We start from the raw sequence: 144,179 nt of genomic DNA on the forward strand, positions 1-144,179 counted from the left end.
CGGTTCAGTTGGTTAAGAGGTTTTCATCTTATAAATCTGTATAAATAGAGCAGCATGTTTATATGCGCGTATATGAATGTGTATATGTATGTGTATGCGCATGTACCTTGCACAAATTAAGAATTTTGTAACAATGCACCCAAATTTAATATACACATGTACGAAGACACGGTGGACGTAACTGTCTACTTCAAAACTCTCTCCAAACAGCGGTTCGCGCAACGCATTTACAAAAAAGGTTTTTCCATAGGATTTGATAAATATATTATAAATATTTTATAATATTAGTTATTTAGTAGCTTGCAGCTCTAATCACTTAAAAAAAATTTGGGTGTCCATATAAATTACTTCTCTTAGGTTTCCTATGTTAGGTTATCACGAGTAAAATCAACGTTAATATTTCTATAACGCATGGACATAATGACAACGAGGTCACATTTTGAAAGATAGCAACCACTTGTGTTTTATATTGATATTTACGCTTCGAAATCATGATTCTATAGATTTAAAAAATGGAAATAGAACAAAAACTAATAAAATAAATTTAAAGTCATTTATTAAACCAGAAAAAAAATTATGGTAAATTCTGAATCTCTCATTTGAATTGTTACTATACTTATAGTTTATCTTCCTTTTAATAAGTTGAACTTCGAATTCATATCATTGTAAATACAGTAGTATTAGGGTTCTGTAAAATGTTCAATGAATATATATATATATATATATATATATATATATATATATATATATATATATATATATATATATATATATATTTTTTTTTTTTTTTTTTTTTTTACGGTCTCTTAAAGAAATACCAATATCATTTATCCAAAAAATGATTTAAGTGTCGTTACTAATTATTTTCGGCAATTACCATTAAATAATTTAATAATATGTACAAACTGAAATTTCTTTTTCACTAAAGACCAAATATTTATCCGTCTAGATGAAGCATAAGAAATCGTCATTTTATTATTGTCGTCAATAATGTTTAGCTAATTATGGTAATAGGTACTGCTTGCTTTATGGTAAATGGTGTTTTTAATTGTTACTAAATATACAATTGTTTTTACCAAGAAAATTACTAAAGATGTAGTATAGATAGGTTCTTTGCGGCATACCGACATTAATAAATATACAAGGAAATTGCTGATATTGATATTATCTGACAATCGTCAATAGTATGATGTCAAATAATACTGAATTTAGTGAATCTTTATTTGGTGGAATGAACTTCTAAAAACATGTTTTGCTTAATAGTAATAACATAGCGATAATAATAAGTATAGTTGGAAATTGTTGATAATGATAATATCTGGCTATCATCAATAGTATGATATAAAATAATACTGAATTTAGTGAATCTTTATTTTTGTGAAATGAATTTCCAAAAGCATGTTTTGCTTAACATAGAAACGATGTATGGAAATAAGAAAAGGCAATAAATAAAGGTTATTAAAAAAATGCATATAATTTAGTTGACTTAATTGTGTCCTTATAAGTCTTTGAGTATTGTGTATGATTTTGTAGTGTTGATCAATACCAAATTATTAATTATTTACTCTTACGAGGAACAATATTTAGCTAATTCATAATAAATCAAATTTATATAATAAGTAATAATGATAATTTATTTCTAGTCTACGTTAATGTGTAAATTGATTGCGTGTTTTTCATTTTTGAAAATTATGCTTATAAATGTATTAAAAAAATTAATCTCTAGAATAAAATTCATTTTAGTTTAGCTTTTGAAAAACAAGAGTTTAATTCATTGCTTAGTTACAGGTTTTATACAAAACTTGATTCGATAATTTTCAACAGTTCTAAATATTGAATATTCCGTTGTGATATTACTTTTAAACACATACTTTTAAAAATTCGTGAAAGTAAATTAATAATTTGGTTGATTTAATTAATATTACGATACTTTTTTTAGATAATTTTACTTTGAATAATTCTATAATTATTTTCATATGATACTTTGGAGCAAATTACACATTACACCAGTTTTGCAAATAAAAACAGTTTTTTGATAAAGATATACTTAAATGAAAATAATAAAAATATACTTTATTAAAAACATACGTTAATAAAAATATACTTTAATAAAAATATACTTTAATAAAAGGTTTCTACTTTTGAAATTTGTTTGAAAGTATTTTTCTATCAAACATAAACATGAACAACTAATAAGGTAAATGAAACTAAATTAATGGTAATTGATTTTATTAACGTAATAAAATCAAAATATGAAATTATACCATATTTATATGTGATATAAGACGGAGGGGAAAGTCTGCAGATTTTATGCTTACATTTTTGCCGAAAAAAGAACATAAATCTTTCTTAGAATAGTGTCTTCTTTGTTTTCTTAAAATTTAAGCGAGCATATTTTTTGATGTTTTTATACTTCAATAAAATTTACTTATCCGTTTAAGAGCTCTTGTGACTGAACCTCTTATTTTAAGAGCGTATAAAAATTTCAATTTTATGGTCTTTTTTAGATAAAAGAAGTTGCGTAGATATTACATCATACTTCATGTTTTACACTCTCTACAATGGCTGAGTGCGTTTCTTATCAACACTTGGCTTATAGCCAGTGGAGGTTCTCTAAGTGATTGATTCTTAAAAAAGACATTCTATGATATTTTGCTCAAAGGTTAGTACATCTCAACATTATAGATTTCACTAATAGTAAAACAAACTTTTTAAAAATTTTCTTTCATTGATTAATAGAACTAGATTATTAAAAAGTCTGTAAGACACTTGTCTATAACTTTTGGTACACTGTAAAAAATCAGTTAAATTTATTGAAAAAAAAACTGTCAGCAGCTGTGCCACTATAAAACAGTATTTCACAGAAAAATACTGATACTTAATAAACACTAATACGCAATTAACTGCGGTTCTGTCACACTTTACTGAACTTAAGTTTGAAAATATTGTAATGGAAAACAGCGTGGATTACATTTTTAATTTCATTTCAACACGTCATTACCTCCATTTATTTTCGGAATGATTGGATTAGGCCAAGATACCTGAAAAAAATAGAAAAGGTTTGGACTTTTATCTAGGGCAAAAATTTTATTCGTAATGCGTCCGAAATGCAAAAACAAGAAAACAAATGAAAAGTAAAAGGTAGCAAATATATATATATATATATACATTACAGTGGATAACATTATTATGTCAAAAGAAGGGAAATGAAAAAACTGATAAATAAAATAGTGACCACGTTTAGGATGAGGATGGCTGTTTTTATCTCATCAGTTTTAATTGATAGCTCTTAATTTGTAATTAAAACATTTAAAATATTTAGCTTCAATTGTTAGTCATATATATATAAATAATATTTTGATTCCGATGCTAGAATGTTATGTGTAAAGAAACTCAATGCTTTAAGAAAAAATGCACGTTTATTGCGCTCAATTTGGCTGCGTGATTAAGATTCTATTATAAGACCTTCAAATACAAAACTAATAAAAATATTACTAAAATAGAGCAATCTTCAACGAATTTTACAATATACGAGAATTGCGAATAAAATTTTTTTTCCAAGTTTTCAATTAATTTAAAACATGCTCGACTGTTAGAAAACATTAAATTAAAGCTGAAGGAAAGCATAATCAATGGTGTTCTTACTGCAGGAGTTTACCTGCTATCAGATTTTAATATCAAGCAAATGCGGACTATTCTTAGAAACAAACTTGAGTGATAACAAAGATTAAATTTCATGAGAGCTTAATTAACGAAAGAAGATGAGTTAAGTTCTTATGCAAATAATTGTCTTCAGGAAGGAAATAGCAGACTTCTTGACTTGAGGAATTTGCATCACTTAGCCTTGGATGGATACTATGTAAATACTTCAAAGCCTGTTTTATCGCTTTCGTGCAAATGAGAGGCTCTGAAAAATTGAAAGAAAATTTAGTTCGGTGAAAGTGAAGTAACTTTAGATAAAGGCTTCCGAAAAAGATAAAAAAAGAGCAAGGATTTCTTTTAATGATTTAAAGTTAGTTGCTAAAACAATTTTCTTTTAAATGAGTTATCGTGAAATTTTGAGAAAAAATGTTGTTCTTGAACTGAATTTGGCACATTTTAAGCTATCTAATTAGTTTTTGATTCTGGAATTTTTACTTAGATATGAAATATTTCATTCAGAAAATATGTATGATTGAATGAAAATTCTTTTGCATTATTCGACATTTGAGTTCAATTTAGAATTTTTGAGCTATATTTTCGTTCAAATTTCCTGTATACTTGTTGGTTGGGAAATTTCGGCGACATTTGGGTACGGCGTAATTAGGATACATTCAATAAAATTCTTCTTGACGGAAATTTTGCTTTCTTGGTTCGAAACAGACACGATTACAAATTAAACATAGCCGGCGAACGGTGTCAGAGTTTAGCTCAGTTCCCTAAGATTTCACGTGTTTTAAAGCTAAAAGTATTAACTTAATGTAACTATTAACTTTAAAATATTTGAAATATATAAATAGTTTAACTTTAGTGAATGGAACTATTATAGCAGAATACTTTCTTTTTATAGTGTTTTGCATGTTTCATTCCAGCTGTATAAGAATATTTTGATTTTTAATTCATTCTTAATTAACTTCTGACATAGATTATTGGTCGATATTTACTATTTTTATTAGAAAAAAGCTATTTTAAAATTTTCCTTCGTATTATTTTTAGTAACAATGAAAAAGAAGTAAATTGAAGTTTCAAAACTTTAACAGATGTTTTTGAAAGATAAGGGAATTTACCAAAATGGAACATTTTGTTTTTGAAAAATTTAAACTTACCTTTAGTTCCAGTATGGAGATCATTGATTTTTTTGAGGAAAAAGATTTAGAGGCTTTAATTTTAAGTTTGTCAATTTAGGTGCTTTAAACCTGCTTAAAAACGTTAAAAAGTTCATGATCCTGATAAACTTAATCCACGAATAAATAAATATTTAAGCAAAATGTTTTAAGATTTAAAAAGTTTTAAAACTAAAAATATAAACTTAATGTAACTATAAATTTTTCAACCTATAAATTTGCAGCTACATTCACTTTAATGAATAGAACTATAACAGCAGAGCACTTTCTTTTTTTAGTGTTTTGCATGCTTTATTCCGGCTATTTAAAAATATATTAATTTTAAATTCATTCTTAATTTTCTTTCGCCATAGCTTATTGGTCGATATTTACTTTTTTTATTTGAGAAAAAGCTATTTGGAAATTTTCCTTTGAATTATTTTTAATGACAATGAAAAGGAAGTAAATTGAAGTTTCTAAACTTTAGCAGTTGTTTTTGAAAGATAAGGTAAATTAGCAAAATGGAACATTTTGTTCTTGAAAAATGTAAATTTACCTTGAGTTCCAGTATAGAGATAATTAATCTTTTTTTGGTTGAAAAAGATTTAGAGCCTTTAATTTTAACTTTGTCAATTTCGATGCTAAAAACATGTTTAAAAAACGTTAAAAAGTTGTTTTTTGCTGATAACTGAAAGTGTTAGTGCTTGAAATTTTCGAACTTTTATTAAAACGTATATTATTTTAGAATTACTAAATATGTTGCATGGCAATAGGATAAGCTACCAATAAATCTGGTGTAGCGTAATAAATATTGATCAGAATGGTTTAAGTATGCACCGAAAATTTTTTATCAATATCGCCACACAATTACTCAAGAGTTTGAAAAGTGAAATTTTTCTTATTATTGCTAAAAAAATAAAATTTAAATTTTTTATATTTCCTTTTTATTTTCAATTTGCAGTGTATTTAAAGCAATTATGAACTTCTCTTTTAATCATTGAGCTAAGACCTTTTTTTTATGGGATGAAAATTAAACGAATATTTTTACGAGTTTTTTTCTTGTATTATATTGTGATATTTTAGAAATGCTTGAAAATATATTTACCTTTAGGTATGTAGAAAAATTAGTACTTATAGCAATGTTCACTGGGCATGATGGGAAAAAAACAAATTATTAAAGATTATTGTGAAAGGCATGAATAATATCCAAAATTACTATTTCCACTCCAAACTGTGGAATAAACCCTAATATGTTCCCACGTGATCTCAAATTATTTAAAGATTTTAAAATATAGCGAAAATGCGTGCAATAAAACTGAGGGGTGTACACAGAGAAAAAAAAATTCTGGAACTGATACTTCTGATATGGACTGGAAAAAAAAATCATAATTTTGGTTAAAATTCAAAATATGCGGAACTTTAACCATTCATTTCGTAATTAATTCATTAAAAAACAAAGAATTTACTGGAAAATCTGGTTTTCTAAATTATAGTTCTTATTATTTTACATTAGGGAAAAAATTCAAAACTGAAAAGTGAATTTAACCGAATAAATTAATTTAATTGCCAAGCTAAAGTATATAATAAAATTACCAAATTTATCTCGTTCACTAAATTTTTTTGTATATTATAAAATCTCCTTTTATTGGTAATTTTTCCAAAAACATTTTTGAAGCTCTTCGGTAAAAATTATAGAGATTTTTGGTGCTCCCGTGCAGCTGTAAACACTATAAATTGTACCATATTCTGGTAATTTTACAATACTTTATTCTTAGTGTATATTGCAGCTTATTTCATATGGAGAATAATGCTTTATGGCTATATAAAGACCAGATTTTACATACTTTTAGTGAATGATTTTAAAGTGGGTACCAATTTCAAAATTACCTCGATTTTTGGTGTTCTCAAGCAGCTAGAAGCACAATAAATTGTAACATATTCTTTTAATTTTGACCATACTTTTTTCTTAGTGCAGATTGAAGCTTCTTTTATATGAAGAATAATGTTTCTATTGCCATAGAAAGATTAGGTTTTATATACTTTTATTAAATACTTTTGAAGTAGATCTCATAGTCACCACCGAAACAAGAAGAAATTGATTATACACTATCCAGTGTGTAATTGTGTAATTTTTATTATAAATTTCATAATATCTACTAAATGCCAAAATAATTTTTAAAGAAAAAACCATGATTGATTCTACTTAAACCCTTACTTATGTCCCTAAGCAAGGCTTCTTGATAAGAAATTCTCTCTCTTTATCTTTATATATTACTTTTAACTTTTTTATTGTAGTCAAGGTTAATTTTGGTGCTGTTTTTGATTTTAGAATGAAAAGCAATTTTAGTAATTCTGGTCATGCTTTTCATTTTCAATGATTTAGATTTCAATGAAAAAATGGAGGTCGTCACTTTTTAATGAATTTGAATAAATTGGCTTTAAAGATTATATATTTGAAATATATATATATATATATATATATATATATATATATATATATATATATATATATATATATATATATATATATATATATATATATATATATATATATATATATATATATATATATATATATATATATCTTTACATAATATAAGAAGAGAGTGAAATGATAACAAATAGCGGTTAATAACGCACAAAACAGCCAATAAAAATTGAGAACGCTTGTGTGTGAAAAGGTGATAATTTTTAATAATGCTGCTTGCTTATATGCTACAACTAAACTTACCATCTAAGGCTGAGCGGCGATTTTTATTTTATTTTGAGTATGTCTAATAATTTTGTTAGAGTTTTCCATTGTTGTTAGTACATCCCTATTGACCTAAAAATCACAAGTTAGGAACCAGTTTTTCCTCACTCATTTCAATATAATTTTGGTTGTCATCAGCATAAAATTAACAATGGTCGTGAAGGTAGTGTTTTCCTTTAAATTTTTTTGTACCCTAATTTAAATTTTTCTTCAAGCACTGCTATTATTACCGAAAATATTAAATTAGCGTTGTGAACTCAGCAAATTTGATTGAGCAATATAATGTTATAAGAATATAAATGTTATTTTGAGTAATGATTACTTCGTAAAATCACTTCTGTTCACCAAGAGATCTAATGTTTATAATGCTAATTGATAGTAATATTTGGACGTGGGAAGTAGAGGCACATCGAAAGCAAACAGAATTCTATTTTGAACAAATATGTTACACGAATAATTTTAAATTTAGTAGAAAAACTGTTTTCTGCTAAGAAAAGACAATTATTGCGAAGCAATCATCGAGGTTGGTGAGAGACAACGAACAGGGGCATAACCCCCTAGTATATATATATATATATATATATATATATATATATATATATATATATATATATATATATATATATATATATATATATATATATATATATATATATATATATATATATATATATATATATATATATATATATATATATATATACAGATGAGCCATTACATTATGACCACCCTGCTAATAACATGTATAGGACCCCCTTTAGCCCTAAAAACTGCTAGCACCAGCGGCGGGTGCTGATAGGTAGTCCACAAGGTGCTGATGGGTAGTCTAAGGTATCTGGTACCAAGCGCTCACCAACTGGTCCTGCAATTCCCTCACATTGCGAAGGGGTAGCGTGGCAGCTCGAATTTGGTTTTCCAAGTAGGACCACAAAAGGTCTATTAAATTAAGATCAGGTGAATTTGGGGCCAAGACATGACTTGAAAGTAGCTTGAATGCTCCTCGACGATTCGACCCTTATGTCATGGTGCATTATCCTGTTGGTAAACACCATCCCCCGTAGGAAATACTGTTGCCATGAATGGGTGAACCAGGTCTGCAACTATGTTCAAGTAACTTGCAGACGTCAGGGATTGTTCTATGAGGATTATGGATCCTAATGTGTCCCATGAAAACATTGTTACTGGGCGAGGAACCATGAAATAACCTGGGCCAGCCCATAGTTATAGATGGAGAGTGGTCATAATGTAATGGCTGTTCGGTGTATTTCGGTATATATATATATATATATATATATATATATATATATATATATATATATATATATATATATATATATATATATATATATATATATATATATATATATATATATATATATATATATATATATATATATATATATATATGCATATCGGCTTCGTAATTTGATAAAATTTCTGCGCTTACTTAAACACTGTTTATTACAAACTGCTTTTAAGGCATCCTTCAATTCAATAAATAAATTAATGAACACAAAAACTTAAATTAAAAGAAAACTTGAAGAGGCTACCTAGTACTTTTATGCATTGAGATCTGGTAAATTTAAAGAATTAATATTTTTGAAAATTTATGCTTCAGAACGTTTAACATAAAATATTTCTTTGATGAATCTTTCCCGCCATTTCACTTAGAAGTGTTATTTTATTAAGATTTGTAAGCTTTACCAAACTATCTATTATGTAACAAACTGAATTTCCTTGAAATTTAGATTAAAACGACCATGTTCACTTTAATTTATATAAAATCAACCAATTAGTAATTAACTTTATTAAAATTTTAATACTGCACTTAAAATTTCACATTTCCTCAGTCTCACATCTGTTACGAATATAATCACACAGAATATATTTCAAATTTATAGCAATCCAAATAAACTTAAAATTTAAATCTATTCTGCCTATCATTTTAATCATTTTTTATTAGCACATAGCGTGACTTTCTTTCTTATGCTTAAATAAATGTCAATGCCAAATAATTAATAAAATAAGGGATTAAAGAATACACTAAAGCAAATGGACGATATTATTTAAAGATGCATAATATATGGACTTGTCCTCTTACCGCATGTCATGTTGAAGATGACAGTAGTAGCCCACAATGATCCTTTGTATCTGAGAGATCAATATTATTATATTAATAAAGGGAGTCTCAACATCTGCGAACTTTTTGTTCTTCCCTTGTAGTTTGAAAGCTTCTTGTATATTGCTAGGTAAGTTACAAGAATTGTAATAGACCTAGATCTTGAATATTGCTAGATATTTTTGTCTAAATGCAGTTTCCTAGACAACTGTCGAATACTAGAATCTTACTGCCAGAATGTGAGAAACAAAAAAATATATATATTAAAATATTTGCTTTAACCTATTTTTTTTAAAAAAAAATCGACATTTTACTTTAATATATCTACAATAAACCGTAGAACCAACACAGTTTTTGCAACGTTTCTAAAATTTGTACAAAGAAGGTAAAAGTAAATCTCAGTCTCAGATCTTAAAAAGCCCTTAAAGATTTCAATTCGTCTGTTCGAGAAGGACAATTGAGAACTGCATTTTTCTCTTAGGATTAGCATAAGGCTTTGATGTAAATAAAATTACAGATGATTCAGATTTCTTCTCAACTATTTAAAGCAAATCGTCTCTGAAGTCAGCTTGCTTAAAGCTCAAATTGCTAAATATCACAATTTATTTTTTTCAAAAAAAGTATTTAAAGACTAATAAAAATGTCAGATTTTCGCGGGTCTTTAAAATTTATAGTGTGTTTACAAGAAAAATTTCGAGGCAGTACTTTAATAATTATTCTTCTGTTGCTTAATGTATTTTACTTGAAAAATAAGGACTATATTAGGATTGAAATTCATACACGAACGAAGTTTATATACGCAAAATTTTCGCAATTTAAGAGTTCTGAGATTTTTTCCCTTTATCTTCACTCTCACATTGTATATTTCTTATGTATTCCGAAGAAAAGTTTTTAGCTCAAAGTATATGAAAAGGTTATTAGTAGCTTAAGACGAGAAAAAAACTGCATACGGTTGAAAAAATTATAGGAATTAAGTAATCTGTACTCTGTAGTTGCAGTTGAAAAATCTGATTATGTTGGTAGTATGATATTATCTAATTAATATAAAGGTATGTCTTAAAGTCATCAACTATAGTTTTTAACTCATGCTGGGGACTGAAAATTTAAAATTTTTATTAATTAAAGCAGGTACGGATAGGGATCCAAACGTTAATGGCAAGCTGTTGCAGCGACTATTTTTGTTTAAACTAAAACATATTCCACCTTGCTACTATAAACTGATTGCATATTTATAATGAATCTTTAGGCAGGTAAGCAAAGTGACATCAGCTTAGATTTTATTATACCTAAAGTAATCTAAAACTTGTCGTCTATTTTGCTTATTGCTGCGCTTGTTCATTTAACATCAAATGATGTAAAATCAACGGTAGTTTGACAGTAAATTGTAATGAAATAAAAAAAAATTATAATCTAAATTACTATCATGCATTGTGAAAAAAATCTGGTAAAATTTCCGTACTGTATGGTAATGAAATTTTATAGAATATATATAGTATTTTAACCTTTCATTTGATAACTTTCTGTTCATATAGTAACAGTTCACCCGACGTTTTGGAATTCAAAGTTATAGTACTTATTACCACATATTTAGAAAAACATATAAAACTGAAAAGAAAATTTTATTAAAAAAGTGACTTTTTTATAATGCTTTAAGGGATCAGGATAAAATTGTCAAATTTGAACACATTTTATTACATATTACTAAACCAAATTTTACGGTTAATTTTGTCAAAATAATTACATAAATGTTTCGGTAAAAATTTCCGAGCTTTTCGGTGTTCCTTAGAAACTAAATATATATTACACTTCACCATATTCCGTTAGTTTTGACCTAACTTTCTTTCTTCAGTATGAGTTGACTGTGAGCAATAGACTGATGACGAGTTCTCCTGAGTATAGTTCACTTTAAGTAGGGGAGAGTGGGGTCAATTGTAACAGGGTACGATTGTAACAGAGCAAAAATTTCGAATTTACAATTGACCCCATAAGTGGGGACAATTGTAGCAACTGCACGACTGTCAAAAATTTTTAATAACTAATATAATAATATTTAAAATCAGGTATTTATTTTTTTTCCAGTAGAGGATAGTCTACTTTACTCGTCTGTCAATTAATACTAATAATATATTGGATTTTTTGTTAGTTAAAAATAGTTAAGTAAAAAATGTTACAATTGACCCCACTCTCCCCTACACTTTGATGAATTTTGGTTCATAAAAATTGTTTTGACTGAGTAAGTGAAACCATCCCGAAAAGGCAACGAATAATAATAAATAAGAAAAAGAATTATTTCAGCTTTATTAATTGCGTTGGTAAATTATTTCAGTATATTTAGAAAGCTCTCAGTTTTGTAAATCAACAAAATTATACAAGGTTTAACTATAGCACTTAATAATTAAAAAAAAAACTACAGTAGTAAAGTTTGGAATCCTTAATATTATTACCAAAGACACGCCAAATTATAATTCACGGAATACAGGTAATTTCATAAATTTCGTCCTCCAGATGGGTCATCGCATGAACCGGGGATTTTCACGCTTAGTTAATAATTTGTATTACTCCAACTCATCACATCGAAAACAATTATCTTCCACACGACATCTCTTGAGTTTATTTTAGAGATGACGTGCTTCCAATAACTTTGGAAGTCGAGTGGAATTTCAGATGAGGAAATGAATGGTGAATATTGATTTTGAGAAAACTGTATTACTAGAGTAGAAGCAGAAGTAATATAAAAATAATATTAGAATTATTGAAATTTTGGTTTACATAGAATGCTTAAATGATTTTTATATTTTGAGTTCGGATTTATTGCTGAATAAATAGTTGCAACATAAAACAGAGTAGTGCTTTAAATCACGTAATAAATTTTGAGCAAACAAAATAGGTTTTTATGTTTTAAAATTGTAGTACGTAACAAATATTTATTACAAATACAGAAATAATTTATTCAAAGAACGTTGTTCTGATTTCTTTATTAATGTGTCTATATTTTAAAATTTCTTTTTCTCTTCGTGTTTCAAATAAATTAAAGGAATTACGGTATGCATTAGTTTGAAATATCTCTAATGTTTTACTATTGAATAAGCACATACAAACATTTTAACACTTTATTCGTATACAGATGTTTTGTGTGATTAGAAACATATTTTGAGAATAAAATTTGAAATTCCAGATTTTTATATAACTGAACATACTAGGCAACAGTGAAAGGTCATCGCAAAAAATTCTGCTTTTATACTATCATAAGATTAGATACATTTAAAAGAATTTAGAAACATTTGGATTAAAAAATATTTATATCAAGAAACCCACCTTTTTCCTATACTATACTGAAAGAACGAAATTGCGTTCTGCACAAACACCTAAACGCAACGTTTTAAACCCGAAAATTTTATGCACTGATATGTAACTCTTAATACATACTTATAGCATATTTTCAATTGTTTATTAATTTTACAATTACATTAATAATACATCCTTGTATAAACTAGTCTTTATCTGTTCATGCACAAGAAAATATTTTATATAATATTTATTAATAAAATGCAAAGGATAAGTTAAAAATATATTAAAAATACCAATCCTAAATTTAAATTTGATACAAATATCATTGATTGTATAAGACACTAGCTGAATAGCTATTCTCCGAACGAAATAAAGTGAGAAAAAATTAAAATAATTACTTAATCGATAATAATTAACGCCACACAATCATGAGGAAGAATGAAGAATGTAAGACAATTTCATCACTCTAAATCGTTTTAATCTTTTATTATTAATTTCTCTTCCCAGTGGTTTTGCTTTATTAGATGGATAAACTAAACTAGGCCTTTTCGAATTTTGACTCATCCAAACAAAGTTTAATCAGTTTTCTTCGAAATTTGATAGAGGTCAACGCATGTTAGGCAACATCTGACCAACAATCAGACTGCGTGGCGCATGTGTCGCGTCATGTTAAATTTTCTTTTGAAATTTCATTTTTCGTTACATACATGTAATAAATATGAAATAGATGAAATTTTAAAATATGAAAACACAAGTTTTAAATGAGCGAAAACAGAAAACCTTAAAATATAATATAAATTGCACAAGTTTTGTTCCAGTTATTACTCGACCCGGTAATGAAGCCTGGTGTGAATACTGACATTGTAACTACGTCCGGTATCTTTCAGTTTTCGGGTGCTTGAACGAAGTATTCTGCAACAAATGTATGAGTATTCATCCGAAAAAGATTTTTTTTTCCAATGAGCTGCACAAGTGCGCATACATGAGCAGACCAAGTGCGTTCTCCAGAAGTGGTATCCACTCTTTCAGGACCACCACAATGGGTGAGATCCTGTTGGCCTTGTTAATTTGGATCTCTAGTTTCTGCCACACTAGATGGTAGCACCGAGACTCTTATTAGGATGCTAAAGTGCACTAGGAATTTAATTTTGTCGGAAATGCTAAGAGCCAATAAGGCACTCCAGTCCGAAAAAGATTATTTTCACTATTTTGCTACATTATCAAAGATATTCGAGAAAAATACTTTGCGTAACAAAATGTATGTGCTTGCAAATTCCCATAAGTTTCGAATTCACCACGTGTTTCATTAATTAATTACAATGTAGAAAAATAGCTTAGATCAGAAACGTTGAAACTAAATCTAGATTAATAGTTAAATTAAGGAAATGATAAGCAATTTACAATATGAGATCCAAGGTATAAAAAGGAAGATTTTTTCAGCTTAAATGTGTAAAATATATTTAAAAGCATGTTTATCTAAAATGTAGATCGCTGTAATTTTTTTCGACATTAAAGTGGGCCAGGAAGCGATTTAAGTTATCTAGGTTCAGTCTAGACTTCCCTTCATCAAGCAAAATTTTTGAAAACCACTTCTTTTGTTAAATTTAATAAGCGTATCTAAATATTTTCATTATATTAGATACATAGAAATGCGTTTCAAAAGCATGATGTTAAAAAGAAAATAATCACTTTGTTCTTGATCGTTTTCAGGTAATTAATTCGGTGACGAAATTTAATGTTTATTTTTTCCTAAAGCTAACCTGACATAATTAATCATTATTGTAGAGCGTGCAATATACTCTGTTTCTGATAAAAAAAGACCTGTATTGTAACAAAAATCTTCGATATCTTTAAAACCATTGAAAAGGAAAAAAATGTCTTTAGTTTAATTTGTAACAATGTTTAATGCTAAACCTAAAGAAAAAAATAGATTTTCTATCGTCGTACAAAAACGGACTAATTAAAGGTTTTTCTCAATGTCTGAGATTGGAGGTTAAAATCGCCCTTTGTTCAAATTTCAGAACGCTTGCACCAGCAGTTCAAAAATTCTAAAAGAAACACACAGACTACTCCTTTTAAAATTATCGGTTTAGTTTTGCTTTTTAGTTGAAAAAACTTGCAGAAATTAACAAATTGAAAAATACTTTGAAAGTTCTGCATAACTTGAAATTCAATAAAACAGATTACTTTTTGCCTCTAGTTCGCATTAAGGTAAAAACTTAATTTTTCACCCTTTAATAAAAAAGTTAGTTACATTGTTTTTGTAAAAAGATAACAACACCTCAAAATTTCTTTTAATACAAAACATGAATACACTTAGAGCATTTTGAAGTTTTTATGCTTTACCTCTCTTTCAAAGTGAAATCAACACTGCGTCCTGACGTTAACTGCGTAATCTGCGTCCTGACGTTAACATATTATCAGATTGATATACTTACCTTTGCGGATAAATTGTCTTTCTAATATTTCATATCTATAAGAAATCGGTGGTATTATTTAATATCTTTACCATAATGCGGTCTTTCAGACTATATATACATAAAAAAAAACTGTATTACGATATAAATTCCAATTATGTCTCTTTCGTTTCTTTTAACCTGATTTCCACCCATTGACTCAAAAACTGAATATTCAGGTACCTTATTCTTTTTTTTTATAAAGAGAAGTATTTTCTTTCTCTCAGATAATATTTCTCTGATTATATTTCTTCCTCTGAGAACACAAAACTTAAATAATATTTTTCATTTCTTTCTTAAAATAAATGTAGTTAATAAGTATATTTAAATACACTGTATCAAATAATCGATATCTTAGTTTATTTATTAATTAAAATATTTTTCCATGTTAAAAAAGTATCCAATTGAAGAATTTTTTCTGTAAAAATGAAACTATTTATTCTGCTAAGTAAGGGGATGCATAGAAACTATCAGTGGTTAAGCAATGATGAGATTTTTTCTTGTCTTCAAGTGGCTACACGGTATCCACCCTGTATCAACTTTATAGTATCTTGGTAGCATCAAGTACAGTAAAGTGTCCTTTTTGTTAGACCGGTGATGGGTTATCGATATCTTATCCGTTGGAAAACCATGCTATGTTGTCATGGTTTTCGACAATATGTACAGCAAAGGTTATTATTTTTTTCTCCAAAGCATCCACCATGAAACGGAATTTTTCTTATTGCTTTATGATACTGTTATTGCTCTTAACCATAGCTTTCTTTCTCTTCTTGGATGGGTTTAAAATTACTAAGTTACTGAAATTATTTTAAAATTAAGTTATTAAATTTGGATAGCAGCAAATCAGATGTGTCCAGATATGTTCAATATTGGAAAATAAAATAAGTTGCTTAATAAGGAGTTCATTTCACATTCAATTCCAGGAAACTTGTTGGATAAAACTTTTCCAAAGATCTCAGACGTGAACAGAAAATCAATTATTACATTTGTTGAAAAAATATTTTATAAATATGTCTCTAAGCTTAAAAATCTTAGTAACAATTGTGAGTGTATAAAAATTATTTTATTCATATTTGTTAAAATAAACTTATATAAATAATTTCTTATCAACTCTGAACTTTGTACCAAAGAAAGAACTTTGTACCAAAGAAATCTACTTAAAAGAGTCTAAAAACACTTACTATGTTGCAATGTTGTCATTAGGTTAGTGAGTCAGATGCAGTGCCTTGGAATTTCTCGTTCACTAAATATGATGCACAGGACAGGTACTAAACACAACAAATCTGTGATATATTTGAGTATATACTCATTAAAGTAATATTTAAACTGCTTATATTTTGAATTGATTAATTAAGGAGTCTTTAGATTGCAGAATTCCTGTTTGTGCTTATAAAACCTATTTTACCATAGTACAATTGGTCTTCCTTGACAATAATATATCATAATGATGTTAAAGTTTCAATACTTGATGTTAAAGTTCTTTATATTTGGAAAACTTTATTTAAATCAATGATTTATCGTGATAAAAAAAATCACTTTTGAATTTTAATAACTTTACTTATGAAACTTTCGTGCTATTTGCCCGTATATAATAACATTATTACAAAACATGACTAAGCGTAAAACTTATATTTTGTTTTAAAAAGTTAAGCTAGTGATAGCATTTAAACAACAATTTCGTAATTTCGAAAGCTGATGAAAGAAGAAAAATAACAATGTAAAGATACTTTCAGTCATTTGCGAACGTATTTCGTATTTCTTTCTGCTTTTTTTTCGTTCGAAGAAGAAAAAAGAAGCATTTCGAAATATTTAAAACAGGATTAACGTAGAGAGAACTTTTTAAATTATTCACTAAGAAAAAAGCATGGTTCACACTACTTGAATATGGTGAAATTTGCCATTTTTCTGGCTCTACGGAGCGCAAAAAGCTTGGTAATTTTTTCAGCAGTGCTTTGGTCATAATTGTGGTAGAATTAGTTATTAAATGTGGGCTATAATATTTGACAAAATTTGATAATTTTATTATGATTTCCTAGAGCATGGCATAAAAACATTTATTTGGTTCGCTGCATTTTTTTCAGTTTATATTTTATACTAAATGTGTGGCAATAAGAACTATAATTTTGAAAACAAAGATTACCGGTAAGCCGTTACCATATCAAAGAAAAAATAATTACATTAATGGTTTAGTATTGCATATTTTTGGTTTTATTAAGTCGGCGTTTTACCAGAAATGTGACAAAAACGCAGTATCATAATTTGACAAGAAAGTTTTCTCCATTTAAAAAAAGGCGTCCAAATCTAAAAATATTTTGTTAAAAATGATATTAATCTCATCCACGGCAATTGATACGCTATTACAAAGATTGTTCACAAATCTAAATAATATATCAGGGGTGGCCATGCTCCTTGAGAGTCGAGCCATTTTCCAAACTTTGAAATTTTTCACGAGCCGCAATTAATTACGTATTTAAAAGATACTCAAAAAGGTATTAAAATTTGTTTTTTACATAAATTATATTTATTGAGCACATAAAAGTACAAAATAAGTGTACTGAATTTGAATGTTAAAAAATAAACACATTTATTTCACATTTCCTGATAATTCTTTAAAATATGATGAATAATTGGTGACAGCACTTCTCAGTAATTCTTTGAGATGCTGGTTAATTAATACTGATTGTTGTTTGGATTTCACGAATTTCAAAGTGGAATAAAATGATTCACATCAGTGCGTTGTTTCTAATATTGAAATAATTCTACTACCAGCCATTTTTAATTCAGGATACTTCGATTCTGGTACAAATTTCCAAAATTCAGTTATCGACGTCGACTTATATTTTACTTGTAGAGCTTGCTCTTCTTACATCTCTATTAATTATACTTCTCCAGATGCTTTTTGGGACATAATTGTATTGGAGATGGAAAACTCACCTGGATTTGGAAAACGTTGCTCTTAGTCTTTCATATTTGTTCTCAGTAATTTAAAAGATATTTTGAAATGCGTACGGAACGGTAATAATTTTTTAAAAATATAATAGCACAAGAAAAAAAATGGAACTTGGGCACATTTATCAAGAGCCACAAATAATCCTTCAAAGAGCCGCATGTGCCTCCTGAGCCGCAGGTTGGTTGAGCCCCTGTAATATATACTAAACATTTTAATATTCGTTCTTTTTACATAATTTAGTTTAAAAATATTAACGTTTATCAAAAAGAACTTTAAAATTAGATGCTATCAAACGTTAATTATTTAAAATTATTCCTTTCAAGTAATCTCTAAATCTTCAGATCTCATAATGCAAATTTCAGAAGTAGATACTATCATCCATTTAGTAATGCTTGCATTACATTAAGTAGAAAAGTTTGCTGAAATATTACGGTTTGAGCAGATATTCGAAAATTCGAATCTTTAATTCAGTGGTCGGAACATAAACTTAATTGAAGTGAATGGAGTGAATAATTGTGAACATGAGGAACTTTCATTAGTCTACATTATTACTTGCGATAAAGATCTTATTCACGATTGAAGTAAGAATGGTAGCTTTGAATAAGTAAATCATTAAAGTAATTTCGAAGTGCTTGATTATGGATTGCAATCTGAGATGAACTTTATGGTTTTTCATTAAAACTACCAGGCAAAAATGTGCTAAGATAATTTTTACATGCGTTTAGTTGCATTATAATTTTTGAAAGTTACATTTAAAAATTTACTTAAATATACAATGATATAAAGACTTAAAATCACAATAATAACAAGTCCTCAGATGAGAAGAGAATTTTTAGAATTTTAAACAATTTAGAATTTTTTATTTTTTTAATATTTATCTGAGAAAAATTAAGAAAAGAATCTCAGTAGCAAGAAGAATATATAGTTAATTTTTTTAAATGCTATTTCTTATAATTTTGAAAACATAAGGGTTTTTTATTTTTACATTCGTCAAATAGTTAAACCAGTTTATTATCATACCAATTTCATTAGTTTCTGTTTTTCGAACGCATAATCCTAATTAATGACGCATTTTTCGTTTAAAAAAGAGATATTTCTTAATACGTTTTAGGCGCAGCTATAAATAATTCCTATATAATATTCATTTTATGCAAAATGGTTTTTATTAACTATTTGTTACGATAATTTTACATAAAATGGTTAACATTATTTTTCAGTTCTAATTAAAGGATCTGGATTGATCAGAGTCTCAAATAGTATTTTTTGAAAGTGTCTAACTTAATATATTATTGTATATAAATAATATTCTTAAATTAAATGATAACAGTTATTCACATATTATCATTATATGATCTGGATTAATCTGAATCTCACTGATTTGTTCGATGATATGCTGCATGCTGTATGCTGTATTTGCTTGATAGTATGCTAAATATTTTTAAAATGTTACAATTAATGGAGTAAAATTATACTTTCTAATATTACAAGAAAATTTTTGCAGAAGAGTTTTGAATTCTGATTAGACATTTTTTTTTAATAACTTGAATTTAAAAAGAAATTATATTAAAGAATGGATTAATAAAAAATGGCATATTATTTTTAAATTTAAATTATAAGATTTTTTTTCTTATTAATTTAAAATATTTTTACACTTTCACCAAGTTAAATAATCTGTGCTAGAATTTAAGTGAATCTATGCCGTAAAAATATATATAGCTTAAATAGCGTAATTTTGTAAACGATTTTCGAATTTTGATTAAACATTTTAGCTCAAATTTGATTAAACATTTTAGCTCAAATTAGAGAAGAAATTCCATGAAACAAGATTAAATGATTAAAAAAATAAAATCATATTTTCAAATTAAATTTAAATTATATTATATATGTTTCTTTTTTATTTGAACAATTTCAGTTTTAAACACTCTACACCAGTGATTCTCAACCTTTTTTGGGGGCCGCCACACTTTAAACAATTTCGAAATTTGACGGCACAACAATGAAAAAAATCAATTTCAAAGTTGTTTACTTACCTTTAATACACTGTGTTAAATAGTTTGTGATAATAATTTTGAATGTGAAATAGAAAAAAATATGTACTACAAAAGCACGTTTTTGCTGATTATCAATTGTTAGCTTATTTTTTTGCTAGTTTTCCTGTGTCAATTTGTTTTTGTAACTATTAATTACAAAGCTTACCTTAATGATTAACTTTTATTTCCGTTTGAAAGCTAATATTTAGCTTGCTTAAAGAGTGGAAAAATTATAAAATGTATATATACATATATATGCAATATTTTATATATATACACTTTTCTTTAATTTAAACTTTACTCGTAATAAAAAAAAACATTATTATTTTTATTGTATCATTTCTAATATTTGGAGGCACATTTTAAGAATTTGGCGGCACACAAAAGTGCCGCCGCACAGTGGTTGAGAATCGCTGCTCTACACTAACATTTCAGTTTCGTAAATGCGTACAACAACAAAAAAAGTGAAGAGATGTGTAAAAGTTTTATAAGACATTTTTGACACCGATAAAAAAAACTCTTACAGGTAGTTTAAAAATTGGTATCTGTATACCAATCTTTTCCAGTAGCATTACATAAATAACAGAGAAAGTGTAAAACATAAAGTTTAAAGTATCAAGTAATATCTTTCATACTACTTTTGGCAAAGAAAAGTATATAAGTTAAAGTTTTTATGAGCTACTAAAATGTGATGTTGAAACACAGGATCTCTTAAGCGGATGAGTAATTTGGTACTGATGCAACAACTCAAAATGTCTTTTTAAACATTAAAGAGACTGAAAAGAAACTTTATGTTTTTTTTTTATGAATGAGTATCGTAAAAGCTCTTCTTGCAAAAAGAACAAAGACGTCTGGGATGATTTTTTTAAAGAAATATTAGTTTTCGAATGAAGTTTTTCAGAAATAAATCAGAAGCTCATTAATTTTATACGTGTCTAGATATGTTCGTATTTTCCAATTCTTAATCTTAAGAGAATTTTTTCTTCGATAAATTTTTTATATAATTTTGAAGGATAGTTTTTCCCCTTACTTTTATTTCTGAAACAAAAGGAAATACATTATAATATAGTTGAATAGAGCAATCCTATAAGTATTAAGTCTAAATGTAAGTTTCAATGTATATATGCTACGGTGAAACACCGAAATCTGGAGAATGTCAACATTCACCGGTGAATGTCAACATTCACGTAGTCGCTTGGTGTATGTTCAAAATATTTGCTAAATACCCTTATTTCTGACTCTCACCGGTGAATGTCAACAATCACTTTAGTAGTCGCTTTGGTGAATGTCCGAAATATTTGTTATATCCAATTTTATATTAATTTATTCGTTAATATTATTATATTTATTTGATATATTTATATTTATTCTATATTTTAATACTTACTAACTATAGATTTGAAGAAACATCAGTGTTTGGAGTATCGGGCAAATATATACCAGCACTTGGCCTTAAAAAAATATCAGTGCAGGGTATACCGGGTAAATGTATACCGGGCAGTGGCACTTCACCTTAAAAAAACATCAGTGTAGGGTTAAACTATCGAATAAATGTGATTATATCCACGAATAAATTCATATCAAATTGAATGTAATAAATATTTCGGACATTCACCAAAGTATATCTGTGATTGTCGACATACACCATTGAGGGTCCGAATGTACAAGAATGTAATGAAATATTCGATCTTTCACCGACGTATTTGGTGTTTGTCGACATTCACCGGTGAAAGTCAGCAACCACCGATTTTGGTCATTCACCGTGACATATATATAAATATTACTGAGGACTGTTGAATGAAATTTATGTAGAATGCAACTAAATCATTATTAAATGAAGTAATGTGGTATCTAAAAAAGATAAATAATTTTTAAACGTAAAAATACCGGTGATATATACTGATGTATTCAGGCCCATTGTATTGCTCATGTTAACACGGGACTGTGTTATCATGAGCAATACAATGCTTTTACTGAGTATTCCCCACATTTTTTTTAATTGCTTGCCCCAATTTTCTCAATGTTTCATATCATTCTATTTATTGCTCAACGGTAAAACAGAACGCACTTTCACAATGGGGAAACCTTCAATCGTCTTAAACATTTTGAACGTACCCTTACACATGTAAACATAATATAATCCTGCTATTATGGCGTCAGTGGGAAAACAAATACCCAGATAAATGTCTGCGCATGCGTGTAACTGTAGCACTACCGAAGAAGTGGTGCAAACAGAATGGCACGTTCAATTGTTTGTTTTTTTTTTCATTTTATTTAAAATAAATCAGTTTCTTTAAAGATTTCTCTTTCGACAAAATGGTTAAATGGAAACAAATGTTACCACTGTGACATAATCCCCCGATCATATGAGATTTCAAAGCTTAACCCTACACTGATGATTCTAGCGAATAAATTGAAGTCATTTTAATATAAACAATGCATACATATTTTTATTTTTCGCTGTGGCTATGCAATTATTGAAGTTTATATTTTTGATAATAAGAGTCATTTTTCATTTTTACTTCGCTTATAATGTAAACTTCTAGAATTGTATAAACTGCAAAATTCCTTTGAAAGCCGAGAAGTTATATCAAATATGTACAGTGCATGATAAGACAAATAAACATTCCGAATTACTTTTGAACTAATGATCGGATTTTCTCCTGCTCAGATTCAATCTGAAATCTTATCAATCTCGATCTTAATTGAAGGGCTAACCTTAAACATACAAGTTTAATAGAGCAGGCTATAAAGTAATGACAAAAGCATTATTTCTCGAAATTAACGCAAATATTTTTCGAAGGATTTGGAATTTTTAACTTAAAAATATGGGTAGTGGCGACAATTGTGGCAGCACTAGATTGGTCTATAAAGTAAAAGGCTATAAAGTAATGACAAAAGCATTATTTCTCGAAATAAACGTAAATATTTTTCGAAGGATTTGGAATTTTTAGCTTAAAAATATGGGTAGTGGCGATAATTGTGGAAGCACTAGTTTGGTCAGGAGAGCGTTCGAAAGTTTGGATCCATTAATTTTAACTTACTTTTTGCGTATGTCATTATAACTAGATATATTTTTAAGTGAACCGAACATTTCAGAACACGAGTATAAAACTGGTTAATATAAAAATGGTTTAATGCAAAAAATAATTTTTATTAATTATTCCTTTCATAATTTTACGTAATAGTAGTCGAAAAATTTTTGGTTTATAAGTCATACAAATTTTTACATCATCTGAAAGGTTTTAAAAAATTTTAATTTGAAATGGCAAAATACAATCTTTGAGCTTAATTGGTCTGAAAGTCTTTAGGTAATGAAATTTTTTAAAAAGTTATATAGTTAAAAAAATGTAATTTCTGAAGAACAGTTCAACCAATTTTTTTTGCTGTTTACTATACAAAGAACTAGATTATATCATAGCTATTATTTGCAGAAAAGTGGGCATTTGAAACATCAAACTCAGGTCAATAAAATCAATATCCGAAATGTTTGTTTATAAGATATATGTTTTTCATTCACTCATTAAATAAAGGCAAAATATAACGAAGAATGATTTCGTAAAATATTTGGTATCTATTTCTAACCAATCACTCTACTACTCCAGCATTATTCGGAAAGCTTTTTTTTTATAATTTATAGATATTTATTATGAATGCAATTCTGGTTACAATTCTGTTTGCGGATTCCTTTATATTCATTCATATTCAAATTTCAGATAATTCCCCTCTCTTCTTTTCTAGCACAGAGAAGAAAACACAACTCAACTCTGAAGAAGGATGGAAACTACTAAACTCCTCTGTAGTTGGAAAATGGCTCACTCTAGACCAGTGGAGTTCGTTGAACTTGCCTAAAAATATGAAACTAAAACTAAACTCAGTGGCAAAAACTATGTTAGAACATAAGCAAAATATTTAATAGCTTTTTAAATTTTGTCACTCAACACTATTTTGCTGATTTAATAATAAATTATGCAATATAATTAAAGTCATTAAAATTTAACTAATTTTTATGAACTATTAAAAACTACTTAAATTTTTATATAAATGAAATAAATATTTTTTTTTATTTATATTCTATTGAATGCATAAATCCTTATACAAATTTAACTATTTTTTTTATGAAAAAATGGTAATTTAAATGATTTAACAAAACGCCATTTCTAATAAAATAACACTTGATAAATTCAACTCAAATGATGGAATTATATACAGTTGGATATTTTCAAAAAGCTAAAATTCTCATTTTTTGATTCAAACCCGCTTTTTCTTCTTTGCCAATGCTGCCAATTTTCCCTTTATGTCAAAAAAAAAATAATCTCTTATTACTGTTGTAACTGTAAATACACAATCTAGGCAAATTATTTGTTTTTAACAATAATATTTCATACATTATTCCTTCATAAAAAATATTTATCTAAGATTAGTGAAAGATGTAAATGACGTAAAGTGTTATATATCAAAATTTAATCAAAAATAATTTAGAGTTATTGATAGTTTTGAGGAAAGAATAGGTAAAATATTGAGGTAGAGTATCTGATAGTTTTGAGGATAGAAACAATAATTTTAAAATTATAAAGGACAAAAGGAATTTAAAAAAATATTTCAAAACTAAAAAGATAAGGTTTGTTAGATTTACTGGCTGCTGAGCTTCAGGATATTCAGGAACGGTATCAGCTAATACAATGCATTACATTTTCTTGACTTCTACTCTAAAGAATCATGCATTCGTAACAATTCCCTTTTATCTGCATTATTCAAAACTGCACCGTCTATTACAGGAACTAGACAAGTTTACTTAGCAATGTTTGAATAACGGAACAGAGATAATAGCGGGAATGTAAATAAATCATTCAATTGGCAGAGTCTTGTTGAATAGAATTAAAGGGATCACTAGGCTTGTTCGGATGAAAGAGCTTAATCCTGATGCATTATTTAGAATTAAATTTCTGTAAAATAATGTTACGCGGATGTTTGGATATGATGCTTATTTAGTTTGGGTAGGATATGATGCTTATTTGATTATAGAGCAAAACTACGCATCTACATTTAGAAACTGAGATTCACAGTTGCTAAATAAATGTTAGATTATCTATGATAGTTTCTAGTTTTTCAGGTACTTAAATTTGATTTTATAATTAAACATTAAAACTTCTATTCAAACAAGATATTAATAACATACGCTGTTAGAAATTTCTCGGAAAAAATGGTTAAATAACAATTTATTGAATGGTTATTTTACCATACTTAATCACAACAGTCAAATAGCCGTAAATGAATTGGTAATCAAACTTTTAAGTTTGAGAAAAACTGTTTATTAACTGCTTTCACAACTTGTTATTGTTTATTAACTGCTTAAACAACCAGAATTTTATCGCACCAACTGGAACCACCTAATGAATCTACTTAGCTGTTTTCAACTGCTTACAAATCATAGCCGAGCAGGCTTATCTGTCAATCTCATGACCGGCAGGACGGGGGTTCGAATCCTAGTATTGACACCACAATATTTTCTCCATTTCCTGCAACACATGAAGAATTTCCAGTGTCCGGCACTCACCAAAAGCCCATTACCTTACGAAAATCCGACCTCCTATGTCTAGTTAAAAAAAAAAAAATTACGTTTTTGAAAAATGCTAGTAGTAAATTTTTAAAAAACCGTATAGTTTTGTATTCATGGTTTTATAACCATACTTTTTGTAAATGGTTTCAAAACCATAAAGAAAAAAAAAAGTTCCTTACCGTAATTTTTACGGTTAATCGGATGGGCAGACAGCTGCCAGTTATTTTACCATAATTTTAGAATGAAAATTTTAACAGTGTAGGCAAGAATTAGAGGAATACTGTTGTTTACCTTGAATCTTTTTTTGAGGGCATTTCTAATTTAATGCCGTATTTTTGAATGATAGAACACAACTAACAAGCACAAGACATCGCACAGCATGTTTCTGAAATAAATGGTCAACAAAGTCCTATATTATGTCAGGTATTGGTCCTATGTAGTAGTCAGCAAGGCCGTACAGAGCTACTGATCAACAACATGTGGTGAATAGGGAAAAACACCCTGAAACAGTTTGTCATAGATAACATCAATGTCCTATACGGAAGGATACATTCACAAATTAAGAGATGGTGCAGGTGTGTTACGTGTATAGGGTAGCAGAGGGCAATAAAAATGGAAGCGCTTACACTCCTGGAAATAAAACAGTCAGTTTTGACGATTCAGTAATCCTTTAACAGTATTTCGTTAGCTGAGAGGATAATTTTGTCACAAAATCTCGTGATTTGCAACGAAACGCAAACTCTAAAATATATGGCGAAAATGTTTATTCAACTCGAAACCTCACGGTAATGAATTGAGGGAGATTGTGTTGGGATTGTGAGAGATGACGAAATTAGAATAAGACTAAGTAATCGAAAATAGAGTGACAAATTTAGCTGAATGTGGAATGACGTGTATGGTGGCTAAGGAATTGATCTCGCACCAGGAAGAACCGGGGTTCGGATCCCGCTAAGGGGCATGGGTTTGAATTATCTCTCTCTTCGAGCAGTCCTTGCTATGCTGTGCCAACCATATGGCGTTCATGTTTGAGTGATTATAAGAAAAATTAAATACATATCAGGTATTCTTAGACAAGCAATAAAATGATGAAATATTTAATTAATTTTGTCAAAATTCGCTTCCTCGAAGAAGTGACGAAACTTATTTCGTAACTCTGACGAAATTTTTACTGGATGCATATAATCGAAAATCGTTTCGTCAAAAACGAAGAACGTGATTTCGTTATGAAAGAATCTTGAAGAAAGATTCGTCCAATTTTTAAGGCGTGAATGTATTCAGAAAATTTTCTTTAAAAAGCCACATTAAAAATGTTGCATTTCTTTAATGTTTTTATTTAAATTGCAACTTCAGTAAATCGATTTTGAATTAACATACCTTGCAATTTTGCATATGCTAATTTTAATCGATGAAAACTTTTCTCCAAATGGAAAAAAACCACTTGAAACATAAATTATTTTATGTATTTTTCATAGCTTTGAGATCATCATAACGAAACGCACATAGGAGCATTCATTTACAAAAATCCTATCACTAAATTTATACTGAGACATAAGCAGAAATTGCTTTATTTAGAGTTGTAATAAAACTCTATTGCTTTACGTCACAACAGATCATGAAACTATTTGAATTTAGTATTTATCTTCGATTAAAATCAAAAAAGGGAAAAATACATTGTTTCAAAAATTTTAAAGTTCTTTTTTTTCATTAATAATATTTTTTCAGTTATCATATGTTTTCCAATACTTTTACCATTTTATACACAGTACTAATTATTCTCTTTTTCTATGTAATTTTTGGTATTGTCTCTCCTATTTATTTTAATAATTAAAAAATTTTACCTATGAAAAAATTCGAAAAAAACTTTCTTTTGATAAGGGATTCAGTACTACCTAAAATTAAAGTAAAAATAAAGAAGGAGAGGAAAAAAAATGTTGAAAATTAGTTATCATATTTTTTCCAATACTTTTACCATTTTATACACAGTACTAATTATTCTCCTTTTCTATGTAATTTTTGGTATTGTCTCTCTTATTTATTTTATAAATTCACAAATTTTACCTATGAAAAAATTTGAAAAAAAACTTTCTTTTGATGAGGGATTCATAATGGTGGGAAAATTTTAAATTATAATTTTGTATGTGTTTCTAATATATATAAATGAAATTATGTCTAATTAACCACATTTAGTACCAAGAAATGTCAAGCATAGATACATTTCTACAAAAGTAAATTTCGGTAATTAAATTATTTAACTTATGCATTACAAGTTTGAAGCAAAATTGTGGAGTAACTCTGGTCATTTCATCACATCGCAAATCTGGAAGTTTATTTAGAATTCAACTATACTGAATTGTAATATTTATTTATTTTTAATCGAGTTTTATAAACACAGAGTTTTAAAGAGTTAATTTACTGTTAAATTATCTTAAACGGTTTGAGTACTACCTGAAATTAAAGCAAAAATAAGGGAGGAGAGGGGAAAAACATTTTGGAAAATAATTATATAAAAATGCTCTTTATGAACAGATTTAAAGCCCATTGAATTCGTTATCACTTTTATTAAGTTTTCGTACGAAGGTAAAGTATATATATACAAATCTTCAGATCAAGATTTATGTTTTTTAAATACCATTCCTGTTTAATAAATACAAAACAAATGACTTCTCATCCATGCTCATGGCTCTTAACTCTCTAACTTAACTATTACTTACTTACATTGGCCGGGATAGCCTGGACGGTAGGGCGCTGGACCCTTGTCCGAGAGTTCGTTGGTTCGAACCCCGCCGGCCGAAGACTTCCCTTGTAGTAAAGTGACTGCAAAAGTCCTCCATAACAAATCAATACCTCTGGGGGTACTGTATTGGAGATCGATCGTACTCTGATTTAGGTCGAAATTACTATTTGTGGATGAATGAATAGGTCCGTCCTATAAGCAGGTGCGACGCATGGTGCGGCAGAAGTTCAATTCATGGCCATAGATGGCGCCACTTGAAAACAAGAATAATCGCACCCCCTCTGCCTAAACTGGCATACGTCAACAAGAACAACAACTTACTTACATTGACTCTTGAGGGACTTCCTGGTCATGGAGGATAAAAACAGAAGAAACTATGACGGACAAATGCGTGTGATTCTAAATAGCTATTGACTCTAAATTCACTTTTTTTCAACCTTTTTTTCCTCATTGATTGTAAATTGGTGATTCCATAACTCAATAGCAACAATTCAGCATATTGTCCCTGCATTGTATAGTACCATGCAGGGTTGGCAGAATTCATCATTATGGATTGAGTTCTACCTTTAAAATTGTTTAATAGTCATGTTGGAGTCATTAGCAATGAGACAGCTGATAAAAAGGAAAAGTATTAACCCGAACAGTCGGAGTCTCAACGCACATACAGGAACACATGGTTGCACATTGTTGCAGCAGTGAACTACTTCCCCACATGAGTGTCAGCAAAAGTTAGGATTTTGAAGACTATATTTCTCTGCATACATAGGGAAATTAAGCAATTTTTTGTTCGTTTCTGCTTAATTACCGGTCATGACTACTTACAGCAAAGATCGACTTCAAATGGTATCTGCCTTTATGTTAGAGAGGTATAATTGTGAAGCATATTTACTTTTACTTTTTGCATATATAACACTTTCGTATATTCTTAATTGAAGTGATGGCTAGCACAGAAACAATCTCTATCACATATTTTGTCCATACTTGATTTTACATTATATAAAGTAAATGCGAAAAAAAAATAAAAATACTGCAATTAAAAAATAGCATTTTATTGACAAAATAGATACGATTTTACTATTTTTCTTCTATTTCCACACTGGTGTTCAAAATTAGGAGAATCTGAATTTTTCTTTAAAATCCTTGAAAACAATTGAGAAAAAGGAAAAAATTCTGTTTCGGAACAAAGAATTGAATCTTGTGTGTCGAATATGTAAGCATATGCATCTGCGTGGGTAAAGCTGCATATATATATAACTTCATAAACTCGCGGCAAAATCTGTATTTCATTTGCTCGCACATTTTGGAAAATTTCTTATGTTCTTTTTTCAGCACCGATTCTTTTCTTTCACTTCAAATAACAAAGATGAGTAACCACCAACGTTTGGCTTAGGAGTAGAGAGAAAGCCTGACAAGGTTCACAGCGGCAAGCAATGACCGGTATTAGTCAACTACAGCGAGATGTAACTTGGATGCTACAGCTTCTTCGCGCTCTTGTGATCTCGATGCCGACACAGGAAGCCGAGTTTCAAATGACATTATGTCCATATGTTCTTTATATGAACGGGTTGTTTGCAGGCAAAATTGCTGTTTACAGCCCACTGACTCCTGCCAATAAAAGAATCCGCTTAAAAACGTGCTGAGATTATAGGAGTATGGATCAATAATCGAATGTTCTTTTTACTGATGAGTCCCTCTTCAGCATGAACGCCGACTATCGACGTGTTTTCATACGAAGAAAATCAGGGGTCAGCTAACTGCAATCTAATGTCCTAAAAATAAACTATTATGGCGGTTGAGGTTTTCTGGTTAGGGCAGCCATAATGCTGGATTACCGCACACCAATGCATGTCTTTTAAAGAGGTGCTGTGACTAGTTTTACGTATCGGGATGAGGTCCTGAAGTCCTATGCTTACTTTCTCAGGACTCATGATTTTATTTTAACGTATAGAAATGCGGCATTTCACAGATCATTTCTGGCCAACTATTTTCCAGAAAAAGAAGATTTTCTCCGGATGGATAAACCAGCCATATCTCCAGATTTTAATCCTATAGATTATGTTTTGGTGTCTTTAGGGAGGGTAATTGTAATGCGTAACCTCTCCGAGAAACACCCAGTGTCTGAAGAGCAACGTTACTGAATGATTGGGCATTCATAAACTCCATTTTTCCAGCCTGAAAGCACTGTGTGAGGCCTGGATATCTGTTTGAGGGGACCATATTGTTTGTATTATTTTCTTAATTATATATCTCTGAGTTCAAAACAAGTTTCATTAAATTCGGTCCAGTAGTTCTGGAGATAATCAGCCAAATATAAATATTTTCTTGATCTTGAGCAACAGTCTATGGATTATGGATTAAACAATAATTAAAATAAAATGTCCGATTGTAAAGCGAATTATAATTGAAGAGAATAATTCGTAGATAAATTTTAACCAATCATTACATTTGACTAATTAGATGCGCTTAAGGGAGGATTAATTGGTCAAAAATAAGTAAAATGCTACGAGCTAAGTCTGCTATTGAAATAAATTAATTAGCATTTTCTCCTAAATTTTCATTTGAAACATACATGCTGGCTTAAAAAATAGTTTTCATTATATGAATTATTTTTAATTTAATTGCTATTGATTCGTCAGTAAATAGTAAAAATTAGTGAAAAGAACCATGATTAAATTTGATTTTGAATCTAAGCATCAGCAATAAGACTTACACAAGTTTGAATTGTATGGTGGAATTGACTGACATTTTAGAATGATTTATGCATTTATTCCGATTAAAATTAATTTTCAATAATGAAAAACTCAAATTTTCAAAATATTTAAATTTTTTGGTTGTTAATAAATCAGTTTCATTAATTAATTCTACCCAGCTTCCTATTTTATTTAACAAAAAATTGTAAGTCAATTTTGAAAGAAAATTTTAAATTTTTTTTTCGTTATTTTTGACTGTGAAACGCAACACAAGGATCATTCATTTTTGAGATTTTAATATGCTTCTAACTAAAATTGCTTGGCATGTAAGGATTATTCGAACTGTAGTGAAAGCTTATAAACTAAGTTATCACTAAACTATTTTATTCTTAAACTAAACTTGCTTTTTCTGAAGAAAAAATATCTGTAAGTTACAAAATGTCACTGTCCTGTTTCAATTTTGTTTTTGAAGTACAAGTAGATAAATTTGCGACTTTATTACAGCTTGGGTGACCTGAATCTCTAAATGAATGAATATGGAGCTTAGAGATCTAAATAAGTCCAGCAATTAATTATTTTAAGGAATTGTAAGAGTTAAGTAAGTTTCCTTTTTCCAGGATAGGTCGAGTACTCAGTACTTTAAACAAAACGTACTATGTATATTTTGTTATTTCAGTATATTTTGTTTAATGTATACTTAGAATTTGCTTTGGATTTTCAAACTAAAAATACTTTTTATAGGGTTATTTTCTTTTTAAATCTATTATAAAAAGAATTTTAACTAACAAATAGTGCAAATCGATATCTAACAATTTACAAATAACGATACGGTAAAATCGCTTAGTGGGGAAAAAAGAACTTCAGAATTTCTTAGAGCTAAAAATGCATCCAGATTAAAACATCTTGAAAGTTGTATATATACAGAGAGTAAAATAATTCTTTTAGAGAAAATCACATTTTCTTACGACATACTTGCAAAACGTATATTGAAACGTAGATTATTTAATTTAAACTAACGAATATTTTAAATCGATATCAATCAATATACAAGCAAGGGAACATCATTAAGAGAGAAAGAAGGAGCTTCATAATTTCTTGGAGTTAAAAGTACAACCTGATTAAACCAACTTTAAATGTGAATAGGTACGAAGAGTATGATAATTATTCTAGCATAAAATTACATTTTCTAACTTTTCCATAATTCTTTTTCTTAATACATATTTTCTTCTTATGAATGGAAAGAAAGAATTTCAATTTCGACGGTTTCAACATTTCTCATCATTGAAATTCCTAGGTATTTGTTATATTATCTTTCTACTTAAGTGGCATTTTTCTCTTTCGAGTTGAAACTCGAAGTCGTTAATCTTCACTTAATGACTCAGTTTCAGAAGTTTGATAAAAGTTTCTAAGTTCTTTTTTTTAAACTAATTAAAATTTTAAGCTCATTTTAGTCTGAAAAATTGCTTGAATGTTTCATACAATCATATGATTTTTTTTTATCATGATAAAAATCTTAGCACTTTTTTTCTTACGATGCATACTTCCGCTTTCAAGTTTTAAAAAGACTCCAAATGACATTTGAAGAAACATATTCTGAAGATATTCTGGTCCATATTCTGGAGATATTTCTGATTCTTTTTATGCTTGTTTTATTCGTAGATACTGTAAAAAGTTTGAAAATTTTGAACTTCCTTTCTTATTCTATATTAATATTTTATTATGACAATATTCCTGAACATTTTGTCCAGTTAACAGCTAAAACTAAATAGTTTTATGCAAGGAAAAAAATATCATAAATTCATCATAGTTTTCTCATACTTTTTTTGGAAAATAAAGTTTTTAAAATAGATTAACCATAGCTTTTTCATATTTTTCCTCAGATAAAAAAATATTTCGCTTATAGGATTTTACGTAATCATTTCTTTCAATGCATATTTATAGATTCTTATTAAATACTAAATTAAAAATACCAACACGTTATTAGTCATGAATTAATACTTAAGATGGGAAAGGTAAAAATTTAAATAAAATCCCACTGGTCACTATTAAGAAAGAAGGATTAAAAACATCATAACCAGTTTTGAAGCCGGGAAAACTTTGGAAGTGTTTCTGATAATAACTTTTCACCTTGTTTTAATTACATCCGACAACCAAACTGAGTTAGATGTTTTTCATCTCCCTATCCTAATATTGATCTGATAGGTTTCTCTTAAAGTTTAGTTGAAAAATTACTGCTTTAAAATTCTTGTTTTTTCTCTTTTTGCATACATATTCTTTTTTAGATTTTTTTAAATTTTTGTTTTTTCTTCGCATTCATGTTAAATGTAGATTTCTTAAAGCTTTTTTTCGCATAAATACTAATAAAGTTTATTTATTTTAAAGCTTTTTATGTTCTTTTCGATTCGGCAGGTGCAAGGATATTCAACTATTTTTTCTTAAAATTATCTTTTTATTTTATTTAATTTTAATGCGTTCAAGAAATAAATAGACTAAAAAATATATTTAAAAAAGTTGACTGGGATTTACATTTTATAGTGATTTTTTACCCACTTAACAAAAAAAAACTCATTGATTTTTTTTTTCGCATAAGTATTTAGTTAGATTATTTTAATTTTTTTTTCTTCGAATAAATATCAATTTGTGACTCATATAGTGTATATAATCTAGACTTATTTTTCTATAAAGGATTTATAAAATATTTATTAAGGGAGGAAATTACAAAACATTGTGTGTATTTTTTCTTCTTCTTTTAAATTGTTTCATGTTAAGTTATTTATTCGATACTAATAATTGCTACGCAATGAATGTTTAACTATCAGTAGAACTAGCAGGGGAGTAATATGATAGTTATAATCGCAGCAAAACTAATTTGTAAGCATTACATATCATTCTATGTATTACGCCCAAACTACTGTAGAACAGTTCCCTTTAAAATTGTCTACAAACAGAAGAGGCATTAACAAGTAAAAACAGAAAGAACACGAAAATCTTCGAAATTGATTGTATTACAAAGACAAAAAGTAAGCGTCTGAGAAAATCAAATTGAATAATAACATGGCTCAGTGTTTATTGAGGACATTTGTTCTGTAGCCCAACTGTATATTCCTGCTTCTTTTTTTATCTTAGTCCAAATTTCCATCTATTAGAATGCAATAAAAATCTTTATATATTATACAAATTCAAAAAGTTCCATCACGATTTGCTACCTCACTTATATTCCATAATTAGTTTTACTGATCTCAATATTTAAAATTTATTTTTCCCAGCGTCTCGTAGGGCTTGCCCATAGAAATCATGAATTTAATTATTTTTCTTTGATTCATGGAATATGTTAGAGCTGTGTTTAACTGCACAGAGAAACAAAATCACGTAAAATTACCTCACTGTATGGTAATGTCATTTCCGGTTCTAAAAAAAATTATTCTGGTAAATAAACTTACATTTTTGGTATTTATACCATTCAATTGCTAATTTTTCTCATTCGAAAAGTAACAATTAACTAGAAATTGTTTTCAAAATTATACCGCTTATTACCTCATATTTAGTAAAAAAAATATCAAAACTAAAAAGTAATTTTAAACGAATAAATAGCTTTTATCCTATGCTCTAAGGTATACTGATAAAATTACTATTTTTTTTCATATTTGTCCAATTACATCCTATACGAGGGTTGCTATTTATATTTCTAGCCTAATAATGAAAAAACAAATATGTAGGATCTAAATTGGTTATATTGTTTTTCAAAATATTCTCCATGATGATCAATACACTTTTGCATGCGTTTGAACCAATTTTCAAAGCACTTTTTCCAGTCCGATTGAGGTAACTTCAAAACATGCGTTTGAATGCATCAACCGCTTCTTCGGGGGTCGAAAATCGTTGTAAACGTAATTTATTTTTGATGTGTGGGAATAAGAAGAAGTCATTGGATGCCAAATCAGGGCTGTACGGCGGATGCCCCATCAGTTCGATTATTCGCTCCGTCAGAAATGCCTTTGTTTGAGTCGATGTGTGAGAGCTCGCATTGTCATGATGAAGAATGATTCGCCTGTTCTTCTGCTTTTTTCGAATTTCTCCGATGACTTCTGGCAAACAAGTGATCGTGTACCATTCAGAATTGACCGTCCTGCGTTGCTCTAACGCCACTGTTGCCACATGACCGCTAATGCCGAAGAAACAGGCAATCATTTGTTTCGATGTGCTTCTTCCTCGAACAACTTTTGTTGGTTTTGCCTAGTCTTGGAAGACCCATACAGTTGATTGCTGTTTTGTTTCCGGCTCATATGCATAGATCCATGATTCGTCACCTGTGTAGATGTTATACACAGCCTTTGATGTACCTTGAACGTATTTTTCCAACATTTCCTTGCACCAATCGACACGAGCCTTTTTTTGAGCGTTTGTCTGGTTATGCGGGATCCAACGCGAACAAATTTTTTTTACGCTCAAATAATCATGTAATATTTTATTGATGCTAGTCATACTAATGTTCAAAGACGCCTCTATCTTACGGTATGTCACATGACGATCTTGCTTTATCAGTTCACATACAGCATCGATCTTTTCTGGCACAACAACGGATTTTGGACGACCTGCACGGGATTCGTCCTGCATCGAACATCGACCATGATTAAATTCGTTATACCAATTTTTTACAGTGCTGTAGGATTGCGCTTTATCGCTGAATAAAGAATTAAGTTCATCGAAGCACTCTTGTCTTGACAGTCCACGTCGAAAGTTATGAAAAATAATGGCACGAAAATGTTCACGATTCAATTCCATTTTTTGAAAGAGAAGAACTTTTCAATTTACTGTCAACAACACAAATGAAGCTATAATGGTAAATTGTCTGCTGAATTTATGTTTAAAAATATCAAACTTTCGATTAAAATCGTCTGCGGTCGCCTAGCAATACTTACTGTTGCCAAGGCCAGAAATATAAATAGCAACCCTCGTATTATAAGATGACATTTTACGATTAATTTTACCAGAATTCTTACTAAACCGCATCTGTAAAAATTATCGAGATGCTTGGTGTTTCTATAGAGTCATAAACACTGCAAATTAAACAATATTTTGAATTTTTCTCGGACTTTTTTTCTCGGTGTGAAGTATTCGTTCTAGAGAAGAAATTAAAACTTTCTCGGGGTTTAAAGCATTATCATAAAATCTTTTTTGCTATATATGTCTTTGTATTTTAAAGAACTAAGAAATAATGTTTGATATTGCTGCATTTTTATTATTTTTAATGGGTGTTTATGATAAGGATAGAACTTTCTGAGCAATTTATAAATGACTTTTCATTTATCTAAATAACCCTTGAAAGGTGTTCCAGTAACTCAGAAATCTTGATTTATAATTAAGTAAAAGGTATATGTCAATAACACACTACGCACACCTTTTAAATTATTGAGAATACTTTCTTTTCGCATGTTTCAGGGTTTTATTTTACAATTCCTTTTTGATCTAAGGACTTTAATTAAAAAATAAAATTACACAAAAGGATTTGCTTTAATGAGCTGTAACTCTCATAGTTTAAATAATGCATTTATGGATTTAATAATTATTTTTTAAATTCTACTACCAATTAAAACAAAGGTTTTTCAGGCTAATAAAATGTAAACAATATCTCTCTAGAATCAGATTATAAATCAATTAGTGCTTAAACACTAAGGAAAGCTCTTGTTAATAGAACCAAAATTAGAGTATGTTTATTTCTGTTCTTGCATAAGTACATTCTATGCGTAGTTAATCTTTATGATAGATGTTTGTTTTTAATAGAATTTTTACCCTTCTCAAGTCTATTTTTTAAAATAAAATACTTTCAATGGCATTTCATGCATCCTCATTTTAAATCAGTATATTGAAAAACTAATTTTAAATTGCTTCCAGGAAAAAATATGTTGTTGAAATGAACAAGGGCATGGATTTAAATTTATTATTATTTATTGATTACATTCAACAAGTACAAGTGTATATATTGTATGTATGTATGTTGTATGTATATTTAAATGATATGCTTCATTTAATGACTATTAGAAAGTATATGAAAATACTAATTGATTTAATTTGCTTTATTAATTGAAGATATCTATACGGTAGTCAGACCAATTAATTTGACCCATTAAATGATGATGACTAATTGAATGGTGATGTTATTCGTAAATATTTTTTTTAAATATTTTTATGCATTTTAAAATAATTATTTCTTGCATTCATTTTCAATTTGCCTTTAACAGAGTGCTTAAAAATAATAAATTATTAACCAATATAAAAATGAAACGTTATCGATGTTTACATTCTGTTTGAAAAAACAAAATTCTGAAAATTTTCCCCGCGTGAAAAAACAAAATACAAATAAAATTAGGAAAGAAATAACACGAAAAACAGAGTAGTGTTTAATTTTATCGTAATGTGATGTAAGAACGTCAATGAAATATTTTAAAGAAAGAACAAATGAATCTTTTAGTTAAAATAATTTTATTCTGGAAATGTATGTCTGAACAAAAATATAAATATATTTTAGTGCAAACATTTTTATATTTACATATAATAAGAAAGTATGTCTAAACGAATATTATCAAAAATAAAATTAAGTATTCTAGATCATATTCAGAATTCAAGGATTAATATAAATATTAAAAGATTAGAAATTACATTTAAGGTATCCGACTAGTTTCAACAATTTTGTTTAAAATATTAAGTAAACATTTTATAAAACCAGTCTGTTTGTTTTTTCTGTGCAAAAAATTATTATTATTTCATTTTTTCCATAGATTATCGTTTTCACGTAAAATATGACATTTTTTTGCATATACGCTAAACACTGTAAATAAATGTATATAGTCTGAAACAAAAAACTTAAAAGAAAGTATACATATACTATTGAGTTAAAAATCAATGAAGTTAAAAAGCAAATTTTTCATAATTTTTAAATGTATAAGAAATAACATTCTACTTTTTTCTCTTAGCCTGTATTTCCAAACATGTCTTCCACTTTTATAAACACTCATGATAAAATTGTAGACAATTATTTTAAAAATAATATAAGATATCGTATTTAAGGTGTTGTAAGAAGTGAAATAAAATCTGATTTTTAGATAAATGCATTCAAAGACTTAAATACATAAATCTATTATCTTTAATCACTGCTATTACTTTGTAATTAATTGGAGTACAAACAAAAGTAAAGTATTTTACAGGGGTTTTAAATTCATACTGAATTCAATTTCAACAACTTTGTCCAAAAACATGATTTTGCACTAGTCAGATACCTTAAAATGCATCCATTTTTGGTGATACTCATTAATATTACATTTTAGGAAACATTTTATACAAATTTTATCTGAAAAATGTGATCAAATTTATAAAAATTGAACAATGTGGCTTCTGTTAAGAAAGGTAATAGTAAAAATTTTACATATTTATTGCATTTTCTTGCAAATAAATTTTTAAATATGTAATATTAACATTTTTATAAAAGAATCAACTATAAATATTATTAGGCCGCTCGTTCAATCGAAATAAGTCCTAATAATGTTTTTATTAATATAAAAGTTAGATAATATTATAAAAATTTTACTTATTCAAATGATAACTTAAAAATTTTAGGCAATGTTTCTTTTTATCATTTTAATGACATTTTTCTTTTATTTTAGTGATTTGTGCTTTTTTTATGCAGCCGAAGAATTATTTCTTCACATCACTCAAAGTAGTAGCATAATTTGGACAACAAAAATCTGTAAATAAAATTATTCACATTAAATTTGTATTGCTTTATTAAATGCAATATCTGTTCGCAAAAAAAATTTTAAAATATTTAGAAAATAATATTAAAAACAATATTACTAAATCTATATACAATCTACAATGAAACGATTTTTGTGATATATATAATAAAATTATCAAAAAATATTAAGTGCAAATATGTTATGCAAATTTTAATTGTAAGAGTAGCTGCTCTAATTTAATTTACTAAATTGTGGAAAAACTTGTTATCGATTGTTATGATGATGAAATCGAAGTAAAAAGAAAAGTTTTTACTAACTCCCAGAAGATTTGATTAATTAGTGTTACCAATGTCCTTTTAAAAAGTAGTTGAGATATAAGCGATAATTTTTGGATAATTAAGGTAAAGATATGGATGAGGTAAAGATACTATTATTGTGTTAGAGACTACAATTACGCTACCATTGCTTGTCTAGCAAGTCGTAATGTTTCATGTACGTTGACAAACGCCGTATTTCCACATTTTAATCGAAAAAGAGCATCAAAAAATAATCGTGCGAACATCACATAATAAAAAATTAAGAATAAATGAATAAAAAGAATCTCCAATTCGCACGGCCAAATTTTAACTAAATTTCTACAGCGGTTTTCATTTAGGATTTTCTTTCTTTTCTGTTGAAAGTTCCAGGATTTTCACCTTGATTATTCCGACATAAATGAATTTATGTGATCATATTTTTATATTTTATTTTTACATGACATTTCTACTGCTGATTTTTCGATAATTTCAGTTTAACATCTACTTCTAGTTGAATCCATGAGAAATTATAAATTCCTCAACAGCTCTAATTAAAGATCTTATAATCTACATTAACTACGTTTTATTTTAATGAAAATAATCTTACATGCACAGAAATAAACAAAAAAAGATAAATTACCTGATAAATGTGTAGCGTGCTTTCGTCTTATCCAAGATCCTTTTTAAATTTAATCACGCATTAACAATAAATTGTTCTGTATTTGTTTTATAAACATCATCAATATAGAGATGCGCTTATATTATCCTGAAATAAATCATGTATATTTCAGATTGCTACTTTTTCTTATGAAGCAAATAATATTTAATTTTATTATTAAGATATTAAGGCAGTTCAAGCTGTAAGATTTCTTATTTATAACTGTATATTATATATATATATATATATATATATATATATATATATATATATATATATATATATATATATATATATATATATATATATATATATATATATATATATATATATATATATATGCATGCCTAATAATACTTTTAATAACAGAGTTTTAATTGTTCTTTCTGTTCATCTCAATATTTCATTTTCTTTTCCAAGCAACACAGCGTTTACTTCAAAATTTGATACTACATTTCTCAAAGTTTCATTTCATTGTTGCTTCCAATCCTGCTTTAATTTCAGTATTACTATTATACAGTGTTATTCAAGTTTTACTAAAAGAAAGTTATATTTTAAATAACTTTGATTTTCCTGTTTCATAAGTTGCGTTATGTTTAAGTTGACTGATTGTAGCTCAATCAGAATTCATTCAAAGTAATAAAGAACTTTTTCCAATTTAAGTCTTATTCTTTACAGATAAAATTGAGTGAAAAAAATGAGAGAAATAAAAGGGTAGAATGAAATCAACTATGGGACTGAAATATCCCAAACATATTTTTTAGAATGTTTTAATTTTATTTTTATTGCTGTAATTGTTTCATATTTCTAACTGCCAATTGGAATCAGAGGTATATTTTTGGAAAAATAAATTTAAATAAACACGAGCATGTGAATAGTTATTTATTATTTTAATTGTTTATACTGTTAGTTTTGAATTTATCAGTATTGTGTGATGTAAATTTTTTAATTACGACTATACTTTATAAAATATTTAATGGAGTTTGAAGTATACATACTTTTAAATCTTACAACGCATATGATTCTTTTTTTTTTCTAAATTCCAATAATGTTCTGAGCCAGTTAGCCCTCTACTATTTAAACGTTGAATTCGGTTCTTTTTTCATGTATTTTTACTAATTTTAATGAAAGGAAATTATGGTTTTTTGATTTTTTTTTGATAAATGACAATCTGTTTTTATTTAAATAGAGGTATTAATAATCACCTATCGTTTCTCCGTACAGAATAATGCAATATAGCACTTATTAAGGTTCCGAATAATTTATTATGATATGTTCCTAAAAATAGTTATACGCTAAATTGAGTCTCTCAATTTTTTATAGTGTCAATTTGATTATTTTATATTTTGTAAATTTTCTTGGCTGTCATTTTTTTTAATTTTGATTTTTAGGAAGTTAATTTAGTTAACATCACCGTGTCAAATATATATTATTCCTCTAATTATTTGGATCAAATGCAAGGCAACTTCAACGGTATAATTTAAAGTTTACATCGTTTCCTGAATCTGAACTCATGACCTTGAATAAGGTCAAATAATCATATTTTGAGTAATGGGTAATGAACCTAAGTACATTTCTAAAATATTAAGCCATTATTTTGGTGAAATTCAAAAGCTTTTAGCCAAATTTCAATGTTTTAGGTTGAAAAAACGTATATGGAGTCCTCGCAAGTTTTCTCATATTGAAAAGAAAAAAAAAATATTCGAACACTACGTCGATATTTGCTAATGAAATCTAAAGAGATTACAAACTTAAATGCCTTGAAGCATACAATTCTTTGGAAAATTTAACAGAATTATAACGCTATGCTTTAGAAAATGAAGAGTGCTCCAAGTTCGAAACATTGTAGTCAAAAAATCATGATTATTTTGCAGTAATTTTGTTCTTCATAATTTATTCAATTTATATTTCAATAGTTTTAGTTTATTATCTTTTATCTTGAAAGAAATCAATAGTTTTAGTAGGAATCAAATAAAAAGTAATTTTATAGGAAAATGGTAGTGTATGCTTAGTTTTGCGTCAAACTGCTTAATAATAATAAAACACAATTTACGTGCCTGCAAAATTATTAGTTTAAAAAAACATCTATTGGATGTAGGATTAATAACTCAAATTCGTCTTCTTATTAGTTTTTTTTTTAAAAAACATGTAATGGATGCATGATTAATAGATCAAATTCTTCTTTTTTATTAATATTTGTTTTTTTAAATTTTGGATTTGATTAACTAATTGCAAGAAATAATTCGAACGAACTTACCTCAGTATTTATAGTCACTACGCGATCGTCTTGGTGTTTTAATCTCAGCAATGTATTTGGATTTGATAAATTATGTTCTTCTTCATACCATGGTGAAGGTGTTATAATGGTTGTTGGGGATAGTGGGATTCTGGGTAAATCTTCTGTATAGTTTAATTCTGCTAAGCTAACTTCTATCTCATCCTTTTCTCTGTACTTTTTCTGGAAAAGAAAGTTTTATCAGTAAAATATCTTTTAATTTTTTTTAGCTAATGATTCGTTTATAGTAAGACATTTTTTATGTTAGTTCAATATAGCTTACCGATTAATGGTGTAAGTACACTCAATTCTGATTTTTATGTTTGGAAAACTTGATTTAAGTGTAAAGATTGAAGTTCTAGTCACTTCACAAAAAATAAGAATAAAAATATTCAACTTTTCTTTAAAAATTAGCATAAACTCATTTGTAAATTAATGTTATTCAATATCGATAGTTTTTAAAACATAACGATGAAATTTTCGTTTACTATTTTGTTTACTACTTGTATCTTGTGTTTGTTTGTTTACTTCTTAAATTTTGATTTACTAATTTTAAATAGCCTGGACTATAAATCAAAACAATTTTTCCCTGCTGAACACGATATTCTGCAAATTAAAGGGCTAACAATACTTTCTGAATAATTACAAAAATGTATGCTTGTAATATTATTAAAATAATTGCATTACCAACATTACAATTAGATTAACTGTTTTATTTCAATTATAAATATGAAGTAAAAGGTTTCATTTACGAATTACTATTAGAAAAGGTACTGTTAGAAAAAAAAGTATTGTTTGCTTTACATGAATAAACATTGTTGGAGAAATTGAGTTTAAAGGCAAGTGTATGCCTTCCAAAATGCATCCTTTGTTTGTATAAAACAATTTATGTTACTGAATACCGGATCATTAATATCTACCAAAATCAAATCAATATTCATTTCTTTCTTATCTGCCCATTCAGTATCTTAGTTGTTTTCTTAAAAATTTAATAGGGGTGATTTATTGGTATGGTTCCCCAGTTTTTTAAGGATCAATTTTAGATTTATCAGTAGTATTTTAAATTAAATCTAAATTAAGTTATATAATCAATAAATCTGTTTCCCATAAAACATTTCAGAAAACTCCAGCTTATAGTCATTATTTGTTTGCATGATGCATTGTAACATTGCCTAGCGGCTATGAGTAATCGCATAATGCATGATTTCCGCATTCAATTATGAGTCAGTGGCAGTGGTTCAAAAATATATGCATCTGAAAACTCCAGATTTATTCATGATTTATCGTGATTTATTACGTCGGAAAAAGCATTCATTAAAATTGCATCCACGTTGAAATAACTAATAACGAAACCATATACTTTACGAGGTTTTTAAACTTAGGATTTTTGAAATTAAGGTTCAAATACTTGAAAAAAATGTAATAAAAAAATAAAGAGACGATTTAACAATTCAGTATGTTTTTTTTTTCTACACTTGGATTCCAGATATAATATCGAGAAGAAAAATTGTTTTGAAGTGATGCTAAAATTGCAGGCCGATATTCAGCTTTCATGTCTCTCTAATCCTCCATTTCATGCATTTAAAAAAATAATGCAAAAAAATTCTTAATCAAACTACGTTAAAGAATACTGGTACTCTGAGTAATTCTATACTTACGGAAATTTTATACTTACTGTACAAATTTTAGGGTCAAATAATCTGATACAGTGCTATTTTTGCAGTAATATTTACAGTAAAATCCCTGAATCACTGTAGTTAAATAAAAATTTTAGTCAAAATTACGGTGTGAAAATTTACGATAAAATGAATTTTACAGATGCTACGCTCTCAGAGGGCGAGTACTTTTTCCCGTAACTTGATCTAGAATTTTTTTACAGTGCAGCGAAGCCATTTTAATAATGAAGGAGAATTATGCATAGATATAAATTAGAAGTATAGTATAAAAGAAGAAAAACAAATCCTCCAGAATAACTTTTAATTCAATGATCTGATCCTCACATATTAGGACGCAATCTTCGTGGTGGTGACCTTAAATATGCTATATGTTTAGAGAAGGTGTTAATGCCCAAGCATGTTATTTTTTTTCCTCGAAATAAAAATATTTCTTTCAGCAAAATTCGATTTTTAACCCTTAAAATACAGAATATTGTCGCAATCTTGGAACTATGGTCTAAGTCATTTGGTCAGGAGAGATGTATTAAGTTTAACATAAAATTGACATTGCATGTAAATTTTACTTTTAAGTATTTATCTATGTTTTGAGAACTTTCAAGGAACTCGAAAATTTATGCATTGATTATATATAATAATTGTTTATTCAACTATAATTACGGGAAAAATATAATATTTAATAATGTATATGTCCAAATACGAAACTTGAATGAAATCGTTCGAATAGTTCCGAAGAAATCAAATTAGTATGTAAGCCTTATATACAAGCTGTAAACTAAATAAGTCGTACATTTAAATTTTGATTGTCTATTTTCGTTTATTTAAAACAGTATTGACCACCAGTATGTGAAGATCCGATCATTAGATCAAAAGTAATTTATGGTGATACGTTAATTTATTTTTGCTGCACATTACCTGTTGATGTGTTACTTACAGATGCATCACAAATAATTCTGTAATTGACTCAAGTATAAATTACCTTAAGGCTCCATGATCTCTTTAAAGCCACTACGCAGTTTCTATAATTTCTACTACATTTTATACTTTCAGGTGATTGACCTTCTTGAATCGTAGCACTTTCAACACTTTCACTATCACAAACTGTAATTAAATTTTATATATTCAGTTAAAATTATTCCCACAGTTTATAACTGATTCTATTCAAGTTTAGGAAAAAACTTCATAATTTTTGTTCCTAGAACTACACACAACTGTTTCAATATTGTTAACTCATTACTTCAATTACTTCAATATTGTTAACATCAGTAAATAAAAATTTCTAGCATAAATTGCAATTTCGCTCCGTGTATATATATATATATATATTTATATATATATATAAGTTCAAAATGAAGAATAAAACAAAGAAAAATTATAAACATATGAAAAATAGGGGGTGGGAAATAATAAGTAAAAAAATAACAAGCAAATTTAAAAAAAAAAAAAAATATGAAATATTAGTTAAAAAACCTGAAAAAAAACCGGATCTGAAACCGGCTGAAGAAAAGATATAATCTTTTCTTCAGCCCACACGATTATATCCGCAAACTCTGTCAGGTTTTTTAACTAATATTTCATATATATATATATATAATTTTTTTTTTTTTTTTTTTCAAATAATATGTTGTTTGTTATTTTTTTACTTATTATTTCCCACCCCCTTTTTTTCATATGTCTATAATTTTTCTTTGTTTTATTCTTCATTTTGAACTTATCTAATGAGTGCTGTTTACTTGCAGCTTAAGCGCAATAAATGATACTTATTGTTTTTCTTAACTTTCTTAGTGTTTTCTTGTATTTATTTTTTTATTATATATATATATATATATATAAATACAGAGAGAGAGAGAAAGAGAGTATTTATGATCTTATTTGAAGACAATCAAGTCATTTCCGCATTAGAGGCACAATTTGGCTTCTTTTAAGTTTTATTCTGCATCTTACGATATATTCTTAAAGAGAAGGGTTTCTCGGCAGGGGCTTGAGGCTTGACCATTCGGGCCGTAGTTTTGCTGGCAGTTACATCATGAAAAATTTTGATAGGTCCCACTACTTAAACAGGGATTCTGAAAGGGAATTGGTTCCAAGAGTATCCTTAATTTAATTCAACGTTATTCAAACGGAAAATTTAGAGATTTTAATATGTTCTAAACATGACAACATTCGGACAATAAGGAATTTTTGGGATTTTCATAATGTGTATTTTTCTAAGATTTATTACCCATTAACTTCATCCCATCAACTAACCATTAACTTAACAAAATAATCTTTTAATTGGCAACTTGACTTTTTATGTCTCTTTGTGAGAGGACAATTTCTACGTCTTAAAATTAATAAGAGAAATCAATTTCAAGCTTAGGATTTAATATAGAAAGACAAGTATGAGGCGTTCTATATTACATATATATTTAATAAGCAAATAAAAGAAGACAGACATGTATATTACGTAATCGGTTATATAGTTTAACAATAAAATGCAAAAATGTATGAAATATTTGGCATTTTATTGAAATTATTTAAATTAAGGCTTTATATCGTTAAAAGTAAAAAAAATTATTATTGCATGTAATAGACTACTAAAATATCTTGCAACCATCCTCGCTTTACTGACCTTCCCTTTAGCCTTACCTTTAGCTAGATCCCCACTGCATAAGTGGGATGTAAATAGAGGCGTAGGAATTCAAAATTGTAACTATACCATATTATGCAAATCAAATAATATAATGTAAGAAAAATGGAGAAAAAATTTGAAAATAAACCCCAGGTTTTTAAGTGTTCCTAAACCGACATTTATGAGTTTTCATATCTTTTTTTGGCAGAAGCAACTGCTTGCTATATATGTTTGCCTGTTTATAATCTCAGTTATATTTAATGAATATTTATTCCTAAAGAAAATTGGAATCTGAATTTCTGATTGTCTGAAATATCTAAACAACGATTAAATTTCCATAAAAAAAGAAAACAGATGCGAGAAAATAGATTTAAGGCGTATTTTCAATAGTTAGTAAGGATCTAAAATTTATACCATTGTTTGGTGGCACCACATCTGGACATGCGACAGAAAATTCAGTAACATCTTCAACAACTTTTTTCTTTGTTGCTTTCTGAACTCTGAAACAAATGTATGCAATGAAAAATTAAACATCAACTGCAATAATTTTTCGTCGAAATATTACGTCCTTTCCTTTGAAATCTGATTCATAATTCTTTTTTTCCCCTTTTGACTTAGTAAAAATAAATATTGCACTTCATTACTTGATTAAAAACATCATTCGCTTCAAAATCATGCAAATCGGAAATGAAAGTCGACATGTTTCAGACGCTCAAAAATCGGCACCCGCTTTCAAGGTCGTCAATGAGAAGATACAAAAGTGAAATATAAAAAGTTAAGATTCAAACGAAAAATGAAAAAAAAAATAAATGTGAGAAGAAAAAAAAAACTAGAAAAATCACAGTAGCCGAGACAGAAAAAAAAGATAAAAAATAGAACAAGAAAAACCGCAGTGGCCTAGAGGGGCAAATCAGGGTAAAATGCAAATAAAATGTTGACTGACATTTCCTATTTGTATGTTTTTAAAGTGAATGAAGTTTTTAATCAATTAATATCATTCCGCTTAAACATCTTGGGATTATTTATTTAACGCATTTCATTATTTGTTTTTAATTTCAAAAGTGTTGAGAAAATTTGTTTCTTTCTATCAATAAAAATATATGTTAAGCTCAAATGTGCGGTGAGCTAAAGTTAATATTTGGTAGAAAAGGAGGAATAACAATCAATGGCATAAATAATCAATTAATTTCCTTACTTATATCTTTATTATTTGAAGTAGAAATTCGAAGTAGAAATCCGAAAATGACATAAAAGTTTCCGTTAATCTTCTAAATCATTACTTTTGTAACTGCTTTTTAAATTTTCAAAATTTAAATTTTATTCATTTGTTTTTGAAATCAGCATATGCTGTTTATCTCACATTTATAAAAGGAACACCATTGAGATTTCGGAAGAAAGTTAACGTTATAGATATTTTACCACTGAGGTTAGCTGAAAATATTGGATTAATATTTAAATAAGTAAACTTACTTTTCTGTTTCTTCTTCAATGGAAAATTCATCTGAAACAATATTGGCACATTGTTACTTCTAAGTAATCAAAATATAAATTTATTTTAATTCCAAAAAATTGATGTAAAATGCTAATTGCAGTCAATATGCTAAATAATATAAAGAAAGGTCATATGCACGAGGCAATGTCACATTTAACGTCAATTTTTGTCATGTAATAATATGATAAATTAGAAATTAACAACTTGCTTTATTATTGATAAAAATGTCTACTGATAATATTAAGGAATTATGATTTCAACCATTATTTGATGAATAAAAAGTACACATATTTATTTTTTTTAAAAAGCAATGTCATTTTAAATTAAATTTAATCACTTGAAGCGGAATCTAAACAACGAAAAAAAGTTTTGACTAGGCATTTCTTAAAGTTTAATAATTTAAATATTTTACTCTCTAAAATCTATAGGAGCTAAGAAAAACCTTATGCATTTTTAATGTATCGATACATTAATATATGTCTGCGATAAATGCAATTTTCATTACGCGAACTTAAAATATTTATTATCATTTAAAATTAACTAAAGCAAAAAATACGCCCTGAAAAGTGACCGAAAAACAACTGTAATTTCTTTCGATGTATATTCAAAATGAAACAGAAAATATTAATAGTTAATCATATTAATGTATAGGTGAAAACTCTCTCTTTCCAAAACACGGAATATACTTCACATATTCAATCATGAGTGGAATGACTGATTAGTACCTTTTCGGAGTCTCCTTCTTCGTATTTGAACAAGTGCCAATGCGACTACGCCTATCGCCAACAAAGTGCTAAGTGCTGCAATTGTTACAGCAACTAATAGAGTGAATCGACTCATAAATGCAGCTTCTGAAATAAAATAAAAAAATAAAATTAATTCCGGTTGTATAATAATTATTATCGGGCCATAACTGTTGAACCTAATTTTGTATAATTATCTTCATTCGATATTTATGTGGGGATGTGCTAATTTATTAACTGTAATTGTTTGTATGATTTTGGTTTGATCCCCTTCTTCTTTTTCTTAGACAATACACCCGGCTATCGGCTGAAGCCATCTCAATCAGTTTACTCCCTCTAGTTCTATGTGATGCTGTATTTTTACATCTGTTAACTCGTAATTCCTTTAGCCATTTTTTTACTCTATCAAACCTTTTTGCCTTCCTATTTTCCTCTTTCCCTCTGGTGTTTGAAATGTTATGTTTTAATTCCTTTGTTCACTATTTTATTAATTCCCCTATCTATACATATTACATGGTATTTCAACGTCTTAAATAATATCGGTCTGAATAGTCAATAAATAGATTTTTTCGTTTTATTGCAATGGATTTTTAAAATAGTTTTAGATTTTCAGACAGAAACAAGTTGTTTGTAATTACAAATCCATATAAACTATAAAGGTTACTATTGTTAACATTTTTTAAACTACCGACAAACCTTCTATAATTCAAATAATAAAATTGTTTGGGCATTATAAATAAAACACCTAAATAATTCGATGTAACTCAAAAGGAAAAAATATTCTTCAACATATTGATATAAAACTCGACTGAAAAACAAAACTTCTTTTTAATAAAATTTGAAGACCATGTAGGAAAAATTACGAAAAAATGTATGAGAGTTTCGAAAGAAATTTCAGCAATTTTATGTAAAAACTTAAATTTTTCATGGAATTTGAGTAAGTTAAAGAAAAGTAGTTCCCTTATATACTCAAAACTTTAAGAAATTTGAGAACCTATTTCAAAGATAAATTTAAAATTTATTAATATTAAAAAACTGCCATCATTATTATAAACATCAATAAAAAATACAAGTAGAAAATCGTATTTATACATTACAAAAATACTCTCTAAACTTTTTCCGGGATTTTGATACATTGTTTGTCTTCCATTCACGGAAGTAATGTCTTAACTCTTAACTCCTTAACTTAACTTTTTAGATAATTTAAAATGTACAAAGTAATTAATTTCATGACTGAAAAGATAATGTGTAAAAATAATATTTGTTTTTTTTTTAATAAAATTCTATATAGATAATTGTTAAACACTGTTTTCAATGCTTCTACAGTAGTATTAGAACAAAATATTAAAGTCAAAATGTGAAATATATAAAAATTGTTCGGTCCATTTTCAAACAAAAATTTTACCTTATTAAAGCGAGGAACTTTTTCTTAATTTTTTAGCAAAATCTAAATAAAAATAAATGAAATAAGTACTTGTAAGGGAATATAGTTACACGTTTTATCAAAACATCCTTTAAATGACAGTTTTGTAGATTATGCTTAGAAATCATTTTCAATATCATATGCAATCTATCATCAAGATGTAGATATAAACTAAAACCAATGGCTTTCTTTTCAATATTTATTCATTTAAATTTTGCTAAATTATAAAAAGCGTTTATTTAATCATATCTTCGAAAATGAAAAAGCTCATCGATTAAATTTATTTATCTATTTACCAACCTTGCTCTTCATCTCTAACAGAAAGTGTGCTTCCCAGTAGCGCAACAGAATTACTCCGTCCTTTTTCATTTGAAGCAGATGCAACTAGTACAAAAGGCGTGTTCGGAGAAAGCTTAGTAACCGAAAAAGTAGGATACTCATCATTGGTCAGATTAAAATGAAGATGATCAACTGCAGAATTATAGACATCCAGATGGAATTTTTGTGGTAAGCCACCATTATAACCAGGTTCACACTCTACCAATATCCAGTTTTGCGTTCTGTTTGCAATCACACAATTCCGTAGAGGATCTGGTGGACCTGGAAGAAAAAAGGGATAAAAAAAAGACTTTTTTATAATGTATATTTCTAAATGTTTACTCAAGTTAACACATAAACATTTTAAAACAGAAATGCTGCATGTGATTTTATTGAATATTATGAATAGTATCAATGTGTATTATTTATTTGGAAACTACTTAAATACATGATTTTTTTCTAGGTTGAAGGAATTTACTTTTTCAAACAATGAAAGAGATTTCAATTAAATTTGTTGATTACTCAAATTTGGGGATTTGAAATTATTAACAAATTTGGTCAAAATTGTATTCAAAAAAATGATATTAATCAAAATATACTCTATGTATGAAAATACATTTTTACTTATGCTTATAATTTTTTTCGGATGTAGTTAAATAATATTTTGTTCATTTTATCACCAATGCAAAAAGCAAAAACAGAAAATTAAATTCAAGGCACATTTTAAATTAAAGGGAGAAATTGTAATTATTTTTATAAAGTTACCTTAAGTACCAAAACTCTCGATGTATTTCAGTAATGTTTTATCAAACATTCTTTTAGATTAGCTTTTGAGTCTTTGGTTAGATAAATAAACGTCCAATGGTTTGTATGGAATCTAATTTCATGTATGATGTTGTTCGTATCTCGAAAGAAATCAATTCTTATCCGTTTTGGAAAAAAATATCAAAATTAAAACATCTCCGTAAAGTAAGAATTTTATTTTTAAAATTAAAAGAGAATACATTTCGATATGCTAACTTTAACTCCTCCTAATGAAAAAAAAAACACTTGCTAAATTTTCCTATTTTCAGAACTTCGAATTATTAAAATTAAAATTTCTTTTTAAATTTAAGAAACATTTAAAATAATAATTAATAAAACAGTATACGAAATTTATCGTATAATGTTTCGTTCCGTATCATTATATAAATTAAATATTAAATGTAATACCAGCTTGAATAATCCTAGACACACATGGTTCCTTTTGTTCACCAACTGCATTTGTCCCCCAACACATAACCACACCGAAATCCAATAGAGCTTTTGGAGTTACCGTAAGAATGCTACGAATTTTCTTTGAAGTAAAGTTCATCAATTCTACATTTTCAACCGAATTGTTTAGGGACCAGCGAAAGATGACATCATCTGGATCAGCATCTAATTCGCAAGTAATATTCACGCTTTCCCCTCTTGTAACACCGTACAGTGACTTTCCAATGCCTTTACATGTTGGTGCATCTGAAAAATAATAATAAACTAATTCCTCTTTAATTAATTTTTTAATTATATATTTCTATGAATACAAAACTTTGAAATATTACTATTACTAAGAAAAATGTTTTAAAAACTTCTAGCTGCCTACTATGTATAGAATAGCGGTATGTATGAACTGTGCATGTACGATTGTGCAGTGTCCTGGATAACTTATGATTTAATGATCAGATCTTCACGTACTAGGGCACAATCTTAATGGTTCAAAAGGGTGATCTTAGATGTGCTACTTAATGAATGCAACCGATATTTTAAGTTGCAAAATTAGACGCAAAAAACATACTTTCTCTGAATAAACATACCTGTTTTGGACGGATGTAAATTTCTGTGCCTCAAAATACAGAGAGTAGCCGCACTCTGTCAAATATGCTCCTAATAGCGATCAAAAGCCTTATATCATTTTTAAGAATGTATTATTTTTATATACCAAAATATAAAATTTGAATAAAATCGGGTAAATAGTTTTAGAGAAATTGAATTTAAAGTATACGACTTCTTTAGCGTTCAGGATGTTCTCAGAACAATACTACGGATTTTGTTCAAAATTTGTATTTTGCCTTGAAAAGTTACGTGCTTTAGATTTACATAAGAAAATTGTTTACCTGATTATTCAAATTGTTTTTTAACTATTATTAAATGAAATAATAAATAATTACAAAAATTTATTTTTTTGCATTAATCTGTAGGTAAATGAATTTTATATTTATGAGCGAAATATTTTGATTCAATTAAAAAAATTCCTGAGTTGAGAAATACGCAAAAAGTAAAATGAACATTAAGAGGTACTAACTTTGGACCCTTTTTCTGATCGACCTATTAAACCATCTCACTCTGAAAGAAGCAGCCCCTTGTTTTTTGAGGGTCAAAGGTTAAAATATGTAATTAAAAAAGTTACGTTTTGTGCTGTACGTATGTTTTGTGCAAAAATCTTTATTCTGAGAAAGTATGTTTTAGTGTCTGATTTCTCAATTTAAAATATGATTTAAGCTAAGTAATTAGCATATTTAAGATCAAACCTGTAAACCGTGAACCATTGAGTTCCAGTATGTGTGAAAATCCAATTCGATCAAAAGTTATTTCCTGTTATTTTACTTGTTTATTTACTTTGTTACTCTACATTTAGTACCAACCTTTTAAACTTGTTTAAGTCAATTGATTTGGTATAATCTTTGACCAGTAAGAAACTTACTTAAAAATAACAGTTGAGTAATACTGACCCGCTTTTACAATCTGTCTGACGAAAGAACTCCTTCCGTGGCAGAGTATAGCTTTTTCTACTGTCACGGACACAAAGAGAGAAGCTTTTGCTACTTCTTTTGCCGATCAACTTCGAAAAATGCTCTAAATGTTCTCTATACCCTTACTTGAAATAGTTTAACCTCGTAACTATAGTCACCGACAATTTTCTAGACGATAGGAAAAGGAAGAGATAGAAAGAAAATAAACGATAACGCTATTGAGAAGCATCGCCTGTATCCAATCACCGGGGAAATAAGGAACAACTAAATTTTATTCGTAACGGAGTTACAAAAGTTAGAAATACTTATTACAATTCAGTCACCGTAAGGATCAAGCACTAATTACTTGTTGTAACTCGATTGCTTATTGGATGTATATCCGTGTGTTCGGATATATTTGGAACTCTGTCTTATAACTCTTTTTTAACTGTATCTTAGTTCTATCATCTATTTTTTGGTGCAAGTGAAAAGTTTGTTTATAGCAACAAAAATGTTGTATATTTCAGGAGTAATTAGGTTGTATATCTTAGAAACAATTTTATTTTCACTTTCTACGTTGCTGTTCTCACGTATTCTACCGCAAAAATAATTTTTCATTATGATTTTTTTCAAAATTTTGAACATTGCACATTTAACTTCAGCTTCAGATTGCCAGCTTGTGTCTGGCTGTCATGTAGTGGTATCCTATTGACATAATCTGGACGTAAAACTTGAAATTAATCAACAAATGGTCTTATCAGAAATGCAGAATTAACAACATTCCTATTTTGAGTTCATTAAAGTTAATAAAAAAATCAAGGAAATAAAAGATTTATTCGATTATACGTTGCTATTGTTTCATGCGTGAAATGGATTTTGCTGAAATTAATGAATTGCAGAGAAATATAAATATATTTTGAAACTTACATCGTACTTCAAGTGACAATTCCGAGCTTTCACCTTTACCTTCAGTATTTGCAGCAGAGCATTTGTATCTCCCTCTATTGTCCTTCCTAACTTTTTGCAATACCAAAGACTGATTGGAGATTAAAATACCAGTAGATGCATTGCCATAAAAAGGAACACCATTGAAAAACCAAGTTAATTCTCTTATTCCAGGATTTGACTTAGTTACACATTCCAGGTACACATCATTGCCTTCCTTGATCGTAGAGTACTTAATGTTAGCGCCAACTTGCAAAGTCACTTGGGGTGGAACTTCATGAAAAGGAAAGAAATCAAATTATATTTGGCAATTTAAGTAAAGCCTAAATGATGTTAGATCTGAAAAGCCTGTTTTAGTTCACACAGTTTATATAAAATATTCCCAGAACAATGAAAAACAAATTTTTTTGCTTTTATTCAAATAATAGAACATGCCTAATTAACATAGTAAGCTTTCATATCTGAAATTAGTTAAGCATAAAAATCAATAGCTACCTTGAGTACTTAATGTTAACCCTTACTTGAAAAGTTACTTGGAGAGGAACTTCATGAAAATACAAAGAAATCAGATTAAATCTGGTAATTTAAGTTAAGTTTAATTGATGTTAGATCTGATAAATCTGCTTTAATTCATAGAATTTACATAAATTATTTCCTAACACAGGGGAAAATATTTTTATTTCCATTTATACAAATGCTTTATCTTGCATAATTTGGAAATTTCAAATCTGAAATTAATTTTGCTCCTAATAAAGCTATATATTTCTTAATGCCATTTTTAGTCTATATATATTGTGAAACTGCACAAGTTTAAAAGCGTTACAGTGTGTCGGGTATATGTTTCGACTAACTTCTTGGGGAGTTAGGGCACATGAATTAAAATTTCATAGACACCCGACAATGTCACTGTGTGCTGCTGGAGGGGCGTCCCTATTTTGACTTTTTCAGAAGCACGTGAAGAAACAGTTCGTAATAAGGAAGCGTCTCTAGTGGCATATGGCAACATTTCTTGACATGGGATCTTGTACAATTTTAATCCTGAAGATGTTCCCTAACTTTCTTAGAAATCTGTCGCAAGATTTTAAGAATTATCTATATATATATATATAACGTTTTGAGACTTTTTCATTTTGACAAAAAATAGATTAAGAATGTCATTTGAAAAACTGTAGTTTAGGGAGAGAAATTAATTGTAGATTCGAAATCAACTATACGAATAAATCCAAGTTCTGTTAAAAAATCAATTACGACAGAAAGCAAAAAAAAAAAAGGTCCCCAACACAATTTTCAAGTAACAGTATATATATATATATATATATATGTATATTATATATATATATATATATATATATATATATATATATATATATATATATATATATATATATATATATATATATATATATATATATATATATATATATATATATATATATATATATATACACTCTATAACAAAGAATCGACGCACCATGAAAGAGTTGTCCGATAGAAACGAAAATTCGCGGATAGCAAGACAATGTACAGAATAGTAAATGATTAAAATTTCAGAACAACTGAATAATTTATTGCAGAGTTACAGTAGCAAGTCAAATAAGGTGTTGACCCGCCTCTAACCTGGATACAAGCTGCTACACGGCGTGGCATAGACCGATAAAGCTCCCGGATGGTCTCTTGCTGTATTTCCTGCCAAATTCGATCCAGTTGTCGAACGAGGTCATCCACATTCTGTGCCAGATGCTATCGCCTTCGCATCATATCCCAGACATGCTCGATGGGAGAGAGATCTGGTGATCTCTCTCCCATCGGAGCCTGATAAGAAGGCCAAGGAAGAGTTTGACAAGCTTGCAGACAGATCATAGCAACACGTTCCGTCTGTGGTCTGGCATTGTCCCGCTGAAAAACCAGTCCAGGGCACTGCGAAAGGAACGGTAGCAAAACAGGTCTTAGGATGTCATCGACATACCGCTGTGCAGTAAGTGTACCTCTAATGACGACCAAAGAGGTCCGGCTGTCAAAGGAAATGGCACCCCAGACCATAATGCCTTGTTGAGGGCCTGTATGGCGTGCAATAGTGAAGACAGGATCCCTCTTCTGCCCTGTGTGTCTCCAAACACGTCTTCGATGATCGTCAGGACACAGTTGGAAGCGGGATTCGACGCTAAAGAATATACGTCCTCAGTCGGCATCATTCCAGTCATATCTGTTCAAAACATTCATGCATACAAAGCAATCGGATGATTGCTTCTTGTTGCGCCGATTTTTTTGTTACAGAGTATATATATATATATATATATATATATATATATATATATATATATATATATATATATATATATATATATATATATATATATATATATATATATATATATATATATATATATATATATATATATATATATATATATATATATATATATATATATATATATATATATATATTTGCTTTCGAAAATTTAATTAAATTTAAAATTATTTTTAAAAATGAGCAGCATGATTCATTAAAAACTATTTTATTCGTACTTAGTGAAAAGCTCATTAAATAAAAAAATTCTTCTGATGCGTACTTTAAATCTTAATAGAACTTAAAGAACAAGTGAAATTGCGTGCAATAAGGAAAATAAAATTTTGAGTAAATTAATTTCTTCTTCAAACATAAGTTATGAATTATTCATTGGCAAAAACTCGGTAAAGAGATCTTCATTAGATGTATGCAAAAGAAAAATACATAATATCGAACATAAAATACATATAAATATGATACTTTAAGTAATTATGATGTATTTCATTTGTACAAGTTAAATTTAGTTTTTTTTTTATTAAATATTCACAAAGGCAAAGTAACGCTAGAATATTTTGTAATTATTCAATATTTAAATTATATAGAAAAAAGATTTCAATAAGGAAGATTTTTTTTCTATTAATTCTCCCTTTTTTATTGTTTACTTAATTATTTTTATATCAGAACTTGGCTCTATTAAATTTGGATGTTTATTATATGATTTGAATTATGTTTTATCTGTAATTAAATTTAAATAAAATAAATTTTTTTTGTAATTTTTCAGTTTTTAAACGAAATGTAATTTATGTAATTTTTAGCAATGTTCAACCCCTCAGGGGTTATACCTCTTTTAGGTTAGCACTATAAATCACACCCCCGGAGTCCTCCAGTGATCTGTCCTTCCTTCGTTTTCCTCTCCCTTTACTCCTACTTTCTCTTTTCTCTTACCCTTTGTCGTAGTCGCCAAATTTAATGGTGAGAGCTTTTCGTCTGTGCTCGATTACCTACCTGTTGTAGAGGATCCTGATAAGAAGAGACCACCCACGTTTTCGCCAAGCGTGGAGTCCCGTCGTGGGACCTTAAAATTATTAACAAATTGTACTTAATTAAATCAGATACTAACCCTTCACCTGTATTACGACTGCGTCACGCAGAAATTATCCTAATCCATTTCCGAATCAACCACACTCGTTTAACGCATCTATATTTGCTGCTTTTAGAACCGTCTTCCCATTGCTACTCTAACAATATTAAAATCCAGTGCAACTTTTGATTAACCATATTTTAACTATTTGCCCTTGTTCTAACTTTTATGGTCTCACCCTTTATGGTATTTTGGTAGTAGTCTTATTTTTTCTCTAGAGAATTTGTAAGGAGACACTCATAATCCTAACACTTTGTCCTTTCTGCGCTCAATTGGTATTTTATATTGTCTATAATTGTCTTATCCTATTTACACTTTTATCTGATTTAATTCCTGTTTCGAACCTGTTTCATCTTGTTTTATAGTAATAATATTTTAGCTGATTTTATACATTTTCGAATACACTTGTTACATTGTGTAAATTTTATTAAGAAAAAAATAGCAGGATGATTTTCGCCTTTGATTTGTTTTGAAACCGATTGTTAGGAGCAACATGCCCTTTCGCGGATCTTGTGCCATTAAACTCTACATTCAATTCAATAAAAGTGAAAAAGTTTAGTTTAGTTTCTTATTATTTTCACCGCCTTCTCTTTTAGCTACATATTTTCGCAAAATTACTTAAGTATCAAATCAATTCCGCTAATATTTTTATAAAAAAAATCTTTAAGCTCACGTAGATATGTAAAAACGATTTGACGTATTTGATTTAAAATTATATACCCAATTTGGCATTTTTTTAGTTGAATGAAATAATTGGCAATGAGACAAAATTACAAAACTGATAAAGTATTCAAGCGTTTCTGAATAAGTAAAAAAAAAAAATTCTAAAATAAGTAAATAAAATTGAAATTGCAACTCCATTGAACTTCTGTTAAATTAGCAGCCTCGTTTAAATTCTTGTTAATTATATTACACTTTTCATCTCACAAATTGCCACTAACAATAACTTTATCATTGCCCATTTCGGCTCAAAATTGGTTCAATATGGGACCTATAAGAACATGCACCGAAAGACCAATATTGGGATGTCTGCATTTTTTAATATCGGGCTAATATAAGGTCTATATAGGCTGAATAATATATATAAAATATCGGGTGAATCTCGCACTTTTATGTAAGGCCGATATTAATTGTAAAGTCACTGTAAAATATCAGGTAAAGTGGGCTATTCTATATAGGACCAATATCGGGAAATTAATAGCATTTTGATCCTTTATTGAGCCAAGATTCATGAATATTGGACAAATGAGGGCCCAAATTATTTTGCTGCTTATGGCGTTGAGATTTAATACATTGTCGGAAACACTGAGAGAAAATGCTGGAGTTACTCTTGAAATTTTTTTTACTATTATCAAGGTCAATATTTTTGTATTTCTTTTTATGAATGATGTTTAAATGGCGTCTTACGCACTGAATGATGTCTAAATAAGTGTTAATAGTAAAAAATAAAACTTGAATTCTGATAAATGAATTGTTGTGACTAAATTCTTATGAACACAATTTGACAACTTACAAAGTACGTTGAGTGTCCATGCATCTTGAATAACACTGTGAGGCAAGGCTGGATTTTCTGCTTTGCATAAAACTGTTTTTCCATTGTCTTCAGAATTGATAGTTAGATGAAAACTACTATACGTTATATTTCTATTTACAAAAAATGATTGCCTGTTGTTTTGGATGATTTTATTATCAATCCACCAAGATAATTTAGCTGCCGGCCTTGAACCTGATGTCTCACAGTCAAGTCGAAGGTCAGTCCTTGCTTTCAGAGGCTTAGGAGTAGTTGTTATATGTACGTATAATGGACGCACTGAAAAATAATTAAATATTAATGTGCAACCTTTTTAGAATATGAAAAATTATACTATGATTAATTAAAATTGAAGGCATTCAAACTTCTCAATTAAATTGCTCCATGCATTTATTTTATATTTGTAATTTTACTATTGATTCATTGAACTACGGAAACTACATTTATACTTAATTAACAAATGGTATAAAATTAATAATTAAAAAAGTTTTTATTTTTCGCATAGAGCAAATAAAATATTGAATCTATTGAAGGTATCTATTTGGCTTTTGAAAATGTCTTGGGAACATTAATTATTTGTTTCAAGTTTAGTTCAGTTACTGATTTCTTTTAGATGTCATATTGATCATAGAAACACTATTTATTTCAATTCATTTAAAAATATTCTATGTATGCAAACTATATGCTTTGAGGCGTACACTAATTAAATTCAACACATACGAGTATTCTAAAAGAATGAATAAATGACTGGTGTACGATAATTAAAACACACTTAATATTAACGTTTCGCGTATTTTCAAAATACTTAGTGCAACATTTAACAATCGTCTTATTTCCTATTACCTACAGCACGTATTTTAACTCATTCTGTATGAAAATAAGAGGAACAAATTTTAAATTTAACTTAAGTAAATACTTATAACTAAAGCAAAATCACGTAAAACTTTATGCAGTGATTTAGTTCATATTTAGTATCTTTAAATACGTTTGTAATATACATAGTAACAGATAAAATTTTTGATTTACAAAAGGAAAAAAAAAAGAAAAAACACCAATCTATTATTATAAGCAATTATGTTAGTCCACCATACAACTAAATCATGCATGGTTGAAAAAATACAATTCTGTCTTATAAAAATTAAATATACGGTATTTATATCATTCAATATCTACAATTTTTCTATTAATATGGTAACAGTTTACAGGATGTTATAATTTTCAAAATTATAGATTTTATTACAGCACAATTAGTAAAAAATACAAAACTGAAGAGTAAACTTATCCAAATAAATTTTTATGAAATATGGTATTATGATAAAATTACCAAATTTTGCTACATTTACCAAGAATTATCAAAGATTATAAAATAAGGCATAGTTTATTGGCTATGTCATTCAAATCACTACCAACATTCTTTGGTAAAAATTATCGAGCTTTTTGGTATTGCCATGCAGCTTGAAAGACGGAAATTCAACCATATTCTGATAGTTATGACAATCTTTTCTCAGTGCAATATGCATATATATTGTATTTTTTAAAGTCACTGCTTTGCATGGAAGTTTGAAGCTACATATTGTGTATTTAAATGTAAATGAATTTTTTTTAATTTTGACTTTTCGTTATTTAATATTTCAATGTTAGTTGGTTTGACTATTTTGTGTATTACTCATGGTTCTCAGTTTCAAGTGCTACGGAGTTATTAATTTAAACACATATATTAAAAGTAAGGAGCTGCCGATTACAGAACGAAAAGAGGAAAAAATATTGCTTCTACAAATTATGCAAATGTAAAAAGCAAATATGGATTTATATCATGCTTACGGTTTAAATCAACGTAAACGGAAGTGCTGAGAGGGTCAGTGAGATTTGTGTTTGAGGCTTGGCAAACAAGCTCCAGCATAAAATCAGATCTTCGAATTTCTTTTATTACTAGCTCATTTCTCACAAAACCTTTAGCAGTTCGAAAATAAGTTTCATCCAACATGTGGCCGTTCTTCCACCACGTTACAACAGGAGCAGGGTTTCCTAAGAGAAAAGAAAATAATGAAATTAGTGTTATAAAATACCGCTTTTAACAAAGTAATTTTTCATCTTTCACAGGCAACAACTAAAACTACGATATTTAAATTAGATTTATATATATATATATATATATATATATATATATATATATATATATATATATATATATATATATATATATATATATATATATATATATATATATATATATATATATATATATATATATATATATATATATATATATATATATATATATATATATATATATATATATATATATATATATATATATATATATATATATATATATATATATATATATATATATATATATATATATATATATATATATATATATATATATATATATGTGTGTGTGGCTAGGTGGCGCAGTTGGTTTGTCGTCGGCCTTGTGAGCCCAAGTCTGCGGGTTCGATCCCCGGCCCAGACACTGGATTTTCGGGATGTAGAAAATCCTCAGCTGCCATGTCGTATGATTATGCGGTATGTAAATGATCCCTGGAGTGCCTTATTGGCATTTCCAGAAAAATTAAATTCCTAGTGCACTTTAGCATCCAAATAGAGTCTCGGTGCTGCCATCTAGTGTGGCAGAAGCTAGACATCCAAATTAACATGGCCAACGGTTTCTCACCCATTGTGGTGGTCCTGAAAAAGTGGATACCACTTCTGGAGAACGCACTAGGTCTGCTCATCGGGAAGACTGATTGTGCAGCTCATTGGAAATAAAAAAAAATATTCATATATATATATGTTATTTTTTTCTAACAATTGATTGCATACCGAATGTGAAATAAATGAGTTATATTTTAAATGCTTAATTAATAATTTTAAAATATGTCTCATGTTATTTTTTTTAAACATAAACTATTCAAAATGCTTCTGATTCTGAGAATATCATGAACAGTGCGCAAAATGAATGGACCGCTCGGAATTACCTTTGATTTAATGATCGAATCTAAAAGTATTAGAACTCATTCTTAATAATTCGTAGAGGCGACCTCAAATATGCTTATTAATTAGGGAAAACGATATTTTAAATTTGGAAATCAGATACGAAAAAGTACTTTCGCTGAATAAACTTTCCTTTGTTTACGAATTCGGATTTCTGACCAGCAAAATATAGAATGTAACCGCTATCTGTGGAATACGATCCCCACAGTTTGGTCAGGAAAGCGATCCAAAGTTTGGAGCTACAAATGTTAATTTTACTTTTTACGTTTTTCACCATATTTTTGAGCGAATTGAAAAATTTTTTCGCATAGTTAATAAATTCGTTTATACAAAGATAATTCCATGCAAAAAATTAATTTTAGTAATTATTTATTATTTTTCATTATTTTTTATCATTTTATTAAATAATAGTCGAAAAAATTTGAATTGTAAAGTATACATTTTCGAAAATAATTTAAAACTTTGTAATTTTGAATAAAACAATTTGAGCTAAGTTGGTTGAATAATTCTTTAGAAATGGAATTTTAAAGAAGTCGAATGTTCAAAATATGATTTTTAGGAACTATTAAACAGAGTTTTCTAAAATTTTGTATTTTGACATGTTCTTAAAATTATGTAAAAAATTGTATGCCTTACAATTCAAAATATTTTCGTCTTTTATTTCATAAAATATTAAAAAATTATAATTTCACTAAATTTTTTTAACTTTGGATAATTGAATTTTAAGATTGAGTGCAATATTTTTTTAATTCGCTTAAAAAGTTCTCAAGATATGGTGAAATACGCAAAAAATAAAATTAGCTTTAAGGGATCCTAACTTCTTATCGCTATCTTGACCAAATGATTGGGACTATGCCCTCTATATATTGGGGATCAGAAATCTTAATTCGTCGAAAAAAGGAATATATTCATAGAAAGTTTATGTCGTCTGATTCCTTAACTTAAAATATCGTCTGGGCTAATTAATTAGCATATTTAAAGTCTCCCTCTCACACCATTAAGATTGAATCCTAGAACGTGAAGATTCAGTCATTGGTCCGTTTTCATTTTGCGAACGGTATATTCAGAATTCATTTACTTATTCAAAATTTTAAGTATAATTTTTAATTTTCAAATATTTTTAATTAAATATGAATCTTATATTATTTTTAAAACCATTTTTCTAATAGACACTTAATTTTAAGAAATGTTATAACTAAATTTTCTTGGAAATGACTCACATATATCTCTGCATGCGGTTTTGACAGTGATTATAGGATTTTTTAGATGCTAAATCTGAGGAAGAAAAATACTTAAATAAATTTTTAGGAATTTCTGTATGTCATTTGTATAAATTTAGCGTATTTACATACAAAAAGTTTTCACTTTCACTCATTAAATTCAGAACTATAAAAACTGACAAAAGTGACTAATTCTTGTGAGCGGAAAATGGTGTATTTACCTTCTTCGGCTTCGCAATGTAAGGAAAGACGAGATCCTTCGTCATATGGTCCAGCCAAGTTTTTAAGTTTTTGACCTCTGTCATCCATTATTACAACTGTTTGGGGAGGTACTGCAAAAACGATTTTCATAAGTACAATCTTCATCATTATGCTAGATGAAATCTCCGTTTAATGTATCATAGTTTTAATATATTTAAATTGCATGAATCAAACCGAACTTTTCTGAGAAAAGTATTTTTTTAGTGCCTATTCTAATAATTTTCTAACTCAAATTTATTAGGAGCAGAATTCTAAACTTATTAAGTAAATCAGTAAACATTTGCATGAATATCTAACATTATTACTAATAATCAATACAATAAAATTGATGGTTAAGTCAACTAAGGTTTAAGTATGGTTTTTTAGAGTAATAATTAAAATACTGATAATTACGTTTTTTTGATAGATTTCAATTAAGTTCATTGTCAAGTTAGAAAGAAAAAATTATTTCTATACGATGAGTGGTAAGCTACACCTCTTTTTGACAAATACGCAGTTATATTTAACAAAAAATAATTAGTATAATATTAGTAGTAATAATAATATTAATAGTAGTATGATATTAACATTAATAGTTGCATACTATTAATATTAATTGTAACATTAATAGTAATGAAAAATACTTATATTTATTTGCAATGAAATAAGGTATAAACAAATGTTTACTTTAAATAAACACTGAAATGACAGGAATCATTAAATTAATTTACGTAAGTGTAAAGTTTGCAAAGCGTTTAACATATACTAAAATCATTTTTTCCCTAAAATGTCACACTGAATTTAAAAGAAAGGATTTCATTTTTTTATCAGTGAGAAGTTTCTTATTTTGAATCCATGTTCTTTTACTTTTAAGTTACATATAAATTGATGTTTGGGTAAACAACAAATGATAACATTACTACATATTATAACTGAAAAAAAGGTAGCAAAGAATTCAGGATAAAGATTTTTTCTACCCTTGAAAGAATTATTATTCTTGGTTGAAAGACTGATACCGAAGCTGGATAGTGTACTTAAGGTTTATGTATATTCTTTTTAGAGTAATAAATAAAATACTGATAATTACTCATTTCCGATAGATTTAAATTAAGTTTATTGTCATATTAGAAATAAAAAAACAATTTCGATACGGTGTGAAGTGAACTACATATTTTTTTGACAAGTACGCAGCAATAGTTCAAAGAAATAATAATGAAAATTACTGATATTTATTTTAAGTGGAATAAGTTATAAATAAATGCTTACTTTAAATAAACACTAAAAAAACAGGAAGCATTAAATTTATTTTCATAAGTGTAAAGTTTGTAAATCGTTTAACAAGTACTGAAATCCTTTTCTCGTTAAAATGTCACATCGGATTTGTAAGAAAGGATTTCATTTTTTTATCAGTGTGAAGTTTCTTATTTCAAATCCTTGTCCTTTTACTTTCAAGTTACATAAAAAATTTGATGTTTGGGTAAATAACAAATGATAACATTACCAGATATGATAACTCAAAACAAAGGTAACAAAGAATTCTGGATAAAGATTTTTTCTTCGCCTGAAAGAATTCTTATACTTGGTTGAAAGACTGATACCGAAGATGGATAGTGTACTTAAAAGATTTGCGAGAACATTTTTTGGGGAAAAAAGTAATACCGAAAAGGGTTTCTTGCTTCTCTGTAGATTTGTCAGTTAAAAAACGAAAAGCAATAATGCATCTAGGGAGATTGATCGGCTTAATACTTAGCAAAATTTAAAGAATTACTTTCCTTTTTTAGGCTTAAGAACATTTATTCTGACAAATTTCGAAAATAAAACCTGAGTTTTTAAAGCTGTGAACATAAATACTTTTTAATCGAACATTTTCCAAGCCTTTAGATAAATATAATTTGTAACACTTTAAAATACATTTATGCTACATATTATTTGTTTTCGTTATTTTTCTCTCATATTTTGCTGTTACTTTAGCAGAGTCAAATAAACCATGCTATAACAGTGTATTAAATAATATTGTTTGATTTATGGCTAAATCATAAGCAAGTTGCTAAATAAAGTGACGTAATTGAAAAAAAAATCAAAACAAGTATAAATTACGAATGAATTATTAAGTCTTAAAAAGATATTAAGGAATGCATAGTATGCTTGATGATAATACACAAAAAGGCGTTTTGTATTTGAATGCATAGTACGTATAGTTGGCAATAGAATTGCATAACACGCATAGTTAGCATACAGAAACGTGTAGTGCTATCTTAATGATACAACAGCCTGACATCAAGAAGATTTTGAATCAAATGTTGGTCATTTAACGGTTGTCTCTTGGTTTCCTACATTTCATCAATATCAACATTATGTCTGGAATCATTAATGTAAGAAAATCTTCCGCACTCTATTAGAAATAGTTATCAGCCTTTTCGTTATATATAAAACTTGTTTAAAACATTCTTCAAAAAATATCGTATGGATATTTGAATTCCAATTAAAATGCGTCGGTAAACGATATAAAATGGTAAAAATAAAAATTTGTAAATTTTATTCTTTTTATACTGGGTGATTGTCTCTATTTAACTGCACCTCGTACATGTTATGAGAAAAAAATATGTTCAAAATTACCAGAATTTGGTAGAAATTAATATGGTATTTTAAAAGTACTCCATATTATTAGAGAGATTTTGTATAGGATTATAGTTCTCCTAACTCCAACGTCAACGCTATTTGAGTTTCACAAGTTATGTGAGAAAATTTCCCTACAAATCGCTGCGTCTTCAAAGTCTTAGAGAATAAAATTAGTGTTATGGTTGAAGAAAGTCAAACGCTATGGTGAAGCTTCCAGTTCAGATTTCTTTCTTTTTCCCCTCACACAGTGGCAAAATTCTGGTAAAATTATAGTACTGTAATGACATTTATAGTTAAAAAAAACATATTTTTTGCTAATAAATTTAAAATGTGCCATATTTATACCATATGGTAACGGATTACCCGAAATTCTGGTTATCAAAATTAGAGTTCTTATTATCGCCCATTTAATAAAAAGTACAAAACTGAAAAGTAAATTTAACCGAGTGAAAGATTTTTATAGCATGATCTAATGTATCATAATAAAATTTCCAAATTTTATAACATATGCAAATTTTTATCACATATTATAAAACCGTATTTTAATTTTAGTATTCACAAAATCATTACAGAAGCACTTCGCTCAAAATTACCGAAGCCAGAGCTTTTTAGTTAGCCATAAAGCCAGAAACACGATTAAGTTGGCCATATTCTGCTAGTTTTGATCATGCATTTTTCCAATGTACTATAAGTTGCCGTTCGTTTTTTTTTATAATCAATGAAAGCAACACTAAGAAATTGCAATTACCTATTATATTAAGCTTTACTATCCTGGTATCAATCCTTGATCTTTTATATTCTATTCGACATTTATATATTCCTTCATCATCAACATGTGTCGGTTTAATTTTTAAGGTCGGTGGATATTCGCTAGTATCAAAATAAGATCTATCTTTAAGTGCTTTTGCAGGAAAATGCTTTGCTTGCTCCGGATGACCTTTTCGAAAATCCAAAGTGTAGATGGGTGATTTTGAGCCTTCTCGAAACCACAGGATCAGGGATATCAACTCTGGATCTTTGGGAATTGCAATGTTACATGGAAGACTTGCCTCACCTCCAGATACAGCTAAGAATTCTCGAATAGGTACTGAAAAAGAATATTAAAGTTCTGAGTTTGAATGGAAAAAAAATTATATTTTTTGTAATTCTATAATAAATATATAATATATACAACATAGAGAATATACGTAAGTCATACGATAGTTGATTTTTAAAAAAGAAATTCTGATTACATAGGATCAAAGTTTCAAGTCTGTTAAAATTATAGTCTTCATCGGATAAAATATGGATTTCAAAATATATGATAAAACATATATTTTGAAATCCATATTGTACTTTAAAGCTAATTAATAAAAATGCTCAACAATCTATTTAGCGTTTCTGCAAGTTTTCAATCGGTAGTGCTTCACGCTGTCGTGCCACAGGTCCCTGGTTCGATGCTTGGGCCGGGAAAGTATGACTCAGCCTTTCATCCCTTCAGTGGGTCGATAAATGAGTACCAAGCATGCTTGGGAACTAAACACTGGGGACTCCGCGTTCGGCTGAACACCTGACCGGAACATCTGCTCCTGCACCCCAGAGCCCAAGGTCAAGAAAGCTGTGATGGGCACAGTAGGCCTTGGCCCTCTATGGGCTGTCGCGCCGCTGAGTTCAGTTTACAAGCGTTCAATGCGCTATCCTACATTTTTTTTGGTGGAAAAGAAATTATCAAAGAAATTATCAATTATCAATTATCATATTATTATTCAAAGAAATTATCTAAATATCTGTCTATATTTACTTACGTTATTCTCAAAAAGGTATTGAAAATATAGTTCTCTTATCATGTTTAATATCTATCTCTTACCATTTGTAATCTTATTGTCCTAGAGTCTAAAGATTTACTTTTACATTTTAAACTAATCGAATGAAACTAAAAGGACTATTTGACACGCTTCTATTATCATAAATGCCGAAGTCTTTTTTTTAAGAAATGAGTCATGCTGATTTCACATCTTTTAAAATTGTGATTAAAATCCGTATTCTTGTTGTTTAATTATTCATTTAAGTAATAGAGCTAATTAATAAAATAAAGTGTACAGACATTGAGATGATAAAAGTCATGGGATAGTAATAAGCAACTATAAAGATGACAGTAGTTTCACATATAGAATGCAATTATGTATAATGCACTGCTTGACTTTTATTTATTTTCAAGTTATTCATCTGAGAATGTTTCTGATGTAATTATGACTACCTGACAAGAATTAACGGACTTTGAAAGTCAGATGACCGTCGGAGCTTGAGGCATGAGACATTCTCTTCTGTAATTTGTGAATTACTTCAACATTTCTATATTTACAGGGTTAAGAATGGGCCGAGGATGCCTATTATCAGGCATAACCCCTCACCCTGGACAACGTAGTAGCCGACCATCTGCACTTAATGATCGAGATTGCCGAGGTGAGCGCAAAACTGTCAGTGTTAATAGACAAATATTGAGTAAAATAACCGAAAGTGTCAATACGGGTCGCAAAACACACATGTCCGTTACAGGACTTTTTGTCAAAATTTGCTGTAATGGGATATGGCAGTAGAAGATCAACTCAAGTGCTTTAACTATTAGCACGACATCACGTCATGCGCCTCCCCTGGAGTCATTGCCATATTAGTTGGACCCTAGACGACTGGAAATGCTGTAGCTTGATCAGATGAGTAACGGTTTCAGCTGGTCAAAGTTGATGGCAGAGTTCACACATGTGTGGCATGAAACCATGGACCTAAGTTGTCGAATACTGTCAATCTGTAACTAGTACTGTCTAAGTACTGGGAAATCTGGTAGTGGCTCCATAGTGTTGTCTGTTGATTTTTCCTGGCATGAACTAGGTTTTATAGTCCGATTGCACCAATCATTGATTGGAAATTGTGGTGGTTAGTTACTAGGAGACCACTTGCAGCGAATCATGAACTTCGTGTATCTAAACAACGATGGAATAGTTATGGATGTCGCCTTAATTGTTTACGACTTGTTGGAGAATATTCCAGACAGTGCCAGCTAATGATTTGGCCACCTAGATCAACTGGCATGAAACTCTCCGAATATTTATGGGGTATAATCAAGAGGTCTGTTCATGTGCAAAATCCTACACTCTAGAACACTTTTCCAATTATGGACAACTATTGAGGTAGAATATTCCTGAAAAAAAGAATTTCAACTAATTGTTAAGTCCATGACGCGTTGAATTGCTGCACTTCGTAGAGCGAGAGGAGATCCGACACAATATAAAAAGTATCCTACAACTTTAATCACTTCAGTGTATAAAGCTTATTAAAGCACCATGAAACATTTATACAAAATAAAATAAAATATTAGTTTCTTTTTATTTTATTTAGAAGAAATAAAAATGAATTCTACCCACGGTATTCTAGTCGCTAATTAATTGAATAAATCTCCCCACTTCAGAATAACAGTGAGCGTTACAGATAATTAAAAATTACTGTTCTGGTAAAGATGATGCCCTCACTTAAATTTAATAACTACTAACAGAGGAAAATTAAGCGCGCATTCTGATACTTATAAGCTGCGATAAGTTGAACTATTTATACTAATTTTTATTTAAAAAGACTCTTTACTGTATCTGAAAATCAAATTGATTTCGAAGGGAGCTTCTTACTAAAATATGAGTAACTATGCCTAATTTTTCACAGTAAAATGGCCAGTCATGACGCCTTCCAGTTTCATATAAGTGAAATTAATAAAAAATAAAGGCTAACTGTAATTAAAAAAAATTAATATTCGGTCTCTCATGTATTAGCCCATTTTTAAAGAAATTTAACACGAGAACAGTTAGTTTAAAAAATTTTAACTTTGCAGTAATAAATAAAAAAATAAAAATAACATAATGTTTTGTCTTTAGCGGATACATCTGCTTCTGTAAGGATTTACTAGTGACTACTGTGGTTCTTTGTAGTATTAAAGTAGTAAAAATAATAAACCTAAACATTAAATTTATAAATGCTAGGTTGCTAAAAAAAATAAACAACAATTTCAGTTAAAACATTAGCATTTGCACTGTATTGAAAATAATATTAAAATATTTGAATTTTATGAAAATAATCGAAAGTTACCCAATCAGTTTGTACATCGCAATTTAATGTGAAGAAGAATTAGAATAGTCAGTATTTCTAATTTATAAGAAAATTTCAAGAACAAATTTCTCATAAATGAATAATATTCATTTTAGGTAAACTTTGCTACATAATCTACGTATAATAAACAGGATTTTTAAATTAAAATTGGAAAAATTTAAATTATATCAAGTTTGTTATACGAAATTCTCTAACTTAGAGTTTCACCTAAACAACTTCATTGAAGTTTCACGTGACATTAAACTCTTACCTCGTTTGAATTATAGTCTTTACGTGATTCTATTTTCTTTACTAATGGGAACTCCTTCTTTTATTTCCTTTGACAAGTTTTATAAGGAAAATATAAGTTATTGCATATATTACGAATCTCAGAAATTTAGTGGGAAATTCTGAACTGGATTAAAAGTACTAGATTAAAATGTAGGCATTTATATAATATATGAAGAAAAATAATCATTAAGCACGCACAACGGAATATTTCTCTGCTTTGCATGATTATTAAGAACGTGACTTGGTTTGAAATTAAAGTAATCTCTTGATTCACGATACGAGTGAAAATAATAGGCACAATTTTAATCCACTATTCTATAGAAATATTCTTATTTGGTACTTTTCCTGATATAATTTTTTGAATCATAAATTAATTTATATTAAAAATAAACTAAGCATTAAAAGTTTCTACACGTTTTTAAAATTTGTTTAGTTTAGCTCAATTTGTTTAATAATTAAATTTAATCATTTTAGAACCTAAGAAATTGAAAAATCTTAAAACTAAATATTTAATTAATGCACCATGCTCGAAATTACTTTTCGAACGATACTGTAAGTTTATGTGTTATGAATTTGTATGTTTATACAGCGCAATAATAATATAAATAAGTGGAAATAAATTTAAATAATGGTAATATTAAATCAAATTATCCAATCTTAACGAAAATTCTAATCAATGCAGTACACAAATATACTTAAAAAAATACAATATATATATATATATATATATATATATATATATATATATATATATATATATATATATATATATATATATATATATAAACTCATGTTTGTGAAAATTGCAACACCATGAGGGACTTACGCGAGTGAGTTGAAATTTTCAGGAAATGCAAAGTAGAGCATAATATGCAATTGATTAGAATTTCAGACCCGTAGTGCATGTGTATGCTGAGCAGCTCCCTCTGAACGGCGGATGGATCCGAATAAATAGACAGCTGTAGCGAGGCGTGTATGGTTATTGGTGGTTATCTATTAGTGGTAAACGCTAGCTCAGACGTTATTTATGCATCTTCGACGAAAGAGAGTTCAGATTTCAAGAACTTACGGAGTTTGAAAGGGGGAGAATCATCGGCCTTCGTAAAGCTGGATTGTCTTATAGTGCAGTAGCCACTCGTGTGCAGCGTAACAGCAGCACAGTGATGCGTGTTTGGAAGCAGTGGACGGACGAGTGTCAGACAACTCGGAAATCCAGCAGTGGACCCCGAAATGTCACGTCAGCTCACGATGATAGACACCTGGTCCGCATAGCGCTGACATATCGTACGGCTCCCTCTAGACAACTGGCAGCACAGTGATCAATAGCTACAGGTGTTTCATTGTGTGCTTCGTCAATTCGTAGACGTCAACTGCAGCGTGGATTGCGAGCAAGGACTCCTTTATACAGGATCACCATCACGCTAAGCCATAGCCGCCTGCGGCTACAATGTGCCAATCAGCATAGGGACTGGCGTGCTGATTGGCAGCGTGTCGTGTTTTCTGACGAATCCCGCTTTAATTTGTGGTACCATGATGGCCGCATTCGTGTCAGACGCTATGCCGGTGAACGCCACCTTCCGGAGTGCATTATCGAACTCCAATTGCATATCATGGACGATCTCAATTGCTACGAATTGTGGGCAATCTGCCCGCCTCATACTGCTAGGTTTGTTCAATCCTTCCTTGCATTGCGGCAGGTACAGCTTCTTCCTTGGCCTGCGTGTTCCCCAGATATGTCACCGATTGAACATGTGTGTCATTTCGTTGGTCGGTGCCTCTCTCGTGATCCTCGTCCGGTAGCTTCTACAGACGAACTTTGGGTACGCATACAAACTATATGGAATGCTCTTCCTCAGACAGACATTCAAAATTTGCAAGACTCCATGCCACGTCTCGTAGCAGCGCTTATTGCGGTGCGTGGTGGCTACGCAAAATACTGATTTCGATCTCTTGTTTTTGCTTGTTTGATTTGAAAGTTTAATCATTTATTTGTACCACTACCACTCAACTGTTTATTAAATTTCATTCAATTATGACGATTCCTTCATGGTGTTGCACTTTTCACAAACATGGGTTTACATATGTAATCCGTAAAACAAAAAATTTTGTTGTTGCACGCTCCCATTGGCCAGCAGTGCTAGACCAGCTTCATGACGTTGTACACCCTCAAAAAATCCAACACCGTTAATGGATCATCTAATAAATCCTATTTGGTGAGCCCTAAATATAATAAGAATATATAATATCTTCATCTGCTCACACGATTATATTTGCAGAACGGATTTTCTTTATAATATTGCTACAATATAACCAGAGAAATATCTATCGTTACATTGGTGAGAGAAGCACTCAAAAGAGAAATTGAAACAAAATAGAACCCAATAAGTAAACAATGTTTATCACGTAAAAACAGAAAACAAAATGTAGAGAAAAGGCAGAACAAAGCACTAAACGAAATATATAAAGCAAATAGCGAATTCAAATGAATTTACATGTACGGGAAACTTACAAGAATGATTCTAAATATTTTTCAAATAAGATTGCCAGATTACAAAATATGAAAACAAAAGCGGAAATGGAGCTAAAAGCGTAAATCGAGTGAGTTTGTTTTATGACGAGTTCCTATTGCAGTACTGAAGCACTTTTAATTTGTTAGTTACCAAGGATTAGCCCGAAGATAAATGTGAGCAAGGTAACGTTATTATGCTGGATAATTTTTAAAAAAATTTAGTTAATAAGGTTGATATTTAATTATACAATTTAATGATTCTAGAAAATTAAAATTTATTTAAAAATGGATAATTGCTCCCTCTGCCCAGATTTTTAGCCACGGATTTGCCTGAATTGGGTATGCTCATGGTAAAATTATACAATAGCAAACTAACTTTATAATTAACTTTTCCATTGTAAAAATAATTATTAAAAAGTCACAAATTAATCAGATTTTCTCAATAATCAGAATTGCAATTAAGGATATTCTTAAAATCATAGTAAGAACTCAAAAGGACATATTTTAGTTTCGAAAGGGGAATCAAAAGTCGCAATGAAATTAATTTAATTTTTTATTTAATTCTAAAATCAGTTGATTATTAGTGATAATCCAGGAAAAACCTTTTTAATAATATTGTTACTTACAATTACATTAACTTATTATGAAATTCATTATTATAAGCATTACCATACCAAAACTTTCATTAACTAATGCGTTTTTCTTAAAAAAATTTGAAATAAAATACTGACTACACTGAAAAACAAAAGTTTCAAGAATTACGAGAAGTTTTAATTTGTAACCACGATAATTTTAAAAGCTTATTTGATTTTTGAAATTATATATAAGGAAGAAGAATGAAACATTTTCTAAGGAGAATTAGACAATAACAAAGTTTGAGTGCAAGTAATTCAAACGTAACCAATAAGAACTTTCAACCTTTGTTTACATTTGTATGAATTTATAAAATAAACATTAATTCTTAATAATTGTAGTGTAATGCTCTGTTTCATTATTTAAAATGTTTAGTAGTCATAAAAGTGATTGGAGAATTCTAAATAATAAAATATAAACTGCTGTTTGTAGAAAATGCAACGCCATGAAAGAATCATCAGAATCAAATGAAATTTAATGCAGAAACGACTTGTACTGATACAAATAAATGATGAAATTTTCAAAACAAAAGAAACAAATTAAGCGTCCGAAATCAGTATTTGGTGCAGCCACCACGCGCTGCAATATGTGCTGCTATACGACGTGGCATGGAGTCAAACAGATGTTGAATATCTGCTTGAGGAAGAGAATTCCATATCGCTTGTATGCGCAACCAAAGTTCGTCTTTGGAAACTGCAGGACGCGGATCACGAGTGAGACGCCGACCAACCATATCCCACACGTGCTCAATAGGCGACATATCCGGCGAATAAGCAGGCCAAGGAAGAAGTTGCATGCGTTGTGCTGAACAGAAGTCTCTAACAGTCCGCGCAACATGTGGGCGTGCATTATCCTGCTGAAAGATAGCTCCAGGGATGCCTTGAAGGAAAGGAACGACTTCGGGCTGTAGCACTTCACGGACGTATCTGTTGCTATTGAGATTACCCTCAATTCGTATCAAATTGGATCGTCCATGATACGAAATCGCACCCCAGACCATAACTCCGGGTGTTCGACCACTATGTCGTTCAATAATACACTCAGGAAGGCAGCGTTGACCGGCATAACGTCTAACACGAACACGGCCATCATGGGTCCACAAATTGAAGCGTGATTCATCTGAAAAGACAACTTGGTGCCAATCAGCTCGCCAGTCTCTGTGCTCAAGAGCCCACTGCCGACGCAGCCGTCGATGATCCGCCGTGAGGGGAATCCTGTATAATGGCACCCTTGCACGCAATCCACGGCGCAGCAGACGACGACGAATTGACGAAGCCGACAATTGTACACCTGTAGCAGTAGACCAATGTGCTGCCAGCTGCCTGGAGGAAGCTGTGCGATCATTCACCGCCATGCGGAGCAGGTGTCGATCATCGCGCTCTGACGTCACCTTCTCTCGTCCAGTGCCTGTTTTTCGAGTTGTTCGGTGCTCGTCGGTCCACTGCTTCCAAACTCGCATCACTGTGGAACTGTTCCGCTGCATACGAGCTGCTATTGCGCGATAGGAAAATCCTCCTTCTCGAAGGCCGATTATCCTCCCTCGTTCAAACTCCGTAAGTTGCTTGAATTTCTTATTCTTCCGTCGTGGAGGCATACTCAGGTCTCACTAAACGTTTGCCACTAACAAATAATCATAGACTATTTTCAACGTCCCGCTACAGCACTTTATTTATACGCTTTCAGCATCAATTCAGAGGGCGCTGCGCGCGCCACGCACGCGCGATGGCTCTGAAACTTTATTAATTTGCATAATATCCTATAATTGACATTTGCTGCGAATTTCATTTGATTCTGATGATTCCTTCATGGTGTTGCATTTTCTACAAACAGCAGTTTATTATGATATATATATATATATATATATATATATATATATATATATATATATATATATATATATGTATTTTAAATAAGATCTTGTTATCAAAATCGCAAGCATTCGCTGAAAATGTTTTAAGAATTAATATGAAATACTTTTATCTAACCAAACTACATTGAAACAAGAAAGTAAGATAAAATAAAATCGCGTTTTTTCAAGAACCAAATAGAAGAAATCTCTGTTTTTCAGGCTGAAAAACAGGCGAATAGGGACATGGAGGCAGTTTTGGTGTTGACAAAAGTTTATTATCAAAGTTAAGCACAATTTTTTTCCCCTTATTTTTGCGTGAGGCAAAAACACTACTATTTTCTTTATTTTAGTTCACTACAAGAGAAACGTAATTTATAAAATTTCTTTTTTATTTTATTATTTTCTTCTTTTTAGTTGGTTAATTTTACTTGCTTCGGTAGTCGAAAGGAAATTTTAATTGGTAATATGGTGGCATAATATTTTGTTGTCCACTTATGAAAAAATTGTAACAAGTGTTGAATTAGTAGAACTTCAGTTGAAACTAACTCCATATAGATATTGAAATAGGAATTTTGATGTACAATAAATTATTTTTAGCGCCGACCAGGTGGCCGAGTGGTTAGTGTGTCTGACTGCGGAGCTATTGGCTACGGGTTCGAATCCTGCTCAGGGCATGGATGTTTCTTTCTCTCTCTGTGCACTATGTCCTTTCCTCTTTGTGAGAATGTGTAAATGTGACCCGCCCTATAAATGGGTTTGTGGTTGTGTGACGTGAGCGACGCTGCTCCACCACCATGGCTTCGCCACAGGTGCCTACTGGGTAACGAGAAAAGAGTAGCAGTTCTGGCATTTCTGTGCCAATGAGACAAACCCCAAGTGCCCGCCATTAAAAAAAAATATTTTTAGCGTTAAATAGACGACAAAGTTTATTCAGGAAAAAGACCGAAATTTGTACTGTGTTGAACCGCAGAACCTTGGTTAAGCATTTTAACATTTTACAGAACAGTCGACACTTCTTTTTAAAATAATTTGTGCTTGGAAACAATCTGGCAATACAATAAATTCTGCTTGCAGCTGTTAGTAAACGATTGAAAGTAGCTTTGCAGTGACGTCAAAGGGTCAAGTTAGACTTTGAGCAATTTAGCAAGCCTAGAATTGGTCGAAAATTTGATAATGTTAAATGCTGATTTTTTTTTCAAATAAAAAAAAAAGATTTACGTATCATTCAGCACATAGCTCTAGCAAATTGGAAATTTCTCAGAATGAGCGTCAGTAGGATTATCCCAAAACAGTAATTAAAAAATGGTAGGCACATGTTTTGTATTTCTGAAAATTTGAGTTGCCTAACATCTCCTCATTGATCGGAATTTCAAATAACATTTCCTGATATTTTCATTGATTTTCCGATTAACTGACAATAAACTATGTCATAATCAATCAGGAAGAAAATATAATCAAAATCTGGTATTTTTAATTAATTATCAATTAACCTATATAATTTATTTATTATAATTTTTTTTTCACTTTTACCAACAAAAGCAAATCTAATGCAGGCTCAGGAGAACGAAACATTTTCTCAAATGTTTCCACTCACTTGTTTTAACTCACCCCCACCCCTATTCTCTCCACCCTGTCACTTCTTCAAGAAAACTAAATTTTTCATCAGTAAAGTTTTCGAAAGTTTTCTGTTCCTAAGAATTTTCAGACATGCTTAATAATTCAAGTGGGTATTATGGAGTTTGTAAGCACTCTCAAAAGCTCTAGTCAACATTTCGATGCTTTAATAATCGATTTTGGTTTTAGCGAAACTGACAACTCCCCACAGTTTGCAAAAAAAATTCGAAACCAAATAATTATTTATTTATTTTCTTTCTTAACTATTTTTTTTAAAATTGCATGATACACAGCAAAAAGCATTTTTTTATATGTTCATAAACAAATAATGAGTTTTGGATTTTAAAGAAATAATTCTGAAAAAAAAAATGACAATGCACTGAACTAAATATCATATAAGCATTCTAAAAATCCCATAACAGCTTGTTGTAAATATTTATCCTAGTACTGCTGGTAACTTTTATATTAATCTGAAGGTTTTCTGTCTCTCACTGATTTCATAAATTCAAGAATAGCAAAATAACTTTTTAGTTTTAAATTAAACTCTTCTTCGGTAAAATTATTCCTGAGACAAAACTATGTCTTTGAAAAAACAAAGATTTTAAAGAACAAGATTTTTAATCGAAATTCTAATAACAGAAAGGATTGAAAAAATTTCCTTCAATTTGAGCTTTTATGGGAATTAATCATAGAGATGCTTTGAAATATTGTATGCACAGAACACAGGGGAAAATTCTTAACTGTAAAGTGTATTCATACAAAAATGAAACATACATTTTTGAGTGATGAAACAAATTTATGCATAGAATTATTTTTATTTATTATCCAAATAAGTATAAGGTGGATTTTTTTGCAAGGAAAATAAAAGAAAGGTCAAAACTACCATAGTATGGTAAAAAAAGCTCGGTACTTTAAACAGAAGCGTTTTTGTAATTATTATTTTAGAAAACTAACAAAAAATATAAATTTATAAAGTGTTATAAGAATTAGGTAATATTATCATAATACCTTAGAGCATGGCGTAAAAACCATTGATTCAGTTACATTTACTTGTCAACTTTGTCTTATCTACCAAATGTGTGGTAATAAGAGCTATAATTTTGCAAACCTGAATTTCCTATAAACGGTTACCATGCGAACCGAAAAATTATTTAAATACGGTATACTTTGATTTTGAATGCAAGAGACTTATGATATATTTGGAGAGTTAGGAGTAGTGCTTTAAATCATGACAGCTGAGAAAACAACCGGTGTGAACACGCTGGAAGTGCACCATACATCTATTGTGACTGAAAATACCTGTCGCTGTAGTGTAGAAGTTTGGAGAGAGGGATATCAGCTCTGGCGTTTTCTACGTCATCTGACCAGGGTCTGAATTATGAGTCTTTCAAACATGGCCTTTAAAATAGTTAGCCCTGAAAAATGGGACTAGGGGCTTTTTCATTGTTGGATGGCGTGTGTGTCATTACTATATAATAAGGCAGTTTCATCCACATTATTTCCTCTGTGTAAATAATGCATACGTTGTGATCTAATGTTATTTTATTTAATTTTAGAATGGTGTTGAACAGCTATCTTATTTTTGAATTAGGGACTATCTATGTTTTTAACTTCGTAGCCTTTTTATTTAATACTCAAACCAGCATACAAGGTATTTACTGAAACATACATTGGGACAATTTAACCATCTTTGAGGACATTTTGGTGGAATTAACATACATTTGCATTCATGAAAAGTAAAACCGCGAAATTCTTTTATGATTAGCACTACGGTGAGAAGATTTTAACATCATTTGCATTAACAAATGTTGAGCAATTTCTTATGATCCCTCAAAATTTTTCTTATATTAATTTTGCTCTTTTGAGCATATTATTTTTTTAAAATTTTTTTAATGTTATTTTTTAAAATATAGTGAAGCCTTTCTGGAGTGAAAACTCTCAAATCCACAGCAAAATGGACGTTAATGGAGTTTGTTCGTCCTTAGGGGTTACCTTCATCGATTTCAATATGATATCGAAGATACATAATTTTTCACAAGAGGGTTTTCCTGGAGTTTCCACTGATTTTTAATTTGATAGAAATAGGTTGCAAAATGTTACTATAAGTAAAGTACCATGTGGTACCTTGAAATTTTAAAAACACAATTTCAGTGACGTTATCCTGACAACCATCCATTTTGATTATTACGTTTACTTGAGCTTCTATTCCAATCGAAACGTTGATTATTTTCTATTTATTTACTTCTTTACTATTTTCAGCCATTGAGACTTAAAAATAAATCTAAACTGTTTGTAAAAACTAAAAATGTTAGTATAAAAACCTTTAATTGCAAATTTAGCTTTCCAAAATAATGTCTATATGACCTAAAGCTAAAAATTATTTTGCCAAAATTGGCAGCAATTGTTTCAAAAAAAGAAAAACTATACTTTAAGGAAATAAAACTACACGGTTAATTCAGAAAAAAAGTGTGTAGTAAAAATATGTTAATTCAGGAATACAATTTTCTTCCAAAAAATATATTTTATGCAAATGAAAATTATAGGTGAGAGTGAGAGACACAAAAATCATTAAAGTATTGATTTTCACAAATTTAAATTTTTTTCTAAGCAATTTTAAAGCATAAATTTTTTGAAAAAAATCGGGTATGGTTTAGATCAAATATTATAATTAGGTATTAAATTTCATAAGTTTAAATTACTTTACACATATTGTAACAAAGGTGAAAATAAACCATGCTTTTGTTTTCTCTGAACGCTCAATTCACGTTGACAATTTGTGACTGCCGGCCAGGTGGCCGAGCGGTCAGCGTGCCTGACTGTGGAGCCAATGGTTGCGGGTTCGAATCCCGCTCAGGGCATGGATGTTTCTCTCTGTGTGTGTTCTCTATTGTGTGATGTGTGAATGTGTTCCACCCTATAAACGGGTATGTGGCAGTGTGGCGTGGGTAATGTTGCTCGCCTCCGTGACTTAGGTTCACAGGTGCCCGCTGGGTAACGTTAAATGAGTAACAACTCCGGCATCTTCCTAGGCGAAGAACGCAAGTTCAGTGCCTGCCGTTAAAAAAAAAAAAAAAAAAAAAAAAAAGAACAATTTGCGATTGATTAATCCTGAAATATCAGCATATCAAATAATTTGTAAAAATGTCAATTTCACGATGTTTGCTAAGCTGTAAATATAATGCTTTATGAAAAATTAAACAAATTTCATTCATTCAAATATTACACTCTCCGTAACTATTTTTTATTTTCTTATTCAACATTGTATAAAGTGTTTTATTAAATATTTTCGCCTTAGAAATTTTTCGAATAAAATATAATTCCTTAGTTTTGAGATGAAATGCTGACGATGTCCAATATATTGTTTGAGTTTCATTGATTTCCGATAGTTCTGTCTTACTTGAATTTCTTCATTCTTTACTACAAACTCTCATTTTTTTGTTCATAAGTTTACGTATTGAGTACATTGTGCAACACCTGATAAAATTCTCATACCATTCGCAACGCTCTAGATTTTAATCTCTGAAACTTCTGATTTTTTATCTAGTGATAAAATAAGAAAAATATTTTTTTTAGATATAAGGTAATTTTATATCAAATACAAGGGACTTAGTGTTCATCCTTTTTATTATATGGGGGCTTATTTAATGAGCAAATCAATCAACTTTATTCCTGTAATTATCTAAATATTATGGTATATATAAGACCAGTTTCTTAATTGTATATTACATTAATCACCAAAGTTACCTTTAAGCTAAACAATAACGTTCTTTATGATGTTGCAATTTGGTGTATAGAAATGAGACATTTTTCTTCCCAAAATTTAATATTAACACCAGAAATAAATAAATAAATAAAAATTTAAATTTATGAGTTATAAACTTTTCAGCAACTCTTGTGTCATCTGTTCCTATTTCTCAGGCATTTGTAAAATTACATGCTTTTTCCTACTATACTGAATGTGAAAATTAATTAATAAATTAAATTTAAAAAAATCAACAATAAGTCTTATAAATTCCTCTAAAGTATTTTAAGAGAAGATTAGGTAGAAAAAAAGTATAATTCATTCCTAGCACGGAAGACAGAAGCGAATTCCACACAATAGATAAGAATGTCCTGTATCATATCATAGAATTCTTAGAAACACCATTATATTTAAACAAGTTGTCAACTTTTAATATGAAAGTGCAAGACTTCTAACAGATTGGTTCTGTTGTAAGCTTGAAAAGGTAATAATATACAGAATAGAACAGCTCTTGACACTCTATAGGTATCTTCCCCGCCACCTTTCCCTTTCATTCAAAAAGTTCCCATTTTAAAATTTTACTTAGCAATTAATTATTTACCTTCTACAATGTCTAAAATCTATTTTATTAGCTGGTTTCCTTTTGCTCATCATCTAAGACACCATCGAGTAAAATTTCCACGACCTGATTATCAGATATCTTATGCTTTGAAATAATTACATTAATTTATGTTTCAATTACCTACATTATTTCATTACATGTGACTGTACACCATTTGTGTCTTATACTAATATACTTATTGTTCTCTGTTTTTTTTTAAAGGATGATGTATAAATATATTTTATTTTTATTTTTCATTATATAATAAAATTTAACGCAATTTAATGCAAGTCTTATCATTAATCATTTCGTAGAAAATGTTTCATTTAAATTTCAGATATTTTTTCGAACATTTAAAGTCGAACCAAACTCATGGCCATTATTTTAGAATTTTTGGTTGTCTATAATGTTATGTAAATCTATATCAAAAAACAAAACAAAAAGTGAATTTTCCTATTGAAAAATATCATTCCAAAGTATAGAATATAATACAGATTATTATGGTTCTATTTATATATTTTTAATACTCCTTGTTTTGTTGATTATTATTTTGATATTAAAATGAAGCAATTTATATGAAGTAAGAGCAAATTCTTATTATTTATATAAAGTTGAAAATAACAAACGGGTAAAAAGGATGCATAACATGGCGGAAAAACTAAACAATTAAGTAAGAAAAATTTATTGCATTTTTGGAGTAATATTTTATTATAATAAAAAGGGAATAGTTGTAAGAAATTGAGTTCTTAATGAGCTAAAACACTTTATTGCATTGGCATTTTCTATAACAAGTTAAGGATTTCTTCATACAAATATTTATTTAAAAATACTAAAGCAACTTATTGGCAAATCAAAGCACTTGACTAAATGAACTGAAGATGCACGATCAACATAAATTTAAAGTACTTTCGAGCCAAAATTTAAATTGTATAAGAATAAGACATATTAGAAGTAACATTTTAATCATATACGATTTCTTTGAAAATCGTGAATAGATTAAAATAAAACTAATAAATATTTATCAAGAAAAAATGTTCAACAACTACAGGCAGAAGAATCATCCTCTTTTCATTAGAAATGTCAAACATTTCAACAAAGGTAAATTTTAACATTTAAAACATTTTTCGTTGGTTTTGTCAATTTCGCTCTAAATTCAATTCTTTTAAATTTTTTTGCGAAACCCTGTCATTAATTACACAGTGATTATAGTACTAATCTGTAGGCGTCTATAAAGAGTAAAAAAAGGTTGACGTCCCAAGAACTTGTTAATTATCTACCGTATGAAAGTATCTAATGGACATTTAAAGCACCTATAGCTCCAGAGTATGGTAACTAGTGGAAAGTAGTTGTAAAAGCAATGAATACCAGAAAAATCGATCAATTGAATCATTTTTAACGTATGTAATTGAAATTGCAGCATGTTTAAATTTGCATCCATTAATGGCTGTATCAAATGATCCGGTTGATTACGAAGCAATTACACCGTCTCATTTTAAACTTGGACATTTCTAAAGAAAATTACAGAGTCAATTGTCCCTAGTGAAAATTTCTCCTTAAATGAGAGATATAACGCAAATATCTGAAGCATTTTGAAAACGATGATCTACGGAATACCTAATATAATTCCAAGAACAAGCTAAATGGAAACGTCATTAGAAAAATCTGCGAACAAATGATCATGTATTTATTAAAGATCATTCAATGGAAATTGGAGTGAGTGTGGAAGATATATCAGAGAAATGGTGAAGGAGTTTGAGTGGAGCAATTAAAAGAAGTGGTGCAATTAAAAGTCCGAGTGGTGAAATTAAAAAACCGATTTATAAGCTCTGTTTATTACGAATCGAAAAAGTACTAAGAGTTGGCATGCCTATAAAGGTCGCTGGCCGAGAGTATGTTGTAAGTAACCCCTAGATGGCGCTCCGATTTTATTGTGACTATCACTTTTCTAGTTTTGTATCTGGCAACAGTAAATGTAAATAGTTTGTATAATAAAAATGGTGGTTATTATATATATATATATATATATATATATATATATATATATATATATATATATATATATATATGTGTGTGTGTGTGTGTGTGCGTCTGTGAGTGTGTATATGTATGTACGCCGATCGCGACACAATTTTAAGCTTTTTAACAAATTTAAATACTAGGAAGCACATATTATGTCTATTTTGATGTGCCATATGCTATAAGGAAGAATACAATTTTCGCAACTTTAGAAAATTTTAAAGCTTAAACAGTTTTTCAAAAATAGTCTCTGTAATCTAGAGTATATCTTATAGTAACTTTTTTTTAAAATAAATTATGCGTTTATGAATGAAAAACTGAAAAAAAATAAATTTAACTACTTTGCTTGACAATTGCTGAGGAACAATTGCATTTGTCTGAATAATTAATAACAAACATTCAATGAAAAAAGAAACTAAGTACATATTTAGTGGAGACAATTTTCATTGATTATTATGCGAAATGGTGCAAATATTTTCCCTTCGAAAAATAAGAAAATTAAGTATAAAAAATAGCACCATGAGAGATTTTCAAACAGCAATGAAAAATGCATCTTCTTACTAGAATGAAACGGGTATAAGTATCTTGTAAAATACATGATCACCTCTGACTCTAATTCATGCTTTATATAGGATATTTATGCTGTCTACTAAACTATCAGGGTGTCCTTGGGGAATAATGTTCCACTCCTCTCTCAAAGCGTATATCAGCTCTTACACAGTTTGGGTAGGGCATGTACTTTACGAAACACGCCTGCAAAATGTATCCCAGGCTGGTTCCATGGAATTCAGGTCTGGGAAGTACGCAGGTCATTGAATACGGAAAAGACCTTCATTTTCTAGTGTATCTGATATTACAGTGCTCTTGTGTGGTCATACATTGCCATTTATAAACAAAAATTATTTACATACCGCACCCCTTAAAAGACGAACATGATCCCGAATAATTTCTCTGTTATACGTTGGGATGTAGCCCTACTTCACTCAAAGATGTGAAGCGGTGTTCTTTCATTGTAAATGATCATTGCCCACACCAGCACATATGGGCCACACCGATCACGTCATGAACATACTATTGTACATAGCGTGTCCCCCTCTCTCTCTACACTAACTGGTGGCCAGAATAACTTGTCATAGTGAAACAGGATTCATCGTGGAGCATGACTCTGGACCATTGTTGATTACTACAACTAATAGGTTCCTTACACAAGCGTAATCTTTCACGATGATGTCGTGACCTAGCAGGCTTCCGTGCACACAAACCAACTTGATTCAATCGGTGTGAATTTTTTCTGTCAGAAATCTGTATTTTGGGAGTGGTTGCAAGGGCTGCCGCCATCTTACTAGGCGTGCCAATTCTGCTCATGTTCATTTTTGCCACTAGGGATTATTGGAATCATATATTTTGTCAGGTATCGAGTAGCTCGGTTCGGGCAAGTTGGGGGGTAGGAGGAAGTAAGAGCTTGATTATTTTAGCATATTAATAATTTATTTACAAACAATATTTACAGACATCAGTAATTGTATCATTCTTTACATCAGGCTCATTTCGCGCGCACCTCTACGCTCTCTCTACACATAATTGCTACTGCCATCTAGTGGCCAATCATTTTCTTTTTAAACTTTAATAAAATTAAAACTTTGTGCTAACATTCGGCTAGACTGACCGATTAATCTCCTGATTAATACAAACAATATCAATAAACTAAACACAACACAATACATACAAGTTATTTCAAAATATGACAAAAAATAAAAAAATATGCATACTTACAATTCTTCTAACTATTTCAATTTCACAGTTTACAAAATTTTAGAAATTAAAAACAACTTTCTTACTTTTGCTAACCTACTTATAAAAATAAAAAGAAATTATTTGTACAGGGTGATACACTACATTTATACTGTAAAACGATGATTTTTTTTTTAAAGTTCAATTTAGTATAATAAAAGTTAAATTAAATGAAAGTTCATAAAGTTCAAAATTCTTGTTCAGTGTCACTGGAATCACTAGAGTCTGGATGAATTCTCCAAGGCTTTAATTGACTCACATGAGCGGTAGTTGTGAAAAAGTGTCCCTTTTCCTTTTCTTGTAACTGAGTTACTCTGTAGGTGTCACCTGGTAATACTTGTGTTATTATCAATGGCCCCCTGTATTTTGGCTGAGTTTTCAAAGGTTGACCTGTTGCTTGAGGTGTTTTCCTCATGACCACTATTTCACCTTTAACGTAGTTGATTGTTTTACATCTTTTTTTGTCATAATATGATTTCATCTTTTTCTGCTTTTCTTCGATTATCTGAATCGCCTCTTCACGCACTTCTTCAGGATCCTTATATTCCTTAGCTTCGTCATCTGCTAATTTACTTATACGTCCATCATAAAATCTAGGTGAGTAACCATGTAGCATTTGGAATGGAGTTTTGTTGGTCGTTTTATTAACTGCATTATTTAAATTACGTTCGGCCTCTTTCACCTTCAAGTCCCAATCTTTGTGTTTTGGATCTTCCATACTTGTAGAAATCGTAGATAGTAAGGTTCTGTGACTTCGTTCAACCATACCATTCCCTTGAGGATGCTTTGTAGAGTTTAGAGTATGCTTAATTCCATTCGTGGCACAAAACTCTTCAAATTGATGCGAAGTAAAGCATGACCCTCGATCACTTATCAACCTATCAGGTAATCCAAATTCGTTGATGAAATTCTGCAAAGCTTTCAGCACATTTTGAGTTGAAATACTTCTCACTGGTGTAACTCTGACAAATCTGGTTAGATTATCTATTATTACTAATAGTTCTTGATTTCCTCTACAAGTTTTAACAAAAGGTCCTAAATGATCAACGTGAATGATAGAGAACGGACGTTTCCCTGGTGCAATTGGGTTCAAAAATCCCTGTTGTTTCCCTCCTGGTACTTTATTCAGCAAACACTCAAAACACATTGAAATATGTCTTCTTACGTAACGCTTCATCGAGGCAAACCAATATAATTCTTTTATTTTACTAACAGTTCGATCAACTGAAAAATGTCCCATGAGATCGTGGGATCTGACTACTATACTTTTCCTCGTTGCCTTGGATATTACATATAATAAAATTTCTTTATCTTTAACCTTGTGTTTTCTATAAATCTTATTCTGCTTGTAAACATATCCTTCGATCATTCTTTTTTCAGCTTCGCATCTATCATCACAATTTTTCTTGAATATCTCTATTAATTTACGCAGTTCAATGTCTGAATTTTGCATCATCAAAACTTGCTCGTCTGTAGTCAAGGTAACACAAACTTCAAATTTTCTCTCAATAAGAGTGTTCAAAGTGTCTTCTGGCTCTTCAACAGCTGCTCTGCTTAGCGCATCAACGTGCTTCATTCGTTCACCTGATCTGTGTCGGATCTCAAAATCATATTCTTGCATTAGGTTAAACCATCTTGCCATTTGAGGATTTGATGACTTTTTAGCGTTTAAATACACTATTGCTTGACAGTCTGTAACGATTGTAAACTTTATTCCTATCAAAAACTGCCTTAATCTGTCTAATGTCCACACAATTGACATCAACTCTAATTTACTTGAATGATATTTTTGTTCAGTTTCCGTAGTTTTCTTACTAACGCAATACACCATTCTCCAATTCTTTTTACTATCTCGCTGAAACAATATTCCGGCCAATCCAATAGAACTAGCGTCGCAATGTACTTCAGTTTCACTTTGTGGATCATAATGAGCTAGAATAGGCGCTTTAATAAGATTACTTTTAAGTTCCTCGAAAGCCTCGCTTTGCTTTCTTGTCCAAACAAACTTTACATCCTTTTTTGTAAGTTCAGATAATGGTGCTGCTTTGAGAGAATACTTTGGAACAAATCTTCTAAAGAAACTAGTAAGTCCTAAAAATCTTTGGATGTCATGCATATTTTTTGGAACTGGAAATTTTTCAATAGCTGCTACTTTACGTGGTCCAGGTTTCAAACCATCTCTACTAAGTATAAAACCAAGAAATTCAGTCTGTAACTTTCCAAATTCACATTTTGGTAGTTTTAAAGTCAAATTGGCTCTTCTTAAGCACTCAAATACTTCAGTAAGTTTCTGTATCATTTCAGTCCATGTTTTGGCTGGAATCAAGATATCATCTAAATAACAGAGTACTTTTTTGTTGAACAATGGACCCAAAACAATATTCATTAGTCTTTGGAACTCTGCTGGTGCATTTGCCAATCCGAAAATCATTCGCTCAAATTGACCAGTATCGTCTGGAGTTATGAAAGCCGTTTTCAATTTTGCTTCTTCTGTTAATGGCAATTGTAGATATCCACTAGCTAAATCTAGAGTCGTGTAAAACTGGCTTCCTCCAAGACATTCTAAAATGTCATCAATTTTGGGTAAAGGAAATTTATCCTTAACAGTCTGAGAGTTCAATTTCCTAAAATCTATAACTAATCGTTGTTCTCCTGTTTTTTTCTTAACTAATAATACAGGACTGGAATATGGCGATCTTGTGTCTGACACTATTCCATACTTCTTCCATTCAGAGACTATTTCTTTTATTTGTTTTCTTTCTTCGGAATTGGTTTTATATGGTTTCTGAAAAATTGGCTTACTGCCCTCTATTTCTTTAATGTCCATTTTGCATAAATTCGTGCAGCCTAACTCACTTACGTTTAAAGCAAAACAGTCACGATATTTATTTAATAAACTTAAAAGTTCAAATCTTTTAATACTTTCCAATGATTCGTCAAAATTAATGTCCGTCATTAAAATAGGAGACTTCTCCTTGTTAATTGTATTTACTTCTACTTTTTGACTATCAATTTCCACTTTATTAGACAGCATTAAGCTTTCCTCACTTACCTCCATTCCCCTATCTAAGCACTGATCTTTCCTAATTTTTAAGTTAAATTCTTCCTTATTTACAACCGGTACAATCGTTTCACCGTTAACTACCTCAAGAATTGAATCAAAATTCTGGCCTATACTTTTTACTAAAATTGTCCCATTAAGAATCGAGTTTTCGCTTTCTTCGACTTTTGCCCTAATTAAATTAATTGATTTACTTTCGATTTCTGCTTCGTTTACTGTTTTCAATTTGACCGCATTTTTATTCATATCTACTTGAATTTCAGAAAAAACGTCATTATATGCGTATCCAAATTTTAAATTACCTCTAATACGCACAAAAGCAATGTAAGGTAAGTCTAGCCATGTTCTTCCTAAAATTAAATCACACGGTTGTGAATCATCCTTAACAATTAATAAAGTAATACATTTCCCTATTACGTCATCCACCCGAATATTTACTACAGCTTTACCTATAGATTTCGTAACTGGATTATTTTGATTACCAAAACCAAATAAATCACTGTTATCTGGTTGCAAGTCCAGATTCATTTTTAAAGCGATACTGTCTTTCAAAAGACAACTACTACTTCCTGTATCAATTAAAGCCGTCATCTTATTACCATAAATATAAGCATCTTTCAAATAATTCGTAGGCGCCAATGATGCACTTGAATCCGAGTTGTTTTGACTAACGGATAAATTATTCCCTTCTCGCTTTTGTTCGGTTTCAAATTTACACGTTCGAAGAGAATGACCTTGCTTTTTACATTTCTTACAATAAGCAATAGTTTTAGGTGCCGGGCAATCACGAGATATATGGCCATAATCATTACAGTTGAAACATTTATATTCCCCTTTCTCATTTCGGATATCCGAGCTTACATACTTTTTTCGATTTATACTTTTGTTTTCACTAAACGGAATTGATTTCTTTTCCGCCTGAAATTTATCACCACGAGAATAAAAATTTGATGAGTTTCTTAATTTATAACTGTTAATCGATCGCACATTATCATAATTATCTAATTTATCTGCTAATTGATCTGGTTTATTAAATTTAGGCCATTCGTCCACAAAATGTTCCCGCGTTGTTGAATTTACTTGTTTTTTCAATTGTTCAGTAATAATCAAATTCTTTAAACTATTGAAGTCCGATATTTCGAGACCCGTTATCCACTCTTCAAAATAGTTTTGTAATTCAAAAGAATAATCCTTCCATGTACCTTCTGGATTTTTAACATGATTTAAAAATTTAAATCTGAACTTATCAGCGCTTAACTTATATCTCTTAAGCAATAAGGATTTCACATACTTATAATTATTTGCATTATCTTCGTTTTCACGCGCGATTAGTTGCGTAATTTCATAAGGGAGTAGTCCCAATAATTGTGATACCCAATACTCTTCACTTAAACCAATACGTCGCGCCTGCCGTTCAAATAAAACTAAATAAAAATTTATATCTCCATCTTTGATCTTATATTCGTGCATTAACTTTCTAAAATCTGTGTTTACGTTTTTACTTTCCTCGTTACTACTTAAATCCGAAATGTTTACGTTTTGAGCCCTACTTTCTATGCGTAGACGTTCAAGATCATACTCGCGGTCTGCCAATGTTTTGGCTGCTATTTCTGATGCTACTCTATCTTCCGAAATTCTACTTAGTAAGCTCTTACTAAATTCTTCATCGTATGATTCCGATTCGGTTATAATACGTTTTAAATCAATTATTTTAGCATCTTCTGGTACCGAAAGACCTAACTCCGATGCTAATTCTATTAAATCTACTTTTTTTGCCTTCCCCCAAAAGGCCATGCTTCGTAAATTATGATACTTAAATACTTAATACATGGAAATATTTTATCAATAACGAAAGTTTAGTACATTCATCCTCGAAAACGAAATTACTTCTATTTAATTACTTCGTTGAAACGAAATTAAGAAAATACTTTATACTTATAATTCTCAAAATCGTTTACTACTTAACAATACGTTTTTTATACTACACATTTGAATACTTAAAACGAAATAATTCAAAATCGCCTACCTGATAGCGTTGCGGGGAATCCCGGTTTGTGGTAATCCCGCTTCTGAATTTTATTGGAATCATATAATTTGTCAGGTATCGAGTAGCTCGGTTCGGGCAAGTTGGGGGGTAGGAGGAAGTAAGAGCTTGATTATTTTAGCATATTAATAATTTATTTACAAACAATATTTACAGACATCAGTAATTGTATCATTCTTTACATCAGGCTCATTTCGCGCGCACCTCTACGCTCTCTCTACACGTAATTGCTACTGCCATCTAGTGGCCAATCATTTTCTTTTTAAACTTTAATAAAATTAAAACTTTGTGCTAACAGGATATATATCGATCGTCTTGTGTGGTGTTTCTACCACAGTCACCGGTATGCAGCTTCAGCGGCTTTTTCCCAATCGCGAACTGACACTTGTTGTTATTCCAATTACTGAGGCCACAGTATTGACACTTTAACTTGTTTCCAGTCGTTTAACTGCTCTCCCACTATCATAAACTCAAATGATATCTTGCTGATATTTAGAACTTAATTATTGTAACACCACCCTGAATTTCACAGAAATAAGCTTAACAACCTACTGAGCTATGCTGGTTTAACACCTAACAGCGTGAATTTTCGAATTAATGAAGAGCTTGTATACACTTCACTTTGTTCATATAACGGGTAATGCTTTACCACGCCCTCTGCACTTGATGATTTTATGGATACTGGTGGGTCGTCGGGAACGTCATTTTTCATAAATCAGTTGTTCCTTAGAAATCGTCAAGCAGTGCATATTGTGTGTCGACTTTATGACAAAATAAAATACTTTAACTCCAAAATCTGAGCTGTTATCTTTTAGAGAACTTATTTTGTTAAAAATAAAGAAAAGAAGTAAAGGCTCGAACAATCACATAAAGTTCAAAATTTACAAATTACTGGATTCCAAGCCAATTTCAGAAGAAGGAATATCTAACTTTTAAGTTTCACTTTCGTCACTGAGTTAACTAAGCAAAGAAAACTGCAATAAATAAGCAAAACAGTAATGTAATGTTCTTCTAGTGTAATTTACATGCTGATATTTTTTTTAATTCTTATAAGAAACGTAAGCTAAAAGTAGATATCGAAATAAAAATGTCAATAAAATATTTATCAAATCAAAAAATAAAAAATTCAAACTTATACAATGTTTTAATCTATAATTTATAGAAATGTACATTTTTTATTAAAGTTTTCTTCTGGTTATAGAATTTACTTGCGTTAATGATTCTTTAAAATTCGAAAAAAAGTCTCTGAACTAAGAGAAGAAAAATTTTTAACATAAATTTTCAATTTCTTCTACTGTGGGTGAAATTCAAAATATTTTATAAAGAAAAATAAACATTAAGAACTTGCCTAGAACGGTACAGATTTTATCCTCTGAAGTTTCAAAAGTTTAGCTTAAGTCAAGCGTTTCTCGGCTAATGGTCTGCCACAAAAAGATTTTAAAAACACTTATTTTTTCAAAACGCTGAGGGCTTAAAGTTCTAAATTGCTTTTGGAAGAATATTTTTACTTAAACTGCGTATTTTTTGAATAGCAAAACTATTATATGCGGACATTTACTTATTTCAGAAAAATTTCAAATATTTTTTTCAGCATTTCTAACTTGTGCAAAAAAGAATGTATATCATTTGTAGTAACAGGCTATGTTACTGATGTTTAAATGTATTGAACAGCAAATGTGTGGAAGTTGAAAATCGATAACATGTACGCAACACTGCTAATATTTTTAATAATTATTAAATAACGTTTAATCATATCTTTAATAAATTGGTGAACTTAATACGAAATTTGAATTAACAAAACTTATGCGCTTAATATAAATATATTTAAAATTTAAAGACTGTTATTTAAAGGCTCAAAAAAATTTTATCATTTTACAACCAGACTTTTCTTTTTAAGATAAAAAATGACAAAATAAAGTTTCTTAAATAAAATAAAATTTTCAGTAAAGTGATTAAACTCAAATTTAAATCATGCACAGGAAATGAATATAACAAAGGTGTGCTGGTAGTGTATTGTAAAACACTATTGGTGGAAACTAAATTAAAATTATCATACGTTTATTTACTAATAATTTTGAATTTTTTTTTAAAAAAATAAACACAATATATTACTTACTCCTGTACGAGCATTAAAGTATTCCTGAAAATATTTGCTGAGATTTAATTCTCAGAAAGTATGTAGCTAAACAGCAATCTTGCATCTGAATTTTTATTTTGCTGTCGCGAAAGCGTTTACCCTAAAAACCTTTTTTCAATACAACAAAAATATTGCTATTTTAAACTTTTTATCCTAACGGAATAAAAAATGATTTTAAAGCTGTTTTTTTTTAAAAATTTTGTCATTTAGATTAAAAAAATATGAGTTGTGAACCTTATTTGTGCTGGTTGTCATGATTGGGGAAACAGAAATACAAAGCGAAAACCTTTTTTCAAGGAAACAATATAATGAAAATACACACCTTTCTCTCAAAAAAATTTTAATAGATCATAAAAACACCTTTGTAAAAAAAACGAGATTCAAGAGGAAGCAAATAAACGAACGTAAAACCTAAATATATGATTGTTTTCTAAAGTCCTGCGAAACTACTATGCGGAAACCTTATTTTGAAATTTTCACTTAATCACCGATTGGATTTAAAAGACAAGAAAAATATTTTTGTCTATGAACTTTTTAAACTGGACACAGCTCAAAATGCGTGCTTAAGAAAATGGACGCTGTTCTAAATACAAGTTTAAAAATTGGACAAAACACTAAATGTATTTTAAAGAAAGAAAGACACAGCTCAAAATATGCGTGTTTATGAAAATGGACACAGAAAAAAAAATCGTGTTTAAGAAAATAGGCATAGCATTTGATTCTGTATTTCAAACTTTTTTTTATGAAAAGTGCTCTTTTTCTAAAAAATAAACTAACGAATCAAAATAAATTCGTAATGTTATATCGTTAGTTTTCTTACATCACGAATAGTATATTTTTTTAAAATTGTATGTTAACAATTTTCTTACAATGTCGTTAGGGATAGAATAAATTGATAATATTGATATTTAACTTTCACTGTTCGAATTTAGACTTTTAAAAGCCATTTTATTGTTCAGTGTACTGAATCCGACGAGATTTCTTACAAAGTTACAACTGTAATATGCCCAGACATCTCAACCCCTATGGGATGCTAATTTACAATCCAGCGATTTTTAACGACGAGCCCTCTTTTTGGAGATTTTTTTCTTAGTTATAGGTTGTTGCAACTATAATGCAAGCTTTTATTTCTTTTAAAATTTGTTACCTGAGCTAAAAAAAAAATTCAAGAATTACTTTTTATTTATTTAGGTAAGTGCCAAACAGGAGAGTGCTTTGCAAAACAGGATTGGAAAACCGCGTCTGGGATTTTGCCCCGTAATGATTATATTTAGTGTTAAAAACAGTAAGATAAATAAGAACAAAATTTAACAATTAGTTATAAAATTTAGGTTGGGGTTTTGGAGCTGCGTTGATTTTCTTAACCATGAGTTTTGAGCTGCGACAATTTTCTTAGAAGCGCATTTAAAGCAGTGTTCATTTTCTTAAACACGCATTTGATTTGTTCTCAAATAAAAGGCACCGCGACGGTTTTCTTCTTCGTTGACGCCTATGTTCCGCATCGACTGGCATGATTTTGTCACCGTTTTAAGTTTATATACTAACATTTATTCTCATTTTGCTTCAGCTGAAAAAAGAAATTTTGTAAATTTATAATTGCAGACCTTTGATTGTTCTTAGTAGTTTAAAATAGTAAAAAAAGGTCCATTAAAGCCGAAAATAGCTAATCTTGAAAGATTGATGAACAATGAAAATTGTTGAACTATAAAAATTGAGTTTTACGAATATCTAGAAGATGCAGATGCATTATCGATAAGGACATGGAAGATAAGACTGGATAATTTTCAGGTAAGATTTAGAATTTTTCTTAATGATTTAAAAAATGCTTGAAACATGGAAACAAAATTATTTCAAATATTATTAAGAATGGGGATAATGTTTGTTTAAATAAAATAACCATTACATAGTTAAAGTTTCGTGAAGTAACTTCAACTTAATTTGAAGATAAATTTCATTAGTTGAATAATTTAAAAATATAATTTGATTTTTAATTGCTAGTAATAAAAGTTTATCTGATGTTCGAAATTTATATTATTTAAGTACAGCGCTCTTATTATATTTCTGAATTTCGGATATTTGATTTCAATAAACTGAAGGAAACAACTTACATAATTTTATTTATCTCAGTTAATTAATTTCTGCTTTTTATTAAACTATTTCTTTTCACATTTTAAGGAGCAAGCTAAATTCTAAATTGAAAGTCATTTTTCAGTTGTTCAGTCATTTTTAGTGATTTGTTATATAATAAAAATATTAAGTAAGTTTTGGAAATATTTAAAGAGCAATTTTTAAATTACTTAACCCGAAAGATTGAAGGGAAAATATTCATTTATTTTATTGGAAATATTAGAATGTTGGAGGGAATATTAGAATGTTGGATGACACTATTTTCATGCTAGAGGGAGTCATTTTTGAGATTATCTTGCTCTGTGAAGTGTTCAAAAGTTCCAAACATTTATTAAAATCTGAGTAATCCAACACATTCTCAATAGGTTTTGGTTTGAAAAAATATATCAGTTTTAACAGAGTTCTTGTGGTAACAGCTGAGTTAGCCCAAGATATTTACAAAAAAAGAAGTCTATTTCTATGCTGAAGAAAATAATATGAAATTCACATTATGGATGAATATAAATAATTAGTTTATTTTACTGAATTATAATCTATTATTGTTATTCTTAGATATTGAATATTAGTTTCTGTCTATTTTTGTTAGACACTGATTTATTTGACTTTAAAATGTTGCAGTCCATTGTTAATAAATTTTATAAAATAATGTTCAAAAGAGCCATTAATTTGGAAAGTATTCAACGTACAATGCCTTTTTTTACAAAATTTAAACTAATTTCGTCATAAATCTTTCATTATAGTAGTCGCTGACATGATTTTCGAACTTCTAAAGAAAGACTGGATCTAACGAAGTCTTCAAGAAGGAAATTCTTTCAGTTTTTACTGCTGCTACACCCTCCCAATTTCCAACTAATTACAGCCGCAATTTATCATAAAAATTGGCCGCAGTTTTATTATACTCAGGAAAGATCTCATTATATCGATCTTTATGGGTGGAGTATTATCTCGAAGTTTATAATTCGAGGAATGAATAGAACGAAAAATCACTAATGAATGCGAAACCTATAAAAATATTTTTCAGACATTGTATTATAATTAATAATATTTTTATCTGCTACATTTTATTTTTTGATACTGATATATATTAATTATATTTGCAAATGCTTAGAGTTAATTGAAATCCTTGGAAGAGCAATCGCGTGTAGAAAACGCGTGATTTACTGTCTTCAAACCTACACGCAAGTTTATGAGAACGGTAAAATTTGCTGGAATATGTGACAGTGCAACTGATGATTACACAAAATTTCTCACGCAACGCATTAATACCACATTTCAGCCTTCTTACATTATTTTTTTTTTCTATTATCATTACGAATCAATTTAGAAATCGTTCTGTTATTTTTATTTGTGTAGTGTCCAAAAAATAGAACATGAAACTCGTGGGACGTTTTTAAGCATCAATAATAGTTGTGAATTCATGAAATGAAATATACCTATAAATTTATGATGACCATTTTTTTCATTCCTCTTTTTCTATTATCTAACACAATATAATCATAAGTTTTAAATTAAATTTAAAATTATATTTCTTTTACCTAAGCGAAACTTTTTTTAAATATTTTTCGCTTAATTTCATTTATTAAAATTGTTGTTTGAATATTTGTTTGTTCTATTCTAATCATTGAATTGTGTTTGAGTGATCCTAATTTCAATATTATTAAAATTAAGTTGGCAAGTTTTTTTAGTACTTAAACAGCTAAAACCTTAGATTTCTTTTCCTTAAAAGAACAAAAGTAATTGTGCATAGCGTTATTAATGATTAGCGTAAATTAAATCGTTCACGAGTAATAACACCTGAAACTTTTAATCATTACTGGTTGAATACGGAATTTTTAGATTTAAAGAATCTGAATACGCATTTACCTAACCTCTCTTAAATAATCTCTCTAAAATATTACATGAATCTTTATCTTTATTATCTTTATTACATGAGTATTATATGAATCAATCACATCTTTAAGTTATGGTTGATCTTTATCGAATTTCTTAACACTGTTTTAATAAGACGCATTAAATCATGTAAAATGCAGGATAGTAGCATAGAATTAAAAATAGGGTAAGTATATTTCAATTTATTTATATTTCCTGTTTCATTCATTGTTATTTATTTATCTTAATAGAATCACATATGCGTAACAGTAAATCCGTATCTGAATCATAAGAATAATTTTACTTTATAATTTCTTGGGAAATAAAAAAACGGCGATTTGAAAGTGAAGTCCAATGCTGTTAATTACGTTCTATGAAAAAGTAAAGAAAAAAGACCAATTTTTCAAAGAAATGATACATATATTAAAAATTATAACAAATGTTATCAAAGTAAATTCTGCTCTAAACCTAAAAGCATTTTTCCTGCTGTAGTTAACTCCTATGAATATTTACATCTTAATTAACATTGTTTTCAACACCCTCAAAGTATTCACTCCAAAGAATTTTAGGAAATGATTACATGCTTAATTTTAAGAAAATAAATTTTTTTAAGGATTTTGAAAAACAAATGAAACCATAGCTATACCCGAAAGGAAATATACAAATTCGTTTAAATTATGCGTTGTTTAAACTTAAATAAAATTTTCAGCAACAAAAGAGGTTTACTTGATATAATGCAATATTGCCCTCCACACCTTTTAAAAAAATAATCGCTTCAACGTCATAATATAATATCTGTAAATTAAACCCGTCTGTAAATTAATCTGTAAATTAATTGCTTTAATTTAATTATATGGTAATACTCTAGGCTTCTGTGCTTTCCATAGTATCATATAATAAAAGAAATTAAGAACTCCAAGAACATAGTAAATGGTATGGTAGAATATGGTAACTCTACGAATATGGTTTCCGAATCACGTTTACGTTTAGCGTAACCAAATTTTTTGAGGTCATAAAAGTCGAGAGTACCAGTCATAAAATAATGTGTAAAAATATAATAAGTAATAATTACAATTACCTGTAACTTTAGACTATCGGTTTAAATTTACAGCAAAGTTAACTGGTATTAAGATTAAGCAAATGATTTACATTATATAGTAACCCCATGACTTACGACTTTAATGACCTCGTGACTAATGACTTTAACTTGTTATGACTTTAATGACGCTTTTCTAAATTTCACTATCTCTAATATGAGATTTTGGGAGGCTAATGGATCCTCACTTGCCGTTTCCTTAGGTAGTATCTTTAATAATTAATGTCGATTAATATTTTATTTAAAATTACCGATTACTAATTTATTAGTTTATTAAAAAAGCATAGGTTCTACAAAATCGATTAAATATTTTAAAAATATTAATGATATAAATAGCTCTGTTAAAAATCCAAATTAATGAATATCACTCGTAGACAATATTTACGAGACAATAAGAAAGCGTCTTCTTTTCAGACATATTTACCAAGCATTGCACTCTGTAACTTTTTAGAGACAGTTCAGAAAAATCATATTAATTAAAAATAATATATATATTACTCTTTTTACTTTAAATTCAATCAACGGCAAAATGAATTATTATTTTCATTTTGTTCGAATATTGAAATGAAAGATAAATAAATATTGAAAATATTTTATTAATCATCGAGCATGTTTTAAAAAATACTTTAAATACAACTAATTCAGAGACTGTAAAATGTTATTATGTATTTATATTTTTATCGTTTGATGTGGAATAAATTCTTAACTCTAAATTTTTATTATAAATTTAATTTATTTTCATTTTACGTAGACATTTTTATCGTGTTTCAAACTTCTATGCATACTTATAAAAGTTATGTGCATAGAACCTAAATCAAATGCCATAACTTTTCAAGTACCGTACTTTCTACATTATTAAAAATCTATTTCTGTGCACTTTGATTCTTGCGAAATTTATGTATATATAATTCAAGGTGGCTTTGAAAATTAAATTCAATGCCACCACTTGTAAAACTTTGTTTGAAACTTTGCCGCTTCCCAGTTGCTATAGCAAATATTGTAGCTACATATAATCGTTCTGTGATTGAATATTTTATTTCGTACTAATGCAAATCATAATAAACTAAACTTAATCGGAAATTATGTCTAATTATTTATTTTGACGGTGACTTGCACTGTAACTAAGTTTTGCATATAAGGCTTTGTGCATGTTCGCCATTTAGAACTAAACTATTCAGAAATAAATATTTATATTTTTTGATTATGCTGAGGTAAACATTTGCTAGTGTATAATAATTGTAAATGTATGAGTTACGAGAGATAAATTTATGTTCAAATTTTTTACTCACCTTTTCCAAAAGACACTCCAAATCGCAATAATGTGGAAAATATCAATATAATAAACATAATTCTCCGATTACTTCCTTACTTATCCCAACTCACAATTTATGTTTCAAAATATCAAAAGTTTGCACAAATATCATATCCTCGAAAAATCAGTTCATCCCGCATGCATTAACTTGGATTGAAGTTTATTTTCGAATTATTTCTTTACTTTATTAGTCTCTATATCCCATTGAAGTTTTTTAATCATAAGGTATTCCTTTATAACTTTACTTTTTTTAAGAAATTTCGTTAAAACAATATGAAACAGTTTTTGAAAATAATTTACAGAAGATGATGCAAAAAAAGGCAATTAAAGAGTGAGTGACTTAAAGTTTATTCCCAACCCATCATTCTATAGCATTCACTTTGAGTCATTGATTTGTTCCTCTATACTCTCAGAATCATTCTTGGCACCAAATTTTCTAAGGAAGAAGAGATGCTGATTCCTCCAGGTTGACAGGGAAACTGAAATCTCAGGCTTTACGGATGCAGTTTCACTAGCGCCCCCATACGACGAAAGCGTAATTCATTTTGACTTAAGCTTGTTGAAAATATTGCTACAAGTATCGAGAAAATGAGATTTTTCGTTCTATTCCCTTCTCCTGTTTAAAGTACAAATACTGTTTCAGCTTCCTTGGAAAAATTATTAATTCTAAATATATATTTTTAAAAGTCATTGGCTTAAGCTTTCTAAGCTATTTGCTTTAATTTGGTTTATTAATTATCATAAAAATATTTATATGTAAGCAGCTTACTAAGTTTGAATAAATATAACTTTCTTATAAATAAGCGTCTTAAATGGATAATCCATTTTAATGTGGAACATCATTTGACAAAACTTAAGTCTGATATTTGTATAATGTTTTGCAATTACTATTTTTTAACAGTTGTATCTACTTAATACATGAATAAATGTTTTAAATAAAATGGTAATGTAATCATTATATGTTTCCATATCTTTAAATTCTTTTTATTATTTGACAAGGAAAAGAAAGAGTTGTATGATCCCACATATGCGTACATGGCGTGAAAGTTTAATTGGAAGTTCTAACATCGATTGAAGATCACTGTAGAGAAAAAAAAATTAGTTTTATGTGTTATGCTCTGGTTGTTTAGATTATTGAATGTAGTTTAGACACGCATTGTACTTTTATTGATAATCCAATTTAATTTGAAAAATAATGCTAGTAATAATTCTATAATATTTAAAAATTTGAATTTTTTAACAGTTGTACTAATTTAATACAGGTATGAAAGTTTTAATTGCGTACTGATGATAATGTGTCCATTATATGTTTCCGCATCTATAAAGTTCACATTTTTCCTTTTTATAATTTCACAAAGAAAAAAATGTTCCATAAGCCAATTCATGTGTACGTTGTGTGAAAGTTTACTTGGAATTCCTAACATTTATTAAATATTTGGAGAAAAGGGAGTAACGTTTATTATTATTTGGAGAAAAGAGAGTAACTGATGTTTTAGGTTGTTTACTTATAGTTAGTTATAATATTATAGCACAGTACATTATGGCTTTAATACAAATTCTTTATTATTTAGACAATAAAGACTAAAGTCAGTAAATCTATCAAATAATGTTTTAATTGTTTGTTTGTATTTATTGACTTGATTCTTTAGATATTAAAATGTAAATAAATGAGATTATGTTAATTTCCCTATTTATAAAAGGTTAAATTATTCGATTGTAGTTTTTTAAGTGATTGGTGATCGATTCTTTCAATGTGTGGATTGTTTGATTGCAGTAACTTGAGTTTTTAGATAGCGAAACATAAATAAATATAATTAAGTTCATTTAAGTCTACAGGAAAGTTACTGCTGTTCCAGTACAGATCTTATTTTAACTTCATATTGCTTAGTAGGATAGATGCTAATAATTTAATTAGTTTACTGATTATCTACGTAATTTGAGAAACGAACCATTTGTTTGGAATTTTAATGCATCACTCTAAGCTGACTCCATATTTGCTTCACTGTAAATCTTTAAGGATCAAATTATAGTAAAAAATAATGGCAGAAATGATGGCACCTCAAATTCAATTTTTACCAGAAAAATAGCTCGAATGTACCGTATTATTACAGCAACAAGAATTGTAAGATCGGTGAATCATTCTAATTAAATAAACATTACTCTAATAATTACGGTATAATATTTTACGGTAAAAATGGATTTTACGGTCAAATGGAAATTACGTAAGTAAACCAAAAGTGTCGGCTCTTTATACCGTAATTAACATTTTTTATTAATTTACATTGCATATAATCAGTAGAATAACTTATTTCTACCTTTCAGAGACATTAAATCAAGCAATTAACAATTATTTAATTTTCAAAATATAATTTTATACTGTTTTGTAAAACATTACGTAAATCAAAACGCTACCTATAACGGTCGTAAATATTCTGAAAATTTAAAAAAATGTAGGAAATGACTGTGAAATGTTTATTTCCAGGGACAGCATTACATGCCATGTTTGTAATGTTTGGTTAGCGTGAGATGATTCATTAGCTTCACTCTGAAACTTCAAAATTCATTTGATCTCCGTAAGATCAGCTTTCACAAGATGACACAGACTATAAAAAGCTCAATTTTTTGTCTCTAATTCATGCAATTTATTTCACAAATCAATCGCAAAGACACTTACAGATGATTTTATTTTACAAATCAAATTGTTTTGGTTCGTGCTCAGTATCAAAAAAATCGTTCGATTCTAAAGAATAAAAATAATATATCAGGTAACCTAAAATGCATAATGGATTACATTCATAAAACTTCGAGATATTTTGTTTAAAGTAAAGTTTTCAAAAGTTTCGTACTATATAAACAGCAATCTCTTAAAGTTTAAGATCCCTTTCAGACAGACTACGTTGATGCCGAATGAAAATGTCTAGTTTTGTCTGAGCAAATCCATATTTTTATGTAGTAAAAGATTAAAATTTCATCTGATTAAAATGTATTGATAGTGATAAGTGATTTTATAAAAACTGGAAGGAGGACGCTACATAATAATATATTATAAAACGTTTTATTATGAAATAATTATTATAATATTTATTTTATTAAGAAATCAAATGCACAGAAGAAAAAACAATAGTAAAACTACCATCCTGTAAAGTAATGACATAATTTCTAGTAAGAAAAGAAACATATTTCCAGTTAATAAAACTAAGATTAAGTAAAGAAAACTACTTAAAAATTAAAAAATTAAAAAGTAAACTTTACTGAGTTTATCACAGATTATAAAACTACTTCATTGGTTATTTTACCAAAATCATAATCAAAGCAATTCGGAAAAAAAATTACCGAGCTTTTTGTTGTTCCCATGGAGCTACAGACACGTTAAATTTTTCCATATTCTAGCAATTTTGATGATAATTTTTTCTCAGTGTGCGATTTACTGACTTATTGAACAACTCTGTATTTTTACGTCGAATATTAAAAAGACAGACAACCATATTTTATAACTACAGTAGTTTATATATAATTATGCTTTTTTTTCAACCTTTTTTTCCCATTTGAGACGTTGCTATCCACGTTATTGCGCATACTTTAATATAAAGAGAAAACCCTACTTCTTTTCTAATTAACCATTTTTTTCTATAAGCAAAGATTTTAAAAACTCACATAATGTTTTGTAATAATAATGGAGTGCATTAGTTGTGTTTTTCTTTAATATTTTATCCTATGTTAACATAATAATTCCAGAAACTTGTGTAAGAAGATTGTAGTATTTTCATAATAAGCAAAGCTGTACGGCTTCAGAGATTACATGGAAGCAAAAGGTTTTCGGTTTTCTTATGAACAAAAAGGCTTATTTTTTTTTCTTCTCCTCGACTGAAATCCTTAATTTACTTACGTTTAAAATAAATTGTCTATTATTCAAGTCATGTTTCGCTTGAATCTTGATCGCAAAATAATGGACGGCACATTTTTAAGCTTATTTTAATCTTGTAAGTAGTGTGAAGAACTTTATAATCACATCAACTTGATAAAATAGAATTAAGCTGTCAAATTACAGATTGTTTTTTATGCTGAAGTAGGCTTTGAAAAAAAATTTAAATAATTTATGTTTTGAAATGCAATTAATTAAGCATATTTTACCAAACATTTTTTTAATAAATCCATTTTAAAATTTTAATTTAGCTCTAATTTTACTTGGTATATAATTTAATAAGCAATGACTTACAATTTTAATATAATAGGAATCCACTCTTTCTCCTGAATTTAAATTCATAGAAATTCAACCTAACTAATTTTTTTATTTAACTAATAATCAAGAAGTAGTATAAATTTAAATTTAGCAAAGACTATTATATTCAAGCGTCTTTGCAACGTTGACCAACATATGTTGATGTAAAAACACTTGATACTATAGTGAGACACTCACATAAAACTATAAGGAGGACAAAAATATTATTTCTTAAATAATATTATTAATATTATTTTATCAAATACCGGTTTAAAAAAAGATGAAAGGGAGGCAACTACGAAGGTTGATAGCTTAGACTTTTATTACTGCATATATTCAGTTGCTGCATCAATTGGATATTTTCGGTACAAAAGTAGATTTTTCAGTAAATTTTGCAGCCAATTCTGCAAGAGCACGGAAAAAATATAAAATATACAAATCGTCTTATCCTTTAATATCTATACCCGGGATAAAAAGCTCTTAGCGTATCTCTTTCATTTTATTGCAATGCTGAATATTAAATGCGCTGGTGTTCTTAGCAGGACAAAAATGTAAAAGGAAGTCCCACAGTGGAATCAAAGCAGTAAAGACAGCCGCACTTAGAGCAGAAAAGGGAAAAAATTTATTTTGAATATTTTGAGAATAAATTCCACGGAAACTAAATTTACGACAAAATACAGTTTGTTGTTTTTTTTAAATACAGTTGTCTGTAGTTACCTTTACTATACACGTTTAAGAAATTTTTAAAGAGCTGTATGTAACAATTTATGCTAGCTATAAACCTGCAATAAAATATTCTTTTAACTATATATATATACATTTGTATATAAAGAAATAACGACAAAAAGTTGAAAAATGAAACAAGGAAAAGGTATAATCTCATTACCAGCTCACAGGATTGTAACCGAAAAAATAGTTCTTTCTAACATTGTATTCATATAGCCAAATCAAAATATGTTAATACAATAGTGTAAGGGGCACCACTATAACAATTGAAACGAAAATAGAACTTATTATTCAAAAAATTTAAAATAATACAAAACATGTAAATAAAAAAATTAAGTAAAAAATTAGAATTCAAGAAAATACAGAATAAAACTCAAAATATTATATATAATGCGATTAGTGAATTTCATTATACTTACATTTACTATCATTTTTCAAAAATGATTTAAAATGTTTCTTAGTAAGTTTGCCAGATTATCAAATATGAAAGTGGATGCGCGAATAGAGGATAAACGGATCATCTTATGACGCGTTCTTACTGAAGTATCAAAGCGCCTTCCCTTATGTAGGATGCAAGTGTCATTTCTTTAGTAAATCCGTCCGCTGATCTATCTAGAGCTTTAAAGATTTTGGCTTAAAAATTCCTTTGGAATTCATTTATTTTATTTTTTTGAACCATCCCCCACACGATTGCCCTTTTCTTTCAAACTCTTTACAACTTTGTATGATGTAAACAAATTATCTGCAGTTATTTTTCAATTGGAGTTTTTCAAAGATTCATCCAGATGGAGAACTGTTTGCTTGGGTTGAATCAATTTTTTTTATCGTTATTGAAGTTGAATCCCTCCTTCTTAATTCTTTATCCGAATCATTTCCATAATATGAGTGAGGATTGTAGAGATAGCTAGTTATTCCTTGCATCACAAAGACACGTGACTTTTATCCCATACCCCCATTCCTTTTTCGCTATCCACATATCAGAATTTCAAAATTATATTTTTTTTATCACAGTTTAAAAACTTTTAGATATGGATACCAATTAATCTGTGCGAAAAAACTCCAGTTTAGTTTCTGGATCATTAAATCGCAAGTATTTCAATAAAAATAAAAATCTTACCTTAGTTGATCCGCAATAAAATTCTTCACATCCTACAGAATCAGTGGCAAATAACTAGTCGATGTCAGCTCATAATATTTGAAAACTGCTGAACATAATATTTCAAAAAAGCCTTTATGCCAATTTATTTTCATTGCGTAATTTACATCTTTGTGTTTTTGAATATTTTTCTCTGCATGAACTTATTTTTTCCTTATTCCATTTTACAATCCATTTTACGATTGTCATGGAAAAGTTAATACTATATCTCTCCCGTGTCAGATTTCGAACTTAATTGTTATTCACGACTTTTCAAGCCTGGTAACTTCAAAATTATGCCGGATCTTGGAGTTCTAAGGGCATGATTTGGTTTTCCAGGAATCTATTTGAAATTAGTATTGCAGTAGAAATATTTCCCTACCGTAGACGTAGCTGAGATGTCTTCATCAGCCAAAATTTCGTGCATACTTTCAAAAAAATCTTCTAAAATTTTGCTGTCTGATAACTCTATATATAAACAATTAACAACACCCTCTTTTTTGTGAAAGATGAGCAAGTAATTTTTTTTCAGTAAAGATCGATATCAATTTAAACAGTTTGTTGAAAATCACTGCAAACACTTCGGCAATTTCAATGAAAACAACAGAAACACAAACGCTGCGTAAGAGACTGGAAAATGAAGTATAATTCGGGTGACTTAACCAGTTTTGGAATGTGACTTTCGTAAGCGATTCTAAAAAGGTTCTGTTAAAAGCACAGATCATTATTCACTTTAAAGGGTAGAAACAACTTGTTAAGAGTGTCTTGGGGTCTGTAAAGACTTGGGGACTCGTAACAGCAGTTAAAGGTTAAAATATCAATTAAGTAAAAATTTTAAATGCGATTTCTCTCGTTCTTTCATTACCATGGCAACTAATGGACGTTTAGCACATTATACTGCATTTTTATTTTATTGTACACTCATGTAAATCTTATTCGAAAATGGAAACTAGCAATCGTAACAATCATGTTCATAAGAAAAGATTTGAAAATAAAAAATTGTGTTTTTTTATAATATTATAAAATAATTGCATGACGATAACTTGATTTTTATTGTTAAGGTTAACAAATGGAATCACCAATGCCCTATCATTATACAGTTAAGAAGTTGTTGTAATTTTTGATAAGTGTATAAAGATTTTTATGAATTTTAAGTAAAAATGCGTCTAAGCAACATATAAATTTATAATAATAATTTCAAATTAATTATTTAAAAGCTCAAATGAATACAAAGGAATAAATTCGATAAAAACTCTATATGACAAAAATCAATTATCGACCATTCATAGTGAACAGAAATTAGTTAATAATTAAAATAACAGCACGTAATTTCCAATTGTAACCTAGTGAAATAAGTAAGTTTAAATCATATCCCAATAAAACCATAAAAACCAGGAACTAAATTTATGGAATAAATTATGCGTTATTAAAAGAATTGGATATATATGTATATATATTTATCATCAAGAAAACATTGATGAACACCAGAGAGTAGGGGAGAAAAACCAATAATTGGTTATAATCTTGTATGGTAAAAATTGCTCGCTTATCTTTAATATCTACCAAGAACTTGTTTTGAAAAATCATAAATATTTTGAATTGATTTTAAGTGAACTATATATTTTTAAGCATCAAACAAATTTTTTTTTCTTTTCTCTTGTATTAATGAGCACATAAGATAATCTCTTAAAATAAGTAAATTTTATTAATTTTTAATGTCTGTTATAACTTTACTTTAATATTTAAATTAGGAATATTAATTTTAAATCATTTTATCAAAAGGTGAAAAAAGTAAGGATTGAGTTTAATTTTTAGATTAATATTTTGATATCAAAATCTTTAATTAATATGTAAAACACAATTTAAATTAGTGAAATTTTTTGCATTACTGTGAAGTAAATAACTAAACAATATTACAGTCCTTAAGAAGGCCATTCCTAATTATGCTATAATTTTTCTTATTTCACTGAATTTCTGTTTGATTGTTTTTCAAATAAAATAATAAATGCAACATAGATCTATTTCAGAATACATCGTCCAAGCTAAAGTAAAAGAAATATTAAATATTAAATAAATATGATTTTTTAACGATATTGTAATCTAACTAACCAATAACAAATGTCGAGTAAAAAGTAATAAATTATATGATTTAACATCATGCATAGTGAGAAAATGAGGAAATCTTACTTTTTATACTATTTATTAGATATCTCAATAGATATTATAATAAGCGTATTGCGTGTGATATAACATTAGATTCAAAATTGCAGATTTGAGAAACTATTTTTGGATTGGCATTGAATAAGATATGTAACACAACTTCAGTGCTTCGTTATCTTTATTAATATTTAATAGTGCTGTAAGAAGAATAACAATATATTTTAATGCAATATTTTACTCATGGAAAATGAAATTCGAAATACTATCAAAATAACTAAGAGCATGAGTAGAATTATTTATTCATTTATTGTAGTTTGGCTCATATATTTTAACTCATCAAGAAATTCCACACTTATTTTGAAATGTTATGAAACTATTAAAATTCCTAAAAATTATTAATTTATTTATAATGACTTAGTTAATGATCTTTTTAATATCGTAACCATTCTCAATGTTTATAAATATGTCTAATTAATTTAATTAATAAGAAATAATTCTAATTAATTCTCACAAAATGCCTCACTTCCGTTTCATAACTTCCTTCTTAAATTATCTTGTTCAAGCTAGTTATCTTTACCCTACTAGTTAAACCACTTTTTATGTGTTTGTCTTGTTACTTTTCATACTGTCATTTTGTTTTTAGACACTAAAAAAGGTTCTTGTTTCTCGAACGGAAACCATATTATATCGAATTCTGTACATTTATTTGAATTTTATTCAAGTTGTTTTTTTATTATTCTGCGCAGTGCAAAACATACTTTACCACGCACAAAGTATAGAGGAAGATGTTTTCGTTGACGAAAATTGTTTAATTCAAAATAAAATAAAATAAAATATGTTTATTCTCGATCAGTATGCACTTTTAAATCTTGGAGTTTGATTATTTTCCGACGTATTTTTTATCACTTAATTAATTAACGACCTACATTGGAAAAGCATATCATTTCTTTTTTAAGAAGAGATATCATTACGAAAAATTATACAATAATGAAAATGTATATGTTCCTGTTTAGTTTATTGATCATTATTTTTAAATAACTACTAGCTTTAAAATTATAATTAGCTATTTATTTCTTATAATTAGTTATTTAAATATATTTTAACTATTCTAACCTAATCCAAAGCAGAGAGAAATATTCTGTTTGTATATGCGCCAATAAGATTCTTAAGAAAGGCTTTCAAATGTCCTCTTTTAAACGTCAGACAATTACCGTGTTAAATAATATTTTGTTTCCCCCCTCACATAAATTACAACTAAAAATAGAAGAGACAAATTACAATTTCAATTCGTTAACAATTAAACAGCGGACTTCATTTGAATAACTTCACAAAACTCTATTATATGTCTTCTTTATAATACAATGTCTTATATAGAAGTCTCAAAATATATATAGTTTAAGCAAATGCGAAACTTATGTACTATTGTCAGGTTAGAGAAGAAAACTGTAGTGGATATTTGGTATATTGTTCAAGTTTCAAATAATATTTCACGCTCTTTTGTTTGCGTAGAAAATAAAATTGTCGTCCATACTGTGTATACCATAATAAAGGGTGTAAGCATTATCCTTAAATGTGCTGATTTTAACTTTGATGACGCCATTTTATCTAACTATGAAATGTGTAAAGACTATTCTTGAGCAGAAGATACGTAAATGAACGTGAAATGTTAGAAGACAGTATTGCTAAAACTCGAATTAAGTGTGAATTATTAGAGAGTGATTTCCACATTTCATGTACCAAACTAGCTACGGTTTCGAGATGTTTTAAAATAAAATTGTCATACAATGAAAATTTTACAAAATTGGTAGACTATTTATATTATTGAGAACATACGTATAGCCTTCACGAAGGAAAAAATGTATGCTACGTTTCATGCCTTTGCAATATTTTCAAAATGGTATTCTTTTTTAATGCTTTATGCCTCAAAAAATGCTATAATGTCAAAAAAAAACTGGAAATAGTTAACACCCCAGCAGTTTTATAAGTATCTTGGTATCTTGTATCTTGTTTCAGAGGAATTTACCTAGTGAATTTATATATATATATATATATATATATATATATATATATATATATAAGCAAACATTACCCTAAATTTTGCGTAATTGTAAATCTATTCAGTATTCATACTTGAATCCACGCTATAAAATAAAACTAATTTTAATTATTAATTTCTAATTCTAAGTAATTTATTCAGAAAGTTCATGGAATCATTTACGTAGTAGAATCATCTGTATTAATTGTATCGAGCCTCTTTGAGTTGGGTTACATATAAAACGTTAATAAAGCAAAGTTTTACCTAAAGAGGTTTGTCTCATTTTAAGTTTAAAAAAACAATTATTTAATTAAATTACCGATCGAAATTTCATAGAAATTTTTTTTCTTCACATTCGAATTTCTTAACCTTTAGCTATATGTTTGGTTTCTGAAAAAGATTCTGACATGCCCTGAAGTCAAACGGCACGAATAGTTGACATTTTTATGAGGTTGTTTGATAGAGTGCAGACAAAAAGATTGAAAATAGATAAGCTATGTCCCGAAGCTTTCGGCGAAACTTTGGAATAAAGAGAAAAAAAAAAGTATTTTCCTATGTATCAGCTTACATTCTATATGAAATAAAAGTTATATGGAAAAGATTAAAATTGTTTTCTGTTAACGTTACTGTTCAGAAGCATATTTCCTACAATGGATACTTTGAGAATAATCATTCTACTCTTTAGAGCAAATACTGCATATTTTTTTAAACAAAAACGGAAATTTATTTCTGCTTAATTTTACGAATAATGCTTTAAAATCTGAAAAAAATGACTCAATAGTTTCATAAACATCTTGGTTTAAGGACAATTTCATAATTTTAAATTTCAAATCGTAAGTACAGAAAGAGAAATGATGTGCCTATTTGAACACAAACTGAGATGAGAGCCAGGTAAAAACATTCTACAGCTATACATTGAAAAGTAACATAGCTACTTTCAAAAAGTGTTCAGCCAAAATATGGATGCGGCGTTTGTTTCCTGTTTAATGTACATTTGTTTAAATTTAATATTCCTGTTTATATGATTAACAGAACGACATCGATTCATTAACTTTAAGTTATTAATGTGTGACTGGTTAGAAATTATTAATTTAGACTGCAGCTTGAAAATTTGAGCAGTTTTTTTAGTTTGATAATAATTTTCTTATTTGTTTACAAATCTTATTACTTTTTTGTCAGTTGATCTACTTAAAATTTTCAACAAGCAAAGAGTAAAATTATGAATATTTTTTTAAATATGTACTGTAAAAAATCCTGTGTACTAATTCGTAAACTCTACGTTGATGCACTAAAAAAAACAAATGTGTGAAGGAACAGACAAGTTGTTTCAAGTTAAGACCAAATCGAGCTATCATATACAATTTGAAGGATATAGGTGAATCAAAACACTAGCAATAGAAATTATTTGCACCAAGTAGAAACTTTTACTCCATATGTAAAGACTTTACTTCCGAAAACACTAATGTTGGAGCACTTTTTATATCGTCTATATACTGTTTACTGACATCACGAGTTGGCATGAAATAGACGATGCTTTTCAGGCTGCTAAACTTGTACCGGAACAAAAGTTCGCCCTTACAAAATGCATGAATGTTCTTGTTTGTGTAATAAGCATTTTTATGTTAATTCTCTTGAAACTGGAGTAAAAAATCTTAATGTATAATTTCTGCTCTGTGAAGCCAAATTAGAATTCGCTTTCGAATTCTCTCTGATACGTGCATGTTTGATTTCTAAACAATTTTTTTTCAAGAATTAATATATATATGCATCCTAGATTAAAGATTCTTAGTTATGGTTTCATACGAGTTCATATTGAAATTTCGTCTGGGCTGTGTGTATGTTTGATTAGCACAATAACTTTATTTTAGGAAGTATTTATATCAGCATCCTAAATTTTTAATTCTTGCTGTATATCGTATCGTAAAATTAACTTCACTGAACTTCATGTTTATCATATCTTACAGTAATTATATATACATACAAAAATAAGAAATTGGTGGCAGCAACTTTACACCAAGATTTCTGAAAGAACATTACTGGTGTCTTAGAGCAGCACTTTTGGTGCAAACTAGTTGCCACTATTTTTAGTGTTAAGATATACAGATTTTTTTACAATGTAGTGGATTTGTGCATCTTAAAATAATATTATATTACATTTATTACATTGTTTTTAATGAATATTTAATGATGTTATGATTTTTGAAAGGTGTGAAGCAATCAATTTCCAATTTCCTAGCGAGGGTAATATTAGGAATTTTATTTATGCTCAAATTGTTTTACTAAAATAAGTTAAGAAATTTTTCCTTCCATATGCAGATTTCGTCCTGAAAAATATATTAATTAATCTCAAGTGTTAAATGTGAGACGATGCAGGGAAATCAATTCAATATAATTTTTAGTTCAAGTAACTTTTGTACTGTTTGCATGCAAAAAGTAATAAAAAAAACTGTGGTTTAATATCTATCCGAATTATATGTTGAAAAACTATAACAATTATGTGAATAATTGCTCTACTTTAAGTTGATACTGAATTGAACATTCTTACAGACATAAGGATGTAATTAAAGAGATTAAGCCTATCTGATGATTGTATGGAACGGGCGTGTATTTCGGAGTTCTGTATATTTGTCAAATAATTCTTGCCAATTTAAAATAATTAACTAAATTCGTGTTTAAAATGATGGTACGACATGTTATTGACGTATAACAAATACTTCTGGAACAGTAGTATGATATTAAATGTGATTATTAGTGTAATTTCAAGACAGGGGACATGGCAGTTTGCTTATATGATATGTATGGTGAAATGTGAGTTATTCTCGTCTGATGGAATTGAAATTCTGGCCGTAACCTATTTAAAAGCAAGTAAGTTTCAATTCTCTTAAGTAATTGATCACGAATATTGATTGTGGTAGATTAGTTGATGAGCAAATTCAATCCTCTTTCTCAATTGATCTGACAAACTGCTCATAAAAAAATTTATAAAATGGATATTTGTTTCTGATTGTATAATTAAGGTATTTATGCCCTCATGCAGCTCGTATATATATATATATATATATATATATATATATATATATATATATATATATATATATATATATATATATATATATATATATATATATATATATATATATATATATATATATATATATATATATATATATATATATATATTATCTGTGAATTGCTCGAAATAATTCAATACGCAACTTTTATTCGCTTCGATTTTGTTCGAATTCGTATTTATATTTTGTGTGTGATGTGTACATGTTTGGTAAACAAACAAATTTTTTTTCAAAACAATATTCTTTAATTGCATCTTAAAGTTTTTACTCTTGCTTTATATCGTATCGTAAAAGTATCAATTCAGAAGTAAGAAAAATTTAAAGTAATAAAAAGCATTTAAAATTAGGTATAAAACAATGAACATGTAAAAAATAATGGTTTTAATACTCCAGTAATTTATTCTTGTAAATAATTAGTTTTTATCTGAGAAGATATAAACAAACATCTTTTTAAATTGTGTTTTCTACTAAGTTAATTTTTAAATTTTGCCATAATCCTTCAACTATTCATCTTACGCTGTCCAAAGTTTTTTTTATGGAAAAATTTCTAGACGTTCACCGCAATTTAGTCAAAACTACATTATAAAAAAGTATGGTTAAAATTGCAAGACTATGACTAAATTTGGCATTTCCGGCTCTATGGGAAAAACATAAAGCACTGTATTTAAATATGGTTTTATATAATATGCGGTAAAATTTAGTAATTTTTATTACAATTTCTTGGCACATGGCATAAAAACCATTTATTCTTTAAAATTTGCTTTTCTGATTTTTATTTGTATGCAAATATGGGTTGATAAGAACTGTAATTTTGAAAACCGGAATTTCCGGTAAACCGTTACAATATGAACAGAAAACTAATCTAAAGAATGGTTTAAATACCGTATATTTTAATTTATGTTAACAAAATTATGTTGTTTTTTTACCAGAAATGTCTTTACAATACAGTAATGCAATTTCACAAGAAAGACATTTATTCAATATATTTACGTTTTCTTCCCAGTATTTTCCAAACACTTAAAATATTAACATATTTTCTCAACTCTAATCAACTGAAGTAATTGAAATTTGAGCAATTTCAAGAAATTTAATATATTTTATACTTCAGCTATTTTTTAAGATTTTCACTTAAATTAATAAACCTTGAATTACGTGATTTATGAATTAGATATTTTTTTTTAAAATTAAAACCATAGACTTTCAGCGGAATCAGATAGTCGTAATTATTTTTCTGAAATATCTTACATAATTATCTAATACAATGCATAAAAGTAATGAATATGAGTTATTTAGTTTTCATTTACCCTTTTTCAAAATTTGTTACCTCCAGTAGAAATTTTCACTTTTCGAGAAAAAAAAACGGATTTGAAGTAATAACCGTATTAAAATTGAACTATTTTTCATGAAAATATATATTTCATATCATTTCTCTTATAAAAAGAAAATATTTCAAGTATTTTTCATTTGACGCGAATTTTTGAACTAATTTGTTTGTAAATATAGTTTAAGTAACAAAATATTTCTTCACAAGAAAAAGAAAGCAAGCTTAAGTATTAATTCCTTTATAAGATCCTCCTTTACTCCAGATGTGTTTTTTTCCCATTAAATTAACGATAATGAATATTAAATTAAAGAAAAGTCACGTTTGTTGACTTCACAGAAAAGAAATTAGTTACTTTTTCTGTTCGACTAATATCTACGTTAAGCCTTAAGTGTTTGTTCGCATACTCTTAAGTACCTCCCTTTGCTGAATTAAACATAGTTATTGTTGAAACTAATTTGATTTGGTCACTGACAAAAGCTTAAATTAATAAATGTTTTAGTTAATTTCTATATACCACAGACAAATAAAAGTATAAATATTGAATATAAAAGTATAAAATTGTGCATTTAGTAATTTATAAGTTTACTAACTACGATTCATTTCCTTTAAAAGATATAAAATATTTACTTAGTCTTAGTAAATTATATTTTCTCTGGAGATATTTACAGTGATAAAAAGATATCAATATATTATATTTTATATTTGTATTTTTATTAAGTATATTAAAAAATTGAATTTGCTTACAGATTATTAAATATTAATCATTGGATGTGCAATAAACTTAATAACGCTCAAAAAACCTAATATAAAAAAAATTAAAATTGACGTCAAAATGCGTAATCTCGCTGGTACTTCTAAGATTACGAATATTTTTTTAAAATTAGGAAACTTATATGCCTGATAGAAAAATCTTTCTTAATGAAGAATAATATTTTTTAAAGAACTTTTTTACCCTCCTGAAGCTGTGTATACAAAACTGTTTGCATAGATCTTTCACAAAAAAAAAGAACAAAACTTACATTTGCACAGGGTTTTGTAAGTTCAATAGAATGATAATATTAAAGCAATTTTGTGCTCAAATTTGAAATAAAAGAAATTTTAGCATAAGATGTAAAAGATAATGATTATTCGTACAACTGTAAATAGAAGTTACAGAGGTGATGGAAGGGTGTTTTTCGTGTTTTTGTCATGTTTTTTCATGTTTTGGTTGATAAGTTTTGTTCTTTTTTCCATCGCTTTATGATACGGATCTAATATTAAAGCTATAAAGTAGGTAAGGATATTTCAACTTACACAGTGCACTAAATAAATATATTATATGATTAGTAAATAAAATTTTAAGGCTGGTTTCATTTAAATTCAAAGTTTTAACTTTTAACTTTTAACAAATTTTTTAACTTTTTAAATCATTGTAAATTTCGTTGCATACTTATTATCTGAATCACTCAATTGATATCTGATACATAAATTTGAAGGTTAAAAAAATTTTTGCAGATTGAAATTTCATAATTTTTCTATTGCTATTATTTTGGAGAGAAATTTTAAATAAAATGAGCGTTGATTAATTCATCCAAAGCCTATGTTTCTTATGCATTTTTCTTTTTGTATTTTAAATGCAGTTATAATACACAAGAATTTTTTACTGATTATCTAAAATGATCATAACATTTCCTTTTTTTTCTTTGTGTTTCTAATGCAATCTTAGGGCAACTTATTCTATCGAGTTATTTCTTTGCACAACAATTTTTATGTTTTGGAAAGGTTTTTAAATAATTTATTTCAGCTTAACAACTGAATAATAGTTGATATATTCAAAATAACTTATTTACAACTACCAATTATTATTAGAAAAAATTCAAATCAATGAAAGTAAAAATTGTGCTGATAGCTGTTCCTTGATTATGTTGTTAGCTGTACATTTCGAATAATTTATAAAAGTTTCGACTTAAATAAATAGTTTTAGAAACATTAGAAAAGTAAAATGTTAAAAAATAAAAGTAATAAGTTAAAGAAATATATTAACGGATTGGTTAGAATCTTTTTCGGTAAATTAAATGTTTAACATTGCTGTGAGAAGTTTAATAATCAAAACAGATGATTCAATTTAAGCAGAGGTTGTTCTGTGTCAGGAAACTGAATAAAACGGCATAGTAAAATCGCAATTCTCAACAACCTACAATGTATCTAATCGTAATAAGAATTATGTGTGACGATTAACGTCATAACAAGTCATGAGATCAAAATTAACATAAAATTAGCAAGATATTAATGTGCTAATACCTTTTCCTAAAGCCTTTTTCTTCACATTGTTTAGATTATCTTTCGTCCTGTCGCCAGAGGTCTTAGTATTTTATTGAATATTCATATTAAATTAACACAATATTTCTTTATAAATATATATATATATATATATATATATATATAATAAAAAAATAAATACAAGAAAACACTAAGAAAATTAAGAAAACAATAAGTAACATTTATTGCGCTTAAGCTGCAAGTAAACAGCACTCATTAGATAAGTTCAAAATGAAGAATAAAACAAAGAAAAATTATAGACATATGAAAAAAAGGGGGTGGGAAATAATAAGTAAAAAAAAAAAAAACAACAAACAATATTTTATTTAAAAAAAAAAAAAAAAAAAAAAAAAAAAAAAAAGTGAAATGTTAATTAAAAAACCGGAAAAAAAGCCGGGAAAAAAAAAAGATATAATCTTTTCTTCAGCCCACACGATTATATCCGCAAAACAGAGTGCTTTCTGATATTGTATCAATAAAGCCAAAGCAAAATATATTAATACAATAGTGTGAGGAGCACTCAAAAAAATTTTTATTAAATAACTACGTAAAAATATATCATAAAAAGTAAATATAACATGTAAAAACAGATAATAAAATAAAATAAAAAATAAAATAAAAAACATTAAAAAGGGGGGACTATAAAGCGAGTAGCAAAATCATAACAACTTACTTGGACAGTTATTATTCAAGAATGATTTAAAAATGTTTTCGCAGAAAGATTGCCAGATTACAAAATATGAAAACAAAAGATGAAAACAAAAGCGCAAATTGAGTGTAACAAAAGGGTTCTAAAGTGTCGTTCTTACTGCACTGCTGAAGTGATTTGTTATTCTGAGTTTTGATTTGTTAGTTACCAAGGATGGGCCCGAAATGGATGTGCACAAGGTAATATTATACTGGATAATTTTAAAAATTGATCATAAATAGTTTTAGAAGATAGATGTTTATTTAAGAAAAAATATAAAATAGAAAAGAGAAACATAAATTGCCTGCTTTGTAAATAATTTTAGCCGCGGATTTGCACGATATGGATTAGTACATAGAAAAATTATTTAAATTATCAAAGAAAAAATTTTAATAGATAATTTTTAACACGGATTTGCCCGAAATGGATTTGCACATGGAAAAATTAACAAAGAAAAAATTTTAGCAGATAATTTTAACCACGGATTTGCCCGAAATGGATTTGCACATGGAATTGTATAAATTAATAAAGAAATTTTTAGCAAACAATTTATCCACGGATTTGCCCGAAATGGATTTGCACATGGAAAAACTGTATAGATTAACAAGGGAAATTATTTAGCAAAGGAATTTTTAGTAAATAATTCTAACCACGGATTTGCCCGAAATGGATTTGCACATGGAAAGATTAACAAAGAAAAAATTTTAGTACATAATTATAGCCACGGATTTGCCCGAAATGGATTTGCACATGGAAAAATTACATAAATTAACAAAGAAATTATTTAGTAAATAATTTTGGCAATGAATTTTGGCCTGAAATGGATTTGCACATGGGAAAATCATAAAAATTAGCAAAAAAATGTTTAGAAAATATATCCACCAAAATATACGATTAATTCAATGATTTTATATAAAATTTTATTACATTAGTTGGGTATCCATTGTTTTTTATCAGATTTTGAAAGAGTTTATCGATTTGTATTTTGGATAAATAAATATTACTACATATTCTTTTAATTCTGTTCATTTCATTAAAAGTGGTATTTAAATAGATGCTCCTAGAAACATTAGAATTCCAAGTAACTAGTTTATTAATATTAAAATTAAAATCATTTCTTTTATCGTATAAATCAACAAAGCAGATATTTTCAACTTTCATAATACCCAAATCCAAAAAATTGAAATTAATATTATCATCATGATTACGAAGTAAGATTAATTCCTCAGGGTATATATCACTCAATAAAACAGTAAAATCTTGGAAATTAAAGATAATTAAGTCATCAATATATCTAAAAACAAATTTAATACTCAGAGTAAAATTTTTTTCATAATAATGCAAAAATAAGTTAGCTAAGAGAGATGAATAATTAGATCCCTGTGGTATTCCATTAATTTGAAGAAAGATATCCCTTCCATTGTAAAGATAATTACTAAAAAGACAAAAATTAATCAGAATTTCCCAATAATCAAAATCGCAACAAAGGATATTTTTAAAATCATGGTAATAATTCAAAAGGACATCTTTTAGTTTAGAAAGGGGAATGCTATTGAAAAGATCCTGGAAATCAAAAGTCGCAATAGAATTAATTTTATTATGTTTAATGAAATTTAAAATCGGTTGATTATTAGTGATTATCCAAGAGAAACCTTCTTTAGTAATATAGTTAATAATCTTATTTAAGTAGTTAGAGAAAATGGTGCCAGGTTTAGTTAAATAAGTATTCGACCCACATGTGATAGTTCTAAATTTTACTGGAATTTTATGAAATTTAGGACTGATAATTAAGTAAGGAAATTGTATATTGCTAATTTTAATTTTTAATCTCTTGTAAAAAGCTAAAATTTTTTTAATGGCAATATTATTATTGAAATTACTAAGTTCAAAATTTTTACTATTTTTTAATTCCGTATTTAAAAGTTCAGCATAGAATTTTTTACAGAATATAGCATAATTATTGTTAGCTTTGTCTATGGGAGTAATTACAAAATTTTTTTGAAGTTGCTTAATTGATTGAACAATATTAGAAAAATTTGTTGAATTGTTATTCTTATTTAAATTATCCTTATTATTGAAAATAAAGTTTTTAAAGTAATAATAAACTTCCCATTTCCATTCTGTTAGCATACCTAAAGGTAAAGAGAATCTATTTGATATCTTTAAACAAAAACTATTGAGATCATTAAGAAAGTATTTTAGAATCTTATTGATTGATATATGGTAAATGGGTCTAAATTTTGTGCCTTTTATCATTAAATTCCTAAGTTCCAAGTTCAATAGCATTCCCCTTTCTAAACTAAAAGATGTCCTTTTGAATTATTACCATGATTTTAAAAATATCCTTTGTTGCGATTTTGATTATTGGGAAATTCTGATTAATTTTTGTCTTTTTAGTAATTATCTTTACAATGGAAGGGATATCTTTCTTCAAATTAATGGAATACCACAGGGATCTAATTATTCATCTCTCTTAGCTAACTTATTTTTGCATTATTATGAAAAAAATTTTACTCTGAGTATTAAATTTGTTTTTAGATATATTGATGACTTAATTATCTTTAATTTCCAAGATTTTACTGTTTTATTGAGTGATATATACCCTGAGGAATTAATCTTACTTCGTAATCATGATGATAATATTAATTTCAATTTTTTGGATTTGGGTATTATGAAAGTTGAAAATATCTGCTTTGTTGATTTATACGATAAAAGAAATGATTTTAATTTTAATATTAAAAAACTAGTTACTTCGAATTCTAATGTTTCTAGGAGCATCTATTTAAATACCACTTTTAATGAAATGAACAGAATTAAAAGAATATGTAGTAATATTTATTTATCCAAAATACAAATCGATAAACTCTTTCAAAATCTGATAAAAAACAATGAATACCCAACTAATGTAATAAAATTTTATATAAAATCATTGAATTAATCGTATATTTTGGTGGATATATTTTCTAAACATTTTTTTGCTAATTTTTATGATTTTCCCATGTGCAAATCCATTTCAGGCCAAAATTCATTGCCAAAATTATTTACTAAATAATTTCTTTGTTAATTTATGTAATTTTTCCATGTGCAAATCCATTTCGGGCAAATCCGTGGCTATAATTATGTACTAAAATTTTTTCTTTGTTAATCTTTCCATGTGCAAATCCATTTCGGGCAAATCCGTGGTTAGAATTATTTACTAAAAATTCCTTTGCTAAATAATTTCCCTTGTTAATCTATACAGTTTTTCCATGTGCAAATCCATTTCGGGCAAATCCGTGGATAAATTGTTTGCTAAAAATTTCTTTATTAATTTATACAATTCCATGTGCAAATCCATTTCGGGCAAATCCGTGGTTAAAATTATCTGCTAAAATTTTTTCTTTGTTAATTTTTCCATGTGCAAATCCATTTCGGGCAAATCCGTGTTAAAAATTATCTATTAAAATTTTTTCTTTGATAATTTAAATAATTTTTCTATGTACTAATCCATATCGTGCAAATCCGCGGCTAAAATTATTTACAAAGCAGGCAATTTATGTTTCTCTTTTCTATTTTATATTTTTTCTTAAATAAACATCTATCTTCTAAAACTATTTATGATCAATTTTTAAAATTATCCAGTATAATATTACCTTGTGCACATCCATTTCGGGCCCATCCTTGGTAACTAACAAATCAAAACTCAGAATAACAAATCACTTCAGCAGTGCAGTAAGAACGACACTTTAGAACCCTTTTGTTACACTCAATTTGCGCTTTTGTTTTCATATTTTGTTTTCATATTTTGTAATCTGGCAATCTTTCTGCGAAAACATTTTTAAATCATTCTTGAATAATAACTGTCCAAGTAAGTTGTTATGATTTTGCTACTCGCTTTATAGTCCCCCCTTTTTAATGTTTTTTATTTTATTTTATTTTATTATCTGTTTTTACATGTTATATTTACTTTTTATGATATATTTTTACGTAGTTATTTAATAAAAATTTTTTTGAGTGCTCCTCACACTATTGTATTAATATATTTTGCTTTGGCTTTATTGATACAATATCAGAAAGCACTCTGTTTTGCGGATATAATCGTGTGGGCTGAAGAAAAGATTATATCTTTTTTTTTTTCCCGGCTTTTTTTCCGGTTTTTTAATTAACATTTCACTTTTTTTTTTTTTTTTTTTTTTTTTTTTTTTTTTTTTTTTTTTAAAAATAAAATATTGTTTGTTGTTTTTTTTTTTTTACTTATTATTTCCCACCCCCTTTATTTCATATGTCTATAATTTTTCTTTGTTTTATTCTTCATTTTGAACTTATATATATATATATATATATATATATATATATATATATATATATATATATATATATATATATATATATATATATATATATATATATATATATATATATATATAGATAGATAAATAGATAAATAGTTAGATAGAAAGACAGATAGGATAGTATAATATATGTGGATATATAGGATAATATTATCCTTTTTTTTCCTCCCTGTTGTTTGTTATTTTTTTATTATTATTTTTCTTTCCCCTCCCCCTTTTTTTCATATGTCTGTAATTTTCCTTTGTTTTATCTTCATTTTGAGCTTTTATATATATATATATATATATCTTCAAATTTATTAGTTTGCCAAAAAGATAGAAAACATATTGTTCTTAGTTTAGTTCAAGAAATAGTTGGAAAAAAATTAAAAAATATTTTTCTCTTATACAAAAGCCCATAGAATAGTTTTCATTTATTTAACTTGCTTGAAAATGACCGAAAGAACAGAAGACTGAAGCTTTATCTCTCTGTTTTTTCTTTCGCTTGTAAAGAGTGTTTTTTGTAATTGAAAAAATAATATTTTAAATGTTGAAATATTTCTGTCGTATTCTCTTATTGCGTTTTTGAAATCAACTTAAACACGAGCTTACAAAATGAAGATTTCGAGGGAGAACTATATTTTTTTACATCAATCAATAAATAAGTAATATTTAAAGGAAATAAAAGAAAATTTCATAAATACAGGAATTAAAATTAGATTATTATAGAAAATTGAAAAAGGTAACTAAATTAATACAAATTAATCTTTAAAAATTCTACTTACCTTCGACCAAATATGAATTTTGAGAAAAAAAATTGTTTGAAATGTCTAATTTAGCGTACCAAATTTCAATTCCTTAGTTGCTGTTCAAAGGGCAAGTGATTGGTTCTCATTTTATTTTTCACTAATTTTCATTATTTCACAATTTTAGAAACAATTATCAAAAGTCAAAATGCTTTATTCTGCCTTACTTCTTGTACATTTTTCTACATCCATAACCATTACATGTTTTCATGTCATATATTCAAGTTCATTTATGCAATTCATGTAAATTTTTAAGCTTTCTTGCTTTTACTTTGCAATACAGAATGTAAATTTAAAATGTAAAGCTATTTAAAGGAAATCTGCGGCAAAAACTTTAGACCAAACTAGAATTTTGAAAAAAAAAAACTTCCTTAAACTTTGAATTTATTAAAAAATATGACCTTTACAGGACGCGAAATTTAAACTATTTAATTGCATTATTGTGGTCTAAATGACTATGATCTGAATGATTATTTTTACATCAACAGATAATTAATAATTATCGAACTTATTATAGAATATTTTACTTCGTTCAGTTTAATTCCCGTTTGTTTATCTACTTTGCATACTGTTTTTGAGCTTCTAAGTCCTATAGTTTTAGTGCAACAAAACAGAGTGTCACGTAAGGCCGACGTGTGACGGCGGTAGAAACTGCGCTTTCAGTTTTTATATAGAAGGAAATTACAAGTTTAACAACATTGCAAATTAAACAACACTGCAATAGTAAAATTTTGTTCTTGTTTCTGTATAATTTAAAAGTGCCTTTTGCCTTTAATTGTTTTATAATTGCTTATGAATAATGCATCTTTTAATATTATATTTCATAAGTTATTTTAAGCTTTAAGTCCTAAAATTTTCCGCCATACTTTTATTCGTCACTGTTCCTTATGGAAATTCATTAAAACTGGTCATGCAAATACACTTTTCACATTTTCCTCTTTACAAAAACATTTTCAGAGCTATACAAATATCCCATTGTAAATGGATTCCTCTGTTTCTATAAGAATAAGTAAATTTAATCTAGATCTTATTACAAATATGTTAGATAACATTAAATATTTTTCAAACGGCTTGTTTTCCTTTATTTTATCATAACTTTCTCTCAGTTTCAGTGTTTCTATGCAAACATATAAAGAAAATAATTGACTTTTACAATAAATTAAACATTTTAACTTATACTTTTTTTAATTTACGGAGAAACTCGCTGAAGTAAATTGCCTTTGAGATTTTCAAACATATCAAAAGGTGTTAATTACACAGTACTTGCCTTTTGTATTTTATTTATTCATATGTTTTGCTTTTTGGACTCTACAAAATTGCATAATCTAAATTTCATTTATTTTACACAAAGGTCAAAATAATTAAAAATAGCTGATAATATTGTTACATCAAACTGATTTATTTATTTTGTAATCGAGAAAAGTAAATATACATAGCATCTACAATAAATATTTGAATCCTGTTTTACGTGAAATACAAGAAGGTTGTGCTTATATGAGGATACATTAATAAAAATTATATGATTAAAAATAATTAGTTTATATTTACACGTAAACGTTTAAAACATTTGAAGAATGCAGTAAACATTAACAATTGAATAAAAAATTATAATTATGTGAGTATTTGTGCATTATGCATTTTAATTTTGAAATTGCAAGACTATTTTAAAAACAATATATCATCAACTACGTAAAAGCAAAGAGAATTCAATGGCTTGGACACCTTGAGAGAATGGAGGAAAGCAGAGGCACTTAGAAGATATTCAAGGATTTGTGCCAGGGCAAAAGGAAAAGAGGAAGGCCGGTCAAAAGATGGTTTGACGTGGTGGAAAAAGACCTTAAGACTCTAAAAGTCCGAAACTGGAAGCAAAGAGCTAGAGACAGGCGACTTTGGAGGAAAATTGTTAGTGAGGCCATGGTCCAATATGGACTGTAATGCCAGGGAGTTAATTCGTTAGTTAGCATTTTAATTTGTTTGACCCTTACTAAATTAAAAAATAACATATTAAATACAAACATAAGTATCAAAATAACATTTCTTACAAAGATCTTTAAATTTTCAAATTATGCAATTGTAAGAGTTTTTTTTCCATTTTCCTCAGTAGTTCCCTTGATATGGCAACTCACACAAAACCATAGTCCTGTTTTATTTATAAAAACATTTGCAAGATTACGATTATCCCTCATGAGAATAATCAAAACTCAAGTCTTTCCTAAAAATTAATGCTTTTAAAACAAAACATTAGTTAGCGTTAATTAACTTTCGCATTTCAGTTTAAGCATTTGAAATTTTTAAAAGTATAAGTTAGTTCGTGAAAATACGCTTATTAGAAAAATAGTTATTTAATGTAATGACATTTTTTGCTCAATTTGAGAATACGCAAATGTACAAATTTTTTCAAAAATCACAAAATTTTAGTGTAGAGCAGCATCATACCAAATATGCATGTCATTATTCGAAACAAATATGTTTATTTTCAGTACCATTTTATCCTCGAAACTGTACTTTAAATTCAGTTTACCTTACTGTGCGATATTGCTTAATTTATACGACTTTTAAAATTGTTTGAGATGCCTTTATGTACTTAGAGTTAAGATTTGATAATAACTAATTGATGTATTTGAGAAAAATATTCGAAGACAATCCTTCTCTTATAAAAAGAGTGGAAATTATACTTTAGAGAAAAAATAAGGGTGAGCTATAAATTAATTATATGGGAAGCTTTAGAAGAAACCCAAGAATCTTAGTAAACACTCCTTTAAGGAAATACCACGATGGAAAAAAGTCATGCGCCATTCGATAACTTTTCTTTAAAATCTATTAAACTCCTGAAGCCAAAATTCTTTTTTTATTTGAACAATTGCACTTTAAAAGACATTAGAATTACTTTTTCCCATCTATTCTCCAAACTTGTTTGATAAACAATTCTTTTTAAACGCGTTTCTCTCCAGAAACCAACTAAGTATGATAGTGCTGATTTAAAAAGATAAATTTGCATTCGTTAAGAAAAATAATCTCGGTATGAGAGAATTTATAAATTAAATATCGTTTTTTTTAATTATAAAACAATATTGAATTATTTGTCAAAGGAATACATATACTCTCTTAAAATGAACGAGTGAAAATAACTCAACTTGAGTGCTATTTAACTCTTTCATCTAGATAAAACCGGCCTTCTCATCTTGAGTTAAAATTACTCAAGTGAAAGAGTTCTATGGAAATAGCTCAATTTGAGTGAAAAAAATTTTACTCAAACTTGTGTTATTTTCACTCGAGTTTGAGTGATTTTCAGTATTACCTGAGTGGATCGTTTTCACTCAAACTTGAGTGATTTTAACTCGTGTTTGAGTGATTTTCAGTATTTCAGTTTGTAAATTGCTGTCAAAATGTTTACTATTAATATACAAAATGTTTGTATTTAGTGGTGCCATCTATCGTAAGCGATAGAAAAATACTATAGTTTTTGTTTTAAAAAATTCCTTTTGAGAGGAAAGCCTTTGACAAGAATTTTTTTCTCTTAACTTTTGTTGAATTTAAATATCGAATTAGATAGCATGGTACTTGTGATGGTTTTCGCTGTGAGCATATCGACACTGTGATTCGAACTCGCTTCCCGTCTGTTGTGAGATTCACCGATCAACCCTCTCGGCTACCAGGGCTAAAGAGAATAGAAGGGCTGGTTCACTCCTTTGAAGTATCTCTTGCCGCGCCGATCCTCCGACGTCACTCTAGTGACGTCACTTTGGCGCAAAGCTCGCACTTTTACTTCAAGAACGGAGCGTTTGGCCTTACTAGCTCTAACTAATATTGGATCATTTCTTTTTGCGAGATATTCTAAGACATTTGTTATTTTCTATAATGACTTTCCTCAGTTTTTGCAGTGAATTTACAAGAATTTAAAACTATTATCGAAATGCCAGTTTGCGCGATTGCAACTTGCAAAAATTCTGATATAAAAACAAAAGGAAAAAGTATAATTTTTCGCGTGTTCCCTAAAGTAAATGAACAAGTATGTAAAGAATGGATTCCGAAATGACACAGTTAATATAAAGCAGCAATACGTTTATTCTGTCGTAAAGAACTTTTATAAAAATGCATTATCTAAATAGAAACCACCTCGTTACTTCATAAAGAAAGGCAGGTGAAAAGAATTAAAAAATAGATAAAGTCAAAGAAAATTAAAATGTAAGTAAAAAGTATAAATAAAATATATAGTATATAGTTGAAATTCTCCTAATTTCATAACATATCTTTTAATGTAGTTATTCTAAATATTTGTGATTTTTTTTAAAAATTATATTCTCTTCAATTTAAATATCTATAAATTATATCATCGTAAATTTAAATGTCTATAAACAATTGTAAAATTTCTAATGTCATTATGAACCTAAATTATTATTTTGTTTCAGTAATTAGCGTTTAAGGTTGATGTTTCCTAATGATGAAGTATGAACAAAGTGCTATTAACGACATATTTTAAAATCAGGGATTCTAAATTTAACTTAACTTATCTTTATAAAAGAATATGTAGATAAAAAAAGTGTCGATATATGCCTTCATTTTTCTTAATAGTTAAAGTTAAAACTGAACTTTTTAAAATAAAGTATTTATCGTGTCATTTTCACCAACTAGCAAAACATTTTTATAAGTTTAAAATGGTATTTTTTTAATATAATAACCAAGAAAGTTTTTTTTGAACTACGTTTATGAACGGAAATAATGTGTTAATTACGTAAAGTTTGAAGGCTAATAACCAGAAAAAGTCTAACTTATTTTTACAAAGAGAAAGATGCAAAGTTATCATATCTTTGCTTGCGATCTCCGAGATCTGTGGACACAGTGACGTCATGAGGAGGGAAATCGTAGCTTCAGCTCTAAGAGCGGAGTGAACTAGCCCTTGTATTCTCTTTAGCCCTGCTCGGCTACAGTCCTGTGTCAAGACGACTACAAAGAACTAATTAATTTCATGAGTTTGGTCTTGTTGGCTAGGATAAAGCTTTTATTTGTTAAATCAAGTAAGGTGAAAACACAGTTAAAAAATTTTTTCACAGTTAACAGTTTGAATAGCAGCATTTTATGGTTATCCAATTGTTTTGATTGTATACGGTAAAACAACTATTAAATGAATTATTACTTAAGAGTTTTTGTTTTAGGAAAAATTCCTAACCACTGTAGATTTGAGTTTTTTTTTCTCCTTCCCCTATGTTTCGTCATTTTTCTTTTAAGTTTAATTTTTAAAAGTAAGGAGCTCTAAACGAATTTTTAAAGTAAGCAGTTTTATAAATATTATGCTCATTTCGGTTCAATTGAAAAAACTATGAGTTATGTTTTTTCGAACAAGTTTATTCGTTTAATTCATAAAGCTTTATTTTCAAGCAATAAAAAAGGTATATTGTTTTAAATTGCCTAAATTTTTTCATGACAAATTTCTGAAACTAAGTGAAATTAAAAAATTTTTGAAAAAGACGTTTGAAGCTAAAAAATCTGGATTAAATACACTTTTTCAAACTCAATTTTACAAACTCTTTTGATATAAATTTGGTTAAAATCCAAACTATATATTTGTTTTGATTAGAAAAAAATAAGTATAATTTTTGTTCTGCAATAATCCTAGCTTAGTATGAATTCGAATGAAAAAATTAACTAATTAACATTAACTACTACACTTTACTTTAATATTGTTTTTACCATAAAATTTGCTCAAACATAGTTTTCTTAAGTCAAAAAGAAATAAATAATAAAAATTAATAAAAACGACATTTTTAATAAAATTACTAAAATACAGAAATATTTAAATACCTAATTTTAGGCATATTTTCAACTAATTAAATTGTATCGCTTCTGAATTATAAATAATTACAATTAAATCAAGTATGTATTTTTTGAATTTTAACTATTATAAATATAGATAGTGTATGTTATTTCCGTTATCAATATATATGTTTTGAATTTTTACCAAATTGTAAGAAATTAATATATAATCAAAAAGAAAGAAAAGAAAAAACATTATAAAAATTGAATATACCAGCCAGGAAAGCAAGATTGAAGACATCAAACTCTTTCAATTTTACAACAATGCAAAGTAACTGCATTTTTTCTGCAAATTAATCAGAAAGTATACTTCTGAAACATTGACTGCATAATTTCTTCAAATTTACTGCAGAATGACCACGGATTTAAAGTTTCAGTTTTTTCTAAATTTATGATTTTAAAGTGACCTCACTTAAACTACAGTAATTTTGTAGACAATAGCTAAAAGTTTTTTCGAAATAAATTACTGAGAAATTACTTCGCATTAGCTGCAAAATAACTGCAGTGTTTTTACAGTTAAGATTGCACTACAGAAAACTTGCAGTTAACTCTAAAAAAACTACGAAATTTTTCAGTTCTGTGGAAAAACTACAGTTTATTTTCAGCTGGGTATAGGTATATAAATTCAAATTAAACTATATCTCATAATAAATATTATTTTTAATTCTGCTCCTATTTTTTTACTATTAATCTATAACTTTTGTAAAATTCTAATTTATTTGCATTTTCAAAAACTTTAATTAGCATTGTACTTCTAATTAAATATTAATTTTGCCTCGAAAATTGAACTTGAAGAAAAGTGGTAGGAACTTTTACGAAAGCAACAAAGGAAAAATAGTTTGTATAATGTGATAAATACTTTATGAAATACGAAGATATTATTAATTCTGAATTCCAATTAAATAAAAGATAAAAACAGGATAAAAACAGAAAAATTCAAAATACTGCTTAATTTTTTTAAATATAATATTTTCCAATTTTTTCTTTGAATGATATATTTATAATAAAATGCATTGAACATCTGAAGATTCTGATTTGAATAAATGGATGTTGCAAATGTGAACTTTTATAAATTAAGGACAGTCAACTTTATTAATAGAAAGCAATTTAAATAGCAGCAATTATAGTCTGCATAAACATTAATTTCGTAAATATCTTTTATAAAAGAAGTATAGAATGATATGAAATTAATTATCCAGAAATGTTTCGTACCAAAATTATACATCAAAAAACTAAAACATGGATATAAATTTATTATATTAAAATAAAATGTTGAAACTTTAGTATGAAAAAATCTGAAACAATTCTAGAACTCTTATCCGATATAATATATTCCCGCATGCTTTGACAAAGATTCTAGCATGGAATCAGATTTTTTTAATATTCCATAATCATGCACATTTACCACTTTTAATTTTAATAAATTTTTTTGACAAATAATTTAAATGAATAGTATTTTATTAAAAAACGCTGAAAAACTGCTAATTTAAATAGAATGTGTATGTAACACATTTAAAATAAAAGTATTTTCAAAATAAAAGCAACAAGCTATATCTACTTACTAAAAAGTAAAGTAGCGTCTTCTTCAGAAATACCGCTGTGAACTAAAAGTTGCTTTAATTCTTCTTAATTCAAAATATTAAATGACATATTTTCCAGAAAAAAATTAAACGTAAAATATAAACGAAGACATAATCTATTTGGATCAGAACATAAAAATTTTATTTAGATTTATATTTTTTTGTTTTTTAAAATAAAACAATAGAAGTTTCAGCTTATATTTCGCACAATCACTCAAGTTTGAGCTAAAAGCACTCAAATATTGCTTAATAAATACCACTCAATTTTGAGTAAACGCAAGGCAAGAATTTCGATCAAATAAGAATGTGTTTTACTCAAGTTGAGTTAAAAAAATTTATCTCTTTTTTGAGTAGGGGAAATAACTCTTTCATTTTAAGAGAGTAGATTCATTAAAACGTTTATTAATCATATTATAGTTCAGATGATAAGACAATAAAAAAAGAAACGTTAAACATTACTAATTGCAGAACTATTGCTCTGATAATTCAAAATAGGTTTTCAAGTGATTATAAATTTTCTCCTTCTGTTCTGTTCTCAGTTGCAATTAAGAAAAATAATCATATGCGTAAAATTTTGTTCCTGTTTCAGATTTAGCAAAAGTCTGTATGAACTGCAAAATTAATTTTAAACAAATCTTTAGTTGTATTACTTTGATTTTTAAGGCAAATGTCAAATTTTAATTCCTAACGAAATAGCTGAGTAAATTTCGCTTATTTCATTATTTAATATTTTGTCGTGTACGTTAAATTTGTGTATGTACTGTCACGCTATACATTATTTAATACTTTTAAAAACTATTTAGAAAAAATATTTAAAAGCCGGAAAACAAAATAATGAAAATTTATAGTCTTTTCACCAACTCATACGATTTTACCGAAAATGGATGTGTGGAAGGTAAAAATATTATACTGGATAACTTAAAGTTTATAATTTAGGTTGGAGCCATCATGGCTCAGGGGATAGAGGTGCTCGTTTTCCAATGAGGTGACCCGGGATCGAATCCCAGTGATGGGTGATCGATACGAATTCACATCTGGCTAGCACCGACCATAGTGCTGAAATAAACTATTCTCAGTGGTTGACGTATGACAAAGTTTGAGTCCCCTTGCCTCCAGGCTCACGGTAGATGTTTTCGTTGTTTTACTCTCCATGTAACGCAAATGCGGGTTAGTTCCATCAAAAAGTCCTCCAAGAAGACATAATTTCTCCCGATAGTTGATCCAGGAGTTTTCTTGTGTTCTTGGTCAGGTTCAAAATTACCACGGTACGGACATTGGTAGCCGTAAACGCAAAAATTGGGTCGGCTATTCAACGATGGTTATAAAATAAAGTAAAATTAATACGATCGATATTTAATTATACAATTTTAATGATTTTAGATAATTAACATTTATTTAAAAAAAAGTTGATTTAACCAACAAAATAAGAAACATGTTTTGCTCAGATTTTCAGCCACGGATTTGCCTGAATTGGATTTATACTTGGTAAAAATATAAATTCACAACGAAAAATCCAAGTAACTAATCCAAGGTAACTAACAAATCAAACGCGCTTCAGTACTGCAGCAAGAACGTGACATAAAAGATCCCTTTATTTACACTTATAACTATATTTGCACTTCTGTATTCATATTTTGTAATCCGCTTATTTTATTAAGAAGATATTTTAAATCATTCGTGAAAGTTTCCGGTACGCGTAAGTTATGTGTAAGTATTTGCTACTCACTTTATAGGTTTCGTTTATTGTTTCGTACTGTATTTTCTGTTTGTTGCTGGTTATTTTTTTCCACACATATTTTTCCTTTAATGTGTTTCCCTAACTTTCGTTTCAATTTTTTTGAGTGATCCTCACACTATTGTATTGATATATTTTGCTTTGGCTATATTGGTACAATGTTAGAAAGTACTCCTTTTTGTGGTTATAATCATCTGAGATGATGAAGAGATTATATCTTTTCATTATTTTGTTTTCTGGCTTTTAAAAAAAAAAATTAATATTTTATTTTTTTCCTTTTTTTCATTTATCTTTTTTTACATGTTCTCTCCTCTATATTATAAAATTATTTTATGAGTTTTATATACTTACAGTTCAGTTTATGCGCAGTAAATAAATATTCATCGTTTTTTTCTCTTCTTTTCTTTTTAGCCTCTAATGTGATATATATATATATATATATATATATATATATATATATATATATATATATATATATATATATATATATATATATATATATATATATATATATATATATATATATATATATGCACGCTGATACGTATAATAATAGTACTCGGAAAAAAATAACCAAAAATGTTGCTGAAAGAAACAAAAACACTTTAACTATTATTTACAAATACCTGGAAGTTGAAACTTGAAACTTCACACACAATCTTCTGACAAAAGTCTCAGCATGCCTTTTAGCCGATTAAATTCCCTTTTATACATATATGAAGCTCCAGAGCAACTTTATGTTCTTATGTGACAGTAAAAGCGTTGTCTATCTGAGTGTTCTGCTGTATGACGAAAGCATATTCAACAACTCCCACAGGTTCTTTTTGTCATTTTAATGTTATTTTAATATTAGACTGCTTACCTAAGCATATTTTTAGTCTATCTTTATCAAATAAAGAACCTTTACTACAAAAACTGCAATATATATATATATATATATATATATAGATATATATATATATATATATATATATATATATATATATGCCCATGAATGGAGTCCTCAAATATGCTAATTAGTTAGAATTTTATGTTGCATTCGATTTCAACTAAATTCAGTTGCCTTTAAAAGTATCGACGTCCCATTCAATTTCGAACAATTCATTATCACCGTTCAATTAATTTCATTCCGAAATCTGGTAGGTAGTTGATATATAGGTCATTAACCTTAGTATATTAAATGCTTAATTTATTAGAAACTTTTGAGTATTAAGAAAGATTTTATGGGGAAAAAATTTCTTAAAAATATTTCTAAGCAATCATCAGTGACTGAATAATTTGGATGAAAATAAAATAATTGATGCCTAAAAACTAAATTTTGGTAGACATATCTGAGCATAACTATTATTCTAACCCTCTATTGCAATATAAACTATTTATTTGACCCCCTATCCAGTACCTTTCTTTAGGTTGGATTTTTTATTTAATGTTATTTGGAAATTATTATTTTTTTTTCCTATGGCAGGCACTGATTTTGAATCTTTGCCTACACTATGCCAGAATTGTTGCTCATTTCGCGTTACAAAGTGGGCACCTGTGAACCAAAGTCCAACGAGGCGCGCAACATTGCCCACGCCACACTGCCACAAACCCGTTTATAGGGTGGGCCACATTCACACATCATACACACAACAGAGGACAGCACAAAGAGAGAGAGAAATATCCATGCCCAGAGCGGGATTCGAACCCGCAGCCTATGGCTTCGCAGTCAGGCACGCTAACCGCTCCGCCACCTGGCCGGCTATTTGGAAATTATAAAAATATCATTTCGTAATTCTGTTATTTTATATATTTGGGCGACTTTTTTGATTATATATATATTTATTCAAGTTGTTAAAATATTTTAGTTATAATGAGTACCACTCTGAGAAAAAAAAAGTTTAATCTAAACTACCAGAGCAAGAAAACTACCCGAATATGGTACTATTTAGCATGTTTCTGGCTCTATGAGAAAACCAAAAAACTTGGCACTTTTTACCGAAGGATAATGATTTTGGTAAAATTTGTAATAAAATAACGTATAATATATCTGATAAATTTGCAATATGATATATATGAAAAAAATTATAAAATATGATGAAATTTGGTAAGTGTGGTTAAATTTAATAATTTCAACATGTTGCTTTAGAACATAGCATAAAAACATTTATTCGGTTAAATATAATTTTCAGATTTGTATTTTAACTAAACATGAGTTTATTTGAACTAGAATTTCGAAAACCAAACTTTGCTGTAAACCGTTTCCTTATGACCGGAAAATGACCAAATAAATGGTTTAAGTACAACATATTTTGGCATCCTTTAACAGAATTTCAGTTTTTTTACTAGAAATGTTAGTACCATACTGAACGGTAATTATATCAGATTTTTTTTTCTTCATACATATATAAAACGTTGATTCATGAAATAGACCTTTTCCAATTTTCTAGCAATCATTTCTAAGACATTTTAAAAACTAGCAGTTAACTAGAAATAAATCTTAACTTATGGTTGTAATAATTTTCTCAAACAAGGGTACATTATATTTACTAACGGGACTACTAACTATGTACTACTAATTTACAAAAGTTTGGATTGACTAGCGTGAATTTTGTACTGGTAAGCTTATAAAATATAATTAATAAAAAGCTAAAAATTTTATGAAACTTCACCATGATAATGCTGTAATTTAAAGATATTATTTTAAAAAAAGAAGAAGTTTAGATGCTATTAAGTTTTCATGCTCTACAGTAACCGCGGGCTACGTCAAATTTTTTTGTAATAAAAAAATTTCTATAATATTTAAAAAAATATATAAACTTCCTAAAAGGCTCAAAACATTTCTTTAGTTATAACTTCAAAACATACATTACAGGTCATTCACAATGTAACATAGTTCCAGCACTTTTCAAAGCTGCTGAAATGCGCTTAAGTGAATATTTTCATGCTCAAGTAAAAGAACCGATAAGAATAATCTCTTCGAAACTGAATATAGTTACATTCGGTACAAAGGAATAAAAATATTTTCAGCATAGGAGGTCTAGAAGAATTTCTTGTAATTCAATTTATTTTCCAGAGTATAGTTAATGGGATTTCGAAACTCAAGAAAATTGTATTTTCGTTTTAGCTTGAGGTAAAAGCTAATATGTTGAACGAAATGTTTGCGTAAGTTTCTCAGAAAAGTGGTAGTGATCATTGTATTTTAAAAATTCGATATAAAACGAAATTTAATAAACGCAGTTTGGGAAACATTAAAAATTAATCCCCATTCATTTTGCTATTTTTCTCCAAATGTAAGTTGATTTTATCGCATTATTAAAAAATAAATAAGTAGCACTTTGAAGCATAATTTGGAAAGTTTTCAATTCATTTATTTAATATTTTATTGGTTTCACAAATTTGAAACTTTGATAAAATACAATAACGCATATTTACGCTTTACCCTTTTGAATAAATTGGCTTTTTTACATAAGCTATAAGTAATTCAGAATTAAATTATCGTATTAAAACTCGTCACTTTTGTTGCAACACCCATAAAATCCGTTTTACCATAAAATCTATTTTTATCGTAACATATTATACCGTAATTTTCATAGTAATATTTTTTTAATTGCATTTTTACAGTAATTTTACTGAGACTCATACTGTAAAAATTACATAACTAATGACGTATTTTCACTTGCAGCATAGTAGATGCTATTTTTAAGGCAATGGATAAGCTATTTTTTTAAATTAAAGTTATTCTTATGTAAACTATTCTAAATTATTTATAAAGTCAGTTCAATTTTTGGAACTATATTTTACTATAATAAGATATATTCTATTTATAATCTCTATTAAGCGCATAGTCATCGAATCAATTGCCTAATTTAATAATGCAATTTTACTAGAGGGCATTCCCTATTAAATATATTCATAAATAAATGGAATGTTCGTTATGAATTTGTGTTTATGCCTAATATACTTAAGTACTAAATGCGAATGTATGAAAATAATTTTATCTTACCTGGTGTTGTTAGTATTTTATCAGAAAAAAACTGCTCAAATTTCAAATTCTGAATATTTCCTCTTACTTAAAATAGTCTTATAAGAGAAATTGTATGAAAATCATTTTGCTTAGATTAAGTGGTTTAAAACCACTGTTTATCGTAAAGAATTGTAATGTTAGGAGGTTCTAAGTCGAATTCGAGTGCAGAATTTCTTCTCAATAATTTTGTTAGAATTCAAATTACAAATAATCGCTTAAAAGAATAACTTGCTTTCAGGGGTTTGCAACCTTTCAGATGGTAATATTATTTCAATCACACTTTTTTTTCTTACTTCACTGTTATCAGTTAGAATCTTTTCATTAACAAGCCTTGAATTCGAGTTATTGTGATAGATCTTCGTTTTTTTAGTTTTTCTTCTGGATTTTGTTAAAAATCTTAACTTATATAATGCTATTTCTTTACATCAAGCTGCAAAGAAAAAGAAACTTAAATACGTAGAATTTTTGTTTATGAATGGTAAGAAGCTCCTCTAAAATGCATCGTATCTTCGAGCTTTCAAAATTTTCATGTATTTTTAAAAAAAAATCATAATTGTCTTGAATAAAATAAGAAAATTATTTCAAACCGAAAAAAATAAATAAATATGTTAATGAAAAAAACTTAAGTTGGAAAATTTATTTATCATTGTTATTCTAGCTGTAAGTAACAAAATCTTAATCCATTTTCATAATTAGGTATGTCAGTGAGTTTTTAAATATGGACACAGCTTCAAATGCGAGTTTGGGCTGTTAAAATGTTCTTAATCAAGCTTTTTGAGCTTTATCCAGATTCAGAATTAACCCTATCAGTGAGAGACCCGACTTAGACCGAATTTCAACAGCAGGCTTACAATTTTACTTGCGATTTGTTTTTTGTTTTTTATACATGAATTATTAAATTATTGCAATTTTATCCATGTTAAGCTGATAGGGTTAACGCAAAGTTCCATATTATATATATATATATATATATATATATATATATATATATATATATATATATATATATATATATATATATATATATATATATATATATATACATATATATATACATATATATATATATATATATATATATATATATATATATATATATATATATATATATATATATATATATATATATATATATATATGGTTTTTCAAAAAAAGTATGGTGCAAGTACATGTTTTGATATAGTGTTCGATAATTTCGCTAGGAAGTTTTTAATTACGTTAATAAAGATTTATAAAAATTATATTTGATGCTTAATTAGTTATTGCAAATTATAAAATATATAATTATATTTTTAAATAGTTTTTTAGCAATAGCACATACAAATATGAACATCACATATAAATATTTATCGAATGATTATACAAAACTAAGTTAATATTTTAAATCTTACGCAATTATATGGAAAACAAGAGTGAAAAACTGACTCAATGGTAATAAGACGGAAAAAAAGGTGTCATTTTGCGGACTATAAATCTGCGAATGTGTAATCATAATTCCATTTTCTGTATTTTGGATATTAGATTTCAACCAAAATAGACAGAAATAAACTGCATTGTTCTCTCTAAATTATTCAGAGAGGTGCTTAACCGAAGAATCGTGACTGTGATAATGGATGTACTAAATCACTTGGAAAATTACACAGATTCGTGGTACTAATAAATCTCAACATATTTTATTTCTTGACTTAAAAACGCAGAACTCTCTAAGGAGTTTTTTCAAAAAATCTTAAAAGATGTGATGAAAAACGGAAACGTTTAAATTTCAATAAGTAAAAAAAAAAAAGATGCCTAATAGATGTTTTGTTTTCTGAAATATATTAAAAATGCTAATATGAATTATCTATAACTATATAACAAATTTTATATATTTTTTTCGAACTAATGTTTGTTTAAAATAGAAACAATTGCTGGCACAATACTTACTGGCAAAATTGAGAGCACAAAGTTTAATGGTTGCAATGTGTACCTCTATCAAATATGTATTAAAATGTTTTATTGAAAGTTACAATTGACATAATTTTTCTTCCCATAAAAGCCTTAATAAATAAAAAGAAGATATCAAAATATCAAAGAAAAACGAAAACAATAAGCTACAATACGTTTATTTAACGAATTTGAATAAAAATTTTATTCAAGTGCACAACCACTAAAATTGTTCGATATTAAACATTTATAAAAATATAAAAAGAGACGACACATTTGATTAAAAGTTAAGAAATAATGAAAAACATACAATTTAATTAAAATATAAATTGAGTTTGTAATATTACTGAATAAAAATACACGCGAATGTTCAGTACTTTTTTACTATTACTATATCTCGATATGATTATCCTTTTAAAAAAACATTTTTGCTTACAATCACAGTATTAATTATCTTAATTTTAAGTAGATAGAAATAATAGGTTACTGTATGTTTCAAAGAATTTAAAATGAAGTAATTTATGAGAAAACAAATGCCATAAACAAGTAAAAATATTCTAAAAATGTATTATAGTCCCTTAATTTTATAGCTTTGAGACATTTAGATAATTCAGGTTCCAAGACACTCTGGGAAAAAGAGTAAATATTATTTATTAAATTATTATTTATTTATTAATTAAATATGGAAATTATTATTTATTTTAAGTATCCCTAGTCTCAGTTGAGGGAAAGATTGAAATTAAATGTTAAACCTAAATGTGAGGTTCCATATTTTATATTTTATGAATCAGTCGAAGCCAACTTAAAAAATTATTCTATATAAAAAAAAATTTGACGGACCTTAATTAAATATCTAATTTCAATTGAAATTTAAAAACTTTAAAGAATTATTTCAGTCGAATGATTTAATTAAAATAGATAATTATCTTTTTCTAAACAAAAAAAAGAAAAAAAAACAGAAAAAAAGAAAACAATGCATATTTTTCCGCTTACATAAGTTTTTTTAAAGAAAAGGAATGGCGTTTGTTTTTATAAGCAATTGTCTTTATGTTTATCTCATTTTTTCGTAGACATCACAGATAAAGGACAGTCAGAATGATTTTAAAAGAGTAAAAAACAGATTTAAGTAAAAGAAAGTAAAAAAGGCAAAAGAAGACTAAAATGACAAGAAATGATGACTTCCAATGAAAGAAGGAGGATGACTTCAGATTTTAAGCTGCAGATAACAGTTATTATCTAAGAACAAACATAAAATTTTAATGGGTTTTCCTAAACTTTTTCCGTCTTCAGGTCTTACAAATTTGTTTTATTTTCAAAATTGTGCATTCAATTACAAAATTTATATTTAGATCAACCGCATCATTGCTCCATTCAGTGATGGTTCAAAGTAACATCTCTCATAAAAACAAGATATCTAAAATAGTTATGATCTCTCGTTAATAAATAACCGATCAAGTTGAACGTTTTCCTGTTTTAATTATTAATTACAATTTTCCAACTTTTCTAATCATTTTTCAGAATTGCTTTCCACCCTTATACCTAATTTTTTTTTCTCATGCAAATATATTATTTAATAATTATTTTTATTGAGAAATGTTAAAAAAAATAGCATTCTGGCAAATTCTATTCTTTTCTACATCCTGGAATCGAATGGCCTTTTCTTCGTATTTTTAATCGGTCAATTAAAAGAAAGGTTTATTAAGTTTTCAATATCGAAATATTTTAAGATAAAAGATAAAATATTAAACATATTGTTTACATAGTATTATTACTAAGATCATTGTGCACCGATGTTTCATCTATAAAATTATAATTAAATGTATAGTTTTTAACACAAAACAATATGTATTAAGTGTACTTAAAGCAAAAATGTTTACGTTTACCTTTCACGAATTTCAATTACAATTTCAGACATTTCTAATAATTTTTCTAAGCTGTTTTCCTTCCTCAGACCTAACTTATTTTTTCTCTTGCATATACATTAAATAATAATTATTTATATTGAAAAATGTTTAAAAAAACTAGCCTTCTGACAAATTCTATTTTTTTTTAAATTCCAGTATCGAATGGCATATTTTTTTAGCTATAATTGTTGCAATTCAAAAAAAAAAAGGTTTTATAAAATTATTACTGTAGAAACATTTAAATATAAAAGATAAAATATTAATTATACTGTTTAAACAGCCGATGAGCTCCGATTTTCGATTTATAAAACTTTAATTAAATGATTAATTTTTAACACAAAACAATGTGCATTAAGTGTGCTTAAAACGCACACAAACGAATATTTTTAAACAATATTCAGTGCCTGACCTCTTGAAATATTTTAATCAATACAGACAAATGTGCCAATAATAAAAGGATAACCACGTTTAATTTCGAGGGCATATTATTTTGTAACAGAATCTTAGTTGCGAACACTGTCTTAACTAGTATTGTCACACAGAGAATATCGAATTATATGTCTTTTAAATTATTTCAAGAATCCTCTTAGAAATCGTTTTCTTCTGTTCGTGAAAAGTCTTCATTTATCATGCAAATTATGAAGTCTTATTCTGTCAATTCCCTAACCAAACTTAAACGGTTTTAACGATATTTTCAGACAAAGGATTTGGAAGTGGCAACCATCTTCAATTTATCACAGTTTCCATTAAGTATATCGGATAAAAGTAAAATACTATTGTATTATTCTAATTTAAAAAGGAATGTTCTTAGACCTTTCAAGAAGAATGCTAAAAATTTATTCATTTTTTCCCTTTTAAAATCTCTTTCCAGATTTTTCATTTCTTTGTAGATTTACGTTTGTGCAGCGTGTGCTGCTATAGGTATTTTTGAAATACACATTTTAACATTGAAATCTCCTAATTTAACGACGAATAATGGTTTATAATAAATTTATTGCAGATATTTAAATTTTTTGTAAAAATTATTATCTTATACACTTTAATAACTGAAGATAAAGGGGAAAATGAAGTTAATGTCTATTGTTTTTAAAAACTATCGTGATTGGAAGACCATTTGCCAAATTTTAAGGATTATTACAGTTTGACAAATCAATAACGTGAAAATTTGCGATCAAAATCACGGACATTAACCGTTCCTTTCCCTTGTTTTTATTTTTCAGTTATTTTCAGGAAATTTTGTCTCTTACTTTATTAACAGTTTAGCAAAAAAGTAACAAAGTAATAAGAATAATAATACGCAATTGTGAACACAAATTTAACAAAATCAAGATACTAATAATATTGAAATTATAAAAAACATACAAACTGGTAGTTTTACAAAATTTCAACGTATTTCAAACGAAAGAATTTATTTCTCCTTCGTTAACTCCGAAATTTTTTTCAATAAATGAATCTTAGGTCTTGACAGTCAATTTAAATTTTGCTAAATTAGAAGGAGTACATTTAAGATAAAGACATTAAAAAAAGATATAAAAGCGTCGAATTTCGCTTCATTTATTCCGCTTGTCATTGTTTTAAAAAGTAGTGAAAAAATAAATAAATATATTAACACTTTTACTCAATTTAAACTACTCGAATTATCGATTCCTTGAAGGAAAGCTGTTTTCATTTTCCATTTCATTTCAATAAAATTTAAATTGTTAGTTATCCCTTAAACGATATCAGCATACATCTTCAAGCTATTTAACCTATGATAAAAAATTCGGAAGCAAAATTGGATATTTTTTTTTACCACTTGTATTCTTGTTTCTGCCTGAATGAGTTTAAATAATCGCTGAATATACTTTTTTTCTAGATTTGTTATTGGATTCATTATTATTTTATTATTTAAAAATTGATTCAACATTGGCAATTAAGATTGCTCATTTTTTTCCAATTAGGATGAAATATAGTACGAAACCTAAAGTACGTGTGAAAATAAAATTATTGATTTGGTTTATTTAAATTTTTTATAGGTTGGAAACATGGACTGCTTTTTAATTTTCTATAATTTTATTCAAACCATTTTTTTCCGACTATTTTGTTTTCTTATGTTATTTATAATTTTTATATCCATAAAATATTTAAATTTACCATCTTTATTTGAATGACAGGCCAACTGTCTAATTTTAAAGTAAAGTCATTCAAATAAGTCAAAATAGCATACCTCAGTTAAATACTGCATATATACAGGTGATTATCAAAATAATCGAAACACTTGTGAATAAAAGGGACATTTAAGAATTCGCTTCATAAGCATTAAAATATAATCTGAGCTACCAGTTTTTTTTATTACAAAAAGTACATGTATTAGGTGGTATGAGAGAGCTTCAGTTTTTTTTATTACGAAAAGTATATGTATTAGGTGGTATGAGAGAGCTTCAGTTTTTTTTATTACAAAAAGTACATGTATTAGGTGGTATGAGAGAGCTTCAGCAGAGTTGTCTACGTTTTGATTTTTTGTCAGAAGCGTAAAATGTCAGACCTCACAGATTTTCAGAGAGGCCAAATTGTAGGAGCCCGACTAGTTGGAGCAACAGTGACCGAAACATCCCAGCTTTTAGGCGTTTCTAGAGGTACGGTGTCTAAAGACAGCATACACACAGCGTGGAAAGACAAGCTCAGCAAAGCAAAATAATGGACGGAAGGAGAAGGTGAGTGAAAGAGACCGACGGGTATTGAAGCGGAATGTAATGTCTTAAAAGAAAACAACTGCAGTCAAAGTGACTCCAGAGCTCAATTAGCATCTGGATTGTCTAGTGTCAACAAATACAGTTAGGAGACACCTTCATAAAGAGAACATTTACGGCCTTCCTTTAAAACGGAGATTCCTTCAAAATCTAGGGTGTATATATACCAGCACGATTTTAAATAACTTTTATGAAAATACTTGAGTTTAAAGAAGATTTCAATTATTTTTCATAAAAATTTGTTGCCTTCTAGCTGCAGTAAGTGGGTTTCATAATTTTTTTTGCAATTTTATAAGTATTTTCTTATATTCGGAGTTGAATTGTTCAGCAAAAAAAATCATAACATATGTTTTTTTTTTCAAAAAATCTAATATTTTGTCTAGGAAAACCCTCTAGACCCCTTACGTGTACGTGCGTTCATGTTTGCATTAATTAATATCGAACATTTAACAAAAACGGAGCATTGTACTCGAGGGAAAATCAAGTAATTAGTTTAATTTTTTCACGTCTGCTTCCAGACGATAAGAGTAAACACAATAAACGAAAAAATGAGAATTGAAGTTAGCGACGATTAGTAAATGATGAAAGTTTTTTCTGATTTGCATGAGAGAGAATAATTATAAAGATTCGAAGTATTATGCAGGTTAAAAAAAATGAAAAATCAAATCAGTATAAATTACTCTTCTAGAACTTAAATTGTATATTTATTTTTACGACATGGGAATAATTTAAAAAATATGCAAGTATAAGTACCTTCTATGGCTGAAATAAGATTAAATAAATTCTGTTGCAACTATTGTGATTTTTGTGTTAGTAGTTGAAAATTTTTAACATTTTTTAAAGAAGAAAAAGGGCATTTAAAATAAATACTAATTAATGTTTAGATTGGTTTTTAAGCTTGAATTAAAAGCAATTTGAAACATATGTGCTTAATTTTATAATGCATAATAATTAGCGTAAAATACGAAAAAAATTTATCTTTTAAAATTATCTAGGTACCTTTTTATAAAACTTAAGTTTAGACTTAAAATTAAGATAATTTTATTATAGAATATATAGTATTTTAAAACAGTTAGGTTTCAAAAACTTTAGAAACTTTATTAGTAAAAAAAGCTTACCTGAATTGCTTTTAGACTTATTAAACTAATATATAATAAAGTATTAAAAATGTTGAATAGTTGAATATAGATATAGATAAAAAATTTCTTAATATATATATATATATATATACATATATATATGGGTGTGTGTATGTATAATCTATGATCTTTTTTGAAGAAAACACAAGTCATTTCCACAGACGACAGACGAAGCATAGCTTATCTTCTTTTAAGTTTTATTCAGAATCTTATGATAAATTCTTAAGGAATAGGGTTTCTGAAAAAGGTCTTGGGGTTTGCCCATTCAGGCCGTAGTTTTGCTAACTGTTACATCATGAAATAGACATTTATTTTTGATAGCACCCGCTATTTAAACAGGGATTCTGAATTACACCTATTTCAACAGGGATATTTTGATATATTCCAAGACATGACGTCATTCATACGATATTAAGTTTTTGATACGAGTATTTTCTTAATGAGTAGTTTTCTAAGAATTATTATCCATTAATTTCAGAAAATAATTTTTTAATTGGTATCTTGATTTTTTATGGCTCTTTCTGAAAGGACGATTTCTACATTTTTAAATTAGTAAGAGAAATCTATTCTAAGCTTATGGTTTAATACAGAGAGACACGTATGAGGTATTCTATATTGCATCCCCTTATACATATATACATATAAAGTGACTTAGTTTTATTGTGGAATCATAAGAAGTTTTTGAAAAATAAATTATCTTTATTCTAGTTCTTTTATAAAAGAGAAAAAAATACTGTATATTTCAATACTATTATTGTGAAATTTTCAAAGAAAACTTTCCTCTAAAAGCAGGTGATAAAAATCTGCTTTCAAGTTCTTTTCTTTTACTCTCTGATTTAACCATTTACTCAGGAAGTTCTTGCCCATTTCCTTTTCCTGTTCTTCATTTTACGCTATGTTTAACTTTCTCGTCACCATTTGTTAGAAAATATCTCGACAAGAAAGTCACTTTGTTAAAATAGCAACTGAAAATGATCTTTTCTGCTTGCTTTTTAGATCATATCGAAAATTTATTTATATTTACTTTTCATTTGTTGCTAGTTGTAATGATTACCTATTAAATGTATTTAATTAAACAGTTGTTATCAAAAATGTATTAATATGTTTAAATGAAAACTCATCTAATATAAATATACATGCAAACAAAAAATTAATTTTAAAATTATATGAAGCTATTTAATTTTAATTTACGCATTTTAAACAAGTCTATTATTATTTAAATAGAATTTACTTTTAATTAGTACAAACTAAATTTAAATTGTTTGTCGTAAAATTAAGTAAATGTTGCATTTTATTTGTGAAATATCAACCGTTTTACTTTTGGTAATCTTCAAAATTAAAATATGATGCCATAACTTATATATAGTTGGTAATAAAACTATATATTTATGTGTGGTGAGAGAGGGTGAATAAAGTATCTAACAGTCATCATTTTTCTTATAGAAAATCTG

At 28.2% G+C, this 144,179-nt stretch overlaps 1 protein-coding gene across 1 annotated transcript; it reads right to left on the minus strand.

The window, feature by feature from the left end:
- Positions 1 to 37,844: 37,844 nt before the first annotated feature.
- Positions 37,845 to 99,639, minus strand: LOC107452856 (nephrin). The gene is made up of 15 exons (XM_016069478.4): positions 99,107 to 99,639; positions 67,079 to 67,417; positions 63,693 to 63,803; positions 61,076 to 61,279; positions 59,237 to 59,533; positions 54,278 to 54,568; positions 51,813 to 52,100; positions 50,583 to 50,882; positions 48,842 to 48,967; positions 48,095 to 48,125; positions 47,039 to 47,124; positions 44,993 to 45,114; positions 42,323 to 42,523; positions 40,048 to 40,173; positions 37,845 to 39,120 (listed from the first exon to the last, which is right to left on the minus strand). Exons 1-14 carry the CDS (start codon positions 99,162 to 99,164, stop codon positions 40,147 to 40,149), a joined length of 2,481 nt encoding a protein of 826 aa, XP_015924964.2. The 5' UTR covers positions 99,165 to 99,639; the 3' UTR covers positions 37,845 to 39,120; positions 40,048 to 40,146.
- Positions 99,640 to 144,179: the final 44,540 nt, after the last annotated feature.

This window comes from Parasteatoda tepidariorum, chromosome 6 (genome assembly GCF_982258835.1).
Source record: "Parasteatoda tepidariorum strain Cologne lab strain chromosome 6, Ptep-v5.0, whole genome shotgun sequence".
Taxonomy (NCBI): Eukaryota; Metazoa; Arthropoda; class Arachnida; order Araneae; family Theridiidae; genus Parasteatoda; species Parasteatoda tepidariorum.

Coding starts and splice junctions, on each gene's coding strand:
- LOC107452856 (XM_016069478.4), bottom strand. CDS start 99,164: ATGTTTATTATATTGATATTTTCCACATTATTGCGATTTGGAGTGTCT. Junction 59,534..61,075: donor CGTTTACGTTGATTTAAACC/GTAAGCATGATA, acceptor ATTATTTTTCAG/TGCGTCCATTATACGTACAT. Junction 48,126..48,841: donor AAGAAGGAGACTCCGAAAAG/GTACTAATCAGT, acceptor ATATTGTTTCAG/ATGAATTTTCCATTGAAGAA.